The sequence below is a fragment of the Trichoplusia ni genome, chromosome 7 (genome assembly GCF_003590095.1).
Source record: "Trichoplusia ni isolate ovarian cell line Hi5 chromosome 7, tn1, whole genome shotgun sequence".
NCBI classification, from domain to species: Eukaryota; Metazoa; Arthropoda; class Insecta; order Lepidoptera; family Noctuidae; genus Trichoplusia; species Trichoplusia ni.
This window is the reverse complement of record NC_039484.1, coordinates 3975595-4119773: the sequence shown is the minus strand read 5'-3', so window position 1 is coordinate 4119773 and position 144179 is coordinate 3975595. Positions and strand designations below refer to the sequence as shown.

Here is a 144179-nt window from a genome sequence, read left to right as displayed (position 1 = left end):
AGTTTGTCTGACAAATTTGTAGTTGAAAATATGGAACTTATAAGTAGGAAGAGAATTGCTTCTCGATTCATAATATTTTGGTAAAATAGATTTGTATGAACGACACTGCCGATATTTGTTTTTACATACTTTATACGAAAGGGTCTTTTTAAAGAAAATTGTTTTATTCTAAGACACCAAACAAACATTGCCGTCCTCTTTGAAGGTTTAGCGTAGGAATCCTTATGATCACCCACCTCCTCGGTGGCAAAAGCGGGTAGTACTCTTTCTGAGTCAAACAGAACCGCCCAACGTCTCTCTTCGACCAGTGCGTGCATTGCATTGCCATTCATCACGCACCAGACATTTTGTTATGGTGGGAATCGAAACCGCGATCTCAAGAGCAGGCCGCTAACCACTAGACCAAAAGGCAATTCAGTCAAAGTCAAAGAGTCTTAGCAAGTCGTTAATAGTTTTCAAGATGGTAACATTGGATGTTACAAGAAGGAACAAAAAGTAAGGCGAGCGATTGATAATTTTTTTTATTGATTTTCAATATAATTTTATATTTAGTTAAATACTTAACTTTAAATACAAAAAACGGTAGTTTAATAAAAACTTCAAAGTGATAAACATAAAAGTAAAAGTTTTTCTTCAACACAAGACCTATGTTATAACAAATGATACATCGGCACACGTGTCGAACAACTGCAGCCACAATAAAACGTCGCACCGCTGCGCGCGCGCACTTACTTACACACATTTCTTTTTTTAAACGGTAGTATTTGGAATGATAAAAACCGTTTTTTTTTATGATATGGAGTTTGTTTTGTTATTTTGCTTATTTTTAAAGAAAATATATGAAAGATTTTTATTTTTGAGAAACTTAATAAAAAAATAGAAATTAAAGAAAAAAAAAACGTGTTTTATTTTTGGGGTTGGTGACGTACACGTCATCGAGTTCGGGTTCGATGAACGGGTAGGTAATTAGTAGAATACTATAGTTATGTAGTTTGGTGTAACATCTAGATCATCATAAAACTAGTCAGAAAACAACATCATTTAATAGAAATAGAAAGAAGCTTATCATGTATGTTTTAATCGACTTATTTATTAAAGTCGCTCTATCTATACACAGTAGTTATAAAACGGTAGCTAATCAAAACATAGCTTCGAAGTAACTAGATATCACCAAAAAACAACAAAATGTCTTTTTTTCTAATTCGTTTCTCTAGATATAAATTTTATGTACACAAAAATATTGAAAGTAATTCTCCTATTCAAAATATTGAACAACTAGATAAACAAGCATCCAAAACTGTGAAGTCCATGCAAAAACTTGTAAATACTATCTTGTTTGAACACGAATAAGGCAAAAACGTTGACAAGAGCCCTTTACAGCCCTTCATGGTCCTTCACATCGTTACGACTCCTCACGAACCATTTACGTTAATTTTACAGAAGCTTCAGTTTTTTGCGAAGCCTACGTTGTTAAGAGTTAAAATTAATAAGTCCTGCCGACTTGTGATTTACGAGCAATTTGGTGAACATATAATGATTTAATGAGACGTGGCGGGATTATGTTGTTACGATGGCAATGTGTGTTTTACGCTGTGGGTTTATAAGTTTTTGACTTGTATTCTCATACTAATTTAACTTTTTTGTAGTTGAAATGAAACTACTTTTACAGACCGATCTGCCCGTGACCATGATACCTGCAAAGGTGTCGATACGTCGGGAACTAAAATCAAAAATTAAACCGCGATAAAATCCGTAAGAGTAGTCTCATTTTTTGTAGTTGATAACAAAAATATACAAGCTAATTAAAAAAACAACACTGCTATAGCACTTTTTTCCCGTTAAATGAAAAACGGAACATCATTCTAGTTACACTGGAACTGGACTTAGACTCCTGTCTGGATGCTGACCCTAACAAAATATGTAATTAATTTTCTAAATAGGTTATTTCTGAAACATTGGAAGCCTGCTTTCAATCTAACTTCAACGTTTCGTTAAGATAAGTAAATAATATATTTCACAACGATATGTTTACTATTGCGCAACATTAAGTTTATCTTTAGCGGTAGTTATCGCAAGAGTTTGGGATAGTCTGATAACTTTTAAGTAATCAAATAAAACAAAAGTATATTTTAATGTTAATTACTATCTGTTACGGGAGCCCGCACTATACCATTCGAGAATGATTCCACGGGAACATATTTCGGGATCAAAACCTCCTGGTTATAAACTAGACTGATGTGTTCCAAGTTTCTTGAAAATCTAGTATCATAACCGAATACTGATGTCAATCCACTTAATTGGCCGATAAACCTTATATTATACCCTCTCTGTAACAATCAATTATCAATTGCACAACTACTAAAACAATCTAATAATTCTTTAAAGATTGTTCTCATCGAATGTTTAAATTTTTGGAAGTGATAACATTTTGGGTGTTAATTGACCTCCACCTTTTTGTTATTTTTTTTTGCTACCGTCGTGTGTAAAACGTGAATTTTTGTAATCGTCTGACCTACCCCTAAGAGTTATCATTTGACCCCTTGTTTTTTTGGCACTATGTTTTGGCAATTGGTCTCCTATTAGTACTTATATTTTCTAATTATTATTTTGTAAATACTTTTTTGAAATGGCTGTTTACTTTATAAGTAAAGGACCATTTTTCTGGTAGGTGTGAGTGGTTTCTCTAGTTTCGAGATAAATAGAAATAGTGATGTATTCAATATTCAATATTCATTTTTGTTTTGAATTTCAAGGCGGCTCTTGCACTCGAAGCTACAAAATTAATTGAAAGCCTACCTTCGAATCGATTTCAGTCTTCAATATTAAAACTATGAATATTTTATCTGTTTCTTCTTAAGCAAAACAGCAACTTAAAGATTCATTTTGATTGAATTAGAAAGTACCATACCCAAATAACTGTGATAAGAGATATGGAGGATGTGATAATACCTCGTAGCAATTAGACTTGTTGTTTTTCCTTCCTTTATACAAATTGTAGTTAGTTTATTTTGTACGACTAAAAAACAAACAACATACTCTTAATTTAAAAATGGATTTAGTCTCCCACCGGCTTTGGGAGAAGGATCCAAGATGGCTTTGGCAAGGGCTCCGCAGAGAGGAACCCCCTTACGATAAGTCACATGTGGAGAAGTATCAATTTCTGAAGTCCTTGACGCACCATCTTATCATCATAAGCCCTTGACGCATCATTTTATCATCATCATCCTACTAGCACACGCGCTTCACGTGCCCATCTTCCAATTAGGTACCAAAATAAAATTATTACCTACCATAGTTAGTGTTCAATACGATAATCAAAAGAGCGTATTATTGTATTCAAAATATATTATCTAAAATTTAATTAAAAAACTTATGGCTACCTAAAGACCTTGCCAACAACTTTTAAAGTAATATTATTAAAGTGTAAGAGGCTTACACATGGAGCAACTTTAGACGACACAACTATGAACTTTTTAAGTTTCATGTAAAAAGTTACAAAGTTTACAATTCCTAACGGAATTAAAATTGCACATAGATTTGTGCAATTTTAATGCGATTTGCCAAATGCGTTTGACGGTTCAGGATACGGGTGTCTTTAAAAACGGTTTATATTTAACATTTGCTGGTTGCAGCAGTTATGAACTAACTTAGTTAAAGATAACACCAACTGGAAACTGGATCTAAAAACTAGAGTTGCTATGTGTGCGTTGTCCAATTAAAATATATATAATTTTAAAATATATGAAATATATGTAAAGAGATAGTTGCCTGTTGTTCCAATATTTCCTTAATTTGCAAAGAAGGATGCTACTCTACACCGTGTAATGCAAAGTCTCTACAAAATGGCAATACTTAATATCTATATTTTTAAGTAAAAGGTGACGGAAGCCCTCAGTGATAACAATAGTTTTTGATGCAAATCCTAGTTATTATTTCAAAAGCGAAAGTTCCATTGTTCCTCTATTGAACAATGAACCTTGGTACACGGATAGTTTATTACCTGAATCGGCAATTAGGATAGTTTTATCCCGCTTTTATGTTTCGAATTGATCATTTTTGGTTTGAAGACGGTGGGCCCGCTGGCAATAGCGTAAAAATATTTATGTTCTTTTCAGCAAAATTATTTCTATCATTTTCTATAACTTAAAATTTCAAAGTTGTTTAAGTGATAAGCAAAAATACAAGTTAAACGCGTTTATCAACTAATTATCTTTGTTAGAGTCTAGTTAATATTGAATTATCTCAACATATACCACCCGTGAACTCTGAAAGCTATCAAAAACATTCTGTAATATTCCAATTGCCACACAATTTCATCCAGTTTCGATTAGGTGTCATTCAATATGTTTTTGTATTTATTTTTTTGAAAACACTCAAAATGTAACAGGGCTATCTCGGGGAGTTTATCGGCGGGTTAAAGAGATCAGGCAGGAACAGTTATCTTTGTTTTGTTGTACGGTAACTGTCGTTATCTAGTTATAATCATTGCAGGGGTCCTGTATGTTAAGGTAGGTCTTGAGTACCACTGTCTATGGTCTACGAAACATGTTTATTTCGAAAGTAAACCAGGGGTTGTTTTTTTGGACTTTGTTTAGGTACTTAGCAGTGTTAAACATTATAAAATGTAAAAATTTTGATTAATTTATTTATGAAGGTAGGTGATGAACGGAGGTGGGATATTGTGAGGACTTAAAGCACAAAGTCCAATAGCCGAAAAAAACTTATCCAAAAGGTTGTTTAATTAAAAAGTAGTAAAAGTCTGTCAGATACATTTGCAAAAGATTGCTTATGGTGTATTATTTTTCATCACTTACACAGAATTTAAGAAGATAATAAGTTGGTTGAAATCGAATGGCCAAGTTGTCTGTTTATGTCTTAAAAAACAGTCTTCAGGAGATAAAAGAGAATGTTCCTAAGATAAATTTGTGCCACCTGACAATTGAAAACCTATGGAAGATTATAAAAACTTATAAACAACTTGTAAGATTACTTCACCTGTATTATTTTGTTTTAGAAAATACCAAAAGCTAAATAAGACTTCAGTTCCTTTGAATGATATTAAACTCAAACTTAAAATCATTTTTTTTGTAGGCCTGTAACAAGCGCTGAAGAAACTTCAGATAATAGAATTAGTAACTCTGTACAAGGTTCTAAAATGTAATTACCATGGAGAAGAACCGGGAAGAAACTCCATGGAGATTAATAAAAAAGTTTTCTTATAAGAATTATTGACAATCGAATCAATAAAGGATAATTGGCGCCAAATACACGGTTGAAAGGCGGTAAAAATAGTTGTTAGACGACTTTGCACCTTACTGTATTCAAAATAAGATCTACAAATTTATTTTCATATGTCGTCGACTGAAAATGATTATGGTTATTCGATAAAACACATGTTGTAATGAAGATTTAAAGCAACTGGATAGTGCAGTTCAGACAATGTTTAATAGTAGAAAACGGACTATTCTGAATAGGCAATTAAATTATTAATTAATAATGAATAACATATACTAATTTTTCGGTTCGGTTGGTTCATTAAAAAACAATTTTATAAATAATAAATACTTAATTAACGCAAATGACTTGCAAATTAATTAAAAATGGCTGTAAAACGGTCTATTTGATTTTAAATTACAAAAACAAAGAAAAACAATATTTCTGAATAGATTTTATTATACATTATATATAGTACATCTTTAATTTTGTCACTTAAATATATTTAATTTTGTTTTTTTTTTATCAAGTGAGCGTACTTTTTTTGCTTATACATCTGTGAAAAAGTTCCAAGCCGCCTGTCTATGGCGTGCCATGGTTTCAGCATGGAGTTTGTCTCGATCCCGTTAGTCCCATGCTATTCCCGTTGTCGGCGTGGCGTGGCGCGCCCGTGTGCTCCCATCTTTAAAAAGTTAGGTTATGTGTCACTTTGACAGTTGCCGCCAAAATTAGTGAAGTTTTGTGTATTTGAATTTTGCTTTCGCTGTTTTTATTTGGTGAGTTATTTTGGTTATTATAGTTTATTTTGAAAGCTTTTTGCTATTTTTTCAAGTTTTATTTAAAGTAAGTTATGCAAAGAATTTTTTTTTTGAAGTAGGATAGACATCAATTTAGTTTAAATGAAAAAAAACACGTTCTTTTATTCGTATAATGAACTTAGATAATATTTTATAGCTTTTCATAAAAAAAATACGATAAAATTCTAGCGATTAAAAATAAGTTGGCAACATTACCCTTATCACATAAACGATTTTTTTTAAGTTTGCCAATTATTTACAAGTCCCGCCTTTATTTTATGGCATTACTAAGATCAGATTTTTTATTAATTTTATTTCTTACTTATAATTGATAGGCTATAAGAAGGCAATGTTCTCAACTCAGGCTATTGCAAATTCTGCTTGTTTTAATAACCAGATGGCAACTTCTTTTTATTAACCTCTACCAAAGATTATAACAGTATTTTCAATCTTTATGATCGTAAGAAAATCTATAAAACAGTATACTTTAATTTTATCATTTAAGACAAATATCTTCAAGTAATTGTCTGACAAATTAATTAGAATGTAAGTTAATAATTAAGATAGGGTTATTTACATTTGTAATTAAACAATGTGTGATGATAACGGCTGTAATAAAATTAAATATGTTGTGTAATTTTATTAGTTCGATAAAACTAAGTATATACAGTTTTTCTAGAAGATGTTTATGATCATTAAAAATATTCAACAAATAAATTAAAAGTTCGATCATTGAATGAAGGCGAAAAACTACACCACAGTCAATCAAGCTTCCTTATACATTAAAAATAAAACTGAAATTATAACTTACTAGCTGTTGCCCGCGACTTCGTCCCCGTGGGTAGAAGATATAAGTTATGATTTATACCTGCCCTGTTTTTTTTCACATTATCCATTGTATCTTCGTTCCTATTAGTCGCAGCGTGATGGTTTATAGCCTAAAGCCTTCCTCGATGAATGGTCTATTCAACACAAAAATAATTTTTCAATTTGGACCAGTAGTTCCTGAGATTAGCGCGTTCAAACAAACAAACAAACAAACAAACTCTTCAGCTTTATATATTAGTATAGATATAGATAACAAAAACTACAGAGGTGTTAGTAGAGATAGGTAACTATTAGTTCAGGTCCCGAATTACGGATGACATAGGTCCATCCATAACGAAATTATAAATGAGGAAATAACTTTGTATATATATTATTATATTTTAAAAGTTAAAGAACTGAATCTATTGCAGTAAATTGTACCTATGTGAAGCGGCTACGTTTTACCGCGAAAACCAAAATGCCGGCGGCTGAAGTATTTATCAACTAAAATAAAAAATAAAGAAACCACACCCAGACCTTTTTTAAGGTAGTTTTAAACATTATTTAAAATAAAAGTCTAGAAGATTGCCTTTCAGAATTAGTTTTAAAACGATTAAATATTTTTGTAGGTCAATATTCACGTCACGAACCAACAGTTTAAAATCATTCCTTTTGGTCGTGGTCAAATGAAGAAGGTCAAAAAACGTTACATTATCTTCCAAAACAATGCAATTTCTGGATAAGAATTACGCAATTTCGATTGCCATGTTTTTAAAAAAAGATTAAAATTATTTTCATTCACTATGACTACGTCAGACCGTTTCCAAAAAATCAAAAATTATCAGATATGAAACGGATTTAGGCATACAAATATTTCATAATCAAAATTTTGTCAGCGTTAACCAAAATATTTTTAAAAGCGTTTTACTTATCAACTGTTATTTTTTGTCGTATTTAGAAACTATGAAAATTATTATGAAACATTTTTGATAGCAACTTTTGATTTTCGATCAAAAATCTTTTTTATTTAGACATCATTTCAACGCTTACTTATAAAAATCTGACAACTTAGGTTTCATGAAACATTTGGCAGACACGATTGATACCGAATACTGAAAAAAAAAGACATAAATTAAGATTATTCACAGCGTGATTCAAACAAAAGGATGTCCATTCAATATTTAAAAATAAAACTAAGTTAACATCGCCCAATAAGCTTCCTAAGACTAATAATAATAGGGCATAAGTCAGCTTACTAACACGTGTGGTGACTAAATAATAATTCTAAAGAGACGATTAAATTTATAATTCGCAGATGCTCGGGCCACGCGTGATCATATACAGAGAAAGTTTATTTTTATAATAATAGCAAAACCACATGCGCAAAGTTACGAGTAAACACCACATGTCAACACCTCTGCATAGAGATTACTGAACTTTTGTAGGTAAATGAACCTATGAAGATGGCGCAATATGATATCATACCGAGCTACGAGGAAGAGGACATGTTTAACGACAGGACAGACAACGTGACAGACCTACATGCTTATTACATGTCACAATTTAATCTAGAATTAGAAAACAGCAATAAAAGTAAAAAAGTTGACAGTTTTAAGTATGGAGTAGAGGAAAGTTTTGATTTCGAAGTATTAGATGATTGGAACACCGCAACGAATAACGAAGCTGATTTCGAAATTATAGATGAAGTAATAGACACAAATATTAACGAACAAAATATCAAAGAAGTGCTTTTAGACTTAGATGGGATCGACTTTGGAGACAAAAACTGTAAAGTTGATGTTTACAAAACTCAAGAAAATAAAATGTACGAAACGAATAACGACTATATAGATGACGAATCTTTAATCGACGAACTTTGCCGAGAAGATGGTGAGTCTTGCAGACTGACACCAGATTTTAACGAAGAGTATTTAAATACGGCTGCCTCTGAGAAGAATCTACTGCCGTCAATAGAAACCGTGTTCTCAAAGCGTTATTGCAATTACAACACAGAAGAAAATCAAATACTAGAATATAATACTATAACTCCTGTTCAAAACACAGTGCCAATAAATAGTCTAGAACATTATAGCTACCCGAACAACATACTTTATAACTTGGAAGAGAGAAAATACGTATTACCTGACACACCGACGAGTTGTAACGAATTCACTTTTGATAGGAACGAGAGGAAGGTTTCCGTGTCCGAGTCTGTCGAGAGTGACGTCCACAGCTCAAGTTATTACGACGAGAACTCGGAAAACTTCGACGAAGACGATTTGTTTATTAATCTCGATGACTTTGGATTGACTTTTGAGACGGATAGCACTGTGAATGAAAGTAAAACGCAAAATACAAGGAGGACTGATAAGGATAAAGTTCAAGGTGATTAGTTTATTTGTATCTTAAATTTGATGCACTTTTAATTGTATTATTTTTGTAAAATTATGTGTTGCTAGTATATTAATGATGATATAATTGTTTTAGGTGAACGAGTTTGTTTCTGGGAGCATTGTTTCGAAAGATATCCGAATCAGAATGCACTGGTGGAACACATTGAGAGGGCCCATGTCAACACTTATAAAGGTAAAGTAGACTTTTATGTTACAAATATTTAGTACTATCTATCGTTGCAATGTATTATACGTTTCGGACTTAAATAAGTCATCTGCTAATCAATGAAGTTGAATGTTAGACAAACATAACTCTACGCATTCTTGACGATAAGCTGCCGGCTAGATGATCAGAATTATTTATATGCATCAAGCAGCGGTTACTATGGTCGTAAATTCGATGAGATATTTGTTTTGACGATTTTTAGACTACTTGTTCGGAAACTTGAATGACTTTTATTGATTATTTTTCAAACCAATATTGAAACATTTCTGAGCCAAAATTTCGTGGTGAATTAGATCCTAAATTTAATCTAAACAAGTTTAGGTCCCATCATTACATTATTCCTGTGTTACCTAGGTGATGAGTTCAGCTGCTTGTGGCGGGACTGCGCGCGGGAGCGGCGGCCGTTCAACGCGCGCTACAAACTGCTCATACACATGCGAGTGCACTCCGGACACAAACCTAATAGGTGCCATGTAAGTATTGATGGTTACCTTACGATATTTCTTCGTCAATCAAATATCGGACTAATAATACAATTTAGAATATTATGTGTATTGGAAAACACAAAACCCGACAAGGGTTTGAAAATATGTATCGCATCATAATATTGTGACTGACTTTTTTCAATTTCGAAGATACCTTCTACGGATAGATTAGAATACTTTGATAAAATAATAACCCCTAAAAAAAAACTTTCTGTAAGTTTATATGACAAAGCTATTTTGCTGGATCTGATAAGAATAGTCATTTGGATGGATAATTTGGTTAGGATTAGCTTTACCTAGAAAAATCCAATAATTTGAATGTTTGTAGTTTTGTACATATTATGACTGAGTAACTTCTTTAAAACCTCATCTAGTTTCGTCTAAAACTCTTTGCTTCCTTACTTCTTCTAATACTTCTATAAAACAATTTATTGTAATTCCCTAGCACCCTGGTTGCGGCAAGGCTTTCTCCCGTCTCGAGAACCTGAAGATCCACGTCCGGTCGCACACGGGGGAGCGACCCTACGCCTGCCCCGCGCCGCACTGCCGGAAAGCCTTCTCCAACTCCTCGGATCGCGCCAAGCATCAGAGGACACACTTCAATGCTGTGAGTTTTTCATCACATATTAGGTTTAGGAACATATATGTAAATACGAGTATGATCACATTTTTACATTCAAACTAGGAAAAGGGCATTTTTCAAATTACAAGTCAATTTGTTATACTATCGCTCTCTACTGTGTTGAAAAATTGATAAAATTTCTGATTGACAGTACGTTATACAGTCTGTAGTTACTTGTAAATCAAATTTTAGATAGAGCACTACATAAATATACCTAGGCCTAGCTAAATCCTTTACGTATCATGCTTGATTTGAATTTAATTATCAAAAAAATATTATATTAACATTCCATTGCACCGTTATATTAGTGGTATATAATTACTCATGAATCTTACAAACGAGTATTGTTATTTTGTTTTTGTCCACAAATCAAATCCTTATACATTTTTTTTGACAATATATGAAGTTTTATTTCACAAAGGCTTGCTAGAACAAGATACCAGGGTTGCAATTATTAAATTTACTTCTTAAATTGTCTTATTTTTTTATTAAACCACAGTCATCCTCGAAAAGATTACCGTGTGCGATAAAAATATGTGAAAATTATCAAGCATTTGCAGATTTCTTTGAACAAATATATTCCAAATCAACCCCATTTTTTTATAATATAATAAATACAAATCGACTCTATTAGTAATGTCTTCTACAGCGTCCCTATGCCTGCGGGGCTATAGGCTGCGGCAAGAGATACACCGACCCATCCTCTCTCCGCAAACACGTGAAGACGCACCCCCACATCAGCAACGTGCCTCGAACCTGCATCCCTCCGTCCAGGCCCTTGCGGAAGCCCGACCAAGAGCAGACTGTACCCAGCTCCCCTGCTAAGCTGACCACACTGCGGTGTATAAGAGATAAGTTGACTGTTCCTAGGCTGCAGAAATTGTAGTATTGGGTCGAAATGAAGGTTGATAAATAGGAACCATCGGATTTAAAAAAAAAACATACCGATATTTGAGATGTATTTATTGCAAATAACGGCTGAATAACAACATGTTATTTTATTATAATAAGTCCCACTGCTGGGCACAGGTCTCTTCCTGTATAGGGAAGGTTTGAGCATTGATTACCATGCTAGCTCACTGCAGGTTGGTGATTTCAGTTTCCAGTATTTGTAATCCAGGTTTCCTCGCGATGATTTCTATCACCGTCTTATCAGAGAATAAGTCTCAGAATAATGTGTCTTCCGGTTTAAAATGTAGAGATAATATTATAGTTTTTAAGGTGAAATTGAAAGCTCAAAGAAAGACTGAAGGTATATAATTGGCTCAATTTTTGTTATTCATAAGTTTTAATTGAATATACATTTATGTATATTTCTTAATGTAAGCTGTGTTCAAAACACATAAAATAAATTTTACAATTTATTAAAATACTATTAAGTTTTATAATTATTGTAATAAGTATCTTCGTTAAGCTCATTTATAGCAATTTTGTGATTGCTAACATTATTAGTTTTATTTGTAAAATAGTTATTCCAGAAATTCTTTGTATGAGTATTATTATTTAATGAAGTTTATTAATTATCTTTATAACTGTTTTGATTAAACAACAATTTCATTTGTCTTCCTTTTGTTGACTTAAAATAGGCTTTTTTTTGTACATAATCATTAGTAAACGTACGATAAAGTTTACTCTTAAGTAATTTGTTTGGAAACGTCGCATTTTTGAAGGGCTTGTCTGAATAATATATACATTGTCATGAAATCCTTTCAAAAATACTATATTCAAAAACTGAAAAGCTATTTTATTGAAGTAAGATTACTAAATAGCACTTTTTAAATGTCAAATTACATTCAATACAAAAGCAATCTGTGTGCTGTCCACACAGATTGCTTTTGTGAGAACAAGCACGGGTTCACTAAAATTATAACCTCATATAAAATGCGGACAACATCACATACATTGTTCTGAACCCAAAGTAAGTTGCTAATGCACTTGTGTTATGGAATTCAGATACAACGAAGGTACCACAAACACCCAGACCCGAGACAATGTAGAAAAGTGAATTTTTACATTATATTGATTAAACCGGTATTTAATCTACATAAAGTTAAATATTTACAAGTTAAAAAACAAAAAAAAAAAAATTAAAGCATCAAAAAATTCATCGGCATCGCTGCCGGCTGGGAGTGTGCCCAAAAGGCTGGCAGCATTTTGGGCAATTGTTAATCAAGTCAATTTTTACATTGACTCGACCGGGGATCGAACCCGGGACCTCAGAGCTAGCGACACCTTGAAACCGGTGTATACGCCACCTTACCACGGAGGTCGTCAAAATGTTTTTATAATAATATCTGAAGCTATGATAGCCTAGTGGTATGACCGCAGTACTGATAAGTCTCAAGTTCGATCCCAAGGCACGTACTGACTCTCTGATGTGCGTTTTACAAATAAATATTACAGCTTCTGTGTTTCGGAAGGCACGTAAAAATGTTATCTCTGTCCGTTCGTGTCAGAGTATCGTCTCATCGGGCTATGAGAGTAAAGGAATAGAGAGTTCACCTGTTTATGTGTACTATAATTATGTCCTACGTAGCTGTAGGCTGGTATCTTGCCCGAAAATCGCTCAGGACAATATTTATTTCTTTATAATCATAATTTCTTAAGTCTTACCTAAAGATAAGTTTAGATAGTATACAAAATAGATCTCCTTTAAAAGACCTAAGTATACATAGATTTTATTTTGCATGTTTGTTTAGATAATAAGTTACTTGTTCCATTTGCACCTATATTTGCTCAATTTGTTGTAATATAAACTTTAAATAATTAAAAATGTATAACGTTAAAAAATGTCTTAATATTTTGGAGATATCGTCTGAAAATAACACATAACGATAAGCTTAGGAAAATTTTCGTTGGATACTCTAAAATACTGGATATTACGAAATTAGTTGCTATCACGTATCTTTATCTAAACAACTTTTAAACTAAAAGCTTTCCGTTTTCTATTAAAACAAGACTGTTGCAGTTTTAGAAGTGGGACGGCGCAGAAGGCTGCGTTTCTTCTAGAGATATTCTAGGATGCCTAGCTAGGGATGTGTTTGTAAAGAACTAATGGACCCATTTCATTAACCTCGCCTCGGTCAGCACAGCTCTGGTGGGAACGGTTTAGCTGACATCCTCGCATGAGTCATTTCCATCGCACATGTCTGGTAGAATCGCAGCCTTATACTGGCAACCACTGTTGAGTGGTTCTCTTCCTTAATTGTTACGACTCTAAAAAGAGTTGACAGACCTATACTTCTAAGTTTTGAAGCATACTTTTATTGTTACTACAGACGATATAAACCTAAATCTAATAAGACCTACTAAAGCTGTTAAAAAGTAAATAATAAAAAATAGCTACAAATTCTAATCTTAGATAAGAAAATATCTTTCGGGGCAATAACTGTTTGTAGGTAATTGTCAATTTATGGAAGAAGGTCATGAATTATTGGTGATTGACGAAAGATTTGTAACAATGCACCTTTACATCAAGATTATTTACTTTTTAATCAGCTTTATATAAATTAGTATTAAGTTAATTCCTAAATGTACAAATGCACGCTTTCCAAAGAATCTCGTGTTAGGATTACGAATGTATTTTCCGTTTTGAGATCTCTTACTATTGCTCATTAGTTAGATTTTTAAGATGTTTTAACATCTTGTTTTTATACTTAAGGGCAGGTACTGTCATTATTTTTAATGCTCAATTAAAATTTTAGTACTATTTTACGGCTTGTTTCATTTCTATTCCAATGTAGATTAGGACATTTTTTTCATTATCCCTCAAGTAATTCAATGAATAATATGGAATACGTCGAAAGCATCCGCTAAACTTAAAGCAGTTTAACTATGTCGTTTTTTATCGTTCAGATAAAGGATAATATTATTTTCTAATATTTTTAATTATCTTTCTGACAGCCTTAAAACATTTCTTCTTTTAATGACCTATCGCTGTCCTTATGATCTTTATTTTCTCAAAATATACGCGGCACAAGCGATGAAACTATAACAACGGTATAACATACATGACTGTGTCTGTGCAAACCAGGAAATAATTACCATAACATATTTTAGCGTAAGGACGAAAAACTCATATTTCTATTCCTATATCAAATGTGAGCACGTATGAACTAAAAATCGCAAAAGTGAAATTTAACTTCTCAATCTAAACGTAAAAATACATATTTAAAGAAATAAATAGTAAATTACTTTGATTTAAAACGTCTTTAGTGGCAAAAAAAGTCAGTCAGTCATGTCAGTCAAAAATACAATGTGTAAACTAAGTCTAAACAATGGGTACCGTGTTGCCCAGGTCACAGGCCTAGGTCGCAAATAGGTCCTCGGCAGTCGCTCTTTGTAAAACCCTGGTAGTTTGCTACATCCAGTTATACTGAAATCCAACTAGAACATAGTTGCAAAAATACTAGGATGATAATGAAACAATAAGATCTTAATATTTTCGCGTACATAATTAATTAAATACACACCTACATACTAAACTGAGTATACTTATATTATATTTAAATATACTAATAACAATTACACAATAAATTACATTTATGAAGATATTGAACCTGATCCTTTAGCCTGCTGCAAATTAAAGCCATGAAGCCAATAGAAAACCTTTAAATGTATCAGAACAGAGTTTGTCAAATACAGAAAGTACATAATAATACAGTCACAGGCGCATCTTGTAAAAACACTGGTACTTAGCTGATTCCGGGTAGACTGGAAGTTGACCCCAACATAGTTGAGAAAAGGCTTGGATGATAATGATGAAGCTTCGACGTAATATGTGGTATGTGAGCTTAGCTAGTTGTTTACCCTAAGTTTCCTGTGTACCTGTGCACTGGGTGAATATAAGGAGGGTAAACACTTCTATGACATAAATGCGGTTTCTATTGAAATTAGGTGAAACGGAGTGGAGCGGACTTTGAATATTTGACAAATCAATATCCATTCCACTCTGTAAGAAAAAAAGTTCAGTTTGTTTTGTTTTAAACAGATTTATACATCATAATAAATAATAAATATTCCACAACTTTCACACAACGCCATCTAGTCTCAAACTAAGCAAAGCTTGTATTATGAGTACTAGACAACTGATAAACATAATTATATATTTCTAAATACATACACAATATAGATAAATTACACCCAGACACAGTACAAATGATCGTGCTCATCACACAAACATTTGTCCTGGGTGGGAATCGAACCCACGACCTTCAGTATAGCAGTCAGGGTCACTAACCACTAGACCAACAGGCCCGTAATAATAATACCATCCAATATACGTCCCAGTGCTGGGTACAGGACCTTTCCCATAGAGGCTAAGTTTCGATATCTATCACCATGCTAACTCATTAATCATTACTTATCTTAATACTGTGATTTTGTGGTTGGCCAACACAAATGTAAGCACAGGTAAATCTGTTCCACCAATCGGGCAAACTGCACAAACACAGAATACATGTCCTATTCATGTAATATGATACAAAAACACTCAATAATTAAAAAGACTTAAACCAAGCGACACAGAAACAACGAAACATCAGTTTTACTAATTGTATCTCAGAAACAGAAATGTACTTTCATGAGGACAATACTTTCTTTCACTCTTTGTTGGTAAGTAAATGATGCTTACACACCAAAATAAATAGAATACAATAAGGTTTTGTAAACTTATATCACAAGGGTCTTACTACAATAATATTCGAAACAGTGTCGTTAAAATCTAAATATTGAAAATAAGCACTTTCAAAAACAAATAAAATAGTAAATCAGTCAAGTCTGAGGAAGCTCTAAGGTTTATTTTACATACACTGTACAAAAACAATTTACAAATATTCAGTAAATTACAATACGTACCGTTTTCCAAAATGTGCCTGAAAAAAACCCTGTTTAACGTTTTTTTTTTTCAACAATTATTACCTACCTACCTGACCCGTTGTCCTATCCATAGGACTTGCTTAAAATTCCCTAACATCTTAGATGCGTTAAATAATTTTCGTCAAATCTTAGATTGATTAATTAAAAGATTGATTAAAATCTACCACCGCTAATATTTCTTTGACTAAAGTTACCCATGCAAGAGTCAAGATAGATGTGAAGTAAATGCAAAACAAACATACATTTCTTATTCTTTATCAAAAATCACGAGTTGCTATGCGTGATACCTTAGTTCCAAACGTAAACACTAATACAGATTAGTGGGTATCAAATTGGAGGCATATCGAACATTTTGAAAATAACCAATGAAACATTCGATCGATAAAAATGTTATCGATAAAGGTCACAGTTCGACAACCTAAAGTTGATGCACTATAAATAAGGCCTAAAACATATTTTGGGCATCAGAAGTGTGCCATCCAGCAACACTGAATACGACCACTGCACATCCCTGGAACATGAAGCTGTTGGTACTGACGGCGATCATCGGTGAGTTTCAATGTTAATGTCTAAGAACTTAACACGCATTTTTAATCTCAATTTGACAAAAAGTGTCCAAGTGACGAGTCTCCAAGTGACATTATTCTTAAATGAAAAATTTAAAATTGAAATTCTCTTTCTTGCAGCCGCAGTCGCGTCGAGCCCCCTTTCTCAGGGCAGCACTTGGCCCTGGCAAGTCGGCAAGGAGTACTCCTACGATGTAAACACCTACACCTGGACTGAATTCGACCAGAGCAAGAGCAATGGCAACTCCTTCAAAGCCCAGTTCATCATCCGTGTCTTGGCTCCTGGACATCTTCTTGCCAAGCTAGAGCAGCCCTTGTACGCGCCCGTCAACGATGAAGTTATATCGTACAACGTTTGGCCTAAGGACCTCAAATACCAACCCGTCGAGATAGTGAACGAGCCTTTCGAAATATTCCTGGACGGAGGACGAGTTAAGTCCTTTTCTGTTCCCAAAGGCCTTTCACTGAACAATGAGAACCTGTTAAAGGGTCTGATCAGTGCTCTTCAAGTTGACATATCCGCCTACGGTCATGTACACAGCTTTGCAAACAGCTTCGACAAAGATAGCTTCCAAGGTCTCTTTAAGAAGATGGAAACTGATGTGACTGGTGAATGCGAAACCCTCTACACAGTGTCTCCGATATCTGCTGAGTGGCATCGTGAGCTGCCGGAATTCGCATCAGAGCCCATTGAGATCGTTAAAAGCACGAACTACGGATCCTGCCAAAAGCGCGTTGCTTTCGACTTCGGTGTCCCCGAGGGCGCCGTGTGGGAGGGACTCGCATACGAAAATGAGGAGAAACAGTTCATCAAACACACTTCTGAATCACGAATTTTGGCTGGTAAACAAGGTACAATCTACAAGTCGGAGAAAATAAGCTCGGTCTTCGTCAGTCCTCTTATTTTCGGCAAACAGAAAGCTGAAGTGTACAGTTTCGTTAAGGCTTACCTATCGGCCGTCAAGCCAATCAGTGGTGCTGAATGGAAAAACAGTGTAGAATCCCGCCAAGTAAACTCACTTTTGTTCACTTTCGATGAGTCTGTGCTCATTCTTAAATCTAATGGGCAAAGAGTAGCCGACGCGCAGAAGCTGCTTCAAGATATGACTCCTCTGTTGCAAAACCCCAACAAAATGCCTAAGGCTGATTTTCTCGCCAAATACACTATTCTCGTACGTATTATCGCTTCTCTGAACTCAGCGGAAATCGATCAATTATCAAAGAGTGTCGAAATTGCCAAGTCTTCAAAGAACGTTGAAAAGCTGGGTATGTGGACCATTTACCGCGATGCTGTCGCACAAGCTGGTACAGTCACAGCTTTCAATGAAATCAAATCATGGGTCTTCGCCAAGAAGATTGAAGGAGAAGAGGCTGGTCAGGTGATTTCTGGAATTGGTAGCACCCTTGTGAAACCCAATAAGAAAATAATGGCAGACTTCTTTGACTTTGCCATGCACCCGGAGATCAGAGAACAGAAAATCGTTAACAACTCTGCGCTGTTGGCAGCTACTAAATTGACGCGTTTCGGCAAAGAGGAATTATTTGTGGTAGAAACTGTCATCCCACGTCTCGCCAAGGAACTGAAACTCGCCGTCGAGAGCGGAGACTTTAACAAGGCTCAAGTCTTCGTCACAGTTTTGGGCAACTTGGCTCACCCTGAAATCTTAAAGGTATTCGCTCCTTACATGGATGGAACTGTCGCCGTAACCAAATACCTTCGCATCCAGATGGTCGTAAACTTAAAACCCCTGGCTAACTTGAAAAATGAACAAGTACGCGCCGTGCTCTTTAGCATCATTAGGAACACTGCTGAGCCTTATGAAATTAGGGCTGCTGCTGCTTTGAACATCTTCTTGGCTTTCCCTACCGCTGAAATGATGCAAATTCTGGCACATATGACAAACGATGACCCCAGCACCCAAGTTCGCGCTGTTCTCGCAAACACCATTAACTTTGCTGCCGGTCTTAAGGACCCACGTTTCGCTGAACTGTAAGTATTACTTCAAAAATTACACATTTTCCGTTAGATACGTAAGTAACAAGATTCATTATTACATTGTGATTATTTGAATTACAGGTCAAAGACTGCTCAGTCTGTGAAGAACTTAATTGCCAAGGAGAAATTAGGATACCGTTACTCGACCGCCAGTTTGATGGATACCTACACCAACGACGATGACTACGTCATCTTCAGAGAACTGGCATTTATTGGTAGCAATGACAACATCTTTCCCAAATACCAGAGGACGGCTTTGAGAGCTAGAGGCAGTGGATTGACTGAAGAAAACCAGGTAATGTGAAACTTTAATATGTTTCGTTCGTTGTTAACGTAAATGAAAACTATTTTAATTCTGAATTTTAAAAACCAATTTAAACCTGACAGTTTATTTTTATGAAAGCAATTTGTTTGTTTTAGATTACCTTATCCGTATCTGATGTACAACAACTTCTGGAATACGTTGCACAGTTGGTATACGAGCCAACTAAGTCTGATGTCGACTTCAAGTTTTCTGCCCAGAAGGTCATTGACATGCTCAAGATTAAACGCGAACGCAAGGAGCCCCTGCAGGGAGCTATGTTCCTGGAGAACTTGAACCAGCAGAAACTCATCACTTTCACTGAAGAAGATCTTAAGGACTTCCTTATCAGCACTGTTAAGAACATGGAACAGTTATTCAAGGGTATTGACATCCAATACACCAAGGTCTTGTTCCACGACCAGGTATTGGTTATCTTCCCCCTTGCTGCTGGTGTGCCATTCTTCTTTGACTACTCTGAACCTCTTGTGTACTCTATCAACGGACCAGTGAAAGTCAAATTCGATAAGGGCAGTAAAGACTTAGCCGGCACTCTGAAAAAGGACCTGAACTTCACCTATGCTAGAAACCTGGACGGTATTGTCGGTTTCCAAGACACACTTGGTAACAAATACACCTACTCCGGTGTCATCAACAAAATCCAATTCTACTTACCCCTGAAACTGGAGACTACCTACAAGCCTGGTGACAGCAAATTGAAGTTCGAGCTTCCAAAACAGGATGCCACCTTCGTCCACCTCAGCGTCTGGCCCTACACAACGTCACAGAAGATTGATTCTATCCTAACTGTTTCTGAGAACCCAGCCACTAAGTACATCGAGAGGCCCGCTAAGGTAGTCTCTACCGATGTTAACATTGGTGATGTAATTGGAGTTTCCCTACAACTGCAAGGGTACTCTTACTCTAACGACTTCAAGAACCTCAAGCAACTTTACGAAACCGATATTTTGACCAGCTTCGGTACCTTGTTGTACCAGAAGGATGTTGCTTTGACTAACTTCAACTTAAAATACCACGCTAAGGAAACGAAAAACAAGGAAATTACCTTCTCAACCTACTTTAGTAAGTATCTATCTTCAATTGCTAGAGTTACTATGTTAGAAGGATATGTTATAAGATTGCTTTTCAATGTGATTGTCACATTTTTTATCCTTCATTCAAAAACATGTATTGATTACATAATGTAAACAAGTTTGTAGCGATATAAAATGAACAATGAAGAAATTCTTAAGTATTACTCTAACCAATTCAATGTTTCTTTAATTTTCAGACACTCTGTACAACCAGAAAAACGACGGTGAGTTGGGACCAGCTTCACTTGTCAAGGATGTCAGTGCCAACAGCGCTGCTCGCCGTGAAGAATTCGTCAAGCGCAGCGCGGCCGGTATCGAATCACCTCAAGTCCAATTGATTGACCTCAGCGCTGTTTTTGACGGAGAAAAGAAAGTAGAATATGTTTTCACCGCTGCCATCGCCGAAAGCTTTGTAGATGACAAAGTTCAAGCCGTATTCTTCTTCAATGGCTATGACCAAATCAACGCCGTTTTCAAAATGGTAAAACCTAAAGTTGTTCCATTGAACTTTGAAAAGGCACTGAAGAACAAAAACAAGGTAACTTTTGAAGCCGAGCTGAAATACGGATCTTCCGACAGTATAATATTCAAAGGTTTTGGTGAGCGCACCGAGAAGTACACTGAAATGTTGCTTAAGGACCCCTTGACCAAGCAATGCCTTGAGGAAACAAGCCAAGACAACTTCTACCAGATGGGATGTTACAAGATGATCATTAAGGCACACGCTCCTGATTACTATAAGGCAACAGTGTCTTACAAGGACCTGAGCCCGTCCTACTTGGAAGTCTCCTCCGCTTTTTACGAATTCTTCAAGAAAATCTATGATTGGGAACAGGAAGACGACTTCACGAAGACCCTGCCTGATGGTACTTTCGAAATCGAATCTAAGACATTCTACTACGAAGACTACGCCAACTACGTTTTGAAGAGCAAATACGGAGTCTTCCGTTTGGACAAGGTTGAGTTTATGCACTACTGGCAATACGCTGATGCCTTCTACGCGCCTATCTCCGACTGGGAACGTTCCCGCAACTGGTTCACTGGCTACCAACACTTGCGTAAGTATTCACAATATTTATGAACTTACAGAGACATTAAATACAGTAATATGTTCCAAAATGTTAACACTCTCTTATCTCAAACTAAGCAAATCTTTTATAGATACTAGACGACTGATGAAGATCAAAAATAAATAAATAGCCGTGCACATCACACAGACGTTTAGCCTGATTGTGAATCGAACCTCTGGTATACAAGCCAGGGCCACTGGTAGAACATGCCAGTATTTTTTTCTTCTATCACAATGTTATAATAACATATTGGTGTTCCACAGCATACTGCGCTGTTGAGAAGAGCAAGATCTGGACTTTCGGTGGACGCAGCTACGAGTACAGCCTCAGCGGCTCCTGGCACGTCGTGATGGTGGACGAATCTAATGACGCCGGCAAGTTTGTCGACCTGGTCATCCTCGCTAGGCGCCCCAGTGACAACCATGAAGAGATTTATATCTCCTACAAGTAAGTTATTCAAATAATTGTTATATTCATTAAATTTGTACTTGTACTTACTATATTGTGCTTCTTATATTATAGTAGAAATAATTTTAGGGTTTGTTGTAGCTGTTAATCACTTTTTTAACTTATAAATAAGCGTAAATATAACTTCATAAGACACTTAAGGTCATACAAAGACTTGAACTAACAAAATATAACTTGTTTTATCTTCAGGACCGAGGCCGCCAAATACCTAGAAGTCTACATTAAGCCCGACTCCGTCGACGTCAAGACCAACGCCAAGAAGGTTTCTTCTGGTGCCCTAACTTCCTACTGGAACGACGAAGATGAAAGCCCTCTGTTGGAGTACTACTCCCTTGCCGAAGGTGTTCTTGTGTTCAACATCAACGACCAGGCTATCCGTCTCATTTACGACGGCCAGAGGCTGGTGATCTTCACTGATGACCACCGTAGCTACACCAGAGGTATCTGTGGTGAGAGCACATCTGAGGCTCGCGACGACTACATGACTCCATTCGGTTTCGTCGACCAGCCTTCTTACTACGGTGCTGCCTTTTCCCTCGAGGGAGAGTTCAGCGACCCTAAGACTGTAGAGCTGAAGAAGCAAGCCAAGCTGAAGGCGTACCAGCCTGTCACCAAGTACACCAGCATCCTGTTCTCAGACTCCGAGTGGAACAAGATCGACAACAGTTTTGCCAAAGGATTATAATTGAGTAGATATAGTCGCCTATATTAATTTCTATTAATAAAAACTATAGTATTCCGGACATGAATAGAACAGTGTATGTATGTAATAGTATTTAATATTGCAGTTAAGTTTATTATGTTATATTCGTGATGTATATATTGAATACGTTAAGCGTAAATAATGATATTGTACCTAAACGCCTAGTTAGTCAAATGTAAGCAAGAGAATAATAAATATAATTACTGAATTATAAAATGTACAGGTTTTAATTGTTTATGAGCCCTATTATTTGGTCAATTTGCAGCTATTTACATATTATCACTAAACTAACTACTTACATAATAATATTATCACTAAACTAAAAATGTTGAGTATCGATCAGAGGTTAAAACCAGTTTTTTGAGCTTTTCTCTTACTCTTTAACTTACTACCACTTACTCTGACTTAGCACCAGTAGCCCACCTCTATATTTCTATCTTTCCTGTATATCTGTTGTCTACTATAAGATAAGACCACTAGTTAACCCTTGCACTGTATGTTATTAATTTCACTGATGTCAATCTATGGTGTACAATAAAGGATACTCTATTCTATTCTATATCACTTCTTTGACTGCCGGAGGTCGTGGGTTCGACTCCCACCCAGGACAAGCACGATTCTTTGTTCTGTATCTGGGCGTAGTTTATCTATATTTTGTGTGTTTTAAGAAATATTAAAGTGTGTTTATCAGTAAAGTTCAGACGTGACGACCACGACCACTCTGGCAAGAGTGTAACGACAAGGAAGAAGAAGAAGAATCAGTAAAGTTGTCTAGTACTCATAATACAAGCTTTGCTTTGTTTGAGACTAGATGGCGCTGTGTGAAAGTATTGGTATATTATATGACACATATTCCAAGTTATAGTGATGTTGAGACCTGCCACCAATTTCGCAAATAATGTTATTTAAAAATTGTGACGAAACAATTGTAGCCATACAAGGTGCAAGGTGGAATGTTTCCTTCCTTCTTCAAGCTTTGTCAGGGATCTAACCTGTCAAAGGAAAGTTATTATAATTACAGATTTGAAGTATCTTTTCACTTATTAGGTACCTATATTATCTAAGATTCGTTCGATTATTCACATAATCCCAAAATCTTCATTTGTCGATTCAAAAACACCTCTTTTAATAATTATAGGTAAGAAAACAATATGTCAACTATATTATCTTCAAAATAGACAACAGCGTCAATTAAACGGATGATATCATGAACATAGATATATGGAAAAAAAAATAAAGACGAAGAAAAAATCAAAAAAATTTGGAAGAAAAAAAGATTGTGCAATGTTGATAAGAAGATATTTGTGACATATCTTTAAATTTGTACAAAAGTATTGTATCAATTTCTTATTTATAAGAGTATCGTATGGAGTATCTTGCTTGAAAATTTGGAACAGCGCACAGTACCTTGTATTGAGCGCCTTTTTACCTACTAAAAATTAACACATTGTCTTTTAGTTTGTCTGAGGTTCATAATATAAATACGTACTAGTGATAACTCGGCGAACTTCGTACCGCCTAATAATCGAGATACTTTCCATTAGAATAATATTGCAATAATAAATTGGGTTGAAAGCTATCGTATCCTTTTACTTAAATTATTGAAACTTTTGTACACCGTGTGCAGTTTACTGTATGCAAACAGACGGACAAACGACTTTCGCACTGAGAAATTGAATCCAAATTGAGTCGCGGGGTGTAACACAAACATTCGCATACTCAGACTCAGAACATACTGTATTCGCGGAAAACACAAATGCTTGTCTTACGCGGGCATCGAAACCGCGATACGTCGCGCTAAGTAGGTTTTGCGTTTATTTATTTTGGTATTTTGTTCTTTTTACGCCTTTTTGCAGTTCCTACTCTGTGAAAGGTTTGCTGAAAACAACTCTCTAAGCGTTAAGTTAACCTACAATATAATATAAATTTTCTTTTTCTTATGTTTTTCTGTGTGCATCGTGTAAAGTAATGTAAATATATTATTATTTTAGTGCGTTCCTATATGTGTAGTACATGCAAACAATTTGGGTTGTGAAGACTGTAACAATGTAATCTATTACTTACCTATAAAAAATGTAGATGCTTATGGTGACCATTCCATTCGAATGTCTCCTCAAATCAGACCAGACAGAGAGCTTAACAACTACAAATTGATGCTTTTTTTTACAAAGCAGAAGTATGATTAAACGATGAAAAATGCAATATAAATTAGCATGTAAAAAGTTAAAAAGATATAACCAATGAAAACTCATGTGTGGATTTTCAGAACTTAAAATGTTCTTCTCCACAAATTGTGTGATTTTGGCTGTGTGTGATTTTGGTGTTCCGAATTCCTGTACTTCATAGTCAATTCGACACATTGGCATTGAAGCGTTTCGTTAGCGTTCGAGCTTAGAGTAATGTAACTTCAATTCAGACCCTGAGGATCTACCTCCATGTTTATAGAATTATTATTATGGTTGTGGAATTCGCAACCGCATGCAGTAATACATGGTGTATAAAGTATCTCTCTCCCACAACCGCAGTGCACTATTAGTACCAATCTCACGTTTTGTTCCTTTCCGTAATCAGTTTTATTAGAGTTCAGTTTATGTAAAGTCTCTGCCACATAACATTATAGAATTTTCCATAAAATCAATGAGAAATATAGAGGCTATATATGTAACTATTCGTTCTTAGGGGCCCCTACCTAAAGATGTTCTGTGGTAACGAAAAACGGGAGGACAAAGTTCACGTCTCCCCGTCAAAAGGAAAACAGTTTTAAAAATGCACAATAGTGTCCCTACGCGATGCAATAGAAAATAAGCTGCATTAAAAATAAACTCGTTCATACCTTCGATAAGTTATGGCGCAATCTTCAAACTAATACCTTCAATAATATTGAGCAATTCGTGATATTGCGCAATATACTTATTCATCAAGCAGATTCTAAGAAAAGGACTTTAACCGTTATGGGAGTAAATTACCACAAGCAGTTTTGTTTCCATGGTAACAACATTTTTGCTTTATGATCTCTTAGTACAAGCTCGGTACAACAAAAACACGGACTTTATCACCAATTGTGTATGAATTACATAAGTATTTCTCGAAAATTATCATATTTATCTCTAAAAGATGTTGCTAGGTTCAGACTTAAAGTCAAATTCTTATCTCAATGTATAAAAACTTTCTCGTCATCATTAAAAACAGTTCAAAGTTTTGGAACCTGCCTGATAACAATAATACAAATACTACAATTTGATTGTGTAATAATATGCTACCTAAACGGTTCGATTATTTATTAATCATTATATCCTTAGTACACATTTTCTTCAAGTATGTAGGTGCATGATGAATTGCTGTGCTTTGCATGCATTGACCAAACGTGGAAGAACACATTTAGTCAGCAGTATGGCACTATCCATTTCCTCCCGCGAAGAAGGTCCAAAGTCCATTCTCATTGGCAATCTATTTAGGTGGCCACAAGAACTCCCCAGCTTAAAATGGAACATGTGTGTTCTAAGAGTCTACTACTTCCTGTTAAATATTGAGGAGAGTCTAATTATAAAATAAAAAAGGGATTAGAATAACGGAAAATCGTTAACAAAATTGGTTCAAAGCCAGGTACCTATTAAAAACAACGAGAAAACTATACTATCGCTATTTGTATGGATTGTAATATAATTATGGCATAGAGACTTATCAAAGCAAATCTTCTTCACACTTCGCTCACAGGTTAAGCTATGCTTGACGCGGTTGGTTCGTAGATGGGTATCTGTGTCATAGCGAGTTCCTCCGTGCTTCGGAAGGCACGTTAAATTGTGGGTCCCGGCTGTTATTCCTACATCTTTGATAGGCGTTACAGGTAGTCAGAAGCTAGAAAAGTCTGACAACCAGTCTAACCAAGGAGTATCGTGTTGCCCAGGTAACTGGGCTGAGGAGGTCAGATAGGCAGTCGCTCCTTGTAAAACACTGGTACTCACCTGAAACCGGTTAGACTGGTAGCCGACCCGTAGTTGGGAAAAGGCTAGGCCAATGATAGAGGCTTATCAAAGAGGCTGTGCCAATGAGTAATACGGTTAAAGTAAGAAATTGTAGATGAAGTCATCATTATTACATTGATTCCCTTTCAATGCTATTATACTATAACTTTGTGTAATAAAAAAATGAAATACTTAATTTTTTTAATTTTAATTTTCTTATCTTTTCGAATTCTGTTGCCTACTCGTTGTCATAAAATTAACGTATGATTCGAAAATGACGTGTGTTGTGACATTTGTAATCAGTATCACACAGACATAACAATAATTTGAATATCACAATCGCACTTAATGTTTTTAATTAACATTTTTTTGGTTTAAGATTCAAGAAAACTAAATAAGATGTCAATAAAATTTCATGTTTCTGAAAACATAATGGAAATATTTGAGGAGCTCGTGGCTAAGCTACTACTGCCAGGTTAATTGATCACAGGTTAAAATCACAGGATTACAAGGCTTGATACAGTCAGTCTATGGATGGGTGACCATCTACGTCACAACGAGTTCCTCTAGGAGTTGTTTCAGGTGGCACGTTAAGTTGTGGGTCCTGGCTGTTATTAAATACATATTTGACAGTCGTCACGTGTAAGAAGCAAGAGAATCTGACAACCAGTCTTACTAAGGGGTATCGTGTTACCCAGATATCTGGGTTGATATCTGTTGGCAGTCGCCTAATATAAAACACTGGTACTAAGCTGCATCCGGTTAGGCTGGCCGAACCCAATACAGTTGAGAAAAGGCTAGTATTATGATAATCTCGGGATAAAGTAAGAGTGAGAAGAAAGATAATATAAACTAAGATGAATTAATAGTAAACAAGCTAGGTATTTAATACATGATTCATTTATTGCGCATTAAGATAGTAGATGAATTTATCTTCACAATTACGTATTGCATCAGTAATAACAATGGATTAAGTACCTTTCTTATCTTCTTTCACCTAGAAGTTATGTGAAGCCTGGGAGAAGTACTTACGATCATAAATTAGAAATATACACCTACACTAAGCCGTTCTACAGCCTAGATTTTGTTATAGCTTTTATTTAATTTCAAACGTCACTTTGTAATAAAATCTTTCAAATTAAATTAGACTCACTTTCCAGTTTTAGATTGAGCTAAATTTTTTCCTAGAATTTTCCCTATATTGCGTTGGCCACAGCGGCTTCGCAATAGAAGACACGGCAACAAGACAAAGTTTAGGCTATTTTAATTTGTATTAACGAGTATTTAAACCTATATATTACCCATATTGTTTTTTTTTTCTCGTACATTAGCAATCAGTATTTTGACATGACGAGCTTCTGATAAAGATGAGCAATAAAAACATGTATTATGCAGTTTTTACAAGTTATATCAAATGAAGCGTTTTTAAGGCATTGCCTCTCTGTAATGGTGACGATACACCAGAAATTTTACTTGTAACAGAACAACGAACCTTTTCCTACGGTGTCTACGTTTTCAAGTCCTCGACAGATGAAAACGTTGATCACCTCCGTGGAGTTAAGTCCTGACCTGGATGTATTTGCCGAGGAATGGAACATGATATTGCATTTTAAGAATGTTTTGTCAGTTTAAAATATTTTATGTTCCTTTCGTTATACTCCTTTGAATTTTCATTTGATCTGCTGTTCTGGTTTTTGCCCCATACGTAAACTATAAAGCGAATGTCAATCAAAAATAAGGTTTTATTCGAACGCAGGCGGCCTCTAAAGGTAACAGGCTAATGCTTGCTGGGGGCATTTCGCCGAGCATTCACACGAACATTACGTTACAAGGAAAAGCTCGTGAAAAAGCTCAAGTGTATCATCGCCATTACTTTTTTGACTTTTGGCTTGTATCGAGCCTAGATAAGGTAAAAGAACAATATTTAATCGCTGTTTAAAGTTAAAGGTCTAAATTTATTGTTGCATTCTGATACTGCATCCATATATAAATCGAATCATGTTGCTGGGCGCCGGATTATCTTACTAAACCTCAAAACGGTAAGAGCCCTACTGACCACAGAAGCATGAGATTATTAATACTGACGGCGATCATCGGTAAGTACCTCAGTGTTTTTTGATTTACTAAAAATATATACTAGGTCGGAGATTATAGGGGGCTGATTTACAAAATATACATATGTCAATGTGTACATAATATTGCTTTAATGCAAAACCTTGGCCTCTTATAAATAACTCTATTAATTGAGGTGCGTGGGTTCGTCATAACTACACCTTCTATCACATCTACACCTTCTATCATTCACAGGTTCAATTTGGAAGTCCAAATAGAACCTGTGAAAGAGTTCTAAATTCCTAACCTGTTTTTTTCTACATTTCAGCCGCCGTCACATGTAGCCCGCTCATTGAGAATAAGAGCTGGCCATGGCAAGTGGGCAAAGAATATATCTACGATGTAGATACCTACACCTGGACTAAATATGAGCAAAGTGATAGCAATGGCAATGCGTTCAAAACTCGGTTCATTGTTCGTGTGTTGACTCCCGGTCGCCTTGTGGCTAAGTTAGAAAACCCACTGTACGCTCAAGTCCAAGGACAATTGGACTACAACACCGTGCCTGCTGATCTGAAATATACTCCAGTTGAGGGATTAGATCATCCTTTTGAGATTCTGGTCGATGGAGGAAGAGTACTCTCTCTTCAAGTACCTACCAGCCTACCGGTTACCTTCGAAAACCTACTTAAGGGTCTAACCAGCGCCCTTCAAGTCGATTTAACCACTTTCGGGCATGTACACACCTTCCCGAACAGTTTTGATAAGGAAACTTTCCAAGGTCTCTTTACTAAGATTGAGGCTGACGTCGTCGGTGACTGTGAGACTTTATACTCAGTTTCGCCCGTCTCTGCGGAATGGCACCGTCTACTGCCGCACTTTGCTGAGGATCCCGTTGAAATCACTAAGTCCAAGAACTACAACTCATGCCAAAAACGTGTTTACGGTTATGGTATGCCAGGTGGAAGCTTGTGGTCATCAATCGCTTACGAAAATGATGAAAAAGAATTTCTGAAGCACACTTCTGCATCGCGTATTTTTGTAGGCAAAGAAGGCACGATCTACAAGTCAGAGACGATGAGCTCCGTTTCTGTAGACCCGCTTTTGTACGGTAAACAAAAAGCTGAGGTCCACAGTTACATCAACTTTTACCTTGTTTCAAAACAAGACGAAAGTAGTAGTGTTTGGAAGAAATCAGTTGAGTACCGCAACCTTGATTCGCTCTTGGTTACATTGAATGAATCAATTTTCTTTAACAAAGATACACAATATGCTGCCAATGCCCAGAAACTACTTCAAGAAATTACTCCTTTACTACAAAACCCTAAGGACCTATCAACAACTGATTTTCTTTCGAAATTCAACAACCTCATACGTATTCTTAAGTTCTTAAACTCGGAACAACTTGCACACATGACTGACACATTAGAAATCGCCAGAACCTCGAAAAATACTGCTAAATACCATATGTGGAGAATTTACCGCGACGCATTGGCGCAAACTGGTTCAATCGCAGCGTTTAAAGAAATCAGGTCCTGGATCCTATCTAAAAAAATCAAGAGTGGAGAAGCTGCTCTGGTTATCACCTCCGTCTCCAATTATCTCCGCTACCCCACCAAAGAAATAATGAAAGAATTCTTCGATCTTGCCTTCCACCCCGATGTTCGTGGAGAGGCAGTATTAAACAATACCGCCTTATTGGCAGCAACCAAATTTATTCGGTTCGGCAATGATGAGGTGTTTATCAAGCAAACAGTGATTCCACGTCTATCACAAGAACTGAAACAGGCTGTTGAAAAGGGTGACGGTACGGCACAAGTTTACGTGAGAGTTCTTGGTAACTTAGCTCACTCAGATATCCTGAAAGTCTTCGCCCCGTACCTAGAGGGTAAGATACCAGTAACCAAATACCTTCGCATCCAAATGGTCATTAGCTTGAAGACTTTAGCAAACGCAAGAGATCAATATGTAGGAGCAGTGCTTTTTAGTATTCTTAAGAATACTGCCGAGGATTACGAAGTCAGGGTAGCCGCTGCCTTGAACATCTTTTTGACCTACCCGTCTGAGGATATGATGAAACTAATGGCCTGGATGGCTAATGAGGACCCCAGTACACAAGTTCGCGCAGTTTTAACAAACAGCATCACTTTTGCGGCTGGACTTAAAGACCCGCGATTTGCCCAACTGTGAGTATTTACAAGTTTTTATCTTGGTTACGAGTGTTTTGTAATTAGTATAAAGTCCCTAATTACATAAAAATATAGTATAAAATGTGGTAAATTGATGAAAGTATATTGGGTACAATATTTTGCTTAACATAGCATGCAATTTTTAATATTTCTTATCAATAATTTTTCGACTTCTGATGTTAATTTGACACATCTATAAGTAACTTAACCGCAGCTAAGAGTTTTACGTTAACAAAATGGGTATTATTTTTCAGCGCAAAGGCTGCCCAATCCGTGATGGATATGCTACCTAAGCACAAGTATGGTTACCGTTTCTCTACGGACAGTATGATGGATGAATACTCTGCTGACGATGAGACCTCTTTCTTCAGAGAAGTGTCCTTCATTGGCAGCGAGAACAACTTGTTGCCAGTCTATCAGAGAGGAGCTCTGAGATTCAGAAATACAGTGGGAATTGAAGAAGATTGGGTAAGTTTCAGTTTACATTAACACGAACGTTATATGTTTATTGACCGATAACGCTTTTGCCTCGTTTCTAAGTAAGTTAAGGTACTACAAAAGATTTCATTGTGATTTTAACTTTTTGAATCATGTTATAAATAGTTTATTTGAGCTGTGTCATGTTTAATATTCTTCCTAAATACATTTACTGCTCTCATGTTCGAAATATTTACTTGTTACAGTTTACACTATCAGTCTCCGACATGCAACACCTAATCGATGTTTTCACGAATAAATTAGGTAATTACAAAAGACAAACCAAAGATGACTTCAAGTTCTCAGCAAAGAAAATTGCTGAAATATTAAACATGAAACATAAACATCGCTGTGACCTAGAAGGTTCATTTTTCCTTGATAATTGGAACCAGCAGACATTAATCACTTTTAACGAGGAATTACTTCTAAGTTTTATTAAGGATCCCTTCCAAGGAAAAGGAGAATCCGATACAGAGTCTCACTTGGTCAAGTTACTGAGTAGTGAAGAAGTTTCAGTCGTCTTACCCTTGGCTATTGGTACGCCTTTTGTGCTGGAATACAGCGAGCCGATAGCAGTATCCCTAACATTTAAAATAGAACATGAAGCAAACTCAGATTTATCACCGAATTATGAACTGCATTTGACTTACGCAAGAAACATGGAAGGCCGTGTTGGCTACTTGGATACATTCAGGGATGCTTATGCAACTGCTGGACTTATCAGCAAATTCCAATTTAACATCCCTTTAAAAGTTCACTTGTTTATGAATCCACGTTTTAAATTAGACTTCAAAATGCCAGAGCAAGACATGAGCCTCATGCAATTAAGCGTTTGGCCTTACACCACTGTGCAAAAATCGGACTCTCTCTTAACTATATTTGCTGAACCCGCAACTAAGTTTATTGAACGCAACACTAAAGTATTTACTCCAGACTTAAAGTTTGGTCAACAGACTGGCACAGTTTTCCAACTAAAAGGATACACGTACTCATCTGACTACAAAAATCCAGGCAATTTGTTTGACGCTGATCTCCTGACAATTGTACGAGACATACTTTACCAGAAAGACATTGCTATGACTGAGTTTGATTTCAAGTATTTAGCTAGTGAGTCACAGAACGATGCTGTATCTTTTGACCTTTTCTACGGTAAGCTGATTTCTTTTCTTTCTTTTTTAACGTAGTCAATTTTATCATCAGTAATTTAACGATATGTCTTATCTCTTTTTTAGGATTTAACAACCACAAGCAGGAGGCAGGAGAAATGGGACCAGCCTCTATGATGAACGATGTGTCTGTTGACGGACGTACTCGTCGTGAAGAAATGACTAAACGTGTCGCAGCTGGCATCAAATCCGCTGAAGTGACGGTTTTAGACTTCAGCACTGTCTTCCAAGGCAAAGAGAAAAAAGAGTATCTACTTACCGCCGCAATCGGTAACAGCTACGTAGATAATAAAATGCAAGCCATGCTATTTTTCAAAGGCGAACAACAGATCAACGCTGTTTTTAAGATTGACAAACCAAAGGTAGTTTTACTAAACTTCAAAGAAGCTTTGAATAATGATATCAAGGTAACGTACGAAGCCGATTTTAAGTTTGGTAACTCGGACAATGTTCAAATTAAAGGCTTCGGAGAGCGCAGTGATATGTATACCAAAATGTTATCCTACGACCCCATGGCAAAACGTTGCATGGAAGAAACTACCAATGAAATTGTCCACCAAATGGATTGCTACAAGATGATCATCAAATCCCATGCCCCTGATTACTTTAGGGCCACTGTATCTTACAAAGATTTGAGTCCCGCTGCTTTCAATTTGACTAACGATGTATTTGAATTGCTAAAACACACGTATGTATGGGAAAAGGAACAGAATGTTATGGAGAAAACTGAAGATGGCAAGATAGACATTGAAGCTCAGATGTTTTACTATGATAAATACATGAATTTCAAGTCTGTTAGCAAGTATGGAGTTTTCAACTTGAAAAATATAGAGGGTATGCAATACTACCCGTATGCTATGTCTTTCTACGAACCCCTCAACAGTTGGGAGAGGACTCGCAATTGGTTCACTGGATACCAGAATTTACGTAAGTATACTAAATATTTATCTAAATAATGACGTCATCTGAAACAATTTTAACCTAATTAGAAATAATGTGTTACAGCTTTCTGCAGTGTTGATAAGAACAAGGTGTGGACGTTCAGTGGTTGCAGCTACGACTACAGGCTTACCAGTCCCTGGCATATTGTAATGTTAGATGAGTCGAATGAATACAAAGCAACTGACTTTGTCGTCCTTGCAAGGAGGCCCAATGCCAATGAGATGGATGTTTACGTTTCTTACAAGTGAGTAACATCTCCTTACACGTTTTATAAATGAATACGAAAGGTGCAGGGACACACAATACAATTTAGCATCCCTTCCGAAACCAGGAGGATCTCGTTATGACAAATACGGACCCATCTACGGACCAAAGCGGACGGTCACTAGCGTTGTTTAACCTGTGATCAATCAACTTGTGCAGTCACACACAAGTTTATGAATTAAACTAGATTTTTATTCATTTGTACTTTTTTTGCTTTTTCAGATCTACTATTCTTGGCAAGGCCTTTGAGCTCGAAATCAAACCTAACTCCATCCAAGTTAAGAGCGACGACTCAAATGTTTTAACCGGAGATGTGACCACGTACATGAGCAGTGTCAGCCGGTCTCCATACTTGGAGTACTACAAGCAAGCCGACGGCGTCTTCGTGATTAAAATCAACAACGGGGCCATCCGATTCATTTACAACGGCAATACTCTCGTTATCTTTACTGATGACTACCGAAGCACCACCAGAGGTATTTGTGGACAGAGTACAACCCAGACACGAGACGATTACATGACTCCTTATGGCCTAGTTAATCAGCCTGAATACTACGGTGCTGCCTACTCTCTGGACGGAGAGTTCAGCGACCCTCAGACCACTGAGCTAAAGAAGCAAGCCAAGCTGAAAGCGTACCAGCCTGTCACCAAGTACACCAACATCCTCCGCTCTGATGATGAGTGGAGCAAAGTTGAGAATAGAGAATTATAATAAATTGAATCCTGTTAACGTTAGATGGAAACAAAAAACACTCACACCATTCATTTCAAGACATATTATTAAATACAAAAGTATTAAAGTAAATTGGTTTCTAAGTTGTGATAGTTTACTGAAAAGTTATCAAAATAACAATTATTTGTTATTTTACAATTAGAGCAGGTTCATGAAATGATTACCAGAAAGACTTCGAAAACCGTTTATATACCAATACCAACGTAGTGTATGTATAATTATTTATTATGTATTACTGAGTATATACTTAACGCGCGCATGTATATATATTTAAGTACTAATGTTTAAGAAAATATAAAATATTAATGGAAACATAAAGACTTTTTTGAAATGAAACGTTTTTTTTTAATGTTTTCGTTACTATTAAAAGAAAAGGATGGTACAATCAAGGGTTGTAGAAATCTTAATACTATCATTTTCCTGAAGGCTTTTAGTTTAACAGAATTTAGCAAAATATTGTGTTTTTCCTAAAGAGGAAATCTATCTGACATTCACAACTTCTTTAACTGAGGTACACCAGACTGACTTTGACTTACTGTCTTAAGATCAATGAAATAAATAGAAAGCCCTAAGAATCGTAGATTTTACCGTTTTCTAATTGCTAGAAGATAAAAAACATCGATTTGCAATTAGATACAAATAATTAAAAAGTCAGACTGGACTCGAACCTGCGACTCCTGGCTGTAAGCGCCAGTCGGTTTACCAACCAAGCTACTAAAGTCAGTGAGCAAGAATTTGAATTTGTTTATTGCATGGTTATCATAATACGTTTTATGGCGCAGGTGTGCGCCATCTAGTGGGGTAATGTTACATCTGTACTTGCAAAGGCTACAGGAAGAAAAACTTCCAGTCTATCTCAAGAAGAGATATATTGGATGTTAGTATACCCATTAGAGACAAGCGGTGACCCTACTCCACAACCTTGGCATGACAAGAAAAGCGGAAAACCCGAATTATGTTTAACTTATGTTATTAGTAATAATAGCGTAAATACAAGACATCCAATATTTTTCAATAAAAAAATAAATTACACAATAATATACTCTGCAATCCGCGACTTGTAGTAACTTGTTTGAAAAACGTTCGATTCAGAAACACTATTGTATGACTGATAAACAAAATCCCGTTTGCTTGAAAATGGTAAACATATTATTTAGGTATAATCATACGATAGTTCAGATGTCCCAATATCGTGCTATAAAATTGATATGACATATAAATAATCTTTTCACTAGCTTTAAGGTACCTGAAACCTACTTTACTGAACAATTTTGCTAAATGAGAAAAACCCCTATAAGTATTTAGTAACCTTTGCCATTATCACAACTCTGAACTTTATACAAAACTCATTAATGTTGGTTAAGTGTGACTCAAACTCACAACGCTAAGGGTTCCATGACTGAAAATAAAATTGGTCAACCCAAGGAAGTAAAAACCGTTGCTTTATTGAACCTTAATCAGTTTGTTAATATACAGAGTATTTGTAGCGGCAAACAAAATACATAATTTCACATAACACGGAGGAACTCTTTATTATAAGGAGTTCCTCCGTGTTTCGGAAGGCACGTTAACTGTGGGTCCCGACTGTTATTAGTACATCTTTGACAGTCGTTACAGGTAGTCAGAGGCCGGAAAAGTCTGACAACCAGTCTAACCAAGGGGTATCGTGTTGCCCAGGTAACTGGGTTGAGGAGGTCAGATAGGCAGCCGCTCCTTGTAAAACACTGGTACTCAGCTGAAACCGGTTAGACTGGAAGCCGACCCCAACATAGTTGGGACAAAAGCTAGGCCGATGATGAACCAAATTACACAATTTGTGGTGATAGAAGGACCCGCTGACAAACAGACAGCGGTGGCTCAGAAATAGTGTCGACTGCACCGGATAGCCGAGTGGTTGAGGTCACCACGCCAAACAAACTGTGCGTAGCCGCGTCGTGTCACGGGTACGATCCTGGCGTCGGACAAGCATTTTTGTGATGTAAGTGCTTGTTCTGACTTTGGGTGTCTTTGTGCGCGTGATTTGTAAAAAAAAATGTTCAGATTTTACTCTATAAGATGGAAGAATGTGACAAACTACAACAAACTGCCTGTGTCTTTTATATAATTTAACATAAACATTGGTTTGTAGACTTGTTCTACAGTCCATTAAAATTAACTATAGGACACGAAACTGGCATGTTAGCCATTAACTTCTAATAGTCCTAAAAGGGCGTTTTTGAAGTAGTGGCTATGATTTGATTTGACGTTTTTTTCAGGGTACCTAATTAATTAGGAAATGTTGGCTTGATCTAACATGAAACCGATGAATGGGACACGTACAGGTCATCAGAAATGTCCTATTCAAAAAATAAATTATTCATTTTCAAAACAACAATGATTCAAAATTCACTGTTCTGAAAAATCTTTCCTGTGAAGGAAAATCAGAACGAAACACAGTATTTAAAATTTAAATACTAAGCTAGGCGGAGGACAAACTTTTTATTATGTGTCACCATTATTAATTAATATCAACTGATAATATTATAATACGATATAATAATATCTCTATACGAGTATATCATTAGCCTAAGCAACGTTTTGAGTATTAAACGAACTATGACAAAACGAATAATTAAAAAATGTAATGAAAAGAACTTTATAAAATATCAAGCAGGGGTTTCTAGGAGTCCTAGGCTTGATCGACTGATGCACTTGCGACCCCCGTGTAACAAGCCAGTACCTGCATTCCAACTCCTCTTACCTAAATAAAATTGTACCTGAATCCTCACCTAACTGGTTTTATCAGTTATAGATCACTTTCAGAAGTACTTCTATGACAATTTGCGAATCCCTTATCAACACCAATGATAATATTATTTTTTTACACCGTTTGAAACTTATCATACTGTTGAGGATCAGAAGGTCAATCTAAAAACTAATGTGAGCTCGGGCAGTATATAAACTTGAGTTCCACAGTCCAGAGCATCAGAAGTGTGCCATCCAGCAACATGAAGCTGTTGGTACTGACGGCGATTGTCGGTGAGTGGACATTTTATTATTTAACAGCTTTAAGGATTTCTGTTCTGCCCCTTTAGTCATGGCATTTCTAAAAATGTTAACGTCTCTAGAAAACACTGGAAGGTATGGAGATGACAGGTTAGAGTCACGTGACTTATCGAAAAGAAATGTCGTGTCCATACATTTTAGCGTTATTTTTAAACGGATGACGGACGACAGACGTTGGCGTCGGATATATACTTTCAGTCAGGATTTATTTTCTCCAGTTTTTCATACTAATTGGCAAAGTAATAAGTTAGTTGTTCCTCGCAAAACTAACTATCACCAAGTTTCCGGATCTCATATAATAATCTTAAATAAAAATCGCATATTACGCTATTTTTTAAATTAAAAATATACCAATAAATAAGTTACATCCACTATAAATGTGTAATATACATAGTTTCTCTCTTCCATGCTATTTAAATTTGATCCCATTTATCATACATACAAGTTTGCTTATAAGACTATTCTTTTCAGCCGCCGTGGTAGCGAGTCCGCTCAGCGAGACTAAGAGCTGGCCCTGGCAAGTGGGTAAAGAGTACACATATGATGTAGACACCTACACCTGGTCCAGGTTTGAACAAAGTGGCAGCAACGGCAATGCATTTGTATCTCAGTTCATCGTTCGCGTTTTGGCCCCGGGTCGTCTCGTTGCCAAATTACAAAACCCACAGTACGCGCAGATGAAAGAAGGCAAAATCAGCCTTCAGTCTGCACCTGCTGGCCTGGAATTCAAAGCGGTTCCCAATGTAGACCAGCCTTTCGAGATTCTGGTTGACGGAGGTCGCATTCTGTCAGTCAGTGTTCCCTCGACTGTGTCTGCTTCTTCCGAGAACGTACTGAAGGGTCTTCTCAGCGGTCTCCAAGTGGACTTATCTACTTATGGACACGTCCACAACTTCCCCAACAGTTATGACAAGGAATCCTTCCAAGGTCTCTTCAAGAAGAACGAGGCTGACGTCACCGGTGACTGTGAGACTTTATACTCAGTTTCACCAGTCGCTGCAGAATGGCGCCGTGTATTGCCTGACTTTGCTGAAGACCCTATCGAGATCACCAAGAGCAGGAACTATGGCTCATGCAAAAAGCTTGTCGCTTTTGGTTTAGGAGTCCCAGAAGGCAACGAAGACTTCATCAAGCACACTTCTGAATCACGCATATTCGCCGGCAAGCAAGGCACAATCTACAAATCGGAAACATTGAGCACCGTCGTAGCTAAACCTTTGGTATTCGGCAAACAGAACGCTGAAGTATTCAGTTACGTCGGCCTCTCTCTCGAATCAGTTAAAGAAATCCCTAGCGAGGAATGGAAAATTTCAGAAGAAGTTCGCAAAATCGACTCACTGTTGTTTACCGAAAAAGAGGATTTGGGTATTGAGTTTAACGCACAAAACGTTGCTAAGGTTCAAGCCCTGCTCCAGGAACTTGCACCATTATTGCAGGAGCCCAACAAATTACCGTCTTCCGATTTCCTGGCTAAATTTGAGAGCCTAGTATATCTTACAAACTCTCTAAACTCAGAACAGCTTGCTCTTTTGACTAGCAGTTTTGAAGATGCTAAGTCTTCGGACAATGCCGCTAAGAAAAACTTGTGGGTACTCTACCGTGACGCAATCGCTCAAACCGGTACCATTGCAGCATTCAAAGAAGTCAAGTCATGGATCTTGAACAAGAAAATTGAAGGAGAAGAAGCCGCTGAAGTAATCGCCTCATTAGCTGGCAGTCTACACACCCCAAGCGAGGAGCTGTTTACTGAGTTCTTCCTGCTCTCCACTAACCCCGTAGTTGTGGAACAGAAGTACCTTAATGTTTCCGCCATTTTAGCTGCTTCCAAGTTTATTCGACTGGCCAACGCTGATTTGTTTGTGGTCGACAAAATTATTCCACTCGCATCTAAAGATTTAAAGCAGGCCATCGCCGATGGTGACTACAGCAAGGCCGACGCTTACATCAGAGTTCTTGGAAACTTGGCTCACCCTGAAATCCTGAACGTATTCGCTCCCTACTTGGACGGTAGTGTTCCAGTTAACACTTACCTTCGCACACAAATTGTTATCAGCCTCAAAACCTTGGCGCACGAGAAGAACGACCAAGTACGTGCCGTTCTCTTCAGCATTTTGAAGAACACAGCTGAATCTTACGAAGTCAGAGTGGCTGCTGCTCTCAATATCTTCCTGTCCTTCCCCACTGCTGACATGTTCAGAATAATGGCTCATATGACCAACAATGACCCGAGCACACAAGTTCGTGCCGTCTTAGTCAGCGGTATTACTTACACCGCTGGTCTTAAAGACCCGCGCTTCGCTGAATTGTAAGTTCTTTTCCATAGTTAGTATTCAAAAAAAGTATTGTTTTAGTCGGCATCAATTTTATAACGTCAAGTGGTCAGTTATAATATTCGCATAATAATGTGTATTTTATTTTTCAGGGTTAAGAATGCTAACTCAGTGAAATCCTTGGTCGCTAAAGAAAAGTACGGTGCCCGTTACTCTACCGACAGTATCATTGACACATACAGCAGCGAAGATAACTTGGGCTACTTGAGGGAACTGGCTTACATTGGAAGTGGAAACAGCGCTTTACCTAAGTACCAAAGAACAGCTCTAAGATTAAGAGGAAATGGATGGACCGAAGAAAACTGGGTAAATATTCAACCGCCTTTATATTATATATAGATTATAGGTTTAATCTATAATCTTACAAAATTGTAGTAACTATAAACTGTAATAAATACTAAGTACTGCTTACTTTTCGTTAAATTTATAGAGATATATCAATAAAAATAATTCATGTGTACAGGTAAAATGAATGATTAATCTTATTTCATTTTCATTTCTAGGCCACACTCTCCGTATCAGATATGCAGGACCTTTTCGAGTACATCATGGATGTTGTAGCTGCCTCAGGACCGCAGAAAGTCGCCGCTGACTTGAAATTCTCCCCTGAGGAAATAACCAAAGTACTGGACATCAAAAGGAAAGCCCGTCAACCCCTCCAGGCTTCCCTATTCATTGACAACTTGAACCAGCAGCGACTATTTACTTTCACCGAACGAGAACTAGGAGAATTCCTCGCCAGTCTCTTGAGAGGCGCCGAAAGTTTAATTCGTGGCTCTGAAAACAGCTACGTTAAGGTCATCTTTGACAGACGTGTGTACGTGACATTCCCAGTTGCCGCTGGTGTGCCCTTCATCTACTCATACAGTGAACCGACTGCTTTCATTATTCAAAACCAAGCCAGCTTCAAATTCGGTTTCGGTGGAGGCAGAGTACTGAAAAATGACTTTAAGTTTACATATGCCAGAAACTTGGACGGCAAGGTCGGTTTTGTGGACACTATTGGTGACGTGTTTGCTTACTCTGGCGTCGTTAACAAGCTTCAATTCAACGTTCCGCTTAAGGCCAGCTTCAACGCAAAGAAGGAAACATACCATCTTAATTTCGAACTTCCGGAGGAAGATGTCAATCTAATTCACTTGAGCGTGACACCTTACACAGATTTTAGATACAAGTCAAACTCGTGGTTGGCTTCAAGTGAAAACCCATCCACCCAAATCATTGAACGGGCTGAGAAGGTATTTTCAGCTGACGAAAACTTAGGTCAACTGTTTGGCGTTGCACTGCGTCTGCAAGGGTACTCTTACTCAGCTGACTACAAGAACCCTAGCTGGAACCTATTTGACGGAGATATCGTAGCCAACGTACAAGAGTTGTTGTACCAAAAGGACATTGCCTTAACCGAGTTCAATCTGAATTACGTAGCAAAGGAGTCCAAGAACAAGGCAGTTTCATTCACCGTATTCTTAGGTAAGATAGTTCAAACGATTGAGTGAAGTACCAAATATTTCACTTACGAACATTTATTTAACCGCATCTTCTGTATTCCAGAGTCGTTGTACAACCAGAAAGTAAGTGGAGACCTTGGACCTGCTTCCGTCACCGCTGATGTTGCAGCCAACAGCGCCGCTCGTCGTGAACAGTTCGCTAAACGCGTTTCCTCCGGTATCGAATCCGCTAATGTGCAGCTGGTTGATTTCAGCGTTGCTTTTGATGGACAAGAGAAAGTGGACTTCGTATTCACCGGTGCCTATGCTAACAGCTTTGTCGACAACAAGTCTCAAGGCATCGTGTTCCTCCGTGGTACCGAACAACTCAATGCTGTGTTCAAAATGACCAAACCCAAAATAGTCCCTCTGAACTTTGAGGAAGCTCTCAAGAACCCAATCAAATCTACATACGAAGCTGACATCAAGTTCGCCAATGACGATAACATCAAAATCGTCGGCACTGGAGAGCGCAGCGAGGAGTACACTCAGAAACTGAGAAACAGCCCCTTGGCAAAGCAGTGCTTGGAAGATAGCAGCAATGGTAACTTATACCAGAAGGATTGCTACAACGTGATCATCCAGGCGCACGCTCCCGACTTTTTCAAGTCCGTCGTGACTTACAAGAACGTCAGCCCCGCTTTCTTGAACTTGACTTACGAAACCTACAAAACCTTAAAGGAACTGTATTCTTGGGAAGAGGACGAAGACTTCGTCAACACTATCCAAGATGGCACCATCGAAATTGAGTCTCAGGCATTCTACTTCGACAAGTACTTTAACTACAAGTTCACAAGCAAGTACGGAGTCCTCAAACTAGACAACATCGAAGGCATGTACTACTACCCCTATGCTATGGCGTTCTACGCGCCTATCTCCAACTGGGAGCGTTCCCGTAACTGGTTCACTGACGAACAAACCCTACGTAAGTGTAAAACCAACTATTATTTTTGTTATTTCAATACTCATAAACCGTGTCCTTAATAACATTTTCTTCTTCAATAGCTTTCTGCGCTGTCGACGGCAGCAAAGTTAAGACCTACAGTGGTCGCAGCTACGAGTACAGCCTCACAAGCTCCTGGCATGTGGTCATGGTTGACGACAAAGCCGGTCTGACAGTTCTTGCCAGGCGACCCAGCGCTAACCAGGAAGAAGTATACATTGCATACAAGTAAGTCGTTAACAATCTATAAAGTTTCTTAACGTCATACTTATAAATGAACGATTGTTTCTGAATGACGCTATGTCACTGAGGTGTTTGTTCATTATAGCTTTGTTATGACCTAAGACGTTTTATTTTTACAGAACTAACTTCGGCAAATACGTAGAACTCGACATCAAGCCAACGGGTGTTGAGGTCAAGAGCAACGTCGACAAGAAGTCCGAGGGAGTCCTCACCTCATACTTTGACAGCGACAAAGAAGTACCTATCTTGGAGTACTACACCCTCGCTGAAGGTGTTCAAATATTCAACATCAACGAAGGAGCTTTCCGCGTCGTGTACGACAAACAGAGGCTCATCATCTTCACTGCTGATCACCGCAGCTCCACCAACGGTCTCTGTGGCCAGAGCACATCTCAGATCGGCGACGACTACCTGACTCCCTTCGGTTTGGTCGACCAGCCTGCGTACTACGGCGCTGCTTTCTCTCTGGACGGAGAGTCCAGCGACGCTAAGACCGCGGAGCTGAAGAAGCAAGCCAAGCTGAAGGCATACCAGTCAGTCACCAAGTACACCAACATCCTGCGCTCCGACGCCGAGTGGAGCAAGATCGGAAACGAATCTGTTAAAGGACTGTAAAAACATACAAAAACAATAATAGAACCCTTAAACTAACTTGATAATAATATCAAGCAACAAATAATAATATGTATCGTGTAATAATATCCAGTATTCATTATTGATGTAATTACCAAATTAAAAAAACTATATAAACATACCATATGATTTATAAATAAGATTATGTTGTTTTCTTGATAAGTTAAAAACCTTGGCGAAAGCATCTGAATAACTTTCACACATAATGCACAATATAGGTGTAAAGTAAAAATGGTAGAAACAAGTATGGACCGTGATGGGCACAGCAGTACAGTAGGAGAGAGGAAGACGTGGTTTATACTAATGAATTTAGTTGTACTAATAGCAACATCATAATTTACTTATTTATTGTCTGTAATAATTTGTATCCATGGGCATGATGACGAGTAATGATGAGCCTCGCTGTCACCAAGACAGGAAGGAGCGAAATAAGTAGATATCAAAACCTACCGTTTAACTTAAGTTACTATTAAGAAAGTATAATATTATATTTATAAGGCAATAAGAAATGGGCTGAAAATACTATTAACAATGAACATTTCAAATCGGTATTGGGAATTGGTATAATAACTAGATGATTCTTAGATTGCTAGAGTTCAAACTCATACAAAACATCGATTACACAAATGAAAAAAACATGCCTAATATTTTTGTCATATGTTATACCTACTAGCTGTCCCGGCGAACGACGGTTTATTTGTTTGTTTGAACGCGCTTACCTCAGGAACTGATACTGGTTCAAATTGATTTTTTTGTGTGAAATAGAACATTTATCGAGGACGAATTTAGGCTATAATAATATAACATCATTCTGCGACTTATAGGAGCGAGGATACAATGGGAAATGTGGAAATAACGGGGAAAATTATTTATCTTTGAGGGCTTCCGATGCGTGCGCTGCGAAAAAGGTTTAAGATACCAAAAAATATGTATGAAAGATTGATTCCCCTTGAAATGATAAAAAAAATGTCCGCGATAGTATGTATCTTTTAAAATTAACTCACAAGAACCGTTTTTATATGAATCAATTTTGGTCGAAATTAATGCATTATCCAATAATTTGTTAGAGTTGTATCAACTTAATAATAATTGATATTTATCCAATTAAATATGTTGTTGATTAAGAGTATTTTACTGTGAACAAAATTGTCTTTAAAATCACTTACCTAATTACTACATCAATCAATAAACATCTTAGAAAATATTATAATTTTAAAATAACTCCGATATAAAACCACATGCGTCGCATGATGTGCGCTTGGCAGGGGGGGTTGTTTTCGCTATATAGGTAATATCGTCGTGAAACAATATTTTTTAAATACTAGTGGTTTCTTAGGTTTACGCGAATGTTAGACATTGAAATGAAACGACTTTTACGGATTTTATCGCGGTTTAATTTTTGGTTTTAGTTCCCGACGTTTCGACACCAAAAGTCGTTTCATTTCAATTTTTAAATACTGTTTTTCTTTTTTCCAGGATAATATTTTGGTTCTAATTATTTCACAATGATTAATTCTTTGTTTTAGTTTTGATGTCGATAACTAGTTATAAGCAGGTGTCATAGTTTTCTTTATAGTATTGTCTGTTTTTAGGATAGTATTTTGTTTCTAATAATTTAACAAAAAAATTACACGTATTTTATTTTTTTGTAGTTAATGCCTATAAATAACAATCATCTACATATTAGGTTATATATATAGGTTATTCTTATTAGGTTAGCTTTTAGTTTAAGCATACAGTTAGTTTTATACCCCTCACTCCCACCACATCCATGTATCGGCTAGAGGCCTCCGTCGACTCCGTCGTAACTCGCCTATACCTACGCGATAATCACCTACAGCGAGCGACAACTGTTACCAAGTTCCGTTTAAAATTTTAAAGTAGGTATGCTAGAGGCGGTTTATTTAAATATTATATTAAACAGTACATACATTAAGGTTAGGTAATATTTCGTAAGTAAATAGTTAGTTAATAAAAAATATATTTATTACTAGCTTTTCGCCCGCGGCTTCGTCCGCGTCGATGTCGGTTATATCGCGTTTCCAAGAAAGAAAACTCTTCAAAAGTCCGGGATAAAACTATCCTATGTTCTTTCTCAAGGTCAACTCTATCTCTGTACCAAATTTCATAAAATCAGTTCGGTGGTTTAGACGTGAAAGCGTAACAGACAGACAGACAGAGTTACTTTCGCATTTATAATATTAGGTATAGTAGGGATTAAAACGTTTTTTTTTAAATACCTACCTTGTTAAAATTTTACTTTGCTTGTAGGTACGTACTACGTAGTAGGTACTGTGCCAAATTTCATTAAAATCAGTTCTTCGTCTTCTTAAAGTGCTTACAGATATAAAAGATTTTTTTTCTTTCTTTTTTGATAAAAACTATGAAAAGCTACTCCCGCACTAAGGAATTTAATCCATGTGTTGCGGGGCTTTCACAAACATACAATTCACATGCACAAAGACACTTAGCCTCAGAACAAGCATTCGTGAATCACACAAACGCTTGTCTTACACGGGGATCGAACCCGCGACACGTCGCGCCCAGTTGTTTAGGCGGGATAACCTCAAAGTGTCAAAAAACCTTGACAAATATATTTTTTTGCTATTTAGACTTGAAACCATAATTTCAAATTCAAATGCTACAACAAATACATTATAACACTCAAATTTAAAGTAAAGGAGAAATCCAATTAACATTGACAGAGTAGGTATTAATCTAGGCGCGTTATACCAGAGTAAAGCAGACAAAAAGTAAACAAAACCTATGTGCTCGCCCTCGCTCTACCCCGTCCAAATTATTAAATTTATTTAACTATTAATTTTAATTATCACTTATTACGTCGTCGTCAAAAATGAATACTTTATTTAACTATAAACAACAAAACAATCTTTTACATCGGTAAACTACCTAATAGTTATAATGTCGAACCCAACGCCAGCGCATGCCACGAGCAGTGCGTACACGCACACAAACATAGCGTGTCGGGCGTTGGTGAGACATGCGACAGCGATAATATGGTTCCAGATTTGTGATAAATTTGGTTGTGTTCCGTAATACCAAAAATTATGAATGAAAACTTATTATATGTCCACTTTTTTTTTGATAAATTGCAACTAGACTATATAATCTGTGTTCCTATTAAAAGGATATTAAGAATATTAATGTTTTAAGTACAGAAATATTAAGTTCAAAACATGCTGTTAGCGGTGTTAAAATATACGAAATGCAATTCGCTCGCATTTCGTAAATAGTGAATGTTTTAAACTAAAAGTTTAATAGGAACCTAGATAAATACCGTCTGTATCCGAATAACATAACTTTAACACGTTCGGTGCGGTATCGGGTTGATTGTATCTGATGCTCATCTTTCCTCCGGTGCGGGGCAAAAATTACTGTGCTAGCCGCTGGTGCGGGACAGATATATTTGGTCTCCCAATGAATATGAATGAGACAGTTAGTGTTTTGGAATTGCCTCGTTAAATAGATAATATAGGTTCGAAAAAATTGCATCGGGTTCTTACGACCCGATGCCGACTGAAGCAATATTTTTTACGTCTAGTGCGTTCATCGGTTCTAAACGACCCGATGCCCGATGACCCGATAGACGCACTAGATTACATGCTAGTTGAGCTAGTGAGGTGCGTGTGTTTCGATGCGTTTTTATGCAACTGAAGTGAACATGAAGCGATCCAGGAAAATGTTGTTTGAGCGAAGGTCCCCCAAGACAAATAATATTGGGTAAGCGGAATATGTATGATAATGTCAACCCGTCAACTGGTCAAACATTACAAGTCGAAAATACTGCAGTTAACAATCCCCAGCCACCACATTGACCCTCACCATAAACCAGTACAGCTCATAGTGAACGAATAGAAATATTGGAACAGAAAAGATTTCAGCCAGCTTACAGTATAATTAATTTTACATGTTCAAAAGAAAACATATCATACATATTATCGATGACGATGTTTTTTTTTTATCATCCACAGCACTAAAAACGTATCGATACTTTTAATAACCAGTGCGGATAACGGATCCTTAAGATCCGACAGACAATTCCTTTATTTACAAACAAACCGTTCAGTGCATCTACCTACGATTTCAGCCTTTTATTGAGTGTTTATTTGTCAACATATTGAAATAAAAGAAAATGCTTTAATCATTATATCTATAAAGATAAGTCCACCTAAACCAATGTAAGTCGATCGGATCTTTTTGACCCACCAACGCACCAGAAACAAGTCGTGCTTCGGATATAATAGACCCCATGCCGCACCAACTGAAAGTAATCAAATTTGACTAACGCAGTGAACGTGTTAAGTCGGTGATATGTTCGTAGCGACAATGATTTTGGTATTACGTTTGTATGGAAAAGTATTCGTTCACCGCACCCTTAAATCCTTGTGTAGCGAGGTGTTTCACAAACATACAATTCACATGCACAAAGACACCCAGACTCAGAACAAGCAGTCGTGGATCACAAAAATGCTAGTCCTACGTGGGGATTGAACCCGCGACACGTTGCGCAAAGTGATTTTGGCGTGATGACCTCAACCACTCGGCTATCCGTGCAGACAGATAATAATATTCTGCCCAGTTGTGGAAGTTTTTGAAGACTCAACATGACATACATAACAGTTTTTGAGTATAATTATGCTCAAAATTAAGAAATACGTTAAACAAAGTATCAATCATTGAAATTCTAATCGGATATTCTATGAAAATTATTATGAGCAGAATCAAAATAGTTATGACTTTCACTGACTTTAAAATAGGGTCCCATGAAAATAATAATGAGTTTGGTTCCAAAGTTTTTATTTATAAGAATTATTGTTATTTAGAGACACTATTGTATCTAAATATGGTAATTTGCAGATTTGTCAAAGTTATTGGTTTATATTAAAGACCGATGTGTGACGATCAAGCTATAAGCTTATTGCTCATTTGACCTGATGTCAGAAAAATAAACTGAATGACAAATAGAGGATTCTTAAGTTTACGCGAATGTTAGACGAAATTTTAGACCGAATGTTAGACATGAATGATGAACACAAACAACATGAATGACAAATAGTTTTATTATATCATTGAATGGCCTGCTGGTCTGGCGGTTCGTAGCCCTGACTGCTATAGCGTAGACGTAAGAGCTGTTGCCCGTGGGCGAGCCCGCTACAAATCAAAAATAATCCCACGGGAAAATAAAAACTGGTTAACCAGTCTAAGCCCGTTGAGTGGTTTTTGCGTGAGAAACAGCCATGCACACATAAATAAATGTTCACGTTTATAATATTATAATATATGTATATATATCCTGGGACAACTCACACACGGTTATCTGATCCCAAGCTAAGCAGAGCTTGTGTTATGGTAACCAGACAACTGATAAACTTACATATATATTTCTAAATACATACATATTATAGATAAATTACACCCAGACACCAGAACAAATGATCATGCTCATCACACAACATTTGTCCTGGGTGGGAATCGAACCCACGACCTCCGCTATAGCAGTCAGATAATAAGATAGAGAGAACGGGCTGAGTGTCAAAAAAAATATTTTTTATTACTTTAATATTATGTTTCTTCTGTAATGGATAAAAAAAATTGAACTCGCCTCAGAAAACGTGATCTAATCGAAAATTCCTAAGACGAAAACAAAAGAGATAAACTTTTAACAAATATGAATTGTCATGTTTGTGTACGATAGCGCAATAAATAATTACTGTACCAAATTTAAATGATAGAATTTTTATACTGATAATTGAAGCAATTCCTGCAAAATTATTAGCTGACAATTCCAAATTTGTTAAAAGATTTCCAGGAGTGCATTCCGTCATTTTTTTATTTAGTGTAACTTGCCAGTGCTGTAGTAAATTTTTGTAAACCATACTTATATATTATGAATGCGAAAGTATCTCTGTCTGTCTCGCTTTCATGCCAAAACTACTGAACCGATTGTCATCAAATTTGTTATACAGGTAGACCAGAACCTGGGAAAGGAGAGGCTACTTTTTATCTAAAAAAGGGTTGGTATTAGGTGGTAATGGTTCGAAATGTGGTTTTAGCGAGAAATAAGCAAAAATTGTAACCATAGCAACTGTCAGAATGCTGTTGTTATTGTCATTACATTTTGAAAAAAGTTTGTGTACTTACTAGATAAAATGTTGTCTGTAAGTATTGTTATCATCTACACTAATCACTACATATTATAAAACAGAACCGCTTTTTCTGTTCCTATTTCCCCTTGACTACTTAAAATCTTTGAAACTACTTGACACATTTTGATGCGTTTTTTTATTGAGTTGATTTATAAGGAATATTTTTAAGTTAAAAGTATACATAATTTAGTAGAGGAACATAGTCAATTTTAGAGGTTTCAAATGTATTTACTATTTTTTTACGCTTTGATTGCAAACGCTTATTCCAAAGTAGTTTCATAACGATGGTATGAATGCTTATCAAAATAAAGAACTTTAAAGAAATTCTGTAGCGTATATTAGCATTACTCCCGTGCGAAGCCGGGCTGCTCGCTAGTAAGTATTATAAAAAGGAAAGATTGGTATGTATGTTTGTAATGACTGAAAAGATTTACTGGACCGATTTCGAAAACTCTTTCCCTATTTGAATGCTCTATTATCACAGATTAACGTACGCATATTTTATTTTGAAGACAAAGTGGGTATTTCATTAAAAAGGTATCAAGAGGTTAAGTAATTAGGCATTTAATTTTTTTGAAAAATATTGCGTGGTCGGCGCTCATACCGGCATGGGCACCGAAAGATAAAGAAAAGAGTAAAATTAACAGAGGGTGGTAGATTATGTCGGTGTTAGATAGTATCTTCATTGAGGAAGACTATAGAATTTATATCTACCATCGCGCTATGATTAATAGAAGCCAAACAGAAATATCTTACAAATACGGGCCCAAATCGGATGGAGTCTAAACAACTAAACCGATTTGAACAATTCCATAACCTATATCTTTTAACCACGCGGACGCAGTCGCGGTCAACAGCTAGTAAATAATAAACTAATAAGAATTAGACGTTATTTGTCATTTTGTTTACTTTTCGCTCAAAAAATCTCACAATGATGTTAAAAGCAAAAGCAAATTTAGAATTATTATTTTCCAATTAATAGAGTAACTAAAAATAAATAACAGTCATTTTAATCGCAAAGTATCGTTTTGTTTTGTTTATAACGTTAAAATAATCGTCGAGCATAATTTCGCAAAAAAAGTATAACGTATTTTTAAATAGGAAGGTGTTGCCAGTGAAAGATATCACATTTCACTCACTATTGTGTAGCTCTGTCACTAAAAAGTTTTATTATTTGGAAAAGAGGTGTGAAGTGCCAATCTTTAGGGTGCTAACATACCGATAACATAATTTTTATAGATCGTTTGAAAATTATATATTTGTTATCATAAAGTTTAGGATCAAAAGGTCAATCTAAAAACTAATGTGAGCTCGGGCAGTATATAAACTTGAGTTCCACAGTCCAGAGCATCAGAAGTGTGCCATCCAGCAACATGAAGCTGTTGGTACTGACGGCGATTGTCGGTGAGTGCACATTTTATTATTTTACCGCTTAAAGGTTTTTTGTACGGCCTCTTTAGCCATGTGGCATTTCTATAATCGTTAACGTCTGTAGAAAACACTCGAAGGTATGGAGATGATAGGTTAGCCACGTGACTTATCGAAATTAAATATCATTTCCATACATTTTTAGAGTAATTTACTGACGTTAACTATTGCCAACATCTTGGCTAGATGGGCTAAAATACGTAAAACATCCGTGCCTATTAGAGTTCCATTTTTCAGTTCATAAGTTTCCATGTTCATATAACATAAAAAAACTTTAGTAGTAAAAAAATCTAAGTTTCAGCTTGACGATGAAAAATGTTACTTAAATACTTACTCAACTCTCGGTAAATATTTATTGGTGAAAGCAAAATTGTCGTTTCTATAAGACAATTTCGATAAGACCAGAAATAAAAATTACATGTTCAGTTATTAATAATATCATAACATTCATGAAATGTTGAATTCGATTTAATATTCACAATCTTGGTGTAAATAGTTCGTAACTTTTTTTGTAATGACCTCTAATCTCATTTATCACCCTTACAAGTTTGCTTATAAGACCATTCTTTTCAGCCGCCGTGGTAGCGAGTCCGCTCAGCGAGACTAAGAGCTGGCCCTGGCAAGTGGGTAAAGAGTACACATATGATGTAGACACCTACACCTGGTCCAGGTTTGAACAAAGTGGCAGCAACGGCAATGCATTCGTATCTCAGTTCATCGTTCGCGTTTTGGCCCCGGGTCGTCTCGTTGCCAAATTACAAAACCCACAGTACGCGCAGATGAAAGAAGGCAAAATCAGCCTTCAGTCTGCACCTGCTGGCCTGGAATTCAAAGCGGTTCCCAATGTAGACCAGCCTTTCGAGATTCTGGTTGACGGAGGTCGCATTCTGTCAGTCAGTGTTCCCTCGACTGTGTCTGCTTCTTTCGAAAACGTACTGAAGGGTCTTCTCAGCGGTCTCCAAGTGGACTTATCTACTTATGGACACGTCCACAACTTCCCCAACAGTTATGACAAGGAATCCTTCCAAGGTCTCTTCAAGAAGAACGAGGCTGACGTCACCGGTGACTGTGAGACTTTATACTCAGTTTCACCAGTCGCTGCAGAATGGCGCCGTGTATTGCCTGACTTTGCTGAAGACCCTATCGAGATCACCAAGAGCAGGAACTATGGCTCATGCAAAAAGCTTGTCGCTTTTGGTTTAGGAGTCCCAGAAGGCAACGAAGACTTCATCAAGCACACTTCTGAATCACGCATATTCGCCGGCAAGCAAGGCACAATCTACAAATCGGAAACATTGAGCACCGTCGTAGCTAAACCTTTGGTATTCGGCAAACAGAACGCTGAAGTATTCAGTTACGTCGGCCTCTCTCTGGAATCAGTTAAAGAAATCCCTAGCGAGGAATGGAAAATTTCAGAAGAAGTTCGCAAAATCGACTCACTGTTGTTTACCGAAAAAGAGGATTTGGGTATTGAGTTTAACGCACAGAACGTTGCTAAGGTTCAAGCCCTGCTCCAGGAACTTGCACCATTATTGCAGGAGCCCAACAAATTACCGTCTTCCGATTTCCTGGCTAAATTTGAGAGCCTAGTATATCTTACAAACTCTCTAAACTCAGAACAGCTTGCTCTTTTGACTAGCAGTTTTGAAGATGCTAAGTCTTCGGACAATGCCGCTAAGAAAAACTTGTGGGTACTCTACCGTGACGCAATCGCTCAAACCGGTACCATTGCAGCATTCAAAGAAGTCAAGTCATGGATCTTGAACAAGAAAATTGAAGGAGAAGAAGCCGCTGAAGTAATCGCCTCATTAGCTGGCAGTCTACACACCCCAAGCGAGGAGCTGTTTACTGAGTTCTTCCTGCTCTCCACTAACCCCGTAGTTGTGGAACAGAAGTACCTTAATGTTTCCGCCATTTTAGCTGCCTCCAAGTTTATTCGATTGGCCAACGCTGATTTGTTTGTGGTCGACAAAATTATTCCACTCGCATCTAAAGATTTAAAGCAGGCCATCGCCGATGGTGACTACAGCAAGGCCGACGCTTTCATCAGAGTTCTTGGAAACTTGGCTCACCCTGAAATCCTGAACGTATTCGCTCCCTACTTGGACGGTAGTGTTCCAGTTAACACTTACCTTCGCACACAAATTGTTATCAGCCTCAAAACCTTGGCGCACGAGAAGAACGACCAAGTACGTGCCGTTCTCTTCAGCATTTTGAAGAACACAGCTGAATCTTACGAAGTCAGAGTGGCTGCTGCTCTCAATATCTTCCTGTCCTTCCCCACTGCTGACATGTTCAGAATAATGGCTCATATGACCAACAATGACCCGAGCACACAAGTTCGTGCCGTCTTAGTCAGCGGTATTACTTACACCGCTGGTCTTAAAGACCCGCGCTTCGCTGAATTGTAAGTTCTATTCCATAGTTATTATTCAAAAAAAATATTGTTTTAGTCGGCATCAATTTTATAACGTCATGTGTTCAGTTATAATACTCGCATATTAATGTGAATTTTACTTTTCAGGGTTAAGAATGCTAACTCAGTGAAATCCTTGGTCGCTAAAGAAAAGTACGGTGCCCGTTACTCTACCGACAGTATCATTGGCACATACAGCAGCGAAGATAACTTGGGCTACTTGAGGGAACTGGCTTACATTGGAAGTGGAAACAGCGCTTTACCTAAGTACCAAAGAACAGCTCTAAGATTAAGAGGAAATGGATGGACCGAAGAAAACTGGGTAAATATTCAACCGCCTTTATTAAACCTATAATCTTACAAAATTTTAGTAACTATAAACTGTAATAAATACTAAGTACTGCTTACTTTTCGTTAAATTTATAGATATCAATAAAAATAATTCGTGTGAACAGGTAAAATGAATGATTAATCTTATTTCATTTTCATTTCTAGGCCACACTCTCCGTATCAGATATGCAGGACCTTTTCGAGTACATCATGGATGTTGTATCTGCCCCAGGACCGCAGAAAGTCGCCACTGACTTGAAATTCTCCCCTGAGGAAATAACTAAAGTATTGGACATCAAAAGGAAAGCCCGTCAAACCCTCCAAGCGTCCCTATTCATTGACAACTTGAACCAGCAGAGACTATTTACTTTCACCGAACGCGAACTAGGAGAATTCCTCGTCAGTCTCTTTAGAGGCGCCGAAAGTTTAATTCATGGTTCTGAAAGCAGCTACGTTAAGGTCGTTTTTGACAGACGTGTGTACGTGACATTCCCAGTTGCCGCTGGTGTGCCTTTCATATATGCATACAGTGAACCGACTGCTTTCATTATTCAAAACCAAGCCAGCTTAAAATTCGGTTTCGGTGGAGGCCAAGTAGTGAAAAATGTCTTTAAGTTTACATATGCCAGAAACTTGGACGGCAAGGTCGGTTTTGTAGACACTATTGGTGACGTGTTCGCTTACTCAGGCGTCGTTAACAAGCTTCAATTCAACGTTCCGCTTAAGGCCAGCATCAACGCAAATAAGGAAACATACCATCTATATTTCGAACTCCCCGAGGAAGATGTCAATCTAATTCACTTAAGCGTGACACCTTACACAGATTTTAGATACAAGTCAAACTCGTGGTTGGCTTCGAGTGAAAACCCATCCACCCAAATCATTGAACGGTCTGAGAAGGTATTTTCAGCTGACGAAAACTTAGGTCAACTGTTTGGCGTTGCACTGCGTCTGCAAGGATACTCTTACTCAGCTGACTACAAGAACCCTAGCTGGAACCTATTTGACGGAGATATCGTAGCCAACGTACAAGAGTTGTTGTACCAAAAGGACATTGCTTTAACCGAGTTCAATCTGAATTACGTAGCAAAGGAGTCTAAGAACAAGGCAGTTTCATTCACCTTATTCTTAGGTATGATAATAGTTCAAATGATTGTGTAAAGTACGAAATATTTCACTTACGAACCTTTACTTAACCACATCTCTTGTATTCCAGAGTCGTTGTACAACCAGAAAGTAAGTGGAGACCTTGGACCTGCTTCCGTCACCGCTGATGTTGCAGCCAACAGCGCCGCTCGTCGTGAACAGTTCGCTAAACGCGTTGCCTCCGGTATCGAATCCGCTAATGTACAGCTGGTTGATTTCAGCGTTGTTTTTGATGGACAAGAGAAAGTGGACTTCGTATTCACCGGTGCCTATGCTAACAGCTTTGTCGACAACAAGTCTCAAGCCATCGTGTTCCTCCGTGGTTCCGAACAACTCAATGCTGTGTTCAAAATGACCAAACCCAAAATAGTCCCTCTGAACTTTGAGGAAGCTCTCAAGAACCCAATCAAATCTACATACGAAGCTGACATCAAGTTCGCCAATGACGATAACATCAAAATCGTCGGCACTGGAGAGCGCAGCGAGGAGTATACTCAGAAACTGAGAAACAGCCCCTTGGCAAAGCAGTGCTTGGAAGATAGCAGCAATGGTAACTTATACCAGAAGGATTGCTACAACGTGATCATCCAGGCGCACGCTCCCGACTTTTTCAAGTCCGTCGTGACTTACAAGAACGTCAGCCCCGCTTTCTTGAACTTGACTTACGAAACCTACAAAACCTTAAAGGAACTGTATTCTTGGGAAGAGGACGAAGACTTAGTCAACACTATCCAAGATGGCACCATCGAAATTGAGTCTCAGGCATTCTACTTCGACAAGTACTTTAACTACAAGTTCACAAGCAAGTACGGAGTCCTCAAACTAGACAACATCGAAGGCATGTACTACTACCCCTATGCTATGGCGTTCTACGCGCCTATCTCCAACTGGGAGCGTTCCCGTAACTGGTTCACTGACGAACAAACCCTACGTAAGTGTAAAACCAACTATTATTTTTGTTATTTCAATATTCATAAACCGTGTCCTTAATAACCTTTTCTTCTTCAATAGCTTTCTGCGCTGTCGACGGCAGCAAAGTTAAGACCTACAGTGGTCGCAGCTACGAGTACAGCCTCACAAGCTCCTGGCATGTGGTCATGGTTGACGACAAAGCCGGTCTGACAGTTCTTGCCAGGCGACCCAGCGCTAACCAGGAAGAAGTCTACATTGCATACAAGTAAGTCGTTAACAATCTATAAAGTTTCTTAACGTCATACTTATAAATGAACGATTGTTTCTGAATGACGCTATGTCACTGAGGTGTTTGTTCATTATGGCTTTGTTATGACCTAAGACGTTTTATTTTTACAGAACTAACTTCGGCAAATACGTAGAACTCGACATCAAGCCAACGGGTGTTGAGGTCAAGAGCAACGTCGACAAGAAGTCCGAGGGAGTCCTCACCTCATACTTTGACAGCGACAAGGAAGTACCTATCTTGGAGTACTACACCCTCGCTGAAGGTGTTCAAATATTCAACATCAACGAAGGAGCTTTCCGCGTCGTGTACGACAAACAGAGGCTCATCATCTTCACTGCTGATCACCGCAGCTCCACCAACGGTCTCTGTGGCCAGAGCACATCTCAGATCGGCGACGACTACCTGACTCCCTTCGGTTTGGTCGACCAGCCTGCGTACTACGGCGCTGCTTTCTCTCTGGACGGAGAGTCCAGCGACGCTAAGACCGCGGAGCTGAAGAAGCAAGCCAAGCTGAAGGCGTACCAGCCAGTCACCAAGTATACCAACATCCTGCGCTCCGACGCCGAGTGGAGCAAGATCGGAAACGAATCTGTCAAAGGACTGTAAAAACATGCAAAAACAATAATAGAACAAATAATAATATGTATTGTGTAATAATATCCAGTATTCATTGTTTATGTAATAACCAAATCAGAAAACTTCAAAAAGAAACCATATGATTAAAATAATGAGTTATCAATGAGATTTTGTTGTTTTCTTGGTAAGTTAAAAACCTTGCGAAAGCATCTGAATAACTTCCACATATATGTCCTGTAATAATTTGTATCCATGTGTATGACGAGCTATGACAAGCCTCGCTGCCACCAAGGCAAAGTTCAGAACACGGTATTCTGGAACTGCAAAGTGTAAAAATAACAAAAAAAAAAACAAGGCTTTTATCTATCTTTGTTGCTTTAATGTCAAAGTGAGTCACCTCTCGTCAAATAAACGGCGCGGCGTCAAATGCTTACTGAGCTTGCTTTTTATTACAGACTAGCTGTTGCCCGCGACTTCGTCCCCGTGGGTAGAAGATATAAGTTATGATTTAGGTATACCTCCCCGGTTTTTTTTGTCACAGCGTGTTGGTTTATAGCCTAAAGCCTTCCTCGATTAATGCTCTATTCAACACAAAAATAATTTTTCAATTCGGACCAGTAGTTCCTGAGATTAGCGCGTTCAAACAAACAAACAAACTCTTCAGCTTTATATATTAGTATAGATTCGCAATATTAATAGACAGCTACATAGTTTATTATGATAATAACGTGATTGCAGATCTTTAATATTAGACAAATCGGAAGAATGTTTCAATAAACTGTATAACCAGCTGTCAAATTATAGCTATCCTTTCCTAAGCGAAAGAGTTCAGATACACTTACGATAGCCAGAAAGTTATTATCATCAACTGACTTGGACTTGTACGGTGGGATAAATTATCTTTTAATTAACTCTATGTTTCTTAGAAAAAACTATTATTTTATAATGCCAGAAACAGTATTCCGAAAATGGTCACTATTTTTTATTAATTTCAAAAAAAAAATTCCCTAAGAATAGATTCCTTTCAGTGCTGAAAGGTAAATTAATAGTGACATTCATTACACAATAGAAACAAATGTTTACAAGTACAAAACGTTTTTGAAGTAGGATAACACACTTAACTTGATTTTACAACTGAATCACAGTTTCATAAAAAGAGGCAGGGTCTTAGCAATGCGTCAAAACTTCCACAATAAATCACCATTACCACTAACCAAACTAAAAACCATAAGCCATCAGTTACGAGTAAATTGTCAAACATGACTGTCGCCATTGTCGAAAAGAATCAGCTCACTAGCGTCACAGCGTCATGGATACACCATGGGACAAGTCCTGCTTAGCTAAACCTGTCATTAGCTTAAGCGGTTATGATCAAAACTATTAAAGTTCAAGTGAAACTGGAGTCTGAGGCACATAAAAAGCAATTAATCTTACGGATGCAAACTTTTGGTAAAACCAAAAATAAATTTTAATGAGATAACATGTCATCCTCTTATCTAAAGTAAATAAGCAAAGAAATAATGTATTGTTAATATGATATTGATAAGAAAATACACAGGGTAAAAAATAGAAATCAGCTCGTATTTATTTTGTGCCAGGGTTGCCACTGAAATAATTGTATTTTTGTGTAATGAATGGCGACTGTAATAATAGAATTAACCACGATTTGTTTCGATTAAATATAGGTATCCATCATCATCATCATCTACATAATATGTCTGTATGCTTAACGTGGAACGGAAGAAGATGGGCGAAGATGCCAAAACAAACTTAACATAACAAACATAAAAAAGAGTTAATACATTATGTTATTGTTAAATATATGCCTATATACAAAAAATAACAAAAACAAACAATTAAAAACCAAAATTGACAATCACCAACGTAAGTTCTGATAATGTGTAGGTTCAGAGGTCGATCTAAAACCTAACGAGCGGTGACGGCGGTATATAATGCTGTGCTTTACGGTTCTGGACATCAGAAGTGTGCCATCAATCAACACTGAACGACCACTGCAGATCCCTCGAACATGAAGCTGTTGGTACTGACGGCGATCGTCGGTGAGTTTTATTCAAACTATTTTTAATTTAAATTAAAAGATTTAAAGTGGAACAAATAGTTAAAGCTTGCTCTCAGCAATGGGGTATTCCACTTTAATAAAAGGCTGGTGAAAAAACATGTAGCAAAATATTATGTCGAAATAAATGTGTATAATATATACTTTAGATACTCCAACAAACTGCTCGTTTACAAACAAATACTTTTCGAAACAATATATTTCAGCAAATTGCTTTGCCAGAGGCGAATATTCTTATAACTTAATAGTAAATTTATTCAATATTCTTTCACTTTACGGCAAAACGCAATGGGACAAAAGAGCCTGAAATAGGCTTTCACTTTAGATGAAAACTTATTGATTTTGGCTTACCGTTTCTTTCAGTTAAAAAGGTTGCAGTATGGGTAATTAAAGTAGTGAGAGATTTTAAATAAATAATCATTGTTATATTTTTCAGCCGCCGTCGCGTCGAGCCCGCTCGCACAGACTGAGAGCTGGCCTTGGCAAGTCGGCAAAGAGTACACATACAATGTGGACTCATATACCTGGACCAAGTTTGAACAAAGCGACAGCAGCGGCAATGCTTTCAAGTCACAGTTTATTGTGCGCGTTTTAACCCCAGGTCGGCTCGTTGCCAAATTACAAGACCCATTGTATGCCAAATTTCAAGGCGAAATAAATTGGCAGTCCGCACCCAAGAACCTGCAGTTCGAACTAGTTCAGAAATTTGACCAACCTTTCGAGATCTTGGTTGATGGAGGCCGTGTGCTTTCTGTTAACGTTCCTTCTAATCTGCCTACTTCCTTCGATAACTTACTCAAGGGTCTGATCAGCGCTCTTCAAGTTGACTTATCTGTTTTTGGACATGTCCACAATTTCCCGAATAGTTTTGACAAGGAGTCTTTCCAAGGTCTCTTTAAGAAGAACGAGGCTGACGTCACCGGTGACTGTGAGACTTTATACTCAGTTTCACCACTCGCTGCGGAATGGCGCCGCGTATTGCCGGACTTTGCTGAAGACCCTATCGAAATCACAAAGAGCAGGAACTATGACTCTTGCCGAAGACGTGTATCTTATGACACGGGAGCCCCAGAAGACGATGAATTTATCAAGCACACTTCTGAATCACGCATATTTGCCGGCAAGCAAGGTACAATCTACAAATCGGAAACATTAAGCACAGTCCTTGTAAACCCTCTGTTGTTCGGAAAGCAAAAGGCTGAAGTATACAGTTACGTCAACTTCTACCTGGCTGCAGTCAAGGATGTCGGCGCTGAGTGGAAACTCTCCGAAGAAGTTCGCAAAATCAATTCACTTCTATACAAGATTGATGAGAATTTAGCTATTGAGTATGATGAAAAGAATGTTGCTCTTGCCCAGAAATTGCTGCAAGAAATTACACCACTATTGCAGGATCCCAGTAGCCTATCATCTACTGAGTTTTTGGCCAAATTTGATAACCTTTTGCGTCTTACAAACTCTTTAAATTCGGAACAGTTTTCACAGCTGACTAGCAGCATCGAAGTTGCTAAATCTTCAAAGAATGCTGCTAAGAATAACATGTGGATACTCTACCGTGATGCGGTTGCTCAAACCGGTACGTTTGCTGCGTTCAAAGAGATCAAGTCATGGATCTTGAACAAGAAGATTGAAGGGGAAGAAGCCGCAGAAGTCATTGCTTCAATAGCGGGAATTCTACGCAACCCCAATGAGGAATTATACAATGAGTTCTTCCTACTTGCCACTAACCCCATTGTTGTAGAACAGAAGTTCCTTAATGTTTCCACCCTCTTCGCTGCCACTAAGTTCATTCGATTGGCTAAGGCTGATTCATTTGTGGTCGACAGAGTTATTCCAGTCGCATCTAAAGATTTAAAGCAAGCTATCACCGACGGCGATGACAGCAAAGCCCAGGTTTATATCAGAGCTCTTGGAAACTTGGCCCATCCCGCAATCTTAAAAGTATTTGCTCCTTACTTAGACGGTCGTATTCCAGTTAGCAATTATCTTCGCACACAGATTGTTATCAGCCTTAAAACCTTAGCAAACGAGAAGAACGACCAAGTACGTGCCGTTCTCTTCAGCATTTTGAAGAACACAGCTGAATCTTACGAGGTCAGAGTGGCTGCTGCTCTCAACATCTTTTTGGCCTTCCCTACTCCTGAGATGTTCCAAATTTTGGCCCATATGACAAACGATGACCCGAGCACTCAAGTTCGCGCTGTCTTAGCAAGCAGTATTTCATTCATATTAGGACTGAAAGACCCACGCTTTAAGGAATTGTGAGTATTTTTGGATTATCCATTTTCGTAAAGACAGTAAGAATTTCCTTGTAAGTCGAAAAATCCGATCTTAAGTAGTCAGTTGCTATGGATGAGTATTAATAATATAGAGCAATCTGCTGTGCAAGTTTTTAAGTTTCACTTAAGTAAGTTAAATATCACAATCCATTAACAGATTTCTGCTGTTTTGTTTTCAGAGTTGAAGCTGCTGAATCAGCTAAAAACGTGGTTTCTAAGGAAAAATTCGGCTACCGCTACTCGACTGATAGCTTGATCGATGCATACACCAGCGACGATGAGCTAACCTACTTCAGAGAATTATCTTTCATTGGGAGTGAAAACAGCATTTTACCTAAATACCAGAGAGCAGCTTTGAGGCTCAAGAGCAATGGTTGGACCGAGGAAAACTGGGTACTTATTAACTCAATTATAATTATTTTAACCTTTATATACTTTAAGTTTACTTTGATGTGAAGTGTATGACCAAAGTAATTAATTTTCAGGTTACATATTCTATTTCTGATGTGCAAGAATTAGTTAACTACATCGCAGACTTACTAGTAGTGTCACGTAATGTCGATGCTGACTTCAAATTCTCTGCTAAGAAGATCATCGATTTACTGAACATCAAACGTAAAGATCGCTCTCCTTTAGAAGGAGCCCTGTTTCTTGACAATCTCAACCAACAAAGATTCTTCACTTTCAATGAACAACAATTGACATCTTTCATCGAATACATTGTCAAGAACATTGAGCAATTAACTGTCAATGGAATCAATGCCCAATACATTAAAGTGCTGACCGACAAGCAGGTTTACGTTACTTTCCCTCTTGCTTTTGGTGTACCGTTCGTTTACACTTACTCTGAGCCAATTTTGTTCATCGTACAAGGCCAAGGAAGCTTCAAACTGGATAGTGGCGCAGCATCCGGATCTGTGAACAATAAGTTGACCGTCACATACGCAAGAAACGAAAATGGAAGAGTTGGTTTCGTTGATACTCTTGGTGATGTATTCACTAGCAGTGGCATCATAAACAAACTTCAAGTTTACATTCCTATCGAGGCTAATTCCGCATCGAAGTCTGGAAGCCTCAAATTGAGTTTTAAGCTTCCTGAGAAAGACGCCAACCTCATTCACTTGAGTGTGACACCCTACATAGCTCAGCAAAAGTTATCATCCTATGAAGTTGTAACTAAAGACCCCTCTACCAAAATTATCGCGCGTCCTGACAAGGTGCTATCACTTGACGAAAAGTTCGGTGGACTGCATTTGCAAGGATACTCTTACTCAGCTGATTACAAGAACCCCAGTTTAAATCTTTTTGATGGAGATATCATTGCCAACGTACGCGACTTGTTGTACCAAAAAGACATTGCCTTAACCGAGTTCGACCTAAAATACGTTGCAAAAGAGTCCAAGACCAAGGCAATCTCATTCAGTTTATTCTTCGGTAAGTGATTTTACCATTTTTATTAGTTTTACGATAATTCGCTTATTTTATTGTTAATATTTACAATGATACTACAAATTTTAAAAAATAAATCTCTTGCTAAGAAGACATAGGTATATAGCAAGTAAAACCAAACTTAATGTTATTTTATGTACCAATTCTTTAGCTTTAACGTTTATACTTTTTTGTTACAGACACGTTTTATAATCAGAAAGAAAGCGGTGAAGTTGGACCTGCTGCCATCATTACTGAAGTTGCAGCCAACAGCGAGGCTCGTCGTGCACAGTTCGTCAAACGCGTTGCATCAGGAATCGAATCTGCCGAGGTTCTGTTGGTAGATTTAAGTGCCGTTTTTGAGGGAGAACAAAACACAGAGATCGTCTTTACCGGTGCCTATGCCACTAGCTTTGTTGACAATAAGATTCAGGCTCTCTTTTTCCTTCGTGGTGTCGAACAGATCAATGCTGTGTTCAAACTAACCAAACCTAAAGTTACCCCTCTGAACTTTGAAGACGCTCTCAAGAACCCAATCAAAGTAAATTACGAGGTTGACTTCAAGTATGGAAATGACGACAACATAAAAATCAACGGATTTGGCGAGCGCACCGAGGAGTACACTCGTAAATTGAGGAATGACCCCTTAGCAAAGCAGTGCTTGAGAGACAGCAGCTACAAAAACTTCTACCAGAGGGATTGCCACAAGGCGATCATCAAGGCGCACGCCCCAGACTACTTCAAGGCTACTGTAACTTACAAAGAAGTCAGCCCCGCTTTCCTGTCCTTATCTTACGAAACCTACAAAATCTTAAAGGAGCTGTATTCTTGGGAAGAGGACGAAGACTTGGTCAACACCATCAAGGATGGCAAAATCGAAATTGAGTCTAAGGCTTTCTACTACCAGAATTACGCCAACTTCAAGTTCTCTAGCAAGTACGGAGTCCTCAATTTGAAGAATGTTGAAGGCATGCGGTACTACCCATACTTCATTTCATTCTATGCACCAACTACGGCCTGGGAACGTTCTCGTAACTGGTTCACTGGTTACCAACATTTGCGTAAGTTTTTATAATGAAGTTGTAATTTTTTTTGTAGGTACATTTATAATAATTGTTTTTTTTTTTATTAAACAGCCTACTGCGCTGTAGATGACAACAAGGTTTGGACCTACAGCGGCCGAAGCTACGAGTATGGTCTAACAAGCTCCTGGCACGTTGTGATGGTCGACGAGTCGGGTCTGGTTGTCCTTGCAAGGAGGCCCAGCGACAATCAAGAGGAGGTCTACATCTCATACCAGTTAGTATTATTATAAACAATTAATTCATTTATTCAATTGACGCTAAATAATCCATTTTTCAGTATAAATATTGATTTTATAACAAAATAATAACTACTTTCAAACTAAACTGGTATTACGAGTACTTACTAGACAACTGATAAACATATTTGTATACTAGACCAATGAGCCAGTAATTTCCTATATTAACTATCCCCTATTTTTTAGATCCTCATCCGGCAAGTACTTAGAACTTGACATCAAGCCTTCTGGAGTTCAGGTCAAAAGCAACACCAACAAAGTGTCCGATGGAGCCCTGACCTCATACTGGGACGACACACAAGACGCTCCTCTCTTGGAGTACTACTCTCTTGCTGAAGGTGTTCTTGTATTCGACATCAATGAGGGCGCTCTCCGCGTCGTATATGACAACCAGAGGCTAGTCCTCTTCACTGACGGGTTCCGCAGCACCACCAACGGTCTCTGTGGAAAGAGCTCATCTCAGGTCGACGACGACTACCTGACTCCCTTCGGTCTGGTCGACCAGCCTGCGTACTACGGCGCTGCCTTCTCTCTGGACGGAGAGTTCAGCGACGCTAAGACCGCTGAGCTGAAGAAGGAAGCAAAGCTGAAGGCGTACCAGCCTGTCACCAAGTACACCAACATCCTCCGCTCTGATGACGAGTGGAGCAAACTTCAGAACGAGTCTGTTAAAGCACTGTAAGATTGACGTGTGGCTAAGGTTAAACCCTCAATATTAATAAACTGCCAAAAAAATAACTTCATAACAACGTGATTACGATATATGGACGAGGAAAAAATAATAACACTGTATATAATAATATAATATGTATTTAAATAAAAAGTATAAGTGTACATAATATTATGTAAGTTGTATAGTTATGTATATAAATAGAATCCAATTGTGTTATAGTATTATATTTTATTAGGACTAAAACATAAATACGTACTTTATTATGTTTAGTGTCATAAACTGTGGCAAGAGTTAACGCACACGAAATATGTAATATAAATGAATTAATTATAATATGTTTGTTTGATTGTTTTTCCTTACCAAAATATACAAATAATTTAGTGATAGTTTAAAGAGTTTTACATTCAAAACAAGTGATGTTTTGGGGTGCATCGCAAAGAATAAACTGGGACTTACGAACAAATATTGTTAAGAAGGTCTACTGCCTCTACAGGGTAGAGGCAGTAGACCTTCTTTTACTATTTTTTTCCTATACTGCAAAAAGAAACACAACACCTGCTAAATTATCATTTTGTCGAACATATTAAGACACGCCCACGTCGAATAGAAATTCACCTCTTGAGTTTAGATTGAGGAGCCACATTAAAAGTATTGTATCTTCTTTTTTTTAGCCCTACAGAAGTTAAATTTTTTGAAGGTGATATGCCAAATTGCTGTTAAATGATGCTAAATTTTCATAAATATTCATCGATTACTTAACGAGTTCTAGGTGGCTCCTCAATTCAGACGTTCAGATTGAGGAACCACTTTTGCACTTAAATATCTACTGATATATTTTGCTGCTAAATCTGGCATTCGTGCTGCTAAATAAACTATATTGCTGCTAAATAATAGTGAAATCAGATTTCAAAAATCTGATGTGGCTCCTCAATCCTTACGGACACTGATTAATTAACACAAAAATTACAATAATATTTAAACTTTATATTAACACGCAAAGTGCGCAAACAGCGGTCTTAGCGTGGTTTGATCCTGACTAAAGACAGTGGCGAGTTAACAGATATCACTTTATTATTATTGATAATTAGCTTGTTGATAAACTATTAATTGCTTGTCGTTACAATGTAGCACTATTGTAGAATAGTGAACAGTATATAGTTTAGTGCAGTAGTCTAAGCGCCAGTTTCACAATCACTCATAAGCTATCTGGCAGATATTTTATTGGCATTCTTTGTATGAAAAAGTCTGTCAAGTATTTCTTATATGGCGGCGGTGAAACAGGCTCCTAATATTATTATTTCTTATTATATTGAGCGTTGTGATATCACCAACGTTTTCTCGTATTCCTACAATAGGTACAATATAATAAGTAATACCTCACCTATTATAAAATTTGTGGTATAAGAATTTTATAACTATTTAGTTAAAAAGAAAGATTTCAAAAATTTTGTTGTAGACCTTGTATCCCATCCTTCCTTTTTGCCTAATAGGAGCCGGAATCGTACCTTTTGGAGTTCATCACTTAAACCCTCACATGTTTAAATGAAAAACCAAACAAACAAAACTCCAAAGACGTTTTCCGTAGTTGATATAGGATTGTTTTTGGTCAAATAGATCTTGCAAGACATCACAACCATTCACAAGACACATTTCCTATTCGAATGAAAGCCAAATAGCCTGGAAATGGATTCGAATTCTCCATTCTACCGAAGCAATAATTGAACAATGTAGGTGCGTAAGAAGAAACGTGTTTCAAAGAAACTTTTATCTTTTATTCAATAGAAAATATGAATATGAATTAATTTTAACGAAACTTTACAATCATAAAGTTTTACATTAGCACATAGTCTACAATTTCTAAAAAGTTTGCATAAATTGACCAAAATAAGGTCTAAGTATTATATCTGTATTTTACAAATGCGTCCCACAAATTGTGTATGTGATAATCTGATGTCATTTTCTTTGCCACATTAAATGAAATATATTCAAATATTAAGAAAATTCGTTATACAATATTCGTTATACGAAATAGTGATGGACAATTATTTTTATTTTAATTACCTTTTTCAAAAGTAAACCAAAGGCGTTTTAATACTTCGTAATTTATTGTAAGTTTGTATTATGACTCGTGCTGGACCGATGATGCGCAATAAATCGTAAGTTAATTAATTAGCTTGACGTTCCAGGTTCAATGTTAGGCTTTACACGTGTAAATAATATAGTAAAAAGCTTCATTGTGCAAAGGTTAATGAAATGACGCCTATGAGTTCGTTGAACTTTGTCTATATTAATAAGTCTTTGCGAAAATATTCCAAAACGTGTATAAAATTTTATATCAAAAATTGTAAAATCGTATCATCAATTCAAATTAGATAAAACCGCTTTTTTTTTTCAAACTTTGACACTAATGACTAGGATAGATATAATACTAGGTCCTTGGTCCAAAGACCTGTTTGGGACATGGGTTAGTCCAAGTCAAGTCCCTTATTCATATGGCAATGGCAATTTTATTAGACTTTAATATTAATTGGATATTCATTATATTGACAGTGAGTGTTCCGCCTCGAGCTGAATTTCCAATTTTAGTGTTGGCAAAATGCTAAGGAGAATACAAATAGTGTCAAATTATTAAATTTTTCAAGTAAATAGCGGAATTGGGGCCTTGAACCGCGGTGCAACGTCTCCTACATTTAATCGGTGCTCTGCAAAGCAAAGCAAATCGTCACGCACCAAAACTGTAGAAGGGCTATCCCAATATTGTAAATAAAAAACTAAACGTTTAAAAGATCACACGGGACGTCCATAGGTAAATCATGTTGTTTTCAGGAACAGTTCAATAAAGTTCGCATATGAGAAACACGTTTATATCAAGATAAGCCTAGAACACGCTTTACCCGTGTTTCAGTTCGTTAACCCAATAGTATCATATAACAACATCAATAACGTCAGTTCAGAATCGCTGCATCGATATTACAAGCTCAACCAAATTATGTAAGGTGCTACGATGTTTCAACCGTCTACGATATCTGCTACATTTGCCACGAAAATCACAGCATTTATCTTAATCTGAGAGTTGTATTCATTTGGTCGGATTATAGATGCAACAATGTTGAAATCCGATTCACTTTCTTGATAAATTTTCCGATATTTAATACGTCGCTAGTTTAAATATACGTACAGCAATCTGCAGGTCTGTTTGATGAACTTTGTAAACAGTCTTCTGTTTCTTTTTTCTTTCAGTTCTTAATTCTTCTAGCAATACACCATTACACATGAGTAAGTTTTGTCTTAATACACATAATGATCTAAATAATCACTTACAAAATTATATATTTTGTCATGTCCAATAATCATAAACAAAAACTGGATTGGGTCATTGAAATTTTTCGATTTCAGTTGATATAACACATCAACCAAGACCATAATAAATAAGAAGAAGTAGAAAATAGGAAGAATAAGAAATAAGAATGGTTCACCATAAATATAATGCCTAAAGTGACTGCACAAACTAACGATATCTCGACCTTTAACTGATGTTTTAGTACCAAATGAACTAATTATATCACCTGTGAAAATGTCAACTATAACAAATAGTTATTAAGGTTTAACTTGGTGGCAGACGATCTGACAGATGGTTAGATGGACGGACAGTGAAGCTTTAGTAATAGGGTTTCATTTTTACCCTTTGGATACGGAAGCACATAACAAACAAATTTTGTGGCGTTGAAAGTAACGTTGAAAAGTCATTGATAAACAACAGGAGGTGCCTAGAATAAGGCCTAGTCTAAGAAATCTCAGATAAGTGAACTATCGACTCAGTCAGTTTCAACAAATAGATGCAACAACATTGTAACTATCGATCTAAGTTCAAGGGGTCGGTCTTAGCCCCAGGTCCACGTGTACAAAACTTAGTATATAAGCTTGTGACCCTCGTTTGATTGTCAGAAGTGCACTTCTCCAATAACCATCGAGTAACGGCATCCCTGAGGACTCAGATATGAAGTTGTTGGTATTGGCGGCGTTCATCGGTGAGTTCTTTTAAAATATTTATTTTCGCATTGAATAGAAGACAAAATACATGAAATTAATTTTAAAGACATAACTTCCAGATTTGTTAAAAGTAAAAATTGTTACAATTATAATGAAACAATTAATTTTAAAATTGTAATATTATATGCAATACATTTTTCCGAAACAATTTCAATAAACTCTTTAAACCCCGCTTGGATGTAGTACAATAACATAACATTATATTTTCAGCCGTCGTCTCCTCCGGGAGACTGAGCGAACAGCGACTGGACTCCCTAAGTCAATGGCCATGGCAAGTCGGCAGACAGTACCGCTATGATGTGAACACCCACGCTCTGGCACGTCTGCAGGAAGGCGCCAGCTCTGGCAACGCCTTCAGGGCTCAATTCATCGTCCGCGTCAAGTCCCCAGGTGTCCTACAGGTCAAGCTGGAAAACCCTCAGCAATCTCACTTCCACCAGCAGTTGCCGAACAACATGGCCCTGCCCTCAGACCTTCAGTATGAAGCCGTACAGAATCTGGACAGGCCATGTTGTTCGGCAACTGCTGGTGGAAGTGAGATTGCTGAGGGTTTTCCAGCTTGACCTGTAGGACACCTGGGGACTTGACGCGGACGATGAATTGAGCCCTGAAGGCGTTGCCAGAGCTGGCGCCTTACTCCAACCATGTGCACAACCATCACGACAGCTACGACAGCGAACGCCAGCAAGGACTGTTCAAGAAGATGGAGGCTGATGTGACCGGCGACTGTGAAACTCTTTACTCAGTTTCTCCAGTAGCTGCTGACTGGAGACGTGAGCTGCCTCAGTTTGCTTCAGAAGAAGACCCCATGCTGATTACCAAGAGCAAGAACTATGGCCACTGCCACCACCGTGTTGCTTATCATTTCGGAGTACCCGAAGGTGCTGAATGGACGGGTACCGCTCACAGCAAACGCGAAAAGCAGTTGATTTCACACAATGCCGTAACACGTATTCTTGCCGGCAAACAAGGTCCTATCTACAAATCGGAGATCACAAGCACGGTTCACGCACACGCTCACTTATATGGCCAGCAGAAAGCAGAAGTACACAGCTTTGTATCGTTTACCCTGGTCGCCGTTGAGCAGGGCAGTGGTGTTGAAATGCAAATGACTGAGAACAACCGCCAAATCAGGACTCTTTTGTACGCATTGAGCACAAGGCAAATGGCTATTCACGACAAGACATCAGCGTCCTTTGAATCATCTGAATCGCATGAACATGTCCATGTAGAGTTAAATCAGCAGAAGAACAGAGTGCGTCGTTCAGACAACTTGCACCAGTCAGAATTCAACCAGGATTGGAAGACATCCAGCTCTAGCTCCAGCGACTCATCTTCAGCTTACATCAATGATGAGTTACCAAAAATGAACGAACCTGCTTACGCTGCTTTGTACATGAGCGTCCAGTCACGTGGTGACAGAAAACAAAACATGATGAATGCCCAGAAACTTCTCCAGGACCTCGCTCAACAATTGCAAAATCCCAACAACATGCCCAAAGCTGACTTCCTTACCAAATTTAACATTCTGGTCCGTGTAATTGCTTCCATGAGCATTGATCAACTGGCCCAAACTAGTCGCGGAATCGAAGTCGGTAGGACATCGAACAACAACGTTAAGTTGGACATGTGGATGATATTCCGCGATGCTGTCACCCAAGCCGGTACGCCTCCATCTTTCTTGCAGATTCGTAACTGGATAAAGAGCAAGAAAATCCAGGGTGAGGAAGCTGCTCAGGTACTCTCTACTTTAGCCAGGACTCTTCGCTACCCCACCAAGGAAATCATGATCCAATTCTTCGAACTTGCCATGAATCATGAAGTCCAACAACAGGAGCGTCTGAACACTACTGCTTTGCTCGCTGCCACTCAATTCATTCGTATGGGTCAAGTGAACAATGAGACCGCCCATTCTTATTACCCGTCTCATATGTACGGTCGTATGGCTCGCAAGTACGACCGGTTTGTAGTAGAGGAGATCCTATCACGGCTTTCTCAGCTGTTGAAACAAGCTATCGAGAACAACGAAAGGAGCAAAGCGCAGGTGTACGTAAAAGCCATTGGCAACTTGGGTCACCGTGACATCTTATACGTATTCGCACCTTACTTGGAGGGTCGTATTCAAGTGTCTACGTACCTTAGAGTTCAAATGATTGTTCAGCTCAAATATCTGACCATGCAGCAGGACAAATATGCTCGTGCTGTGCTGTACAGCATCTTAAGAAATACTGCTGAGCCTTACGAAGTACGAGTAGCTGCTATCCTTAACATATTCATGGCTCACCCCACCGCTGAAATGATGCAAGTTATGGCACAGATGACCAACGACGACCCCAGCATCCAAGTACGTGCTGCCCTGAAAAACGGCATCGAAACTGCTGCGAACTTAAAGGACCCTCGTTTCTGGCACTTGTAAGTTATTTTTTTATTTTATCCTTGGTATAATTTACTTTTATGTTTCATTCAAAGAAGCCATCCCATTCAACCTATGATGATTATATTTTACTATTGAATTACAGAGCCAGGACTGCGCAAGCTGTCAGGAATGTGGTTACCAACGAGTACCTCGGTATGCGCTACTCCAACCTCTACTTTGACGACGGTTACATCAATGATGATGAACAGGAATACTTCCGTAAAGCATCATACATCGGAGGTGACAGCCACGCCATCCCCAAGTACCAGAGCTACTATTGGAGAAACAAAATCGGTGGAATGGCTCTAGAAAACTTGGTAAGATCAGCTAAGAAAAGGAAAACAAACCACTTCTTGTACACATAAATAAGGAGTAAGCCCCGGTAACATAATATTCCTTATTTTCAGATCAGCACTTCGTTCTCCAACACCCAGGACATAATCGACTACATCAGACAAATGATGTGGGAGCCGCAGAAGTCCAACGCCAACCACAAATACTCAGCCAACAAGATTTCAGAAATGTTGAGCTTGAAACGTGAATCACAAACCCCTCTGGAAGGTGCTTTCTTTTACTCCATCTCTAACCAAGAGAGATTCTTCAGTTTTGACGAAAACGATCTTACAATGCTCGCACAAAACATCATGGATTACCTCAAAGAGTTAGAAAAGGGCGTCGAGAAGCATTACACCAAGGTCTTCAACACCAACCAGGTGTCTATTATGTTCCCGATTGCTAACGGTATGCCGTTCATCTACAAATACAAGGAGCCCGTTGTTATTCACGTTCAGGGCAAGGCTAAAGGTAAAATCGATCGTGATGCTCAAAGCAATGAATTCTCAGTTCTCTTGAACAAGGAACTGCAATTCACCGTCGCTGGAAACATTGACGGAAGCGTAGGGTTCATTGACACACTGAACGACCAGCTCGCCAGTGTTGGTATTGTGAGGAAAATGCAAGTGAACGTTCCCGTCAAAATGAACGTCCAGATGGAATCTGGAGTGTCCAAATTGAGGGTTGAACCTCTTCGCCCTGAACAAGACACACTCATTGTTCACTACAGTATCTGGCCCTACAGTGCCAACCAAAAGAAGGACTCTTTAGTGCCCAGCTCGCAGGACAAGTCAACCAAAGTTGTAGAACGCTCCAGAAAGGTAGTGTCCACTGATGTTAAGTTTGGTCAACAGACAGGAACTATTTTCCAACTTCAAGGATACTCCTACTCCTCGGACTTCAGGAACACTGGAAACATGATGCAGATTCTGTACAACATGGACAACCTCTTAGCTCCCAAGGACATTGCTACAACCCACTACAACTTACGTTACCTCGGAAAATCGTCACAAAACAAGGCTCTCACTTTAACCGCTGTTTACGGTAACTATTTATTTACCTTTTTATTTACTTATTTTTTATTAAACAAAAATACATCATGTAACACATTTAATTAACTTAACAATACAATTTTTTCAGATCAATTCTATAACCAGAAACAGAACGGTCAGCTGGGACAGGCTGTTAACATGAACGACGTGACCCCCAACAGTGGAGTTCGTAGGGAACAGATGGTTAAACAAGTGTCATCAGGCATCATCAACGCTCAAGCCCGTGTAGTAGACGTCAGCGCAACATTCGAGGGATCCCAAAAACAGGAGTACGTCTTAACTGCTGCTATTGCCACTAGCCCTGTAGATGCTAAGATTCAAGGCGCCTTATTTGTGGCTAGAAACTCAGCCAAGCAAGGTAACGAACAGATCAACACTGTTTTCAAGGTGAACAGGCCCGAAATATCGTCAATGAACTTCCTGGAACTCTTGAAGAAAGACATTAGAATGACCTACGAAGTAGACGTTAAGTTTGGTCAAAACGGCAACATCCACATTCAAGGAAACACTGAACGTACCAAGTGGTTCACTGAACAACTTCAGAACCTCCCTCTGGCTAAGCTGGCCCAGCAAGAAATCGTTAATGGCAACCTTTACCAATACGCTTCATACGAAATGCTAATGAGGGCTAGTGCACCCAACAGCTTTAAGTCTTCAGTGACTTACAGGAACCTAAACCCTGCCTTGATAAACACGACTTACCAAGTGTACCAGATCCTGAAGCAATTAAACTTGAACACTGAAGTCAACCCGATGAAGAGATTGGGTGAGGGTAAACTGCAAATAGAAATGGAAACGTCCTACATTGACAACATCCTACGGTTTGAGATGACGTCGCCATATGAACTTGTTCGTATGAACAACATCCCCATCCCTTCGTTCACACCTTACCTGGTGTCTACTTACTGGCCGTTTAGCTGGAACCAGCGCATCATGAACTACATGACCAACTACCAATACCAGCGTAAGTAATACAGAGAAAATAACAATTTGCGGTTTACGTAAGAGCAAAAATACTTTACTGGAGATTTCAAATTTTATAGCAAAACAATTAACCTTACCTCTATTTATTACAGCTTTCTGCGCTATTGACGGCAACCGAGTAAGGACTTTCAGTAACCGTACATACGATTACCAAGTTTCACCGGCCTGGCATGTCGTGATGCAGGAGGAATCCAACTACAACCGTGGAAAATGGGACGAGCTGGTCATCCTTGCAAGGAGACCCACCCAAGAGCAACAACAGATCTACATTTCATACATGTAAGTATTTTTAAATACAAGTCCCTCAGTGGTTAAAACGAATATATAAAATCATATAACGATTTATCTAATATTTCAAACAATTATTTATACTAATCACAAATCTTATTTACAGAACCGAAACCGGCAAGAACCTTGAAATTGAAATCCAGCCCTCAGCGTCCACCTACAAAGTTCAAGTTAACAGCAACAGCAAAAAAATCTCTGAAGGCGAACTAACCATGTACTGGGATGAAGTTGCCGAAGCTCCTCTCCTGCAATACTTCACTTACCTCGACGGTGTACTGATGTTCAACATCCGCAACGGCCGTCTCTTTGCCATGTTCGATGGCCAGCGCCTGGTTCTCACCACCCAAGACTACCGTACATCCACCCGTGGTATCTGTGGTATCAACAGCGGTGAACCACGTGAAGACTACCAGACTCCTCTTGGTTTGGTTGACCTTCCTCAGCATTACGGAGCTTCTTATGCTCTTGATGTCGAGATCGACCCTCGAACTCAAGAACTGAAGAAGGAAGCCCAACAGAAGGCCTACCAGTCTACTCCCAAATATACCGCGATTCTGCGCTCAGACCAGGAATGGATGAAAGCCGTACAATTGACAGACCAGGAATGGGGTTCCCAAAATGTCTACAGAACCAGAAGCTACCTGAAGCAGGTAGGCCAATGCCAGGTACAACAGCAGGTGCAGTACCATGAGAACCATGGTGAGATCTGCATAACCACGACGCCTTTACCGTCCTGCCAATCTCACTGCCACGGCGAGGGCTACAAAGTCCAAGCCGCGCAGGTAATCTGCAGGCCTAAGTCAGACGAGCAGTTCATGACCTTCAGAAACCAGATCCGAATGGGCCAGAACCCTCAGGTGTCTGGAGTACCTCAAGTTGAACAGTTCAGGGTACCAGTATCGTGCAGAGCGTAAAACAATATACTTCATTGTTTCAAACATGTACGACTGTACATAACTTAATGATTCTCAGCGTGAATAAGGACTTCGATATAATTATATAAATATTATATGTATTATTATATATTTATTATTATTGAATGTGTACCAGATTTGGCGGTATAATATATATGTATGGAAAATTTATCTATTATATGTAAAATAATATTATCTTATGTATTGAATGTATCGACTGTAACTTTTTTTGTATTATTATATAAGTAGAATAGAATGTAATGAGCAAATAAAGAAAAACCAAAAAAAAAGAAGATACTATGTATTGTGATATTAAAAATAAACCATAATGAAAATATTTTTTGTTTCTGTTATAAGCGCCACCTAGTGAACATGTAGCATAATTGAACACAGCGTACGCCTATTTGCTTTAAAGTTTCGGATAGTTCTATATAATGTAAGATAGATGGCAGTGATTGACTCGCGACTAAAAATCCGTTCAAAACTATTTCATATTATTGATGTCTGGTTTTTTATGACGAATATTATTCTTTTTCAGAAATAAAAGACATCTCCTGATAACCATAAGCATAACATAAAATTTTCTAAATACCTAGTTGACAAATAGGCATCACAAAGCGTCACCAGTGATAGGTTTTTGATACAATAAAAACATTAAAAGCTTACTTGCTTGTATCTCACTACTTTGATAAATTTTAATCCAATTCATAGCATAAAGTAAGTGCTTTAAGTTTTAAATTTACCATATCCTGGCGCTGCTGAATAGATTTCTGCAAGATTTATGCTCCATAGTCAGGATTATTCGTTGGTGCTTAACGCGAATTACACTATAACTAATACTATTTAAATATCAGCGTCCTTTAGAAAAATAAGGCAAGCCACAAGTTAAATCAAATGAATCAATCATACCTGGGTTTTCAAAATAAAACTGGTTTTCTTGCAGCGCGCAGCGCCACCCCGTCTGTCAGTTCAGTTTTCGTTCCAGCTGTTTGTTAGTCAATGTCATCGACTTGTGCAGTATTTACGCTGTGAATTTTCAGTGTTTCAGTATTAATTATTTAAGCAATTAGTGATAAAACGCGGTAATCAATTAGAAAATTTAATATTTACCAAACAGCTTATTCCGAATCTATTTTGTTTAAGAACTCGTGTTTGTTTTTTCAAAATTCGAATGCCGATTTGCTTCCTGAAGGCCCATTTATAAACTGTAAGTGCCAGTGATTTCTTTAATTTATTTGATTAAAACTGAAACGTTTTTAAACCTAGTATTTAATCTAATAAAGACGCATATTTTGGATATTAAATAGCATTGAATTTCTGACCGGCTTGGTTAATTTGTGACGTATTGGTTCAGTATTCCAAACAATCAGTAAAAATTTGTTTCAAAATCTTCAGGATGATTGTAATCAAGCTATTGCAGAAAAAAACTTAAATTAAAAAAAATCTTTCGTGCCTACTGATTACTGAAACAAAGTTGTTGTACTGCACTGCAGCAGAACTTTGTTTACATTTTTATTAATGGATTTAAAAGCCTATCAAACTGACTTTATTACTATATGAAATGCATCTAGGATGATAAATAATAAAATAAGTAGAATAGATAGAATAGTAATAGTAATAGTAAATGATTTACAAGAGTGTTTGATCACCAACGCTACATTGCATCTGAAATATTTATATGTTGCGATACCATGATCCATGCTTTCTATTAATTTGCCTAAATTACCTTTAGTTCATGTATGTAATGAATTTATAATCATTTAATATGTTTTTAATAAATTTGTCATGTTAAATTATATTTATTTAAAAAAAAAGTATTAGTTTATTTCGTTAGTCTATGATGTTCGGTAGAGAAAAATGTGACTGGGTGGGAATTTTGAAAAAAAGAAGATGAAAAAGGCTTTCTGTTCGGACATCTTGTTGAATGAAATGAAAAGTTGTAATTGACGAGTGTGAATAATGTAATCATTATTCAAAGTACTTAAGCAGATTTAATAATTTCCTGAATACTAACACGAATTGAGAAAGAGTTTGTTACATGTATATAAAACATTTTGTAATGAGATCCATCTTAAGTAAGTTTAAAATTAAGAAAAAAATGTGCTTAAATGTGAATTTGTACAACATATTATAACCCGGTCCTTTTAAAGACAGTATGACAGCAAAACTCAATACCATTTCGGCATTCATCCTTATAGTTAATAAAAGAACATAATACATTTGTACTGAAGCCAGATAAAAGAAAACAAGACATGATTTTTTCTTTGTTTTGATTAGGTAATAATTCACATTTTAATGCACCAAGTTATATTTTAATTAATTACTTTATTCACAAGGTTATAATTATAAATATTGTGTTTATTTAACATAGACATGTTAGCATTTGACCTAGTATACAGATAAATGGTTCAAAGATTAGTTCAGTCTTACCACTGAAGTAATTACTCTTTTGTCTAGATTTCTAGAATTTTGCAGAAAAGTCCAAATTCCATTTTATGAACTGTTGGAGTTTGCACATGTTTACATGGAAATATTTATTAAGGTATTTATGGAAGTTTTTTAACTTGTGACTAACAACTTTTACATTGTATGGATTTGATCTCTAGTCGGGGAAAACATGCTTAGTCCCCAAAATGTTATCAGATCAGGATATTTTATGACTATATTATTTGGGTTTATGTGTAACCCCTGAAATCAACAAGGATTCAATACCAAGTTTCAAGTCCTAAGTGCGGGACGGACTACTCAACAATTTTTTTTTCCTATGATTTAGGTTTCCATAATATATTACAGTTAAATTGCCTAGTTAATTATTTTTTATGAGGATTGACTCTAAAACGTTAATAACACAGGGGTCTGTTAGCATTAGGTCATTAATCATGAAGCTTCTTTTTAATAATGTCATATACTTAGAAAAAATGATAGATAATTATATAATTATCGGGTTGAGTCTGAATGAGGCTGTTACAGTACTATAAAAATTGGCATGAGAAAGGGGAGGCCGTGCAGTGGGAGGACAAAGGCTGTAGATGATGTTGATGATGGCATTAATACACGATGATCACATTATTTTATACTGTAGTAGAATATTAATGTTCAAAAGAAATTGAATTGTACTTTCAGTAACAACTTACCAGCACCTAAATCATCGTTTATTTTCCGTTTAATGATAATTTTCCTCAAACCGTTTGTATGTTGTAAATAAGTTTGTTGTTGCGTAAGTTATGCGTCACAGCCGTGCCCCTCCGCGGCGCGCTGTGATTGGTCGGCGCACGTGACCTCCAGCACGCATGCAATGCGCGAGCGCAACTGGAATGCAAGACAAAGTAAACGTGATTCTTGAGTACCACGGATGAGAGAAAGGAGTTATTATTTCTGATGTGATGCAGGCCTTTTGGATTTGATTTAGTTTGGAAGTTATGGTAGAGTTAGATTAGTGGTTATTTTAGATAAAGTCAAGGATTCAATAATTGTTAATAATTAGAAATAAAACAAAGTTATGCAACGTATTATATCCGAACTCTCGTTTTTCTAAATATTAAAAAATCGTCGCTGGCAAAGCTAGAAAACGTTGCTAGTTAAGTCTTTTTAACTGACTTCAAATAATTTAATGTGAAATAGCAGAACTTTGGTCACTTTTTGTTCTTAACGAAATATTTAGAACTAATTGTTAAGATATAGAACTTTTAATCCACAACATGATTTACTTATTTATAATTTGTCGGTCAGTCTCAATCTGCTTCGGGTACTTTAAAGTTTCATATTGCCATTAATGAAGTACTTAGTTCAGACATTAATTCAAGAACTATTTATCACAATTTTTACAAATCGAGCCCCTAACATACTTTGTCTTCACTTAATTTGTCATCCGTATAAATATATTATCTAGTGGATAGTAATATATTATCTACTCGTAAATGTTACCAAAACAGTTTTTGACACATACATGCAAGTTATCACGTCAGCAATGGCTGACGATGTCTTGCCAATTTATGATGTCCGCAATAAATACGTATGTTTGTACAGCCATACATGTCTACTGTATTAATAACTTTATAAAAATGTCTTTCAAGCCTATTGAATTACAATTAAACTTATGAATTTTGGGACAAAACCAAAGTCTTTTGGCTAAAAATGACCCAGAGCTTAGTTTTGGAGTAAGTTCATCACTCATTTCAAAATGAACTAGTTAACAAGATTACAGTTACGTTTTTGGGACAGCCTACGTGATGGACGTAACGTATGCAACTGTGCATCTGCTACACACTGACTCAGCACTCGAAATATATCCCAATCAAACAAGTATTTTCCTTCTACTGTTTATTTTGAATCACCACTTATATTTACTAGTTCAACGCTATGGGATTCCCCTTTCAAGTGTCCAGTAAACTTTGACTGATATAAATTTAATTGGTGTATTACATGTAGTTAAACACAAGCCATGGCAAAACACAGGTACGCCGAAAATAAGAGGCACAGGCAATATGAAGGAATAGGAGAGTTGAGCAAAAAAGAGAAGAAAGGCGAACAAAAGTTTTGCTAGTCTGAGAATGACAACGGACTAATCAAATTAGGCATTGTCCTCAAACATTTTCAGACAAAACAAAACAATTGTGTTTTTTTTTTCACACATTTGACGCAAATTCGTTTGTTTTCTTACGTCAAGCCTTATTCTGTCGAACCCACTGCGTCCTAAATTTTCGTCTCTATCTCGTAAACTATAAGATTCAAAACAGCGTATTCCTATTATATTAATATTCCTATTAAAATTAGTTCTATTGTACCAAGGCTGTCGCTTACGTTCTGGCCTGTATCAATTTGTTTTTGTCTCATCTATTATATTTCATTCTTGACAGGTACATCATTAATAACAATTTCATACTATAATGTGATATTAGCATCACGCTTAGATGGTCCTAAATTAGTTGGAGCTATTTTTATTGAATGTTTATTACTCTTAATTGTAATCGATGGTATCTTGAGGTTATACTTATACGCAGGGTTGCCTAATAAGGAAGCTTTCCTTTTTAATTAAGAGGATAATTTAACTATTAAAAGTATTTTCTCCTCAGTTTGCATACAGTTTGAAGGTAGGATTTCATTTTCTGCCTCACATTTTCTTAAATTGATTGAGCCAGTCTTCGGGCATAATCCTCATAATATATTGAATTACAAATTATCCATCGTACAGTGTCACGTGTTGAAATTCTAGACCGAGACAGCATAATTAAAGCTATAGCTTTTACAACGATGGTTATGTCATCGAATCTAAGAAACCATTGAAGGCATTACTGGAGCACGCATAATATTTCACAGAAACATTTAGTTCTATCACGCAATGCTAGCTGGGTCATACTATAATTATTTAAACGAAGATGCTATTGCGGTTTTGTTTAAAAACCGTCGCTCTATATAATTCATTCCTTATCTCAAGGTTTCTAAACATTTCGTCATGTACGAAGGCGAACAGATTCAGAACAAGCATTCGTGGATCATACAAATCCTTGTCCCACGCTTGATAGAGCCCGTAGATCTGATGTGGTGATCTACACCACTCAGCTACTCGGTGCGAGCCGAAGTAAGACGTAGAACTGCACAGTGTAAAGCAGTATCTCTTTTGCACAATTGTAAACTTCTTACTTTTGGAAGTGATGATAGCAGAAGCATAATAATAAATGACAGCCAAAAAACTCAGTCAGAGCCACCGGCCGCCGGTTTTAGATATCTATTGTAATTATGCTGTAAGTGGGTATGTCATTTAACTCCTAAAAGGTTGAACCCAGGACTACCGGTGACGCTCTGGATGGCTTAGAGTTACACAGCAGCCCAGTCAGAAAGAAGTTGCGCCGTATCAACTCATCATTGGTAAATATATTTATATTACGTAAGACTGGGACTGTCTTACGTAATAGGTAATAGTAATCTTAAGAATTTACCACTGATCCCAAATGATATAGCATCTTCAATGGGTGGTAGACCCCTAGCAGTTAAGATTGTCAGTATTCTGATTGGTCATCAATAAACATACGCATTTGTTTCCTGGGTTCATGTTGAAGTCAATAACTTTCATGTTTTCATATTCTTCAGTATTTCGTCGCAGCAATCTTTGATTGGCTCAAGGTCAAATTTCAATCACTATAGTTCAGATTTGGAAGTCAACAGCCTGTTATTGATTTAGTAAGTGGCCATTATGGCCAGAAATTGATGGTAGTGTGGGTTATTTTTGTTTTTGAGTGAGTTTTTACGGGCAAATTACAGGAAATTTTAAATAAAAATGTTGGAGAAAATCTATGATCAGTTCCTCCTCTTCATGAAGCACAGCTTGTCTTATAGATGATACTATCTACATACAAATATTTATCTGAACGTTTGGGCTACAAAGATAAAGACAAAGTTATGTCATTTGACGAAAGGAACACCATTTCCGTATATTTCAAGTATTTTATGCCGATGTGATTAAACATTTTCCAAGATTGTAAAAAAAATATAAAATTGCTGTTTTAATAAGTATCCATTTTTCTAAAATAATTCGAGCTCTTATATCAAAAATATCTATTTGCGCAGTCGCGACATGTTCTAACGGAAATTGCCAGTGTGTACTGCAAATTGCAATCAATCTCTGACATCTGCTGTTTATGATAACAACATTACTTTGATAAAGGCTCCATGTGTCTTAATTACTCTTCAGTAAGAGTCCACGGTATTCGTGGAATATTTAGATCGTAAATGTAATCTGATATGTGGCGTTTGTTGTATCTTAGCATTTTTGCTTTGAAACTACTGGAAGGCATTCTACTCATTTTCGTGTCGCTTCTTTCATATTTTGGGACTGTTACTGATCATTTTTGTGCTTTAGGCTCATTGGTAATTGTTAGATTTCTGAAACCCGACAGATTGTCCTATGATCATGTATTAAGAGCCTCTAATACTGGCTCGACAGTTCGACCCCTTCGCCGACTAGTCCTGCTATATATAATAAAAAATGCGTTGATATATTATAATATATGTGTGAGTAAACTGTTAGTAAATACATATTTACGCCACACCATAGTTATAATAAAAGGCGGCAGAGCCTTGCTTATCCAATCGTAACAAAGTCCTAAGTGCTACATCGACAAAAAAAAAGTATATCTTTTGAATTTCCTGAAAATGTCTATAGCTCACTTTCAAATTGGAGAGCCCTAAAGCATCTGTAATCCGCTAAACTAAGTCACAAAGCCAGGGCTATGCAAATCCGTTAGGTACTGTTGCCAATACCGGTTTATAAAGATATATTTATACAACCTGTTATGATAATTTGCTTAGATTTATTCTCAATGTGCTGTGACATTTACAATAATCAGTGTTTTAGTCGCATTTTTGCGAGTAAACCTTTCAAGTTTTTAAAAGGTTGAAATAGCAAAATGTCACATAGTTTCCTTATGAATCTATAAGTTGAAAAACTTGTTCTATTGTATAACATAACCTTGAATATCTCGTGCTTGATAGCTTGTAGAACAGGAGTCAGTAGGTAGAGAAAAAATGTATGGATTGTGTGAAGAATGTTATGTTCAAAATGGAAGTGAATACGAAGATAGAGACCAAGACTTTGTTCTGTAATGACAACAAGCTATAAATCCGTACATTGTTACCGAAAACATCTTTCTTGACTATCCTACTAATATTATAAACGCGAAAGTATATATGTAACGATATATGGATGTTTGTCCCTCTTTTACGCAAAATTCACTGAACTTATTTAGATATTTTATAACCAGGATTAACACATAGGATATGTTTTAATTTTCTATTAATAACGGGCGGGCCCGCGGGCAACAGCTAGTCAATTAATTTTCCTATTGCCTTTTGAGACAAGCAAATAAAACAATAATTGTTGCTGATGACGTAAATTCGCGTTGTTCAATTGTATGTTGTCTTTTCTAATTAGCATATTTATGGGGAAGAATATACGAATAGACGTCGTGTTTACTTGTAAATTAATATGCGAAATCATGCTTGTTTTCGTCTATGTTTGCAATTAATAGTGGTTTGTGTCGTCATATTTTACCTTTATAGAAGACATTGGCAGAGACGTCAAGCCCACGTAGACAATCATCACTTCTGTAAGTGCTAAAGATGACAAATACCTCCGAAAGCGAATTCATTACTCTATAAGCTAAGGGAAGCAAAATAGGGAAGTTGCCAAAAATGCTATTCGTCAACGTTTTAACGATTGTAATAGAACATATCATTTTAACCCCCTTCATGTGCAACTTTATATACCCCTCTCTAAAGAATTTAACGGTGTCCATCTGACTCAAAGATCACGATATGATATCTCAACTGGTTTTTAATGCGGCTTCAAAATTGTAATATTTGTTATTTCATCATTACATCCTTTAATCATAGATCCTGGTTTCTTTGATAAAATCTGCTGACACACCTCTATCCATATCTTATTACAGAATTGCGTTATTATTCTTTATCTATCATAAGGGATGATTAAATCTTGCGCAATCGCCATTTTTATCAAATCATTGCTAAATAAGTGTATCATGCGTTTCCACGTTTTGATTATAATTATCAACATTAGCAAAATGGAATATAACTGATGTTTTGATAAGTTCGGTTTGTTGGGCACGTTTGATCATTAAAGTATTAAATGGTTGTAAAATCTAATATATAAAATTCCCGTGTCACGACGTTAGTTACCGTACTCCTCCAAAAAGGCTTACCGATTTTTACCAAATTTTATACGCGTATTCAGTAGACCTGAGTTGCTCTCACTAAAAACAAAATATTTTATTTTCTGGAAGAAATTTTTTGATTTTAGTTTTTTTACAAAAAATACATACAACTAGAAATCATTTCATAGGCAAAACAACGTTTACTGGGTCAGCTAGTACAATATAAAAAACTAAACAAACAAACACTCATCGTTTCATTGATAAATCAATTACTAACAACATTAGGGACAATGTTTTCTAACTTGACATTCTCAAGTAATGGCTGCGTCCTATTTGCAACTATTGCGAGTTGTTGCGAACCTGCGCGGACGCACGAGGTAATCTACTTTCTAAAAGATATAGACCATGTTGTAGTCGCGGGAGCGGGTGTCCCAGAAAATGTGGTTTGAGAAAGTTTATTTTTGTGTCTTTGCGTATAAAAGTATTTAATGGAAAGAAAACTTCATTACTCTAAAAAGAGCCCCGCGAGTTGATGGGTCCACTGAGTTGGTTAACAATAGGATAAAGAAACAAAATGTTTGGGAGACAAGTAAATCTGTGAGTGTGATACTAACGTAAAAAATATGAGCCTTTATTTGGTTCAAAAGTTCATGAAATACAGCCTGGTGATAAACGGACAGGCAGCTGGACCGCTATTCCGTTATTAATCTTCTCGCGCGAGACCGTCGGAAACGTCGACTATTAAAGCCCAACTTTAAGGTTTTACTAAATATTTCGACAATCTGTTGCCTTTAAAATGTAAGCTACAGAGACCTGTTAAAACTTAAGTGTCTTTAAAATAATAACGTTATATTCAGCCCATATTAGACCCAAGGAATCCTCATACGGGTATATAAAAGTGACTTTCAGTCTGATAAAAAGAAATACATACTATAACATTTCCGTATGCAGCAAATAGAGACTGCACCACATGCAAGTTTTGAAAGTGACGTGCAATCTGATAAAAAAGATACCCTACCAACCCAGTTAGCACTTCACTTGTTTTATTCGTTACCAGCGCAATGATAAGTTGTTGACCCTCCTGCATTCCCGTTTGAGACGGACAACCGGTTGTCTGGTCTTCATTCATTGAATCTCAAACCCATATAGGACCTTGTGACGTATTCAGTTATTTCTGTTTTATTATTTGAATTTCTCTGTAAAGCAGTTTACATAGTACAATTCAGTTTCATTGGGCGTCTTTAAATATGTTGAAATGTATATGTCTGAGATTTTTAATGTCATTTTCTCTACTATTTATCACAAGCTTTGTGCTTATTATACTTTTTCCAATATTGTTTGTTTTTAGGCGTGCTGGATTCGGCTGTATCTATTTCAGACGATTAGTATTTTTTGTAGTAGGACCAAAGATCTAACAACATGCTTTATCATAGTGACTACAACGTCTTTAAATGATTGCGTGCAGGTAACGAGTACAAACGTTACGTTTTGCTGATAAGTTGTTATTTACTAAGCGTTACCTGCCCACTGCTCGATAAAAACATCTTATTTTTTACATCCTGGCATCTTGCATTCACTTGTACTTCTTGAGTAAGGCCAACATTTCTGTGTGTTGGCCTTACTCATACGATTCAAACCGCATACAAACGACCACATTGCTAGGAAAACCACATTACAAACAACTAATAAATCGCTATAACCTTCACTATGGCTATAGTTTTTCGATAAATTGCGTGCGCCTGAGTCGATGACGTCACGGAGGCGCGATCCGGCCAGCCAATCAGCGCGCGCAGATCGAGAGGCTCGCCGAACTGTCATGGCCGCTGTTTTTCCTCGTGTCGTGAATGTGGTTTAGCTGTTCTATTGATAATGCGCTCTGTATTTATGTTATGATAAGAAATTCTGTGTTTTCTATATTCAATTCTCTTAGTTGGTAAGTTTTAATTATTGTATTTTTGTTCTTCGATCTTTGGGAGATGTTTTGTAGTTTATTTGATAAGTTGCAAGTCCTTCAACTGGTTGAAGATCGCTGACATTTTTCTTCAGATTTTTTTTATCTGGGGTCTGAAGGTGGCAAATAACAATCAATGCCATCCAACCAGCTTGCTGTCAGCCTACCCTGTTTTAGTGTTCCGGCTCTACATAGCCATAAAGTCGCAAACAACGCCCACGAATACTTGAATTGAAACTTGAATGATGATTAATCTGTTTTTTTGTATATTGATTCACTCATAACATGGAAAGATACTGCCAAGAAAGATGTAACAAATATAATGTGATTTAACGACGTTTCTATCATACTATTTCATAAAAAATACCTTAGTTAAGTGGGTTGTTTGATATAAAACTATTTTGGAATTTTACTTCAGGAAAAAAAAATAACAAGTAAATTATTAATCACATGTAACATGTTATGCCATTACTGTGTGCTTATTTCATGGTATTTATTGCTCCAGGAAAAGTAATATTTATCCGTGTAAATAGTATATTTTCCTTGTTTAATGTTATATTATTATGGGCTTCTATGTAACAGCAAGAATTATATTAATCTAAATTATTTAGAGGTTAATTTTGTAGAGAGATATCTCAGAAACTACTGAACCGATTTCGAAGATTCTTTCATTAATATAAAGCCACATAATTTTCATTGTCCTAAGATGCCCAGGGCCGGGATGGTTGGCGCTTTTTGGGGGAGGCCTACGTTCAGCAGTGGTCGGCAATAGGCTGAGATGATGAAGTATTTGATTCCGGGTTTGGAATTGTGATTTCGCTATAATACGCTGTCCCAACCATAATAATATTACTATAAGATCCTCAAACCAAGTTTAAGCGGCTACTTAAAGATCTATTTTTATCTCTAACAATTTCTCCCTACGTTTCCACTTCATTTGTAAACAAGCATAAATAGCCTAATTGCGTATGTAGGAATTGAACAGGCAACCCTGAGAACACTGCTAATTGTGCACGTGATGGTATATCGTCGGGGTCAAAGGTCACTTAGAGCATATCATTAGTTCTCATCTCCAATCAGTCTGGCTCATTGTTGGCTTCAGAGCTCTTACTGTGAGATGTTTAAGTACGAATGGTGCTGTTATAAGAGAGAGATAGTGATATACGCAGTGTATTAAGCCGTCTCACTTTGGAGACAAGAGATTTAGTTTAAGATTTCTTGCTACAGGGGGGTATGTAGTGTTTGTTGTCATTTTTATGGAAATTACTGAGATATTTAATTATGTATTAACCTGAATCAATGCTTTTGCTTCCTCAACTATGCGTAGATAATCATTGCGTTCATCCCCTTCATTGACTAAAAACCTCAGTTTTTGATGGATAATTAAAAAAATATTAATATTTGACACACCTGAAACTCCGACAGAGGTGAACTGCTATAAAATTCAGAAGAGCGACTTGTCGAGCTTGTGACGTAACGACTCAGTAAAATTTCAACACTTAATTGACATCACTCGTTAGTTAAACTCGCCGTTGTGTGATCTTTTTATGTTTGCGAGACAAAAGTAATTTACATCCTATTATATTATTCATTAAAATATCTTCGTAAAATTTAAAAAGAAAAAACCGTCTTCATCCATATTGTACACAAGTTGAGTGACATGTCAAGGAAAAATGCAATTTCTATACATTTGTGCGATTTCTATTATCATGTTATGGTAATTTCTACATAGCTTGTTATGGGATGTAAAGTATAGGTATTTCTTTTCATAAATATCGATTGTTTCGAAAGAATACCTCTTATGTTATAATTATAATGTGTTGATCGTATATCAAGTTATATGGCTAATAAAACAATGAATAATAGACTGTTTTTAGATATTTCTAACATTCCAAACTATATTCACCAAGTAGATTACTTACCTACTTACCATTGCCTATAATTATATTATTCGATCACTTATTTCATTAACAACAATTCTGCAAATGAAAAACTAGACAAAAGTTATTTAAAGAAAACCGCAATAAAAAATTTGAATGTCTTTACATTTGGACGGACCTAAAGACACCTCTCATATTAAAAATCTCTCCTTTTCCGCCCAAATCTCTCACAGTTACATAAACATTAAAATCTAGTCAAAAAATCAGATTATTATGCTACCTTTCAGACAGAACTGATTCTATCATAAATGCATTCTTTTACAAAACGATATGAAAACAATATCTGCGTCGTTTATAATTATTATTGATTAACTCTTGATTATAAATGGCTAATGTAGAGATTGTCACGCAATAAATATTGTGCGAATATTAAGTAGGTACTCATAATGTGTGTAGTTATAAAATGTTGGAACTTATAGAACTTTTTCCCCTACAACGTCTCAAAGCCACTAAGCTGAATCTACCTTTTTAATGTTATTGTTTTTTTTTAGGGTGTCGTATCCAGAAGATTAAAACGGAACTCTGTTACTAAAATTTCGCTATCTGTCTCTTCGTCTGTAATCACGCTGTATCTCATGAACCGTGATAGTTAAACAGTTAAAATTTTCTCAGCTGATGTACCTACCGTAGTTTCAGCGGCTTAACAAAAATATATGGAGTGGAATGAATTAAATTTTTATTTTTATTTGTTTCATTCCAGTTTAAAATTCTACAGGCAATCCAGATTTTAGTCATTGTCTGTAAACCAGTCTAGAGCTAAATGCAAAATAAAGATCTATTTCCTTTCCTAATGAAGTGGGTTACTCGTGTGTGGACCGACTATACTTAGAAGTAATCATCGTCTGTCGCACTGAGCACGTGCTGGGACTGTTTAACAATTAGACATGGCTTCCTATCGTATGGTGTAAGGAAGGAGAGACAGTAGAGCGATCTCCAAGAAAAACAAAATCCATAATCGAAAACCTAATATGTTTAGGAAAATAGAAAAGTGTTTGTAACCATTTTAGTAAGTTAGGTTAGGAAAGGTTCTAAAGGAGAAAGGAGATACCTGAAAGAATGCTAAAAATGTATGGATATTTGTAATATTTTCTCAAATCATTCAATAGCCTGGACGGATTTCTATAAATTATTTATCGGCCAAAAAATTTATGGCTTTGGTAAAGGTAGCATATTGAGAAATCCAAACCTAAATCTTCCATAGATGTGTTGTGAACATTATGGCAAGAATGATGTCTTATATTTTTACAAAACATCCAAAGTCATGTTATCATTCAATATTTCCTTATTTGTATAAAGTTTTTATATGTTATGACTCAAATACAACTTGCGTATTCTTTTGTAACATAATAGGATTATTACCACATGAAAAATAAATAGCTAGCATGACTCTCAAATTCAATTGATTCTTGAATTACAGGCCAGTCGAGAAAAGACACTTCATTTATTTACTTAAACTGAAAACAACATTGTCTGGATTTGAAAAGAGGCTTACTTTGTCTTGATATTTCTTCATGTAGATTTTTACTTTAATTTTATACTTCCCAGATATTTCAGTATATTTAGATACCGAATAATATTGTTCAATAGTATACATATTGACTGTATCTTTGTACATAATCTATTTACACCACACAAAGAGGATGAGGACATTAGAAGGACAAAACTGCAACCCATTATTCTATTTATTCAAACTACAATGGGATATTCAACCGTAAGTCTGAAGGCATTAGATCGAAAGTTGATGGATGTAAACCTTTGGAAAACGTGTCACATGATATATCGGATAATGTGAGCTATTTTCGCCTAATATTAAATGATAGGCTATTTATAGATGGGTTTTGAAATAGTACTGGACTTCCTATTACGGTTTAAGCAGGCATTTTTGATACACACCTTAATGAAGTATGAAATGAGGTAAAAATTGTAAATTTATTTGTTTTATAAGCAATTTCAGTAGCTTGTAAACATATATAACTGGTATTTGCTGACGTCACAAATGTTGTTTACAGGCAAACTTAAGTTAATTCTTATGTGATCTATTCAAATTTTTGGACCCAAGGACCAATTGTCTTCACATTCAGTAAGTGAGTCATCAATAAAACTTGTTGTAAGTATAAGAAACAGATGTATTAGGCAGGTTTCAGATTTTGGCAGACCCAAACTAGCCCGCATTTGATGCTTCAGTTGTAATGCAAAGTTTGGCACTGAACACTAAAATAACATCGCTTACGAAATCTGTTAGTGTTCATATGAAAGTAAAACAATAAATCTTTTGGCTTAAAGAATCTGGCTGGATAAATGTTAATGTCTAAAATTGCAATTCTGACAATCGATTTTAATATGGATTTATTGAATACACTATGAATGGGTTTTGGCAAACATATCACATGGAATGCGATTTAGTTTGATTCAATTTTATTGAAAGTTAATACCAATATGGTTTAGAGATGGGGATAGACAAAAGTAAAGTTTTGAACACCCAAAGAGCTAAAACATCAAGAGATGCAAGTTCCAAACGGTGCATTCTCAAGAATATCAATCAAACACGCACTCAACAGTAAATAGAACAATTAATACTCTACTACCTTATTAATAAATGTTTCTAAATATGGAACCTTAATTTAAAAAGTTGCGCGTGCGCATGTTGCGATCGTAAGACATTAGCTGACCAATCAGGAGCCAGAACGTTCGAGACACACCAACCAATGGCGTGACGTCATCTCTCAGTTCCTCAGCTGAGTTTGCGTATGTTTTGCAAATGTTAGAATGAACAATAGGACCTTATTATGACATCTACAACGGAACAAAAATATTTAACAAAATAAATAAAACTATGGAGCTAAACTTGATGATGTTTTTATGACTTAATGAAATAAAAGGGAGTCGACGAAATCGGTTCATCCAGTCCGAGGTTCTAAGGTAGCTTTTGTATTCATAATAATACAGACGAATTAAGAATATCCCCCTTTTTGAAGTCGGTGAAAAATGAGTTAGTTTTAGTCCTAACTACCTTTGACCATGTCACTAAAGGTTGTTAATGAAATGAAAAAGTATAAAAGTGCTTCTAAAGTAAAAAATATTTATGATATTAAAAATCAAAATGCTATTAAAAAAATTCGAGTCAAAAATGACCATATTTAGTAGAAAGAAAACACCAAAATTTATTGTTAATTAAAATGACTCGTGAAAAATAAGATAGCTTGTGTTTTTCAGTTGACCTTGTTAAAATATTTAATCAGCCTGAAAACGATAACGGAGTGGGTGTGTCTTCCGTATTTATTTATCAGATACTGGCAATGTATTTGTTTTAAAAGATAACAAGTTACGGTATTTTGTGAGTTCTTTGAGATACGACTCTCAGGACCCTAATGATATTGTTCATCTTTTCTGCCCCTAAAGTGATAGACAGTCGTACTGGAAAAAACGGATTATTTTTTATGTCACATTTTGCTTGCATTAAAAATTACATGTGTTGTCCTCTATCATCATTGGCCTAGCCTTTTGATGATAGAGGACGTGTTGTCGTGTGAGAGGATGTGTTGTCCTCTATCGTTGTGATAAATACCTCTCTATAATTCTTCCATCTTTCTCGATTTCGCATTACTCGTTTCCAAAACTCAACTAAACAAAATTGAAAGTATTATTATGACGAAATAACTCCTTACAGTAATTGTGTTGCTTCATAGAGTATTCTTAATTCATTTTTTAATATCAGTGTATTTTGATATATGGCATTCGAATTATGTCAGCTCACATAAAAAAATTGCCACGTTGACATATCATCGTTATTTTTAAATCTACGATAAGCTAAAAATTGCGCCTAATCTTATCTGAGTCATGCAATGACAACATTCGATTATTCTCCAATTATCACATTCTTAAAACATCTACCAAATGCATAGCGAACGAATATTAATTGATTGCCTTGCATAACAGTCAATTTGAAATGCTTAATTCAATTATAGGTGCAAATATAATGTGTCAGGAGAATTGAATCTCTCAAAAGAAAATGATCTTTCAAGGTCTTGTTTTAAATTTATATTTAGTTTGGTTCGAGTGCACTTAGCAAGTAGATTACTATGGCATGCTCATAGTAGGGGGCTTGGCAGTTGATTGCAGTTCATCTACGCAAGCATGAAACATTTTGCACTCGCCACGTGATGTTTTATGGTATGGTAATTCTTATAGGTACTTTCATAGCATGCTTACGTAATTTGTTTACAGTGTCATTTCCATATGCTATAAAGGCTAATATGTTTATAACTACTTTTATCTTGTTCCTGAAATTGGAAAAGAATCAGCACTTTAAAATAAAGCACTTTTCCTCAACAATACTTGTTCGATCGATTTTTTTAAACTATTTATTTCTCGATAGCCACTGGCAATTACACAACTAAAGTTCACAACTTCAATTGTTTCCACTTTGATACCAGACCAGCTGTCGACCGAAAATTGTGTAAATCATATGCAAACGCAGTCACCAATACGTCAGTCAAGGCAAATCTTGTTGACTGATTTGCGCACACTAAAAAAGGTATATACGCACACCTCACTTTCATCCAAACCGTCTGTGTGCGTTAGCATGGCCGCTACACAATGCGAAAGAGTCATTCAGTTGATACCTGACCGTCACGCGGCGCACACGTCTCGTTTACAAAGAATTTTAATTCTCGCGAAGTTGTAGTTCTGATCATAATACAGTGGACTGTGTTGTGTTGTGATTTTTAGATCAAGTTTCTTCGGTAAGTTGAACGTTCCCTTTATGCTTGTTGTATAACCGTGATCTTGATATTCCGTGCTCGGTAGTCCAGAAATAAACGGTTTTGGCACACTGTGCCGTCCATACCCTTGAAGTGATACTGAACGAATTTGCACTTTTTTCTACTATTGTACAATTCTGCTTCCTAATTAGCTTACGATTTTAATTGAAAACTCTTATTGTCAGCGTTTCGTTCTCAGAATTTTTCGCCGTCAACCGAATGACAGCGTGATGAATCGCTCGTTGATTTTCGCTGTAATTGTATTATTTAAATATTTGTCGACGCTATATGTCGACGTAATTATGTTAATAATGCTAATAAAATATACCTACTGCAACGTATCTTTGCTAGTTACAACAGGTTGTTTGCGTTATTATGTAGTGAACTGAATTGGCGATTTTTTCTTGGCTTCCCTTGACAGTCAAGGTTAGTTTTACTAGCCAATGCGTTCCGTACAGCCGTGTTCTATATGACAGCAATTCTCATGCGTTTATACAGGTATAACTGTATAATCGTATCCTTGCAATAGCTCTTTTTGAGCGTTTATTTCTAAGTCTTATATATATAAGGTTTAATATTTCAGCTATATGTTTCTTGTTAATAAAAGCGAATCCAAATAGGTTATTGTGTTCCTTAGCAATCCGACTCACGCAATATATTGTGTCCTGCTTCATTAATGTCGATCGTGACGCCGTTTTTCATGATGGTTCATCTTACATTCAGACCAATGAATATCTTTCCACGGGACTGTTTCATTTGCTTCTGTAAATCTAGACCAAAATAGGCAACGTCGAAGCCTATTTCCTTTTACTCGGTCTTTAATTTTGATTGGTCCTTTGAGTCGAATTTCCGGTATCATTTTAAGTGGTACCAGGAGTCTATGTACATATTTATAGTTTGTTGAAAGATGTTCTGCCTATTATGTTCTGTTAGACTTTTGATACGCAAGCATAAAGCATAAATAAATGGTCCAAAAACTTACGAATTTGGATTTTTTTCTTTTTTTCTTATTACTCGATATTCACCTCTCTAATGTAAAATTAAACTTTTTGCCGTGTTTCATACACGTGTCATGGTCCAGTTGTATTTGTGTTTTATCGTTATGTCATAGGTATATTTCCTCTTGTATTACAATGCTGCGTTCACGTGTCTGCTGCCTGTTACTAGGCCAGCCATTGACAAACAGTTCCGATACCCACTAACAGGTCAATACTATTCTTGTATCACTTTCAAAATTACTTTGCCGTTTAATTGATTATTTCAATTATAGTTATGAAACTGTCTGGTATACATTCGGTAGAATGGAGTTTTAAACTTGGTCAAGTGTGAGTCGATTTATAGCCTGGTGGCAGACGGACGGACAAACGAACAGGTAGCAAGGTCTTAGTAATAAGGTTCGTCTTTTAATCTTTGGGTACGGACCCCAAAAAAAAAAGAATACGTAGGCTTATACATGTACTCACAAATGCTTTCCTTCTCCAAATTTCATTATACACAGCAGCAGCTTCTGCACACCGATGACCGTTACTAATTAAAAGGTATTTTCCTGAATAATATTTTGTTTATAAGAAAGTCTAGTATATTTTTAAAGTTTTACTAATCCATCGGAATTCAAAAGACGCTTACGTACTATTGTCATCTTTTACCGAAATAGCCTGCATTATAAATATGTTTACATGTTCTTGAGGCTTATCATCAAAACTGAAATATATTTTGAGTGTCTACACAATGATACATCGCATTAGATTGTAAAACAAAAGAAATTCTCCAAACATAATGTCAAAAGTCCTTTTAGACAATGTGATGTGACTTATGTGTTCGATATTTTTGAGGTTTTAGTTATCGTTAACCTCTGGGAAAACGTATTTAGTCTGTCCTAATAATACTCATCGTTAATGCTAATTAAATAAAAAGTAGCTCTTTAACCAACAAAGAGCTGCGGAAAATCTGAAACATTAAATCCTGGGAGAATTTAGTACTTTTCCAATTGAATTATGATGAAGTTGATCCTCTAGAACCCGACACTAGCGCTAATTCCTGCAGGGGCACGAATAAGAACTACACTTGATGGATAACTAACGATGCTGATAAAATTCAAAAGCTAAGCTCTTGGTTTTTGCTCAATATTACAATTTTAAGACCCAATCGAACCCAAAATCTAATTCAAAGCAAATCCAAAATCACAACCAATTCAGTTTTGGACGTAAGCCGTTTGTTTGAATGTAACTAGGACAAGTTGTCTTGCCTTGACTGCTTAATGGGCTTGAACCAAGGGCAAGTTCAGCCTTATCAGTCATTCGGAAAATGTGTGTTATCATCTTAACGTTGTGTTCACTGAATGTTTGATTCAGTTTAATTGGTATTTCTGCAAATGAACAAATTACCAAGACTTGTTTTGATTTCCGACTCAGCTGTTGGTCTAGTGGTTAGTGAGCTTGATTGCTATACCAGAAGTCGTGGGTTCGAATCCCACCACAAATGTTTGTCTGATGAGCACGATCATTTGGTTTATGTCTGGGTGTAATTTATCTACATACATATATTATGTATGCATTTAAGAATATTTAAGTATGTTTATCAGTTTACTAGTACTCATAATACAAGCTGTTCTTAGTTTGTGGTCAGAGAGAGTTATTTGAATGTTGTGGAATACTATAAGTATTATTATTTCATTCATATTTGTCACTTTTGTAGAAATAACCTCTCCTTTTCACATTATTGGCATAGACTTACTGAACATATTTTGTAATATGTATTATATTGTCTTTCTTTTTCTTTCACATTTGTGTCTAACAAGATTGTTTTTTATCATACGATATTATTTAATTTATTTGAGAGTGTTGGCAAGACGCTAACATAATCTATAATCCGGTTTTTTTGCCGTCCGACCAGTTTTTTGCGATACATTTTTATTTTAAAGAGTTATGAAACCCATTTACATACACGTGGGCATCGTGTGATTCCGGGCATATGGTGCGTGGTGTGATGTTATATTACAATCGGGTTCCTTCGATTATCTGTCATAGATGTTAGAGGCCACTGATGATGATGAGGTTCCTTTAGGATTAGATGGTCTAATTAAGTGTGGTTCTATGTAGGAGAATCTACCTATAGTTATTGTGGTCATGGATAATTGTCGTTATGACCAATTAAGCTAGCAATAGACCGAAAGACCGTTTATCGAATTGTTGTTACTGTTGTCAATTTTTTTTTGGTTTGTTTGTCATAATAAAAGGTTTCCAGCGATTCTCAGTAAACAAAATTCACAAATTTTTACATGAATTCTTCTTTTCTGTACTATATGCATCCCGACTTCAAAATGACAAGCTTCTATTGCCGTATGCTAAACTGAGCGTTCTTCCTTATTGTAAATGTTTATTTAATATTTATGCAGTAATCTAGAAATACTAGAATAAGACATTATCGTCTCGAACGTGACTGTCGCCTGCTTTTCTATTAACATGTGAACCGTTATCACTTCGTTGCCATTTTTAATTACGAGGTTTTATTTGATACGTTCACGTTTTGTGTAAATGTGTATTTCGTTTTCATGTAATTTCATTTTAATAATAGCGCATAAAATATACAAAAAAAATCCTTCGGGTAAAATTAGGTATATCTCACCAATATGCTCTACCAAAACTAATACAGGTTATAGCAAACAACCAAGACAATTGGTGAAGAGAAATATCTTAGGGAAAGCCAATTCCAAACACTGAAATCTTAAATCGCAAATACGCAAGTGAGTATCCATTTTTCAAACGTAGTATGGTAAACCCTCCAGTCCACTGGAGTGGTCACCTACAAAAGATAGCTGGCTTGGACTGGAGTAGATGGCGAAGGACCAGGTGTTTTAGAGAAGGCCATAGGCTTAGGTTCAGCAGCAAAATGCGATAGACTGAACTGATTGATACTTAGTGGGCAAAGCACGTTGCTATTCTCAATGAAAATAACTCTCCTTTCATTGGACTGCTATAGGCCAGTACTATCTCAATCCTCAAACTTAAAAGAAGCGACACTCCGCATTAAGGAATTTAATCTTTGTTTTGTAGGGGAAACACAAACATTCAATTCACATGCACAAAGACACTCAGACTCTGGACAATCATAACTGATTACACTTATGCTCCGCGGGGATCAAACCCGCGACACGTCGCGCTTAGTGGGATCGGAGTGGTGACCTTAACCACTCAGCTATCCGTGCCCTCAAAAACTTTATCAATTCTTCATCTATTTTGTTTACGATAGCAACAATCACGAGAACACCAGCTGAAAAGTTTTCGTGAATCACACCACTAGACTCACGAGTTATCACCTCAAAGCCACGTGTTTAAGCGATGCTCATTATGAATTGTCTAGTTACAAGTTATGTAATAATATATCATTCACAAAATGACTACGTCAGCATGCTATTACGCATTTATTAGCCTTTGTATCTTTCATTATAAATGCAAAAGAATGACGTATGCGATGAATGCGCTTTTGTGATTGGAACATTTTTTTGTATTAGCGTACATAATATTTGACCGTTTGTCCGTAAAATAAAGTAAATGTGCTTAGTTTGAATAATGATAATAGGACATGATATAATATAAAAAAACCGGTTTAATAAATAATAATGTTTATATCGTATCTTTTGTTTTGTCATCTTAGAAAATTTTAAAATACGTTAAAATACGTCGAAATGGCTCGACCGATTGTCATGAAATTTTGTGTGCAAATTGTTAAGATCTAAAAATTTGACATCTAATCTATATCTATATCTTCTAACCACGCGGACGAAGTCGGGGGCAACAACTAGTAATCTATATGGCAAACCAACGTTTCCTAGGTTGGCTAGTGTTAATATAAAAATGCCTTAAGTTTATCTCAGTGTCATGTCACGGCTAATTAATTTGACAATCATTAATGTACAATCAAGAGGTCAAGTGTTGTAAGTCATCGATAGTGCCCTTGATAACATGAATTAATTATAATTTGCACTATTATAAAGCGTCATATAAACTTCTGATAATTGTTTAATATCTTAATTAAGTAAATGCATTTTGCTGTAGCAGAGTTCAGTGGTATTGTAGACGATTAATGATAACTGGGTATTAACAGTTGATAATGTCACCTGCCTCTGCAACAGCGAAAGATTGACCTGAGTTTTCTGTCAGTTTTAGTTTAGAGCTCCGTACCAAATAGTTCCAGCCCGTCTGCCCCGCTGTTCGTCCGTCTGCCACCATGCTGTACCTCATAGCAAGATGGTTGAAATTTTCAGTTGAATTATGTCAGACTAGCTGTTGCCCGCGACTTCGTCCCCGTGGGTAGAAGATATAAGTTATGATTTAGGTGTACCTGCCCGGTTTTTTCATATTTTCCATTGTATCTTAGCTCCTATTGGTCGCAGCGTGATGGTTTATAGCCTAAAGCCTTCCTCGATGAATGGTCTATTCAACACAAAAAGAATTTTTCAATTTGGACCAGTAGTTTAGCTTTATATATTAGTATAGAGTATAGATGTCGCAATATCAACAAATAATAATAAAATCAAATCCTGGTCAAGGAATTAGTGCGGTTGTATATTTAATGGGTAAAAATGGTTAAAATAAAATAGTTTTGTACCTATAATGTCATTTCATAAATCGAAAATAAATATTTTTGATCATGATGCCGCTACACGTAATTAATACGAAGGACATTTATTTTTGCACAAATTATGTTAATTTTGACATTCAGAATTAACCTTGGCGTGCTTTAAAAACTAAGAGGCTTCTTGCTCATTATTTTTTAAATATTTGTCCTTTAAATCGGAGAATAGAAAACCGTTTCTTAGATTAAGACCTAAATACTATACAAACCAAGTATTGTCTTTAAAGGTATTTATCGGTATTTTTTTAATCTGTGACTTTATATGTTAAAATCATGCAGGTAAAAATATGTACACTTATGACAGTATTAACAACCAAGCCGTGCAGGTCACCACGCCAAACCCATTGTGCGCGACATGTCGCATTTTCAACCCCTGCGCTGGGCGAGGATTTTTGTGATCCAAGAATGATTGTTCTGGGCCTGGGTGTCTTTTTGCATGTGACTTGGATGACCTACGAACTTAAAAAAACCTTCGTGTCTCTATAGTCTCCAATAAGCCACCTGTATCTAATAACTGTTTACAAAATAACACTTGATCTTCGCACGGCGATGAAACTGGTAATTTCTAGTTGTTAGCAATTGTATTATCACGTTGGTATGTGGAAAAACACAATATTGTACACTGTACCTGTGTTGAATGAACAGGGCCCCGATTCTGCTATGTACAATGGCCAATGAATGAATGGCAATTGGATTAAATTCGAAATTACTCCTATTCGCTTAAGCGTTATACCAACACTATAATTGAAAGTTAATTGTATTGACCGTCCCATTCTGAATTTCCAATTATTGTGTAAGAAAAATGCTTAAGAGAATACGAAAAGTGTAATTCTAAGGCAATTTTCAAATTCCTCGGCCATTGTAAATAGAAGAATTGGGGCCCAGTGCCTTTGCTGCGGTCTTGTAACAGGAGTGATCGATGTGGGAGCGAGAGGGTGCTCTGTTCTATGATCAGAGTGTCTCGCTCTTACGACGTTTAATGAGTAAACATTAATCATCCCATTGTGACGTTTCGAGCAGTTCAGGTGACGTAACGTTCACGGTTTTTGTGCATGCGTGATGTGCATCTGGAATTGTTGTAATTTCTGTATGTCTGATCGGTTGTGCTTTATATTATTAACTAGTTGTTGCCCGCGACTTCGTTCCCGTGGGTAGAAGATATATGTTATGATTTATACCTGCCCTGTTTTTTTCACATTTTCCATTGTACCTATCTTCGCTCCTATTAGTCGCAGCGTGATGGTTTATAGCCTAAAGCCTTCCTCGATGAATGGTCTATTCAACACAAAATTATTTTTTCAATTTGGACCAGTAGTTCCTGAGATTAGCGCGTTCAAACAAAAAAACAAACTCTTCAGCTATATATATTAGTAGAGATATGTAAAGTCGTGAGATATTGTCCAGAAACCTACACAAGAGGAAGCGAACAGATATTATTTAGGAAATTAAGAAATGTCATCTTCTAGTGGTGATATAAATCCACACATTTCATTCGTTTTAAGTGATCCAATTTGGAGTAATAGGTATGTATTTAGAGAAAAGCCTGCATACTCTTTTTTCATCAAACCAACATCAAATGACAGCTTAGTTTCTTCTTCAATTAGCATTAACCCAAATATCTGTCTCCATATCCACTCACTTCCTGAAACCAGAAACGAAACTCACCTCACATTCGCTAAGGGCGTGAAGAACGCTTCATAACAATCGCAAATTGAACATAATTTGATCTAATTTACTCGTTATGACACCCACGGACAATTGTGTGGACAGTCTTTCTATATATAGATGTCTGTTAGGTTAGAGGTGAGGTCTCGCATGCGACAAATCGAGCTCTATGATTTCGTTACTGCAAAAATTGGCTTTGTCAGCCACTGGAGAGCACACCAGCGAAGCTCTCAAAATTAGTCGCAGATCCAAGTCGCTGTGGCCGAAATCGGTCAGGATATGTATATATATATGATTTCGTTGAACTTTTTTTGTTGTTTGGAGATGTTGTTGCGAATTAGAAACTAGAGTCATCATTGTAACGTTTTGAAAGTGCCTTAAAACGGCCGACTTGAAATAAAACTTTTGATTTTGAATTGTATTGGAAAAAGTTATCACCATTTTAATTCCTCTTCCAGTATTTCTTTCGAATACGAAGAGGTGGAAGTCAATTTAATTAATTAATTTATTGTTAAGGCACATCAATAGTGCAAACACAAACATATAATAAAATAAACCAGTGTTATCATCAGTAATAGACGAGCAATAATTTTTTTTCTGGACTAAAATGATAGACCTTTTAATTTTTTGGGGTTGTTAGGGTGTCCAACCTCGTGTATCCTAAGGACTAAGGGTGTTTTAAGGTCAATTAATTGCTATTGACAATACAGTATAATGTATTGTGTATTAAGTAGCCGGGAGGAAACTCATGACCCTCCCTTTTGGAACTGAATATTGCAACATTAAATTTTTGTATCCTTGTGTTGTTTTGACACCTGCGTTGATTCTTCCGATACCTCTTTCAATAGTATATTATCAAGAAGTATGAAAATTAACAACATATCAGGCCTAAATATGAGTCAGAAACCTGTTATTTCAAACTTTGAACCTTTTACGTGTATTGACGTAACCATTAGCTCAGGTTACAAAAAAAAACACGTGTAAAAAGTAAACATACTTAGCATATTTCGAAATTGCAAACAAATTACAAATTTTATTATTTTAATCTTTATTTACGTGTTTTGTAAACATGTTCCTCTGTCATTCTTATAATATGTAGTTACAAAGCAAAAATCATGTTACTTGAAAACTGAATTATTTGATATAAACTTTTATATATAATAGATGTCTTCAATACCTACTTGTGTAGTTCTGCCAAGACATGATTGAGATCATTTATTCTGCAAATTGTAGGATATATCATCACTTCTACATGTCCTTTTTAAGAACGCTGGAGTCGACATTTCCTATCTGACTAGAATCTTTTCCGCTTATCTAGAAACTCTTCGGCCAAACGTAGTTAAAAAATTTTAGCCTCCCTATAAAGGGAAGCAAGACCTAGGCTTTTGAATACAAAAAATACCTAGTTAAAATAACTCACACTGCTTTCAATATACAAAAGAGAATATGCAGAGTTCCTATCATTTTTTCGCAACTGCTTCTAGGAAATGATAAACCAAGGAGGTTTAGATAACTCTAAAGTGTACGCCTGTTACCTACAGCTGTCAAATTGGAGGTCATTGACATAATTTTTGCACATGGCTGTCTATAGGAAATAAGAACTTGGATTGCGACCTTATTATGGAAGGATTTTTTTAACTACAGATTATCTACTACAGACTATCAGTCTATCTTGCAGTATAAATTCGGTAGCGGTCAATGACCCCCCTCTGGTATAGAGTTTAGTAAGGCACGCGTTGATCGCGTGTTTTTTGTCTATGCTCAAGAGTCGCTTTGGGCTTCTTTCCATGTAATGTTTTTTCAATCGAAGCACGTAGGAATACGTGGTCGATACGCCGCCATTTTAAACACGAATAAAAAAGAAATAGATTAACTGTTTAACAATCTAGACATAATATATTTAAAAGAGGAGTGTCTGTTTGTGTAGAAATAACCGTTTTTGTATGTATATGAATACCATACATACACCATAAACAAACAGAAATTAATATTATTTTCGATATTTATCTGTCTCTTTTTTGTTCCGGCTAAGCTCTAAAATGGCTTGACCGATTTTGACGGGTCTTCTATTGCCAGGTAGCTGATGTTAATTTAAGAACAATACATTTTTGGAGCCGCAAAAATACTGTATCATAGTAAAACGCAACTAAGTTAATTTTTAACTTAAAAATACGTAGTTATAACTAGTTTAGCGACCTTCTAACGATAACGAACGTTATTGCTAACACATAGTTGTATCGCAAGTGAAAGTAATTCACCTGCCCTTGGGCTTTATTACATTTATAAATAAGTCATCATCATCAGCCTAGCCTCTTCCCAATTATATTGGGGTCGGCTTCCAGTCTTACGGGAAGCAGCTAAGTACCAGTGTTTTACCAGGAGCGACTGCCTCTCTGACCTCTTCAACCCAGTTACCTGGGCAACACGATAACTCTTAGTTAGACTGGCTGTCAGACTTTCTAGTTTTTGACTACCTGTAACGAGCGTCAGAAATGTATAAATAATAGCCGGTTCCCACAACTTAACGTGTCTTCGGAGGAGGTTAGATAGGCAGAACCTCTTTGTATAACACTGGAACTTAGCTGCATCCACTCAGAGTGGAAGCCGACCCCAAAATAGTTTTGATAATCCTGGGATGATGATGATGGTGATGATGAACGCTGTTGCTGTTGGGGAAGAGAGCCGTGTATTATGGGTCGTATCGTGCGCTGCTGTCTCGTATTTGCAACTATACAGATGGCCGAGTGGTAATGGTCATCACGCCAAACTGTGCGCTACGTTATGCAAGTTCTAACCGTATATATTACGTAGGACAAGCATTTGTGTGATTGCTTGTTCTTAATCTGGGTGTATTTGTGCATATGAGTCGAATGTCGGTAAAACACTCCGCAACACAACGATTAAATTCCTCAGTGCGGATTTTTTTTTTATAGATCGTCTTACTTTTATAAGTGAAATTAAGGCCTATACTGACAACAGTCACTAATGCTAACCAATGAATTAATTTAGACAGGCAAATCAGGTGCATATGAGAGTTACAATAAAATTATCATGAAACCAGACTCCGATTACTTAATTCATTGGAGATATGGAATGAAGTGCTAAAGTAAATAAAGCTATCATTAATCGACCGATTACATTACAATGATGATAAATTGGTTAAACAAGTCCTTCGTTTTAATATTATAAGCTTTTATGTAGATCCGTTGTCTGTCTGTCTATCTGTCAGTCTATAATCATTCATGTCATTTTAATTCTATCATCACTGAGTGACACTGGCCATATTAACTCGAAATTAAAGATCTACGTAACTATTAATTAAAACAAATAATGGCTAAAAAGCTATATTTTGTCCCTAAAGTAAGAATTTACAAGAAAGGCGCCACGATGTTAACATAATTTAGTTAAATCCCCATATAATTACAAACGATCACACACGAAAATTTTAAACTGTAGCATTCAAGATTATTTTAAAACATTGCCAAATATTAGAAGCGTAAGCAGACATACTGACGCCAAGGTTTTCTACTTATAGTCGCTCAGTAATCTTCAAGAATGTGATATATTTACACAATATAGATATGTATCTCGGTAATTAGGCAAGGTGGAGACATATTGCGTCATTGTTGTAGGGCAGTGACTGAGTGAAAAACACTTGGTTGTTTAAGATTAAACATTAAAAAGTATAAAGTGGTTAGAGGTTCTTAGGTTTACTTTAATACTTTTTACGATAAATTGTTTATCGTAAAAATTGGGGGTAAAAAAATTTCATCTGCCGTAAATTTTGGGGTTTCCAAGTAAAACCGGAACTATTATTAAGGTTTTCCTGTTTTTTCGTCTGTCACCAGACTGTATCCTATGAACCATGTCTAGACAGTTGAATTTGACACAAATAAAGTTTTAACAACGGTTGGAACATTAATAAAATAGATGAAGGTATGAAATTTTTTTTAGTATTTATTTTACCCTTGTACGGAACCCTCAGAGTCGCGCAAGCGACTTTCACTTAACCAGTAGTGTCCCTTGTTTAAAATCAGAAGCCAAGCTGCGAAAAAAAACAAAGAGTAACTTTAATTCTCCTTTCAGAATTCGATGTAGAAAGTTTTTCGAATTTTCCAAAAAGTTTCAGTTTTCAAATCGAATTTACCATGTCCATTATTACTCACTACGAATATCTCACTCTACCCATCTCCTAAGCATCGGAAAACTCCAGGAAGAACAATTGCCGTCCTCTCTTAGCCTCTAAAGGTGATTGATAAATTTTCCACGCCCGACTATTTACTCCGTTCGTTACAATCAATCGGACATTGTTATGCTTATTTATAACTTGGATTAGCGACACAATGATACTACTGAACTTGTTTATCTCACATATAACTGCCACTTAACAGTTTTTAGTATTTTATGTACCTAAACTTACTTTTCTACTTCAATAAAGAGGAGTTTCTCAATTCGTCTGTTTTTTTGTTTCTTTGCAAACTTCGGAGTGGTTTCGATTTTATAAATTCTATTTCATTTAACGTAAATTAGATATCAATGTCAGGTTTTGTTCTTAGAAAAATATAACTATTCACAAAAATCTAGCTTCTGCCTAAAATTGTAGCGCTATTTAAGGCAGAAGCTAGCCTCTTTTCAACACAATTTCGATAAAAATATCTAGAATAAAAAACAATGTCGGAATAAGTACTTAGAACAAATTTTAATAGCGATTTCTTATTTAATGGGGATCAAAGAAGTATTGTATACCTCAAAAAATGTGGTCAATGTAAAACACAATCTGTGAAATATACAGTTACGTCAATGATTACAATACCAACTGCATTCAGCCACAAAAACAAATTAACATCACATTCCAGAAAATGTCACATAAAACATGAAACCAAACTATAATTCGTAATTGTAACATCTTACATAAGCGAAACCGTCGCCAGAACGAATTCCAATTTGTCACACGTCGCATTTAGCAGCTCAAAAGACTTGAAAACCAGGTGGACGTGTGCCCTTCAGAAAGTCATCGACCCAGAATATTTACTTACTCTCCATAAGTACTTATTGACCAAGAATACTAAAGATTTGTTCCTCTGCCAGGGATAATTGCCAAATATATAAATAATAGCTTTAAGGAATGTATTTACGTGGACCTTTCGTACGTATTCATTCATCAGTCGTAAACAATTGACTATCAGTATTATATTTTATTACTGCCTTCACCTGCGATTTATCGATGAGCAAATGTTTATTTTCTTTTTAAATAAAAGTAGCTTAATTACTCCCTATGAAAGCAGCTACCTGCCAGTAAAAGTCTCGTCAAAATCGGTCCTGCCATTGCTGAGATTAGCCAGGACAAACGGACAAGCAAACAAAAATTTAAAATAATGTTATGTGTATGTATTGTATTATGTGTGTAGTAAAAAACGGCATATGTATAGGTTAAAACGTCTATTTAGATGAATGTTTTATAGTTTTGAACTACAGACCACATGGAATTGAAGTTAAATATGATTTACTATGTAATTGTTATTTATTAGTCTCACCATGATTTGCAGAATTCGTGCAACAATTACATCCATACTGAAAAAGATCGTTAGATGAGCAAGCAATTTGAGGCGTAATGTTTAAATTCAATTTAATTATTTTGATTAAAGAAAAGGTGTTGCGACAGTATTGATACTGTGTGTATTAAAATTACTTACGATAGTTAACGCGAAATATAGTTTTATTTGGAGATAGGAGGGTTCAAGTTATTTATTTGTTAGTGCAGAGATGAAAAATCCTAGTTTATAGAACAAAAAAAACGGACAAATCCTGTCCAGCACGTCGCAGTCGATTTTTGTAAGCCTTCCTTTAAATACCCGTGTTAATTCAGGCTGAATAATTATACAACACATCATAACCCAAGATACTGACACATCATAACTTCCGGACAATAATTACTTAATCTATCAACACATTGTTCTCAAGCTCATCAATCGGTATTAAAATAGCTCCTACGTCACAGCATTTGGGGGTGTGACCGTGTGATCAGATGGCACCCTGCCATGTGAATGGTGGGACTTGACTTTGGAACGTGGGCTGTCGGGCCCGAGCCCCCGTGGGTGGGGCTGTCACGTGCGTTTGACGTCAGATCAATTGCATGTACAGGGATGATGATAAATATTTTTTCTATGACGGTCTCATAGATAGGATACATCTTTTTGCTTTTGTCCTTTAAACATAAATTGATGATAGGAACATATGACGTCACGAAATCGTTACGTCATAGGCCTACTCTCCTAAACTTTAAAACCAGTTCATCTTTGTCAGAGATGTCAAAAAAGGCGAAAAACCTGTCTAATATTTTGAATTCTATAACTAAAAGACTGAATAGACTTTTACTTGTAACCCACTCGTCATTCCTATTGTGGTGCTCTGATTGTCAGCAGGATATAATGCTGAGTGTGCTATTAGCTGTTTAATCTTGCCCTCCTTGTATCACTATCAGGTGTCAAATGCCAATGTCAATGTTGAGTGCACTGCCGATGCAGTCTAAAATTATCTCCGTAGTGTACAGTAGGCTAATATTAAACTCGACGACCTTAAATCAGGCTGGCTAATTAATTAAAGTCTGTTCTAAACTGTATTCGGTTTTATAGGTGAAGTTTGTGTCATTCTCCTGTCTATAATATTCCACAATTAACATTCACACAACGCAAGTCTCAAATTAAGTAAAACTTGTATTATAAGTACTGGACAACTGATAAACATACTTATATATTTCTAAATACATACATATTATAGATTAATTACCCCCACACACAGAACAAATGATAGTGCTCACCACACAAAGTATATTCTGGGTGGGAATCGAACCCACGACCTCCGGTATAGCAGTCAAGGCCTCTAACCACTAGACCAACAGGCTAGTCGATTCTGCAAAGTTTTAAAGCGAACTTTTGACAGAAATCTTCCGAACATTTATAAAGTTAGCTAGAATGTTCCATGATATGACAGAGATGGTAAATTACAGGTAATCTTCCAATTGATTCGGTGACCGACAATTGTCCGTGAATCCAACGGATGGATCGTTACTTGTTCTGTACGTTTGGGTTTCGTCTGGTCTTTCCAAAGTACCTTTTTCGTTACCTGATGTAATTTCAAAATTAATTGCTAAGTGATAATTATATTGTGCTTGCAATAAAACCTGTTTGCACCTTGACGAGTCATTAATTGTAATCTGATGTAAGACTACTTGTAACTGGCAAAGTATAATAATTGGGTGCTTTTTAAATGTCGATCAATTTTTAATGTGATACCTTTTTTTCAGTTTAGCTCTGATCGCCTTGTCAAGGGTGTGTCTTTCAAACGTCGGTCTGACGTTTCAAAAGAAAATTAGATAGGGAGATGCGGTTTTATTCCAGTTGTTTTATTTTAGTAGTCTAGGTGTTTGTATGCCCATATTCGTTCTAAAAATACCATAGTTCCCATCCAGTCCCTGTTGACTAAATTACAAAGCGTACCTCGTTTCCAGGATGTTATTCGATCCCACATGTTTCTGCACACCTACAGATTGACATCACGTCATTCACAATTGATATGATTGGTCAATTTCGCATCGCGTCATGTTAGTTGTTTCTGGTCCCTTCCCTGGGGTCAGGGGGCGACCTTGAAAATGATCTTACCCTTATTTCTTATTTTTTAATATTTTATACATTTATTATAAAGAAGCTAAATGAGTTCAATGAAAACGTACTTGCCTAACTAAAAAATAAATATAATTAAACTCATCAAAACGCCAAAAAACGGAAGTCCTGACTTTTGAGGGTTCTGTAACCAAGAGGTGAAAACGGAACTCTATATAGTCTTCGCTGTTTGTCCATCCGTCCATTAGTCGACCTGTCACCAGGTACCTCTTAAACAGTGTAAACTAGACTTAAAAATATTCTAAGATGATGTATTTCTGCTACCTCTATAACAAAAAAATAATAAAAGAAAGCCTATAAGGTAAACAACGTCAAAAATACGATGTGACATGTTTTTTATGAAAATTGAGTTTCTCCACCCTTTTTCCGGAACCCTTTCCGCCACGAGTCCGATTCGTACTTGGCCGACATTTATCTCTAGACAGGAAACATTTTGTATCATCAATAAGTAACAATGATTTATTTATAAAACCTTTAACAACCATGCGTTTGAATTATGACAATCTGCAACGCTGCATAAGCAAATTTTACACTAGCTGTTACCCGCAGGCCCGCCCGCGACAAATCGAAAATGATCCCACGGAAACATGAAACCAGGATAAAGACTATCCTATGTATTAATCCTGGCTATAAACTATCTACGCATCAAGATTCGTCTTAATCCATGCATAGGTTTTTCCGTAAAAGAGTAACAAACATTCATACATACAAACTTTAACGTTTATAATATTAGTAGTATTACAAAAACAACATATGAATCACTAGCTGTTGCCCGCGACTTCGTCCGCGTGGTTAGAAGATATATAATTTATGATATATACCTTACCTGTTTTTTCCACATTTTCCATTGTATCTTCGCTCCTATTAGTCGCAGCGTGATGGTATATAGCCTAAAACCTTCCTCGCTGAATGGTCTATAACACAAAAAGTATTTTTCAATTTGAACCAGTAGTTCCTGAGATTAGCGCGTTCAAACAAACAAACAAACTCTTCAGCTTTATATATTAGTATATATAGAGTATAGATTAGTTGACCGAGTAAATTACCACGTTATCATTTCCATACTATGCTAGGAGGTCATTTAGTGAAAAGCTCAGCATTAAATAGACTATTTATAGAATGGTAAGCATTATGTTGCTCATACATTGCTATTGTTTTGCTAATTCGACGCTATTGTTGAGGGTCTGTTTGCATTGGCTGTTAAAATAATGATCATGCAAAGGTTATGCAATAACATTGTTCGTTTTAAAGTTCTAGAACCATGACATAAAAGAGATGGATGTATTTGAAAATGTAGAGGCATCTCTTTTGCTGTAAAAATAGTTCTCGTCATCAAATTAGTGCCGTATCAACCGGTGCTTCACCTCGATTTTAATTAAAATAACTCGGTGTTAAAGCGGCAGCAGATATACATAATCTGTGAGAATTTCAACTGTGTAGCTACACAGTTCATGTGATACAGCCTGTAGAGAGGTGGACAGATATAGTAAAAAAGTTTTATTTCTTTACTTTGGTTCAGAAAGAGTAATTTCTGGCACCTGTAGAATGCCTCAAGTTAAAGATATTATAGCTAACGTGCCCTTGAAGGCCTAATATCCGAAAGGATTTTATGCACAAGGAAGTTATAACGCGCACATAAATGCATACTTAAGCATGTTTCTCGTTGGTACAAATTAATATAATGTTATTCTTATGTCATAAAGACATAGCTTTACTTTGTAGTTTTAGTATCTATGCCATCGTTTGAGTGTTTTATCCGTCTCTCACGATAGAAACTTATCAGATGATGTATTTCTCTTCTCTTTAATATATATCTCCATATTTCACAGGTTAAAAGTCAGATTTGCATACTTTTTTTGCCCAATGACATACAAAATGAAAATTAAAGAGTTTTTATATCAAATATGCCGTTATCCCGGCACTTTTAAAATTTATATTAATGACTCCAGTTGCGCCGTTCCAAAATGTCATTCCTATGGACAAGAACCGAGACAAGAAACTCCATTACTCTTTAAAAATAAATGATTACAGTATAATCTTTATGTTTGCAAAAACGGCATAAAATAGCATAATCTTACATCTCTCAAATCCGATCTAAGAATATCTACGTCACAAATCACGTGTCCCTTTAGGTCGGTTCACGCTAGCCGTGACGTCACATATTATAGCAGCTGACAATACAATACTCAATTGTAGGCAGACAATCGGTATCCGTCGTTTGGTTCGGACTGACCGTTGTCGTTGTACAATATCGTAAATAGAACTGGCAATATCTTTTATATTGTTTGTGTTTTCGTCTGGTAACGTGGTTTATACTTCCTACCTGTTCGAGAATTGTGTTGGATTGATATTTTTTACCATATAATATCATTTAATTCGAATTAGATTTTTGAGTTCGATGTGTTTTGGATTTGAAAGAACTGTTAAAAATGAATTTTATTTATTTCTAATAGGCCGTTTTCCAGGCACTTTTAAAACGTTACAGTAGTAACTCTAGTTGCACGGTTTCGAAGTGTCAATTCACAAGCATAGCAAGGAGTCTCATGCTATGGAGAAATTAGTTTGTAATTGGCTTAAAGAAATTCGGACTGGAGTTTAATTGCTTGTTTAAAAATACGAATCAATTTTGATCAAAGGAAATGCATCGGTTGGCAGTTTTACATACTACAATGAAGCTCTTATCTTTGGCAACTTCATTGAAATTTATCACCTCATCTTAGATTCTATCAAGTTTGTTTAATTATAAGTTTTAATTATTTGTTTCTATTGTTTCAGGTTTGGCATGTCGCTCTAACATTTGAAGCTATACAACCAGTATACCTCACAAAATGACCATCCAGCCATTCAGAAGGAAGTCGTTTAAAATCCTCAGCACATACCTAAATACGTAAACTTTTAGACAAAAAACCAGACTTAAGAAAAAAACAATTAATTTAAGTAGTGAAATTATTGTTCCTTATTTATTGAAAAGTGATATTAGTGTAAGTTTGTGTGGTGCCATTATTGCTAGGATTATTGCTGATACTTATAGTAAAGATGTATAAATTGTGGTGTGTTTTCGGCGCGATGCTCGCGGTAGCTGCGGGCATGGACCGCAGCAAGCTACCTCCGACCTGTGACAGGTGAGCTCTTTATGTTGTTATGCTTGAGTTTTTTTGGAGATAATTGAGTTTGGTAGTTGTTGTTGATGAGAATTTGGTTAAATTTTTCGTTCTGAAACTATTTTGTCCCAAAATGTTAAAGATGATTCGAGATTTTTATGTTATTTTATTTATCTTGATATCTTAAGCCACTTAAAGCCATTAGGGATCTAAATCGCATCCTAAAACGATTAAACTACATAAAATACCTCATCAGAATTAGCACGGATTCTAGTTACAAACAATTCAAATTACTCTTCAATTATATAAATATATTTCATTCACTCGTTTCATAATTAAAATCACTGCTTTTCTGCCGTTGTCTATACCATTCCTTCAAGTCATCTCTTCTTTTACCGCTCTACATGTTACGGATAGCCGAGTGGTTGAGGTCACAACGCCGACCTGACTAGACGTGTCACAGGTTCGATTCCCGTAGGTAGAACAAGCATTTGTGTGATCCAGTCTAGATGTATTTGAATATGTGACTTTGTTTTTGAAACTCCTCACAAGTATTAAATTCCTTAGTGCAGGAGTCGTTTGTTTTAAGGAAAACAATTTCTGCTTTTGACAAGAACTCTTGCCACAATACCAGTATCTTCAATAAATCTAGATAATTATCGTTTCTCTCATCTTCATCCGCTACACGTGTTTCATTTCTTGTGCTATTCCATAATGTGTGTTTTGATTTGAATATTTAACAACTGCAAACACGTGGGCGTTATGCTATAGATGTCCAGCCGATGTAGGTTGTGTTTCCATAACATAGGGGCTACTACATCGGCGTAGTAATTAGGCGATAGGTGTGTTTATGTTCTAGTTCTGATTACTTATCTACTCAATTTGTTATTTGTTTAAAAATGTAATTAGTCCACCTGATATATTTCTGTGAGATACAGGATACGTATTTTAAGATGAAGATGATACAGTAAGTTGCAATCTCGTGTGACGTCACGTCTATACTTTTTACAGACAAGTGACGTTCTAAGCCTCTACTTCTATAAGTACATGTCACCATCTTTGATTCATTTTGTAAACTCCAAATACCAAATTGAAAAGTAATGAGTGCGTGTAGTGATAGGTAGTTCATGGCAACGTTGCCCAATTCTCTACATAATTACACTACATCCAACTGGCAACGCTTCCCATTGCTGGGCATGGGCCTCTCCTAATTTGTACCATAACACGCGGTCAACCTTGGGTATTCACAGATAGGTATATTTTTTAGCTCTTATTATGATGTTAACGTCCAAGTTATCCTTCCAAAGATTAGTAATAAGGCATGATGTCCAAACTCTTAATCGATATTTAAAGCAAATGTTTAAGAACATTTTCTTCTTTTCATTTATTTTTAAATTAATATTTTAATTTTAACAATAAAAAATGACGCCTCTATAATATCTCTGAATTTGTGCTACGTAAAAGACTTCCCATGATCCACATGATTATGATCATAGTTATTTATCCTATTATTAGTATTAATACTTAATTACTATTTATGTAACGTTCTATTTATAAACAGTCCACCGGTAGCTAATGTCATCAGACATCAGTAGATCAAGGATGCGCGTGCGCACTACTCGATGCCGGAAGCGCAAGTCTGCGAAGACATGCTGTAATGGGTTTATGATAATGATGATCTTCATATTATTATTAATGTAAAAACTAAACACACCGGCAGTTGAATAAAAAATATATTGTTATACACTTGGACAAGCTATTTTTCGATCTCACAGTCAATCAATATTTACTGTTTTGTGAAACCCTGTCCTAACTTAAAAGTACCAAGAACCTTTTTTATAAATAAATTCAAAAATAGTACTAAAAATCCGTCGTAATACCTTACTTCAGCAATTCATCTAAATACTAAAAGCGTTTCCCTCTTAACATCCTAAATGATTAAAAACGCCAGGCTAACACTGAGTTTTTTTTGATAACTTTTACATCTCGGAATACTGAATAGATTAGCCATACTTTCGTCGATTTCAGCCTTTATCAAAGATCTTAGATCTCTTTATAGACCTTTGGTGTCCTATTACAGAGGTCTCTGACGAATCTTTCCACAATTCCCACGTTAACCCAGACGATCCCTCTCGGTACGCGTTTTCGCTAACTATCAGTATTTGAACTTTTCGTTCTATTACGTTTCGAAGTAGTATTATCAACGTTGCAAAAAAGACCCCGCTCTTAAATATTTCACTCCAAATCCAACTTTCGTGAATTGATCGCAACCGCGATCCACAAATGCTTGTTCTTAGTCTGGATGTCTTGTGAGTGTACCTTAAATGTTTCTGAAACTCCCGGTGACACAAGCATTGAATTCTTCAATGTGGGAATCCGTTTGATAATCACAAACAGATCAACTCTTCTTTAAAAAGTTATCAGCTTCTTCCCTTGATCTTTGCCGTAAATGAAAGAAGATAAAGATCATCTGAATGTTAGTTATCAAGGGTGAATGAATAGGGACTGTGGACGGAAGTGCGTCGCGGCCTTGCGGCGTCGTGCGACTGCCGGACGATCTGTTATAATATCTGTTACTCTGTTATGTAAATGTAGAGTCAGTTGTGTACGGTACATGTTTTACGATTCATCTTGTATTAAGTGCTAGAAGTCAGGCTATCTTTTATTGTGAAGGGCTAGTGTTGTTAAAATTAGGAGAGGTATCCAATGAGGATAATGGTTGGGTTTTGAGAGTCGCCTTGAAATTTAAGAGATTCGTCGGGAAATATTATTTTTAGATTCTTTAATGAAAAGTAAAAAGGTTTATTTAAAATCGAATGAATAAGATTATAATGTAATGATTTATTTTTAAATGAATAACTTGTAGTTTTTGTTGCCGTTTCTTCTTCATAGGAATTACATTTTGAAACCGGAGTCATTACTAAACTTGATTACGGCTTACATAAAATAAAAGCTTTTGATTTTGATTACAGGACTATAAGTGGACGGTTCCAAAATTACATTCCTATAATCGTTATTTTAATATATACCAATCTAGGCTTATTATGAGTACTGATATATAAATAGATTTTCTGGTCTGACTGACTTATTCCGATTACGTATGCAAGTGCGTACTTATAGGTTTCGCCAAGGGAATGTAGGCAGTTGCGTGGTCCTTAATAAGTGTAATTGTATTGCGGTCTGTGGTCATTTTAATGAAGAAAATACAGTTCAAGCACTTTCACTCTTTAATTCCTTACAGATGTATGTAATTTAGGTACTTTATGCCTTTTAGGGTAAGAAAAAAAATTCATTGGGTCCAAATGTGATGAAATAACCGCTCCCTCGTTAAGGAATTCAATCCTTGTTTCTCATATTTTCACAAATATTCAAGTCACCTGCACAAAAAACCAGACTCAGGACAAGCATTCGTGGATCACACAAATGCTTGTACTACGTAGCGATTGAAACCACTCAACATCTCGGCTATCCGTGTAGTCATTCGTTCGTTATTTAACTCAACTCATAACACATAAATAGTATCCCATACGTTTTTTGCAAATCTGTTTGACAGACAAAACCGTTTTTTTTTGTCAAAACCCTTATTTTTACCAATTACACCTTATAGATACTAAGATTTCTCCTCAACCTTTGCCTCAATAGCCTGACCTGATTAATTGTTTCACATACTAAAATGTAGGTATTTCATTTGATTTCCAGTTTGATATACTGTCACGGGCCACTCCTCGACACTGTCCAGATGGCGGGACTGTACAACGACTCCAAGACCTTCGTTGATATGAAGCTCAAGCTCTCAGCCAACATCACCATGGAGCACTTCAAAGAAATGATGGCCAGGTAATCACTTGCTTTTACTCTCCAACATAAAACTGTCCTCTAAAGTCCGTATTCAAGGACAACACTTAGCAAAGAGAGATTCTTGAATGTCTATCTGTCTTTGCATTTTACATAATTAAATGACAAATCATGATATTTTGTTCAAACATCTCGGTGTTAGGTGACGCCTATAGGCGAAATAGCTTTGGTTGCAGTTTGGGTTTCGTTATTAGTATTTTGCAATAATGTTATATAGATAAAAATAGGGTATTTTGGCTTTTCCGTTCTCAGAAGAAGCCAAAATTCTATATAAGGTATCGGTTGTGGCTTAACCTTCGAAATTCACAAATCTGAATATTATACGGCTCTTATAATTGTGACTTAAACTTCACACAATTTCATGTCCTCCAAAGTAACTACATTATTGAGTGACATAAAGTTATTTAATACATCCGATCATCCTCATTTTACTATGGCAGACCAAAGACTACTAGTCTATAGTCTATAGGTACTGGCTATAGCAAATTCAGGGCCGATTTTTCAATCGCTAGATAACTTTTATCTGACGAATTCGTTTGACGTTTTGTCAGCTTTTGTATAGAAAATATATCAATCGGCCATATTTATTCCTCAGAGAAGTTAACTGATGACTGAAAAATCGGCCCTTAATGTTACAAAAATACATTGTCAAACTAGACCAATCGGGAATCAAGTCGCTTTCACAACATTTCATTAATGAGTAAACGTTTATTATATAATGCGAATGTTTCTTCAGGACAGGTTCACACCCGACCAAGGCTGACATCCAGGAGTTTGTGAACCAGAACTTCGACCCAGAAGGATCCGAGTTTGAGGAGTGGAGACCTACTGACTGGAAGGATAACCCTGGTAAATCTTAACTTGCTTAAATACCCAAAATATACCTAAGAGAAGAAGAAGAAGAAAGAGCTTTAAAAAGCAAAATCAGATATGTGTAAACTAAAGGCAAATCAAATGAATCAAATCTTTAATTGCTCAAAATGTGGTAGGTACAAGATAGTATGAAAGCAGTACAATAGTCTCACATTTAAAATGCATCTAAAAATCAAGTGTTTCTGAATAAAGTTAATGTCCCTTTTTTATACTTTTCCCTCCTCAGTAATAATTTATTTAATATAGGTATATTGTATGTGTAACCGACAGGGTCCATGAACTCGTTTTTCACCATCTCTGCAATAAAAAATGATAATTGAGTGTGAAGAGAAGTATACTCCCAAATTACAATTTACTTTATTTTCTTAATTTTCCAGCATTTCTCCAAAGAATCAAAGACCCGTTGCTCCACCAGTGGGCTTCGGAGCTGAACAGGCTATGGCTGCAGCTTGGCAGGAAGATGAAGGAGGACGTTAAGCAGAACCAGGATCTGTACTCCATCATATACGTGGACAACCCAGTTATTGTACCCGGTTAGTATTTTTTCGTATGGAATTGTTCCACTTCTCTGCAAAGTTTATTTTTACTTGTCAAGTTGGATAAATAGCTAGTAAAAAGCTTTCACAAGAATCCATATTGGAGTTTCTAATTTTTTCAATGACTTGAATATAAAAGGATGATTTTGTGACAGAAAAAGAATTGCCAAATGTCAGAAAGTCATTTATGTAAAAGTAGTCTTAAAGATGACATTTTACGATCCCCAGGTGGTCGTTTCCGAGAGTTCTACTACTGGGACTCGTACTGGATCATCAAAGGTCTCCTGCTCTCCGAGATGAGGTCCACCGCTAAGGGTATGGTCTCCAACTTCATGAACATCGTCGAGAGGATCGGCTTCATACCTAATGGAGGCAGGATATACTATGCCATGAGGTAATATTTACCTCTACATTTACTAGTATACATCGATCTGAAATTCTTGGAATCAAAAAGTATTCTAAAGATTTTGATTGTTCTGGGGAGTTTATTACGTTTCTCCTTCGTGACTTCTTGTGTCGCGGGGAGTTTCACAGCTGTCAGGTCACATGCACAATCACACAAATGCTTGTTCTACAAGATCAAACTCACGACACGTCGCCCACAGTGAACTTGGCGTGGTGATCTATACCACTCAACTATCCATACAGTAATCAGTTCGCCCCAGCAGCGTTTACCAAAAACCAATTACTTTGTTCATCTGATTACAGATCCCAGCCCCCTCTCCTTATCCCGATGGTACAGATCATCATGGAGGACATGGATGACGAGGAGTTCCTGCGGCAACACATCCACACACTGGACCGGGAGTTCGACTTCTGGATGACCAATCACACTGTGGAAATCGATCATGAGGGGCACAGGTCAGTTATGGTCATAAAATTATCGAGAGAGTGGGGGGGTTGTTATGAGTGTTTGATCTTAAAAGGCAGGAAAGTGTGCTGTTTTATTAATGTTTTTGTGTTTTTTAGTATATTTGTATGTTAAAGCCAAGGTTTTGGTCAGTTTTACTCCTGCAAAAAGGGTTGGTAGGTGGACGGGTGTTGATATCACACTAATATCATAAATACGAAAGTTTGTGAGTGTATTTGTATAAGTGTGTCTCTACATATGTACGTATGTTGGTTACCTCTTCACGCCCAAACGTACCGATTTTAATGATATTTTGTATTAAATTGCTGACTTTACCTATTACATAATAATATTATCTATTAAACTCCAAATAAATTGTGTATAACTTCAGGTACACGCTGGCAAGGTACTACGACCAGTCGCAGGGACCCCGACCGGAGAGTTACAAGGAAGATATCGACTGTGCCAAGTAAGTAACAATACGTCAAAACTTTCTAAATATTTATTACTTCCATAAATAAATAAATAAATAATGTAGATTTTAATAGTTGTTAGGCTGGACATAAAATAATAAATTGAGTATGGAATTACTGAAAGCTTATTTCCTCCTGTTCAATAATATTAGAATAGTTGTGGAAAGGTCACAGTGCAGTACACACTGTAGAGTGTGCCCATCTTCCAAAAATGCCATAGTATTAGAAACTTAATTTAACAAGAATTATTTCAATTATTTATAGATTTCTTAACGCAAATGATAAAATCGGAACCTAATTACTAAGACACCTAGTTTAAGAGGCAGCAGTTATTACATAGTGCAGATTTTAGCAACAAATCCATTATTGTACCCTTTGTAATCATATCTGTATGTTTTTTTTTGGAAATAATTAAAATATTATATTATGCCTCTACCTCTCCGTTTGTCCGTCCGTTGATGAAATTGGTGACAATTATCTCCATGACATTCTTAATAATAATTTCCAGACATTTTGACACAAATGACAAGAAGGAAGAGCTCTACGCCGAGCTGAAGGCGGCCGCGGAGTCCGGGTGGGACTTCTCCTCTAGGTGGTTCATACTCAACGATACTAATAAAGGTATGGAACTGTTCACTTATGAACTTAAAATGGCCGACTATTACACAGGAGCGGGAAAATATATAGATGAAAAAAGCTTTCTACTTAAGTGTGTACACCCTATATTGTGATTCAGATCTTAGTCAGTAACCTGGGTATGTTTAAAGGCTTTTTCTTGATAAAAAGGCAATGGGATAATATGATCTAAATACCTAGAAATAATATGTCAAAATTCTAAAGAATAAAATATATTGTAAATAGGGCCCCTTTAAGGCCTTTACGTTACTTAAAATTATTGAACAGTTGCTTTATAAGCTCCCCAAAAGTATTTTTTATGGAGAAGAATCGGTACGACCCTCTATCAGTTAAACTTAGACCATTGATGATTAATTATTAGAAAGATGTAATCGGTGCAATGTTTGTACGACCTGCTACTGTATTATTGTCATAAGCAACACTATTGGCCTAAACTAATAGAAGACGATTCGGTCATCAACTGATTGACCTTCAAATAAGTAAAGATCATAGACAAGAAATCTATTATTTTTTTCTTTTTGCAATTTTTTTTTTCTTTTTACCCTCTGTTCTTTTTCGCTATTCTATTTTATGTTCTTCTTCTTTCTTCGTTCCTACAGAAGTTCAACGTCAAATAAATGAGCTATTAATGTTGACCGGGTATCGGCAAGTTGGTGGTACGTGATGATGTATACCGTGTGATTACAGCATGGTGTTTATCATTACTTGTTGTATACATTAGAATTATAGTTTATCATAATATCTTCATTTTTAAGTCCGTAGAGGATTTGTGAACATGTTTTTTCCGAAAACCTGGTTTAGTTGACTCATGATAATACATCATTAAAATATGATGACAGTTCGTTTTACACATGATAAAGTAGAAAATGTTTTTAAACTTAGATTTTTAGTAACCATGTTCTCTATGTTTCATTGCACTACATTTTTATTAGTTGAAATAGTTAATCCTCTTTTGGAAAGTGTATTTTATTTCAAATGTTTTATATTCGTTTTGGTTTTCCAATCGTCAGTTGTTTTTTGTATGTTTGTTACCTCAGTCGAATTGGATGAATTGATTATTTTGTCATTTCAAATCAAGTAGCATTAAGCATAAAATTTAGTACCATAAAAAATAATCAAGTTTTTCTCAGTAATTTTTATTTGAAATGGGCTCTAAGTTTTTGTTTTTTAAAGAATATTATCTCAATTTAAATGTTTATTTTTGTAATTACATTTTTATTTACTTCATATTCTTATAAATTTGTTTTTTGATCGGAATTACATTATAAATACATTCCCATCTCTTTCAATGACATTTATTCAGTCAAATTCAAGCAATAAATATTTAATATTATGATAATCTTCCAGGTAACCTCACAAACTTGAAGACCCGCTCCATCATCCCTGTGGATCTAAATGCTATAATGTGCTGGAACGCGCAGCTGCTTCGCGACTTCCATACCCGTCTGGGCAATATCGATAAAGCAGAGTATTATAGAAACGTACATGCGAGATTCATGGAGGCTATCGAAAAAGTGAGTTAATACTGGTTGTTTTTTAAAAGGTTGAGTGGAGAAAAAAAATGTAGGTATATGGTATAAGACCTTTTTTGTGGTTCCTGTGCTTTATGTACCTACTGTCGTGGTGGCCTTGCGGTTTTGTGCGTGGATTTGTATGCACGAGATGCTGGTTCGATCCCGACGCTGGCAGGTCCAATGTGATTTTTGAATGTCTGAAAAAAAATATGGGAATAACTAAAGCACCTATTTTTATTTTTTTATTCTCAACCTCTCTTGTACTTGATACATTCCTGTGCGTTAAAAAATACCAGATATTAAGAAAAGTAAATAAAAAAAGTAAGTAAAAAAGTAATAAGAAAAATTCACAATTATGATAAATTCCTATTGCCATTAAGTTCTACAAAAAAAATCTCCCAAAGAATCTCAATCTTTTAAGAGTATGTGACAGCTAAAAGCGAAAAGGAAACCGCAACCCTCATAAAACCGTCACATTGTTCATCTATCTGTCCACAATCAAAACAGTTCTAACCATAAAACCAATCTGTTTCCCCTTACAGGTTCTGTGGCATGAAGATGTAGGAGTATGGCTGGACTACAGCCTGGAGTCCCGCCGCCGACGAGACTACTTCTACCCATCAAACGTCTCTCCCCTCTGGACAGGATGCTATGACGTGGCAAGAAAGGAGTATTATGTCAACAGAGTCATCAACTACTTGGATAAAGTTAAGGTCAGTTGAGTACTAAGGTCTAATAGCCTCGTGGTAAGACCGGTGGACTGCTAAGCCATAGATAGTGGGTTCAAATCCCGCTACGCGTTTTGCTTTTTGGATTCATGTGCATATTGCAGAGGAATTATTATTTGCTGGTAACAGTAGGATGTAGCAACCAGCACCTTTTTTCAAGTGTTTAAAGCAGTGCAGCAATGATAGGCCTATGGGCAGTAAATCAATTATATTATGAATTAGAATTCTCGGTATTTCCAATAGGTCTATAAAACTTTTCCGTTTTCATTGAATAAAGATTTATTAAAAATGGTATGGACTGAGAACAGAATTTAAAAAGAGCAAGTAAGAGGAACAAAATAAATCGAGAAACAAGTGACAAGAATGACAAAAGTAGAATCTGATGAAGTTATGACCCCGACGTGATTTGAACACGCAACCTTCTGATCTGGAGTCAGACGCGCTACCGTTGCGCCACGGAGTCTTGTGTAATATTATTTCAAATTGCAGTTTGCAACAACAGATTTGTCATCTGTGGTTGAGAACAGCTGTTTGATCAAAATTATTTATTTTGGTGAAATTACAAGAAAGTAAGAAAATCTGCAAAAATATCACAGTTTTGTCTGGAGACGAGGAGAATATGGAGTTTAAAGACGACCTGAGCTCCAATTCCGCAATTTACAATTGCCTATGAATTGGAGATAGAATTAGGATATTCGGCCGAAATATTCAGTTTATAGTTATATGTAGGTCAGTAAATAAATATGTGGACTTATGATGTTAAAATACATGTTGATTTCACGTTTAATTAATGTGGAAAATATGACGAATATACCGAATACCAAACGAATATTTGGCGCATCTCTACTATGAATTAATTTCAATTGGATAAATTGGGAACTATTCTTATTGAGCGTTCAAAAGTCATTAAAATAAAAATCGATCCAAAGGCTTAGTATCTAAAGTCAAATTTTATATTATGTCCCTCTTCTTCAGCTGTTTCTCGTGAAATATTGGTTCCCCTTGGGTAAAGGGGTTTGTGTCGTAATACTTTATTAGGCGCGACTAGGGGTAACTGGACGACAATGCGACTGAGGTCCGACCGGTTTTAAAGTTTATTTTTGTTAATAGATCACTTTTAAACAAATCAATCAAAACCTCTCTTTTTTAAATTCTTAAATGAGGAAGTATTATTTTTAACTTTTAACTAAATTGGCATCTCGTACAAACAGTAAAAACAATTATGATTTGAAACGGTTTAGAAAAGAAGTTAAAAAAATTGCCGTAAATATGGTTTTAACATTGACTTTTTTAGAATGTGTTTTTTAAACCAATATTGTTTAGAATAAAAAACGAATGAATTTTGCGGATGTTACAATTACGCATTTTTCATTTCGGTTAACTTTAAATTCTTTTCGTTAAATTAAAATAGTAAAACGGATTGCCTGTACCTACATACAATTTTAAAACGAAAACTAGAATATTTAAAAAGTGAGCTGTACACATTTAAAATAAGCACATAAAAATAGAGGTGGGCCGAATACTCGATGAAGACATGGTTATCGGTGTATTCGGTGCGTTTTTTGGTATTGGTACTCGGCCAAATAACTCTGTTTGAAAAGCAATCGTTTTACATAAAAGTTTATGCAACCAAATTAATAGATTTAAATAATCTGACGTTGAGAGGACTGAGATAAATGTCACTCCTCTTAGTCCTCTCAACTTTTATCAACATCTGTCCAGCCGTTTTTATAGTTGTAAAACAACATTGTCATCGGGTTTGAAGCTACCCTGAAAATCTCAGGCTGCTAGCTTATCAGGAAGGGCCTCAAAATTGAGTTGCAAAAATCCAACCGGAACGACAAACAAGAAACAAAGAATTTTACAAACAAAAAAGTGAGTGTATAGAAGCGTGGTAAAAAAACAGCGTTCATCAAAATCTGTGACAATCTCAGTTAATAATATCAAAATTATTGTAATGAGCTAGTTGTGGTGAGCTTAGTTTTACGTGAATTCGAATGGGTATTTTATTGAACCGACTTTATTCGGCCGAGTACGGCTGTTGAAAATTATTGAGCCGAGAAAAATTCGTTACCCGGCAAAAGTGTTACTCAACGCATCTCTAATAAAAATAAAACCAATGAAAAAATTGAACAATGGCTAAGAGTCTGCCCCAAAGCTGGCGTCATAGCCACTTTGAATGGCAATGCTAAACCTCTGTTTGAGGTAAAAGCTATCCGGAAATTTTTAGCAAGACCTAGACGCGTTGATAGATCTCTAAAACGCGTGTATGTAGGTACTCTGCCCCAAAGTTAAAAAGTTTCGACCCCAAACGGCTCCAACATAAATTATGAATACAACTGTAACTTTGTTAAATAGATAAATTTACACCGAATTAAACAACAATAAAATTCAACCCTATAAAAAGACAATTAAGCTGCTATTGTTTAGAACGGAGATTTCGCCGCTTTTGTCATGTGACTCCGTGGCGCAACGGTAGCGCGTCTGACTCCAGATCAGAAGGTTGCGTGTTCAAATCACGTCGGGGTCAAATCTCTTTTTGCGTTTTAAAAATACTTTTACTTATATTATGAGGGTTATTTATTATTTATGTGTATAATTAACGGATTAATTTAACTTCTAAAAATATTATTATTATTATTTAAAAATTGTAAACATGTAAAAGACAATTATTATTGCTATCACGACAAAAGCCAAATACTTCAAGTCATTTCGTATTCCTGTACTGACAAAGCTGATTTATTTTTGCAAATATTAAAAAGTGACAGATAATGGGACATATCACTATACTATTATTAACATTCATATTTCTAATGAAGGGGAGAAGGTTTTCCCAAAAAACAAGATTTTATTAAAACTTAAATTTCATCTCAGGTGGACATTTTCGATGGTGGTATCCCCACGACTTTCGAGCACTCTGGCGAACAGTGGGACTACCCCAACGCATGGCCACCACTTCAATACATCGTGGTGATGGGGTTGGCCAACACTGGGCTACCAGAGGCTATGCGGTACGCTAATGAAATTGCCACCAAGTGGGTCAGATCGAACTTCGAAGTATGGAAGCAGAAGACAGCTATGCTTGAAAAGGTAAAATATAATTTAACTATAAAGAAAAAAAGAGATTTTCTAGCTAGATCTCCTCCTTAGATATTTTCTAACCGTGTAACTAAAGTCATACAAACGTATCTAAGAAGTTTTAAAAGTACTTGGAATGAAAACTTTTTTGTTACGTTGCAGACTCCTTTTGTTTTACTTAAAAAAAAAAGAAAATAGAATTGAGAATCGTTTTACGAAAAATTTATGATATATTGAATTAAGAATATTTAATTTATTTGAACTTGTTCTTTTTTCATTATTTTATATGTGTGAGCATATTTTGTGTAAGAACATTAATTTAGAATGCATAGTGCTTGGGATACTTCTTTTGGGTTTCCTAATAGTTTCTTTTTTAACTGGAACTTGTATAGTTTTTATTTAGTAATAATCTTAAGAGATTTTAAAATATTTCTGCATTTTATTTTTTATTTTAGTTTTTATTTATTGATTTTAAGAGTAATACCTACCTATTTTGTAGTATGACGCGACAATCTTCGGTGGTTTCGGAGGTGGTGGCGAGTACGTTGTGCAGACTGGATTCGGTTGGACCAATGGAGTTATCATGGCTATGCTCAACCGATACGGAGGTAAGTTAATTTGTACCTTAACACTTGCTGAAAAAGGCTGAGTTTTGATTAATCAAGCATATACTTGTTACAGTTTTACTCATATAACACAAATAATTGTGTGGAAACATGTATTCAGGCATATTTTGAATGGTTAACTTTCTCAATGTTTATATTAGGGTTCGATTCCCGATTAACATAAAACTTTATAACGTAATTCTCCTGTTGCATAATTAATGTGTGTGATATATAATTCTTATATTTTGAGATACACATACTTACACAAAACAAAAAATCTAGTTTATAGCCTAGAAAGTATGTACTAATATAGCAAACCAAGACAAGTTAACTGGGTACATAAAACATTTCGAATTGACATTTCTTATCAATAAGACGTGTCACGTCCAAACATTTCATTTTTAATTGTAGAAAATCATATGCCTACAGTAAAATAATGTCATTAAATAACCAATATCATTCACTCATTTGTGTTGCGGCTTCAATTAATCAGACATTTTTTGTTCATTCACTCATTCGACACGGAAGTTGGTGGGAGAGGTACGTCATTCATTCAATATCTGTTGTGTTTGCACTGTGTGTGTGTGTGATGTTTTCATTTTGGGCACATTTTTCGTTTATTTTCGAAGTATGAAAGGGAAAACAAGTCAAGTATTTAGAGGATTCTGGTATCTTTACAACAATTTATCTTTGCAAATGATTTTACTGTATTTATATATCTATACTGTTATTTTGTCAATAGGTTTATATTATATCTTATGCATTGTAATTAGGAATATGCATAATTGTTGTGTAGTTTCTAGTTATCGCATGGTTTATATTTTGTAGAATGAGCATGATGCTTCGGTAATAAACAATTTTCACAAAAAAAAACCGACTTCGAATTAGTTTCAGTATTGCGTTTTTTGTAAAACTTTGTAAGTGCCCTTGAACATTATTTTTTTACGAAATAGTTTTTATAACCTTTGTAGTGAGTACAGGCGTGATAATATGTTGTGTGATGGCGTAAACAATGCTTAGATATGCTATAGCAACAATTGCGGTTAATCTGCTGTTATTTATTGAAGAGTTCCCCCGATTTCTACAAGATCCTATCATCAGATATTGAAATGGTGATAATGGGACCACACGGGAAGCACAAGCTTTCAAATAAAAAAAGAATCATGAAAATCGGTTCACCCAATCGCTAGTTACGAGGTAACAAACATAAAAAAAAAACAATACAGTCAAATTGAGAACCTCCTCTTTTTTTTGAAGTCGGTTAAAAAGAAAATAACTTTCTTGTCTATCCCATAAATAACTAAAATATAGACACTTATACTAACGTGGAACGTATCCTTTATTTATTAATTGGACTATATCCACTGATATAATTGTCATCATCCCTATTTGTCATGTGGTTTCAATATAGTTGTTTAGGCAATCAGTATGTTGCACTAATCTTCAAGAGTCGCATGTAATTGATATTGTAACGTGTCTGTATGTCTGTATCAACGAGTGTTTGTGTATCTGTTTTTATACTGTCTTTCTGGTCAAATTTTGTGTTTTTAAATCATATAAGAATTTTGACTCACTATTAACATTCATCTTCACATTTACAAATAAATGAAATTTACCTTCGTCTACCATTTTCATATTTTAATCTAACCAAAACTCAATAAATATACATATATCCCATTCATATGTAAAAGGCGACCTTAAAAATTTGGTCCTCAAATAATTGCTCAACTCCAATCAGTTTAAATTCAATCATTTTAAAAATGTTGCACATCTTCACTGCGCCCACATTTTCCATTAAATCATCAATTTAATAATTATTTTCCTTTTTTCTCTACTTCGGTGGGCTAATCTAGTCTAAACACGGATTTGATCTTTTGGTATTAATTTGGTTTATATTGGTATATTTTGGTAGTTTTTTAACATTGGTATTTTTTGCTTGGTAGTAATTAGTAGGTAGTTAATTATTGGTGGTATTTTTGTTACACTTAGAAGTTATTACAACAAACTAGGATATTTATATAGTCTAAGATATATTTTGCCCTAATTAAGATAAGCTAGGTTTGAAATTTATATAATTTAGTTAATTTAAGACTTTAAATCAAAATTTTAACCATTTCTTATTTAATTAAATAGAACTGCAAATGATTACCTACTGCTCATGACAAACAAAAAATATTTAGACATTACAATTACTTCGTACTGTCATAAAAATCTTATTTAGCATACAAAGAATTAAATACATAATATCTATATTAAAAAAAAACCTGCATAATAAAAACAAAATATATTATGCAAAAAAGTACAAAACAGACAAGCAGTTCAAAAAACTGATCCTACATCCTACTGACTCAACATTTTGAAATACAAAAATCTAAATCAATATCAGGAGAGCTAGCCCCCTGTTTAGCTGATCAGCCCGCTGGTTGCGCTGAGCGCTCACCGGTCGGCTCTTACAGATGCGTTGTCTGCAGCGGACGCGTTTGGGACCGGCGCCGCCGAGTCGTCGGGAGCCGTGTACGGAGCCCATGTCGGGGCCAGCGGCGTGGCGACCGCTGTGCTCGTCGTACTCGCTTCTGTAGCTGCCGGGGCTCTTGGGTGAGGTAAGGAATCGAAACTTAAATTTTTATTTTTTACTATCTGTCCCGGCGAAGTATTAGTAATGTACAAATGTATTTATTGCAATTTATTCATATTTTAAAACCGTTCAAACCACCCCCGGACCGCTACGGATATTTCAAGACTAAAATGAACCAAATAATAGGTTCAGCCGTTCTCGACATTTATTTGTTTTAACTAAAACCAGTTTTTCTTTTGTTACAGATATACATACTTACCTATTTATATAAATACTTATATACTTATGGTGTAAACTCCAGTGATGTCCATGAGGCCCGTAAAAGTAAGATCTTTCCATTATTTCCTTAATTAATTATAAGTTTATTAAAACTATGAATTTAGTACATGTAGTATTTAGTTTTAAATTAGACGTTTTGACAGATAAGTATTATTCATAAAGTTAAACAATTTTTCAACCTATTTATATTTAGAGTAATTAATAATGCGTAATTATTCATATGAGTAAGAAAATGATTTTGTAAAGTTACCGTTTTTATTGCTTTGAGTAATTTGCCTTTTTCAAAGTAATAATAAATGTATGGTAAAGAGTAGATTTTTATTTAAGTTAGATTTTATTTAAAACTGCAGTGTAAAGACGACTTGAGGTCTACTTCCTAAAGTCAGATATGCATATGAACATGAATATATGTGAAAGAGAAGTGACTATGTCGAGTAGAACGCTCTCTCGCTTCCACGATAAGGTATTCGGCTAAAAACATTTAATTAGTTCGTGACTTAGATTTATATAAAATTTAAGATATGTTTTTTTACACCAATAAAAATATAGGATGACTATACATACGTTTGGAAGTGACGTCACTTTAAAGTGTACTGATAAGTGACGTCACACGAGATCTTTATTTTATGTTCATCCATGGATGTAAATGCATATCCGATAAATTTTTTTTAATCTATCTGATGGACTGATTAGTTTTTTTTTTGACAAATACCTACTCTGTTGCTAGTTGGCTGAAGCAGGCTCCTTAATGTTTTTATTTGTGATTTCCCATTAGCTTTTAATTATTTATTAAATTTAGAATTAAGTATATTATTTTGCTGTGCAAATAACTATATGGAATATAAATACAAAAATAAATAAACACTGCACTTATCGTACCTAATTTTTCAAACATTTTACCAAGTTAAGTTAGATTTTATTTAAATTCAGATATTTTATTTATTGATCTTACTTTTAAACCAATGAACAAATTTAATCAAGAAAAAAAACTACTAAGTGTTGGTTTAAAATACTATTTCCAAGGATTTCTATTGAAATTAAATAACTTTATTGAACGAAAGAAACATCATTAGACATAGACACAAATTTAATCTCTTCAGTTTAAAAAATCAAAGAAAGTAAAATAATAAAAAATAAAACTCCGACGAAACATCCCGTAAGAAATCGGTTCACCTGTTAAGGAGTTTCCGGTTAGACTGGGAGCCGACCCCAACATAATTGGATATTTAATATTTAAAAGACTTCTTGACGTCTTTAAACAAAAATTGACTTATATCACAACCAATAATTAGAAACAAACTCTCTCATACGAAGAAGATTCTAGAATATGATCATTATGATCATGTTTATCAAATCCAGTTATATCCAGACATTTTACAGGAACTAAAATTACGTTATTACGAGAAGATGTCTAACTAGACACAATGAAACATCCTTATTTATCCTGACTTTTAGTACCTTTTCTATGAGATAAAGTGTGATCTGTTATCTCATGTAGAATTATTATTGGCCATAATGAAGTAAAATACTACTGAAATGATTAGTTGGGCAATGTAATGACCGGATAGGCAATCTTATAACAATTCCAATGCTGAGGCATTCTAAATAAGCTTTTAATAATCTTCAAGGTTCTTCAAGCTAATAATTGGGTAATTAATAACTTCCAGAAGTTACTTAAACTATAAGTATAAAAATTAACTTTCTTCTCTCCTTATTCATGCTCACGCAAAGTTTAGTAGATACAGTTTTAACTAAGACTTCAATCAAGTTCTTGGGGTATGGAAAAAAGTTCTCACTATACAATTATGAAATGAAACAAAATAAAATCATTTCTTCTGTAAGTAGGATACAGTAGTACATTTAATAAGATGTATCATAACTTTTACATGTCTTTTTTTGAGAACTCTGGGGTTAAACATTCCTATCTGACTACCTTGAGAAGAAATTACTTAAAAAACACTATCAAATTATAAATTAACAAACAATTTTAGACTCAACTTATTCTATATTCCCTCTCTCCTACTTTTTTCGTGTCCTAACACGACCATTTACAAAGTTAAGTAGACAAAACATAACCCGTGGAATAATAAAGTATTGAGAAATCTAATCATCGCCTTAACCTTTCAAGAACTGCTATCCAACACAGTAGCCTAGACCTTGTACTCAGTTATCAAAGGACAGACGGACAGATCGCAGGACGTATGTTATTAGACGCGAACGTCCTAGCGATGCAATCAAGATGACACATCTACCACTAGACAGATAAGAAAAGAAGTCTTGATACTAAACTTTTTTCTGAATACTGAAACAAACTCTTCCCATATTTTATCATACTCAGTATTTGGAAAATGACATTTGCTCTTACTTATTTGGATTCGAACCTACAAATACATGTATAAAACCAATATGGCGTATGATTTATTTTACTTTTTAGTAATAAGATGTCTGCCTGTCACAGTTTGTAGTTGCCTGTCTAATATACTGTAAAACACCTCAAGATCAATTCAAAATTTAACAAAACATCGCTTATATTTTTACTTCTAATACAGTCTAAGGTAGAGTAGACCGTCTGTCCTTACATTTATCATGGTCAAATCAAATGACTTCTTATATAACTCTGTTATGTATAGAGCGTATAAAAATAGATGTGTAGTGTTCAGGAAGTAATTGTATTTAGTGCTACCTGTAGCTGGTTCATTCATTGTAATTTAGCTCGATGTTAGTCTACTACAAAAGTACTAACCATTTACGTCATTGATGTTACCACTATACTACAAATAGTGATTCCTTAGGACAGAGATTTGGACTGCACAGATAGCCGAGTACCAAGCCGTGTCGTGGGTTTGATCCTCGCGTAGAACAAGTGTGCGTGATCCACGAATGCTTGTCCTCAGTCTGGATCGCTTGTGCATGTTTGCAATATCCCCCGTAATACCTAAATGATGAATTAAATACAGAGAAACAGTCAAAAATATACGGAAACATTGTAGCTTCCATTTTTATCCTCTTGTAGAGATTTCTAATTCAATATGCAGGATCCTTGTAGGTACGTCTTATATTGTCGTGTTGTGTTTTTATCATTTTGAGTGTACATAAATTATGAAATAAACCCTACTTTCTTCTATATAATATTTAAATTTTATTTCTATGGATATTTGTTCCTCTTTCACGCCAAAACCACTGATCGGGTTTAGACGATATTTGGTACACAGATAGTTTATAACCACGATTAACTCGTAGGATAGAGATAGATAGTTTTTCATCATTTTCGATCATATTCGATTTGAAGCAAGCTTGCCCGACAGCAACAGTGAATAATTTAATTGCATCTACGTTTGTAAAACACGCCATAATTATAGTTAATTAAGGTATCTTTTGTTATCCTTAATTGTCCTTGCAAAAACATTTACAATCCACAGTTATAATAATAAAGTTATCTGTAACCACGTTCACTTACCTTGAAATACATTGTATTTTTATCAATATTTGCTTTGTTTATTCACACCGGTGTTTTACTGTAAAGAATTGGCAATTTAAATCTTTGATTCTTGTGGAAGAATACATTTTTAATGATTTCTATCCTTTGTATTTTATTAAACTTTAAATATTAAATTATTAATGTATACACGCTTATAAGAAATCGTCTGCACCAATTTTAACTGGGAGCTAAAGCTAAAAAAAAAGCCTAACACTTCCTTTGAGTCTAGCTAAACTAAAAATAATCACTCTCTGTTCTCCCTTGAAATATTTCCTATCCAAAATGTGCACCTGCGCACCCCTAATCATGGGAAAGGGGCTTATTGAAATAATAAATCGATTCGATTTTCATTGCTGATTTCAGTTGACTAATAATAAGCCTTTGAGTTTTTTCTATTTAGAATACTCACCAACCCGCATTGCAACTATCGGTGCATTTTTTTCTAGATACATCGTTATCTCGAATACTTGCCTTACTTTAACTAATAGGCAGTATTTAACATTCCCTAAATGTATGGTGTGGGATAATATATTGGCCTCCATTTTATAAACACCAAATGAGAACAACAAAATATTTAAATACTTACATCATCATTATCATCCACTGCTTTTCATAAGCCTCCTCTTTCTCGTGCCAATTTCTAAGGTGCTATGCTAGCCTCATCCAGACTCAGCCCGGATGCAAAGAATTACTTACCATATAGAAAGTTATCATAACCTGGTGGTCTAATGTTGAATGTGATGTCCATCTTGCAATAAACTGCCTCTAGATTTTTTTCGATATTAGGCCTTGATCACTACCAAATCGTATGGTATTATTATAATAACAATAAGTCGATGTACGACTCGCAACCCCTCATGATTAAGGACTCCGGTTAGGTCCCTAACTAGTCGGGCACTCCCGATAAATATGCGGGACTAAACCGTAAATAGTGACCAAAACGTGCTCCCAGACTGAATAAATAATTATATTTTCTTTTTCTATATCAAGAAGAAATGTTTTAAATAAATACTATCAAAACTTCTTCTTCTTTCGTATATCTATGCATTACTATTAAACTCCCTATAGGTTTTACTATCTCAACGATCCTACGATCCCGCTCGCGATGGCAAATGTTCTAACAACTGCCCAAGGTTAGCAGATGCATGTATTGTGCTTCTAAATAATTAATTACAGGAAGTTACAGTTGTTAAAGGCCTTTTCCGGTGTTTATTTGCAAGGATGTCACTTGCAAGTACCATTTATATGTTACGGTTCCTTACCAAAAGGGAAAAAGACCATAAGGATCCGCTTTTTGAATGTCTATAACCTTAGTGGTGACTTTTGTAACTCATCAACTGTGTTAGGTGTTTTTCTTTCACTAATTATATTATCACTGATACATTGATGATATAATTAGTGAAAGAAAAACACCTAACATGTTCATGAGTTACAAAAGTCACCACTTTATTGAAATACTTTTTACTTGTGTACTTATGAGTCTTAATTATTGAGCATGTCTAAGTTACCGTAAACTTCCTTATGTTGTTATGCGTTTCTAAATATTTTTGCTGTAGATTATGTTTTTTTTTTGCATTAAAAACAGAATCAAAATGTAGTACAACACATATTTAAGTTTCATTACAACCTGATAAATGGTTTATCGCAAAGGAAACATACACAAACTACATATATTGTATACAGAGAGATTAACCATTTTGAAATTGAGAGATTGTGATCACAAATATTAGCGAGATAACACTCAGTCCTAGCATTCAAATTGCCGACCTTTAATTATCTATTTTAATATAAAAAAAAACGTTTACCAAACCAACCAGTCAAAAAGGCATTGTTGTTTTCAGGGTTATTATATTATGTCGGTGTTAATCTACTATATATATAAAAAAATCTACTGTAAGTTTGTATATGACTGAGTTCCTGAACGCCAGGACCGACATAGCTGATGTAAAATGTTTTAAATGGCTAGTTTGTTTACTAGTTACGTACTTTTGTTTTAGATACATACGGGTATATCTACAGTGTAGGTAAGCAGCGACATAGGTTGGACATTCGTTGTTAAAAAAATATAGCGCAAATACGGGAGGTTGAGCTTGACATGTTTTAAAAGATAATTTCTGTTTTTGTCTACGGAGTAGGTATTATCATTGTTTTCGTTCAATGTGGTCTAGTAAATGCGGTGTCCAAATAAAACGCAAAACGTAAAAATATTTTATTAAAACTTAACGACGGTTATATGAAGATGATAATTAGAAGACTCTCTCACACCGTACTTTCGTAAAATACCATTTAACTTACTTAATTTTATAGCAATTGTTACAATTTCTTGACATCTGTGTATTGTTTACCCGATTGCGTGAAAGGAGGGTAATGTTTATGGAGTTTGCGAAAAATATCCTTGTCCTTTTGCTGGTATATTCTGTAAATAAAAAAGTAAATGTTTAAAAATATTCACTTTTAATGAATCAAGGTTGTGTTTAATTGCAAAAGTGATGGCTTCGCATTTACCAAATTAATTTTTAAAAGCTGTTTTAATTGCTTCATAGTTGTGCAAAGATTTTAGAAAGGATTGGTTTAAATTTTAATTAGTGGGTATTTAACAGCGTAATTAATGTAGTAATTTCATTCCTAAAAGTAAATTAATTATTACTCAGTTCACGATTTATTTTCGCCTAGATAGTGTTGGATCCAATCCAATCTCTTCTTAAAACTAAACCAAATAGACTGAACAAAAACGCTTGAATTTGAAGTTTTTGAAATCTATTTAAAAAAAAAACCAGTCCCTAACAAACCTATTATCACTAAAAAAATCTGTAACCTCCGATCACTTGTAACCTTTATTCTTAATTCGCCCAAACGACATATTACATCACACCTTTCTTTTATACAACGATATTATAAAAATACTGTTCATAAAAACGATAATTTCCCACGGAATCATAACAATTAGTTATCTTTACTTTCCAACAATCAGTTATTATTCTAAACATTTAAACTTTATAAAACTTCAAAAACAAACCTGATCTAGACATAACAATCATAGCTTTAACTCTATTTATAGACAAAACTAAAGGCAACCAGTAATAAGATAATTAAAATACTAATACCTTAGGACTAGCCCATAATTAAACAATTATTTATAGTTTTTCTTAACCATTTTATGCAATAACCAGCTTGATACCTATTAATATTGACGTAAATATAACTTAGAGGATAATTATTAATTATCTGCACTGGTAACACTTGTTTAATGATAGAGCCTACAAGGAAAGTCTTGGGTTTCCTAGAAAAATATTTTCCTTTACAGCCAGTTATTATTTTACTTTTGGACTTTCCTTTATTACTTATTTTTGGACTAAATACTTAATAATCGTATAGTTGTCGAAGGAAACTGACTTCTCGTAAAATCTTTTCTGTTTATATAAAATTTAATAAAGAAGAATATCGTGAACAAGATTTGAACGGAAAGAATAATTCATAAATTATAAATATAGGTATAGAAAGCGATAATTTTTCTCACGTTTATTTTGATTTCCGCGTACTGATACTAAGTGTGCGTTACACTGAAGTTTAAAAAGGAAAATCGTAACATACCCTACTATACATCCCTAACTTGAATCTGAAAACCTGTATTCAAAATATTCAATCATCACGACCTTCATATTTATACTAAGTTGTATATTTATCTTCACATAAACAGTTATTACTTTAAGCAATCTTCCTTGTAAACACGTATTTACGTAAATCGGCTAATTAGATTGTCTTTATGATAAACAAGTTTTCTTGAATCTTTCCTATTATTATAAATAATACCTATTACATACTCGCCGTGTCCTGCGGTTTCACTCACCTTCTTTTATTTATAATTAGAGGCACATGTTAAAAGCATTTATAGTGGTAATATATTTTGTGATCCAACAAGGCTATCTACATAGTTTGTCTGTTGGTCTATCATTAGTACGTTGGCAAATATTATATAAAAAGGTAGACCATATAACATTAATGTAGTTTATTGGATAGATTTTCTCTAAAACAATGAAACCCTAATGACTACAGATCGAAATAGCTTATCAAAAAAATCTTACCTTAATTGCAATGTTTTTTCACCAACCGTTTTTCTATTTTCCATTCAATGTGAATATTATTTTTTCAGTCTATTAAAAATGTATTGATTCAATTATCTAGGTGTAATTTTCCATATTTATGGAATAAAAACAAACTCATTTTTTTGCGACGTTTGACACTATAAGAGAGGCCACTAATAAGACGTGTTAACAGTCCGACAATCACGCGAATACTGAGCCTCGACTCATAGAACGTAGATCTCGTTGCGCACGCGCAGATTTTGATGCAATTCATGCTTACAGCTTCTACAGCATGTTGTTTTTAATCTCGATGTTTTGTTATTACTCCTATGGTATAATAATGTATATTTAGAAAAATATCGTTTATATTTAGAAATTCCTTTTAAGTTATTAAAGTATTACGTAGATATAACATTTTGTCTAGGTGTTTTCATGTTCTTACTCTCACGGTATGTAAATTTTGTGTGGAAACTTTGATGGAATTTAAAATATTTAAGCAAAAGTATTGTTCCATTATTAGTCCTTCTCTACAAATGAAGGTCTAAAGTTTTCCAGTAAGCCAAAATAAAAACTTTTAGAAAAGTAGATTAGATAAGATTTTTTATGATATTTAACTGTCATCCGCGACGTCGTCTGCCTATGAGTAACATTGAGACAAAGTAAAAAAAATGTGTATTTTTTTTAATGTAACATAAGACAGAATTCTTCGATTCGGACCAATAGATCCTAAGATTAGCGCGTTTAAACAAACAAATAAATGAGAGCTAATTTGTTTGTTAACCAACCTTATCGTTATATGTCAAGTTACTATTATGGTATAGTCTTTTGCCTAAGATTATGTTATTAACTGGCCCGGCACGACTAAAGAAAAACATTTTAGAAACCCCCTGTAGATTCAAACGAGACAATAACACACTTGATATAGGAATTGTGTTAATTTGTTACGTTATTGGACACAAGTTTTTTGTGTGTAACTAAACTTAATCATTTTCGTATTAGTCACGGTGGCCCATTGGCTTACTAACCGGATTCGAACATGAGGTAGCAGGTTTGTATATTTGCTAATATAGTTTATTGTGGCAAGATTGGCTAGAGTCATTATGATGACTGTTAATGACAATAGAGTTATACGATAACTGGTTGAACATCATTATAATAAGAATAGTCTGTAATTATACGTTTTTGCAAAACAAATTGAATTACACGACTTAGATCCACATAAAAATATATTGTATCTCGATGACATGGTTTATAGGAGTTAAGCGTGTGGCTCAACCACCAATTTAAAAAAAAATACTAAGTAATTTAATCCTTGCGTCGCGGCGAATTCATAAAAAAATCAATTCACTTGCACAAGACACCTAGTCAAGCATTTGTGGATCACACAAATATTTGTCCTATGCGGGGATCGAATCGTGACCGATACCACTTGGCTGTCAATACATTCTACCCTTTAAATTGAATTATATTAATTGTGGGTGAATAGGCTACAAAAGGTATACCTACCTACTACAGTTTTGAAAAGTAAAAACGAACCTTCATAATGTTCTAGCTAAAAGATCTATAAACCTTCTTGTTTGCTTACATCATCAGTAACATCGTAAACGTCTTCAGTTTCAAGACCATCTGTGTCACGATTTGTTTGTTTATATTATTCGCTGATGTCCTATTGCGTACAAATTACGCTATTAACTTTGAATGGGTTTTCACTAAGTAGCGTCAGGTGTTTAGGTAATTACAAATGTATTATTGATGTAAAAAACTCAAAGCAACAGCTTGGTTCTATTCTTTGAAACCGTTAGGCTTTTGCAAAGTTACATCGAATTAGTATAGTAAACATGAAATCCATATAGGAATTACATATCTTTTTGAAAAGTTGGAGTAATGTAACTTGTCTACGGGCCCTGAAGCAAACCTTTTTACCTGTTCCGGGTGGGAAATCATGAAATGAATGCTACCGCTTTGGATTGAGCGAAAGGGAGTGTCAGACCTGCCTAAAACACACCCATGCATGTTTCTTTTGCCCTTTGTGTTTCGGGGCTACGGTATCCCTTTCGAACCATCCCGCTTGTTCCACAGGCTTCGGCCCTAATGAGCTCCCCTTTGTTATTAGTATACGGTATACCTTAAGTACAGTATGAATCAAGTGCCTAAAGTAGATATCACGAGATTTTCAAATAAATCGTTTACTTAAGATAGTGCTAAGAACTAGCTTGACACGTCTGTCTGATGTTACATTAAGATTTATGATAAGAATTTATGTTAACTTACGGGCCTCCTGTGTTTTATCGCTTATTTGTTTTTCAGGTATTTTCTTCCACCTCACTTTTATAAACATGTAGAAAGGTTATCCAATCTTAGGCCCGCGGGCCATAATGTGGCCAACGACTTTGAATTGTTATTTCTTTTTTTGCCATTGTGATATTTAAGGCAGCAATGAGTGCCCAAAAACGGTCTTAACTGCAAAATTGGTGATAAGTTCCATTAATGGTCGGACAGCCTTGCTATAGAGTACCTATCTAATAAAGGCTAAGGGGTATCGTGATGCCCAGGTAACTGGGTTGAGCAGTTCAGAAAGGCAGTCGCTCTTTGTACAACACTGGTACTGAGCTGCTTCTAGTTAATGACGAAAAAAAATAATTTTTATTAATTTTAACACATTTAGATAGTAAGAAAAGTTTCTAATTTAATATTTAAAATTTTCGTTTTCCAGACTGATGGTGTACAGAAAACGCAAAGATTACATCAGGGTGAGTGGCGGAGAAGACTACAAGCTGCTCTCTCGAAGGCCTTATACAGAACTGCGAAGCCTCAACGGGGCGTCGAACCCGAGACAGCGGTGAACACAACCTACCTCCCCTACTTCTGCGACATAGTGAGAAACCATCTTCTTCAGTAATTTAAAGTAGTTGGTTAATGGGAAACTAATTATAATATCAGGATTATTATTCATAATTCGTCTTTCATAGTTTGATACAAAGATGTTTCTATGTAAATTATTTTAAAAATTACCTCCAAAAATATAGAATTTTTTTTAAAGTAATAATACTAGCAAGCTATATAAAAACTACATTCACAAACTTTGTTCTTGACGGCAAAAATAATTCTCCATTCAGGCCTTTTTAAAACCTAGTCTCATTACAACTCACATGACATTTAATGCTTGGCATCTCGTTTCTCACGTCACAGTAACTCAGTAGGATATACTAGTGTATCTATGTCATTCTTATGTACAAATTTTGACGAAATATTTAACTACACATGGATAATAATACATACTAGAATAAACTTCAAAAGTAAACTAAAATAATCATAATTTGAACTTGGCTTCGACGCTCCGTAGTAGATCAATATTATTGCGTAATGTTTAAAATTGAACATTATTATTGACAGTGTAGGGTTGAAGTTTGTGCAATGATCGAATGCACAATATAATTTATTGTCTAAAAGCTTGGCCCTTCCTTTAAGTTTCACTCAGAAGATAGTTTGTATACATAGCTAACAATCAGAACATTGTTTGTATTAGAAAACATAATTTACTATCAATGTTTAGTTAAATAATTCGTTATAATATTAAATACTGGCGTTTGTATGGTACCAATTCTGCAGTGCTGTGAAATTTGGTTTTTGGTGGTATTTTGGTTCGAAACGTGGTAGCAATGTAATATCTTCAGAAATATATATTTTATTAGAATCAAAACCACGATATTCGACCGCTTTACAACCTAACCTCCTTGTATATAAATAGCTTATGAATATAATCGCTTGTATTAAAGAATAGATTGTATCTTAAACTTTAGTTAGGCGAAAATGTTAAAGAAATATGTTCACATTGATCTTTCGAAGCTTCAATCAGATTATTAGGCACAGGTCTCATCTATTTTCATATTGTAGTTAGATTAAGGGACTTGTCTGTATAAATATCTAACATTTTTTTCTAAATATGTGTATTGAAGCTCAATATTCTCCTTAGAAGCAATATGTCGTATACTTGTTTATGCAATAGAGTTCTGAAAACGCATTTCTATTGTATTTTAGTTTATTAAAACCGTTGTCTCCTTTGTTATAATCAATATTATTTAACATTTTGAAAAGTGCAACACCTACTGTCCTTAGAATAACTAACGCCATCTAGTTAAAAGTTTACCGAACTAAACTATCAAAGTTCAGTGACTTCAAAACTAGGTGGCGCTGTAAACAGTTATTTTTAGGACTTGATGAAAAGAGAATTATCGTATTGAGGCTTTCGTATTTAAAAAGTAACTTGTCATCGCTGGCAATGTATCGCAACGCAACGATATTTCTCGCCTTTTCTTAATAAAGAAGTCGCTACCACATCTTTTCGAAAGAGACTCGGGATAATATTTACAAATCTACAAGTCAGTAAATATGGGTATTAAATTTGTATTATTATTAAAATTAGTTTAGCCTTAAAATGTACACGGTACATGTTATTTGTACATGTGTATATGCATTTATATTTCTCAAGAAATGCGCTTTCAGAATTCGTGATTTTCGCTTCACCTATAGACAAATGTGATGTTTAATGTAAGATTTTTGTTTATGGATTTTAGCAATATTTAAAAATGGTTAGTTGGTTTTTAAATCATTAGAATACAAATTACTAATCTATAGTTTGGGAGTCTTTCACTAAGAAAAATAGTCCTAGGTATTTTAATTGGTTGATTTTAAAAGTAAACAATTTTTCAACATTAAAATGGTTTGATTTACCTTTGGGACGTTTTTATCCATTTTTAATATAATGTTAGCAGTGTTACAGCTATTGTTTTATTTCGTTAATTAGCTCTTTTTAATTAATATCAATTTGGGTGCTGGTCACCTTGTAAGTCAGACATCTATTAGATATATTTTTAATCATGACATGTAATATCTAAAACATTTTTATTTAAATATGATTTATGTTTATTTTTTTTAGACTCTCATTATATGTGATTGTTAATTTTATTTTTAGAATTATTTATTGTTAAATATCAATGTATGATAGCATGAATAATACTTTAGATTTGTCCGAGATATAACCTTTTAGATGAAATATTATTTGTCTTAAAACATGTGATGTTTTCCTGTCTACTCCATTTAATACCAGCCTGGAACTCAGGCAAATATGCATCGCATTAAAGGGAAAAACTTCAAATTTACTGAAATGACATTTCTATTTGACAAGTGACGTGACTTTGACTTGTCAGTTCAATATACTTGAGTGATTTGTCAAGCTTTAGCGGAGAAATATGACTTGAATAAGCTATCATGTTTTAATAGAAAAGACAAATAAGACATATATTTTCAAAATATTATCTTAAGATCTAAAAACTAAATTACTTTTTATAATCGAAACGTATCGTTAGCTATCATAGTTATTGTGATATGTAGATATCAGAATATCATGTGATCGTTTTTGTAGAGCCAATCTACGAGCTATTGAAGCAAAACTTGTGGTTCTGGAAGCAGGATAGTGCTATGCGCAGTGTATTGCTATCTATCCTTTACGATTATTCCTGCTTTAAAGTTACTCTCGTGCTACATGTCCTACTAAATTAGCTAGGCTAATAAGTGAATTTATTTTGACACCTTTTATTTGTGGTTTTAATAAAACACGAAAACGTAACAAATAATTTATTCTACTCCTTCTGAAAATAAAATACCAGGTATTATTTAGTGTCTATGATATTATAGATCTAAAAAATAAGTAAAGATTAACATTTTGAATTCAATTTAGCTTGTGATACTTTTTTGAAAATCAACTGACATTAAGATTTAGGCGATTTTTGTTCCTAGCCCATAGTTTTTTAGTTAGCCAATTATTATAATGATTGTTAAAATGTTAGATGTCTGCGCTACTTTTTTGTAGGAGCCAAACATCGTTGCTTCGTATGTCATTGTGTATTAGTTTATAGTATGAATTTTGACAAATAAATAAGATTTATAATTTACTCTTTTGTTTAACTGAGTCTTAATTAATTCGTTACAGCGCCATCTATCAGGAGAGTTTGACAACTTTAGTTCGACGTAGCAACCAATATATGGTTTCTGTTCGACGGTAACTTGTATTAAACTTTTTGTATTCAAGATAGAATTTTAAATTATAATTATTTCATGGTCCTCACTTGCTTTTTGTGAATTTTGCTTTGCAAAGATCAGGACGTAAACCTTCAATAATTTCAGGTTGAAGGGATGTTATAATAATATTTCAAGTGTCTATTTAGTGAATATCATACATTTCCTTAGTAAAAGAATAGTATGATGGAAAAAAACAAAACAGTATCTAATGACTTAATTTATTGTTATTAGAAGATACAAGTGTTTCACAATAAATAATAATAATATCATTCAGACCTTGCATAATTAAAATAATATAAAGAAATTATTATCCAGTCTAACCATCTTGTAAGTACAAAAAAAAATACTTAAACATAACTTTCAATTATACATCACGATACAATACTTTAAATAATAGAGCTAGTATCACACAACACCAACGGCTGTATATTTACACTCAACTAAGAACCTCTTTAGTGATTTCGATCCGAGGTAACTGTATCATGGTAGATTCAGCCTCCTTATCATCTTGAGTAACATCCCTAAACCGGCCATGATTATAGAAATATTCTATCTCCAGCAAAGTCCTATCTTTTGTTTCTGGCAACAAGAAATACAAGAATACTAGAGAAATAGCCATTATTATGCCTAAAATAAAGAATGTACCATAAACCTTAACAGTCGCCATTAACAGAGGCGTCATTTTTAATGTTGCTATACTTGTCAAAGCTATTAATATGCCCGCGATAGTCGTACCGCCAGCTCTGTGTTCTAAGGGAAAAATTTCACCAATAAGAGCTAAAGGAATAGGGGCACATGCGAAGTTAACAATCGCAAAGTACACAGCGAATAAAGACATCGGTATCCAAGGTATATTAGGTATAATACCATTAGATGCTAAGAACAGATCACAGCACGCGGCCATAAGAACCAAAACCGCTACAGAACCAGTCAGAAATAGCAACGTTCTTCTCTTAAACAGTCTAATTAAGATCGAAGAAAATGTGGCACTAACAGTCACTAAAATATCTAACGCTAAAGTGTAGTAAAAGGAGTCATGGTTGCCAGAAACTTCTGTTATAATCTGGACAGCGTAGGCAGGGAAAATGTGTCTTCCCGTCGTTTCCAAGAGAATTGCCGCAAAAAGATAATTTAAGACCGGCATCACAAAGTCTCTTCGACTAAATTTTCTGAAAAACAACAGAGAGCTGTACAGTAAAGTTAGTTCCATGCTCTTGGGTCGTTCTTTTTGGGTTCTTATTAGATCTTGTAGCTCTATATCAGCTTGCTCGGTCTTGCCTCGAAGCGAATAGAAAACTCTTGCTGTGTCATCGAATCTTTTCTTCGAAGCCAACCAAGACGGGCTTTCCGGCCAAGTGCAGATCATCCCAAACGCAATCAGGGCTGGGATTAGCGACAGAACAGCAATTGTTCTCCAATGGAAATAGTAACCCAGAAGATGAACTATCATACTCCCAAGATACAGAGCAGCAGTCTTCAGATTTAAGAACATGCCACGGTTTGCTGGACTCGTATATTCTCCAATTATTATAGCTCCTAGAATGGAGGTGGATCCTGCTGTTATGCCTTCCAAAACCCTGGCTGCTAGGAGGCAGAAGACGTTTGAGGAGAAGTACATGAGGACCAATCCTAATGCCCCGGGTATTACGTCAAAGATGAAGGCTGCTTTTCTTCCGAACCGGTCCATGTAGTATGATGAGGATAGAAAGCCGGGTATCCAAGCTAAGCTGAAAGACGCCGCTGAAAAGGAAAAAATAATATTCAAACATGTTTTAATTTCTATTCTTGGAACCATCAGCATCAGTGGAAGCAAATGTTTTGTGGATTATGCTATCACTTTTTTCTTAGATTGTTTTTTGCCAAGCTAGACAGCTTAGGGAAACTTTTCACAGTCACCAGTCTTTGATAAGGTTCCTACGGATTCACATTTTGTTATAAGACCATGAGCTATTTAATTTTCTCTGATGCAAGTAAACAGATTATTATCTATTATGCAACTATAAGTAAATACTGTAAGTACAATTATAAGTAATTAATTTCACTGATGTCATGCTATAGTTAACAATAAAGAATATTCTACTCTATTCTACAACTATAACCTACAAAAAAATACTTTGGTAGGTATGTATAATTTCATACTTTATTTTCTACTTTCATACTTATTTAAATTTGGCAGAGGATTACCCCGAACCGTGTCAGATATTCCCGTTACAGGAGGTTACGTTGTACCTATCACAATTAAATAAGAGGCCGTTTACCTATCCAAGAAGACTGTTCCAGGCTTGCCCTGACTGGTGAAGTTGGATCCTTCAGCGCCGGTAGCAAGGACGTGGTGAATCCCAAGAACATCCCCACTTCCAACATTGTGAGAAGTACTCCTGATACAATCCATGCCTGGAAAAAAACACCATTAAGGTAGTTCGTCCATACTTATATTATGGAGTGGAAAAGTATGGCTTTTTTTTTGTATTAAGTAAGCTAAAACAACTAAACTTCAATTCAATGTGAAGCTAGATACTGGAATGTCTTGTGGTTAGCAACCCTGAATACTATACCGGCGATCAATTACCAACCAGGTCAAATGTTTATGTGATGAGCACGATCATTTGTTCTACATCAAGCTATAATGATCTATATGAAGACTGCTCAAAAAAATCCATAGGTGGGAAAAAGGCCGCTCCGTATGCAATGTATATATGTGATCTTCATTCCAGAGGGCATAATGTGTTGCGTAATTTGAATTCGTGGGGTAAGTTCCTTACAAATATTGATACCACTAATACCTACCTTATCAATTGCTCAATGACTAATACCTATAGAGTAAGCCCTTACCAATTTCCATAAGAATAACAAGAAACAGTATTTTTTTTTTACTTAACTTTAAGTTTTGGACTTAGACTCTTCATATGCGTGTGCCCTTCTAAAATGTATCAAAAGACTGTACATTCACTAAGTAAAGTTTAATCAAATGTTTTTCTTATAAATACAGCCTCATCCAGCATACGAGTCAACAGAGTTTCGTTGCTTGAAATGTAAATAGGATATATATTATCATCAATTTTACATATGTTTTTGAGAACGATAGAGTCGAAATTTCTTATTCGACTACCCTGAGAAAAAATATCGAAACAAAATCAGGGGCCGGTGTCTCTTTTAAAGCCCAGACAATTTTAAAACTCGAAACAAAATGCTTACCTGTTTAAAAAATGATTTATCCATGTCCGTATCGATCTTCAACACAGTGTCAACAAATTATTTATAAAACTAATGTTCTTTTTACATAATAACACTTTTATTTAATTAAAATAAAATACAATATATTCATAAGGAGTTGAGAGACGAGTAGTTGATACGGACGAAGTAAGGAAACGTTCATGACATACAGTGTGATGCTTTGTGTTATCTACGTGGTCTAGGGCTGTGATTTAGATATGATGGTTATCTGGCTGTGTGTATTATTAGGCTCTTATTAAGGTCAAAATAGCTCTTAACAATATATGTTATAATGCAATTTTGATACGTAGTAAGATTGATTTTGTTATATTAATTTTTTGCAGCAGCTGCATTGATGATCGATGATCTGATGACTTCAAGTTGAAGTCATGACTCGAGTGTCTGCCGCTCGAGGTCATGTTTGAGGACTCTGGTTTGAAACAAATCGGGCTATCCCGATAAATATGCGTGATTAAACCGTTATCAAATGAATAATTAAGTATCCTCCTAACGATAGTTTCATACCATTTTTGGTATGTAGTATTTCTGTATCTTCAGCGAAGACTTTACCAAAACACGTTGAGGATCCTCCAGGATATTTATAATGAAAGAAAAACGAATGGACCCAGTCTTAAGGAAAACTACTGTATTGGAGTTGAAAGGTTTACTACCATCACCCTACTACCCGTAGGGGAAGTATGAAGTTTAATATTAAAAATAATGTGATCTTGGCACCCAACCTTAAACACTAAACTCAACAAGTGTCGGGGCTACATGCCTACCGTAATCCTTAAAACGGGTAAGTTTAGCAACGTCATAGCTATGAATTTTCTTCTTTTGAAATCGGTTAACAAGTCAGAAAGTCTGCAAGCTGCCCTTATTTACCTTGTACACTTTCCTTTTCCTTTTCCTTAGTCTACTAGCACTTCTTAAAGTAATATTCAGCTGTAGGAGCGTGACAGCATACTACACAATGTAGAACGCCATCTCTTATCCACAATAATATTTCTTCGAGAAGTTGCGATGGGTCACCTGGTAACAAATAAAATAAATTAAAAGAAAGCAGAGCCAACCCTACAAAATAATAATTATTGCATCAATAAAACTGTTACATAGAGACGTAATTACTAATGTAACTATATTAATGTTCTGAACATCAACGGCTCTGTTCATTACGGATACATTTCAATACCTTTCTAGAATCTTGTATTATTGAAGTTCTTATATTCCATTCCGTTCCAATATTAGATTTAAAGTAACTGGAAGAATGAGAAAATACTATTGGTAGGTATATATTTTTTTTTGGCTGGCATTTTGGTGACCGCTATACCGGACCGCTATACCGAAGGACCTAGGTTAGATTCCCACCCAAGGACAAATGTTTGTGTGTCGAGCACGATCATTTTTTCTGAGTCTGAGTGTGTATCTATGTTATGTATGCTTTTAGACTTATATAAATAATACAATAAACATAGTTATTAGTTGTCTAGTACTCATGATACAAGCTTTGCTCAGTTTGAAACTAGGTGGCGTTGTATGCAAGATGACACAAACAAACATTAGATTTCAGAAATGCGAAAATTTGTATGTAAGATAATGGATGTTTGTTCCTTTTTTAATCCCCAATAACAACTGAACGGATTTAGACGACACTTGGCATACAGATAGTTTATGACCAGAATTAAAATATAATACTGTTTTTATCCTCATATTATATTCCCCTGGTATCACTTTCAAATTGTAGCGTTTCTCTGTGTTCTGAAGAC

General features: G+C 35.9%; 7 protein-coding genes, 1 long non-coding RNA gene and 2 other non-coding genes across 18 annotated transcripts; 7 read left to right on the top strand and 3 right to left on the bottom strand.

Moving 5' to 3' along the window:
- The first annotated feature begins 5633 nt into the window (after positions 1–5633).
- Positions 5634–11492, top strand: LOC113496167 (zinc finger protein 90-like). Of its 2 annotated transcripts, XM_026875304.1 has the most exons (6): positions 5634–5990; positions 8134–9203; positions 9306–9404; positions 9792–9910; positions 10368–10529; positions 11194–11492. In XM_026875304.1, exons 2-6 carry the CDS (start codon positions 8276–8278, stop codon positions 11428–11430), a joined length of 1545 nt encoding a protein of 514 aa, XP_026731105.1. In that variant the 5' UTR covers positions 5634–5990; positions 8134–8275; the 3' UTR covers positions 11431–11492. The 2 variants fall into 2 exon arrangements, with proteins under 2 accessions (XP_026731105.1, XP_026731104.1); XM_026875303.1 differs by lacking the exon at positions 5634–5990 and having other exon boundaries at positions 7822–9203.
- A 5373-nt stretch (positions 11493–16865) lies between these two features.
- Positions 16866–34740, top strand: LOC113495876. Its single transcript, XM_026874872.1, has 15 exons — positions 16866–16970; positions 17108–18977; positions 19065–19278; positions 19404–20367; positions 20576–21436; positions 21712–21895; positions 22106–22598; positions 28064–28203; positions 28571–28677; positions 28962–30819; positions 31077–31290; positions 31506–32448; positions 32532–33392; positions 33471–33651; positions 33894–34740. Exons 1-15 carry the CDS (start codon positions 16940–16942, stop codon positions 34381–34383), a joined length of 9411 nt encoding a protein of 3136 aa, XP_026730673.1. The 5' UTR covers positions 16866–16939; the 3' UTR covers positions 34384–34740.
- Positions 34741–37309: 2569 nt separating this feature from the next.
- Positions 37310–43227, top strand: LOC113496184 (vitellogenin-like). Its single transcript, XM_026875329.1, has 7 exons — positions 37310–37422; positions 37921–39754; positions 39872–40085; positions 40283–41249; positions 41331–42191; positions 42272–42437; positions 42572–43227. Exons 1-7 carry the CDS (start codon positions 37392–37394, stop codon positions 43065–43067), a joined length of 4569 nt encoding a protein of 1522 aa, XP_026731130.1. The 5' UTR covers positions 37310–37391; the 3' UTR covers positions 43068–43227.
- A 7265-nt stretch (positions 43228–50492) lies between these two features.
- Positions 50493–64460, top strand: LOC113495875 (vitellogenin-like). The gene is made up of 14 exons (XM_026874871.1): positions 50493–50656; positions 51254–53087; positions 53205–53418; positions 53592–54558; positions 54643–55503; positions 55584–55749; positions 55884–56376; positions 58355–58409; positions 58863–60687; positions 60885–61098; positions 61191–62139; positions 62334–63194; positions 63270–63432; positions 63641–64460. The coding sequence occupies exons 1-14, from the start codon at positions 50626–50628 to the stop codon at positions 64134–64136; spliced, it is 9129 nt and encodes a 3042-aa protein (XP_026730672.1). The 5' UTR covers positions 50493–50625; the 3' UTR covers positions 64137–64460.
- Positions 64461–68061: 3601 nt separating this feature from the next.
- LOC113495829 (vitellogenin-like) lies at positions 68062–74294 on the top strand. Its single transcript, XM_026874800.1, is given in 8 exon segments — positions 68062–68155; positions 68388–68753; positions 68756–70589; positions 70697–70910; positions 71001–71970; positions 72067–72942; positions 73055–73241; positions 73357–74294. Coding segments are annotated over 8 exon segments (5286 nt in total). The 5' UTR covers positions 68062–68124; the 3' UTR covers positions 74165–74294.
- Positions 74295–75184: 890 nt separating this feature from the next.
- On the top strand, positions 75185–139073 carry LOC113495826 (trehalase-like). 8 transcript variants are annotated; one of them, XM_026874795.1, is made up of 17 exons: positions 91329–91463; positions 109235–109581; positions 113260–113397; positions 114152–114264; positions 114666–114821; positions 115053–115218; positions 115533–115685; positions 116066–116143; positions 116656–116768; positions 117383–117439; positions 118131–118297; positions 118840–119010; positions 121900–122115; positions 122603–122711; positions 123237–123248; positions 125180–125303; positions 135836–139073. In XM_026874795.1, the coding sequence occupies exons 2-17, from the start codon at positions 109496–109498 to the stop codon at positions 135963–135965; spliced, it is 1989 nt and encodes a 662-aa protein (XP_026730596.1). In that variant the 5' UTR covers positions 91329–91463; positions 109235–109495; the 3' UTR covers positions 135966–139073. The 8 variants fall into 8 exon arrangements, with proteins under 8 accessions (XP_026730595.1, XP_026730596.1, XP_026730597.1 ...); XM_026874794.1 differs by lacking the exons at positions 91329–91463; positions 123237–123248 and adding an exon at positions 75185–75371 and having other exon boundaries at positions 125165–125303; XM_026874796.1 differs by lacking the exon at positions 123237–123248.
- Trnaw-cca lies at positions 119417–119488 on the bottom strand. Its single transcript has one exon. It is a non-coding gene; the product is annotated as a tRNA-Trp (tRNA).
- On the top strand, positions 121484–121555 carry Trnaw-cca. The gene has a single exon. It is a non-coding gene; the product is annotated as a tRNA-Trp (tRNA).
- On the bottom strand, positions 131236–135821 carry LOC113495828. The gene is made up of 2 exons (XR_003400764.1): positions 133123–135821; positions 131236–131456 (listed from the first exon to the last, which is right to left on the bottom strand). It is a non-coding gene; the product is annotated as an uncharacterized LOC113495828 (long non-coding RNA).
- Positions 139074–139501: 428 nt separating the features above from the next.
- LOC113495769 (facilitated trehalose transporter Tret1-like) lies at positions 139502–142735 on the bottom strand. The gene is made up of 3 exons (XM_026874690.1): positions 142396–142735; positions 141459–141594; positions 139502–140940 (listed from the first exon to the last, which is right to left on the bottom strand). Exons 1-3 carry the CDS (start codon positions 142417–142419, stop codon positions 139637–139639), a joined length of 1464 nt encoding a protein of 487 aa, XP_026730491.1. The 5' UTR covers positions 142420–142735; the 3' UTR covers positions 139502–139636.
- Positions 142736–144179: the final 1444 nt, after the last annotated feature.

What these genes read in the sequence shown, in the direction of transcription:
- LOC113496167 (XM_026875304.1), top strand. Translation starts at nt 8,276, where the DNA reads ATGAAGATGGCGCAATATGATATCATACCGAGCTACGAGGAAGAGGAC. An exon ending in TGATAAGGATAAAGTTCAAG is followed by an intron (nt 9,204 to 9,305) that starts GTGATTAGTTTA and finishes TAATTGTTTTAG; the next exon opens with GTGAACGAGTTTGTTTCTGG. An exon ending in CCATGTCAACACTTATAAAG is followed by an intron (nt 9,405 to 9,791) that starts GTAAAGTAGACT and finishes TGTGTTACCTAG; the next exon opens with GTGATGAGTTCAGCTGCTTG.
- LOC113495876 (XM_026874872.1), top strand. Translation starts at nt 16,940, where the DNA reads ATGAAGCTGTTGGTACTGACGGCGATCATCG. An exon ending in TTGCATTTTAAGAATGTTTT is followed by an intron (nt 28,204 to 28,570) that starts GTCAGTTTAAAA and finishes CATCCATATATA; the next exon opens with AATCGAATCATGTTGCTGGG. An exon ending in ATCTTTTGACCTTTTCTACG is followed by an intron (nt 32,449 to 32,531) that starts GTAAGCTGATTT and finishes TCTCTTTTTTAG; the next exon opens with GATTTAACAACCACAAGCAG.
- LOC113496184 (XM_026875329.1), top strand. Translation starts at nt 37,392, where the DNA reads ATGAAGCTGTTGGTACTGACGGCGATTGTCG. An exon ending in GGTACTGACGGCGATTGTCG is followed by an intron (nt 37,423 to 37,920) that starts GTGAGTGGACAT and finishes TATTCTTTTCAG; the next exon opens with CCGCCGTGGTAGCGAGTCCG. An exon ending in GACCCGCGCTTCGCTGAATT is followed by an intron (nt 39,755 to 39,871) that starts GTAAGTTCTTTT and finishes TTTATTTTTCAG; the next exon opens with GGTTAAGAATGCTAACTCAG.
- LOC113495875 (XM_026874871.1), top strand. Translation starts at nt 50,626, where the DNA reads ATGAAGCTGTTGGTACTGACGGCGATTGTCG. An exon ending in GTTGGACCGAGGAAAACTGG is followed by an intron (nt 61,099 to 61,190) that starts GTACTTATTAAC and finishes ATTAATTTTCAG; the next exon opens with GTTACATATTCTATTTCTGA. An exon ending in CACTGGTTACCAACATTTGC is followed by an intron (nt 63,195 to 63,269) that starts GTAAGTTTTTAT and finishes TTTATTAAACAG; the next exon opens with CCTACTGCGCTGTAGATGAC.
- LOC113495826 (XM_026874794.1), top strand. Translation starts at nt 109,496, where the DNA reads ATGTATAAATTGTGGTGTGTTTTCGGCGCGATGCTCGCGGTAGCTGCG. An exon ending in ATCGATCATGAGGGGCACAG is followed by an intron (nt 115,686 to 116,065) that starts GTCAGTTATGGT and finishes GTATAACTTCAG; the next exon opens with GTACACGCTGGCAAGGTACT. An exon ending in CGGGTATCGGCAAGTTGGTG is followed by an intron (nt 117,440 to 118,130) that starts GTACGTGATGAT and finishes ATAATCTTCCAG; the next exon opens with GTAACCTCACAAACTTGAAG.
- LOC113495769 (XM_026874690.1), bottom strand. Translation starts at nt 142,419, where the DNA reads ATGGATAAATCATTTTTTAAACAG. An exon ending in ATAAATCATTTTTTAAACAG is followed by an intron (nt 141,595 to 142,395) that starts GTAAGCATTTTG and finishes GTTTTTTTCCAG; the next exon opens with GCATGGATTGTATCAGGAGT. An exon ending in GGAACAGTCTTCTTGGATAG is followed by an intron (nt 140,941 to 141,458) that starts GTAAACGGCCTC and finishes TTTCCTTTTCAG; the next exon opens with CGGCGTCTTTCAGCTTAGCT.